A 121,896-nucleotide genomic window follows, 5' to 3' on the forward strand; every position below is an offset into this window, starting at 1 on the left:
TATAGCAAAGTACGTTTATAAAGAGATTCCACAGCTATTAAAACTTCATGTAACTTGTCATGAAGATTAAGGCTTACAGTCTGCAGTGGCAGATGAAACAAGTTTCTAACAATAGATTTGAGTTTTTTTCAGTGTCTTCTCTCCTTTCCTCATTGGGTTGCTATGAAGCAGAATTAGTCTGTACAGACATGCAAACAGCACCTGATCTTCCTTGCTTTTCTTCTGAGTTCAGTTCTAACCTTACCCTTGAATTTTGCTTGGGCAAAGAAAATTTGAACATTTCTATGACTTTTTTCTGTCTGTAATCTATACTGTTCTCAATATCTGATAAAGCTTGACTTTGAGTTTTTAGGTGATGAGTTGCAAATGTCAAGAATGGGTCAGGTTTAGGTGTTTAGGTGTCATATATGAGGTTTGTGGTTTGAAGACCTGTTGTGAACCCATTGCTAACTGGGGGCAGCTGGCTTATTCCCTTGTAATGCTCTGATGTCCAGTAGTTGTAGTGTTGAGACGTAGGCAAACAAAATTCCCCGTTAATTTATTACTTACTTTTAATAACTTTTTAAATTTGATAATTGGCATATATCTTATTTTAGAGGTGAAAGTTCAGCTTTCTTCCCTACACACAATATATTATTATCTTGCACATGTTAAGTGCAGTAAGGAACAAAGTATAGGTACGGACAACAGAGTACACTGTGTTGGAGAGAAAGTATATTTTAAAAAAACCTAGAATAATGAGGCTTGCAGTCAGGATTCAATCATTGACTACCAGACAGTGCCAAAAAGCATTGGCCACTAAATTTTCAGCTTTACAGTTCAGCTGTCCAACTTGAGAGAACATTTTAAACGAGGCGTACATTGCATCTAGCCTCTTCTCATCATGCCATATAGTGCCTTCCTGAATATTTAAAATAGCTTTTCTCAGATGGGAAGCAAAAATATGAACAGGATCACTCATGGGATTTCTGTATCTTGTCTTGTTATTGACCAATGGTTTCTGCCTTTGTGGATGGGAGTATGTGCAAGGTAGAGCAGATAGGCATTTTGTATTTGTACTGTCTGAAATTGTTATGAGGGATAAACCCACTGAAATGGGTAGTTCTGTGACTATTTGTAGCCCTTGTGGGAGCATTTTCCATAGCTTGATTTAGTGTTACATTTATTTCCACATCAGTTTGGGTAAGTTTCACATGTCCAATAATTCTGCTTGCAATATGGAAAAGTATTCTGCAAAAATATAGTTTGACTGATGGCTGTATCTTCCTCCTATGTTGTACTTGCCAGGACAGCTCACTGTTTCACACCAGATTTTAATAAGTCCTGCTTAATATAAGTAGCTGCTGGAGACCCTGGTCTGTTGCAAGACATATTCCACCTCTCCATAACACCCCCTGAATTTTCTTTCTTAATCGCATGCTTCTGACAAAGGTTCGTGAAATCCCAAGAGAGATGCTTAATATTAAGATGAAGATTGAGGTTCTCACATGCAAAAGGAATGACTGTGTTTTGGAAAACTGTAATGTAAGGGATGCTATTTTCAAGCCAGACTTCTTACACAAAGGAAATGTTACAGCGCTCTTACATGATATTATGGGTGGGAAATAAATGGTAGGGAAGAAACGGTGATCGAAAGGTGCTACAGCTTCTGCGGCAGGCTCCTGCTCTCGTGCATCTAGGTCACCTCATTGCAATCAGCAGTTTGCACACTTCAGGCAAGTGAGGTTGCCGGGCTGTGGTTCTGCTGGCTCTGTGGGAGAGGGGAGTGGGAGAGCCTCTGGGTGGGAGTCTGGCTGTTGGCCAGGGTCAACCCACTGCAGCAGTGGTAGGCTTTTTTGCCTCACATGTGGTTATTAATGCACCGAGATCTCAGAAGTCACATTGCTTAATGCAATGATGTACAATGGAGCAGACAGCAAGTACTGAAATACATGGGAAATTACTTTCAGGGAGTAATCGGTAGGCTTTTTTAGTGTTGCAAAACTGTTCACACTTACACATCAAAAATAGTTTATGCATGATGGTCCACTTTTTAAACCAGTAATTTTAGAAAAGAGAATCTAAACTTCAAATCTACAACAAGAACAGCTTGTTCAAGTTGTGAATATTCTATTTCAATTAAAATACTTCTTCTCCCTGTGGTAATTATGACGTACTGGGGCTTCAGCTGAGAAGGAGAGAGGAAAAGGCTTTTCAGATTTTTCCTGCCCATACGTACCTTAAAGATTAAGTAGCTTGGTGGTTTTTAAAATGTTTTTTAACATCAGTTACAGTAGACCTGCCAGGTAGACAAGTGCCAAACTTCCCTACAGAGATTTGTTGCCTGTCACCCACACCCACTCAGCTCACGTTAGCTACCATTTTGTCACTGCCCAACAAACCCATAGGACCCCCGTGAGGACCCAACGGCTCACGAAACACACCAATTCCATGAAACCACCCGATCTGCAGAGATGCTTCTGAGTCCTAAGAAAAACAGCTTTTCAGGTGTTTTTCCTATTTACAAGTACTTCAGTTGTAATTGACATCACTAACATTTACAGAGAGGTGAGTGATGGTTGGTGTGACCATCTGGTTCCCTCAGTATTCATGACGCTAACACTCAAAATGTGTGACTGCCTGTGGAAAGTGAGTACAAAAGTCAAAGGTGATTGAATATACATGAGTTTTCAAGCATGAACAAGTTTTCGGACGTTGCTCTTTTCCTCTGTGTGGGTTTGCAGTGCCGAGAAAGAGAGAGCTCAGTAAATGCACTGACCTCTGGGAACTGTGGAAAGACCTAAACCAAGAGTGATGGAAATTCAGCTCCTACTTGTTAGAAACTTCTACATCCAAAATTTATTTTCATTTCTGCTCAGAAATACAAATGTATTCAAATTTCCTCTGAAATGTGAATCCTAAATTAATTATTTTTGTTACAATATTTATTTTTTCTGAATTGTATATGTTTTCACTTATTTGCATATGTGTTTTGTTGCATAACATTATGTACAACTACTGACTTGTGAAGAAATACACAAGCAAAGCAGTAAGAAAGGTTTTAAAATCTTCAGTTAACAAGATAATTGCACTCCAAACAAATTCTGTCTTGAAAATGTTATTTGGAAGATCACCAAACTTTGCTTCAATGTGTTTTCCCTCCTGCTGAATTTTGCTACACTTTAAGCATTTTATGGAAAAAGGACATTTATGGAAAAATCTTTTAGACAAAAAGTGTCTAATCAGTTGTCACCTGCTAAGTTCAGTAAATGGTATGAAGATGTTTTTTCCTAATTTTTGTGATCATCCTGTCATCAAGGGGTAGGGGTAACTCAGGTTGGATTCTGCTCACATAATTTTTAATGAAATATTTGCTTTCTTTGTCACTCAGAGAACCATTGACACTTGCTGTGGGAGTTTTGTATTATACTTATTTTTATTAAAGCAGCTACTTACATGTTATGAGCAGTCAACGAAGTACACACACACATTTGCAGACGGAGTGCTTTTGACTCTGAGCTGAGGTGACTTGCATTTTGATTTCTAACTGAGTTAGGCTGAACTGCCTCCCACACGTCAAACTCCTGACTGTCAACAAGACAGTGGTTTTCAGAAGACAATGGAAATTATTTACAAAATATGCATTTTAAGCATGGTTTAGCAGTGGATACCAGTGAAATAAAACTTTTCTTAAAATTATTTTTTGGATGATGTTCCGTGTCTAGTACCAATGGTTGAAGAAGTGTTGGAGTTCAAACAATGTTACAAGTATTTTGCATATACCAACTCCATTTTCAACTTCTCTATTCTCACTTTAACTATTGCCTATGACTATTGATGTTCTTTTTAAAAGTTTTCATATGAAAAAAAGTTAGAGAAGTTCATCTGTATGTTTACCTGGATTTTGTTGCCAGTTGTTTATAACTTAACACTGTAGAGCATGATTTTGGTTGCAAAGAGGATTGCAGCAAAATGCTACCAACTTCAGTGAGCCAAGGACAATACCTACTGAGTCCTCTACATCAGAGCTGTAATGGCATTGATGTGATTTCAAACCAGTCACCATTCAGCTAATAAAGATACAGTAATGCAGTTATGAAACTTCTCTCTATGAAATCATTTATCCCTTCTAATGTTTCCTTACAAAATTGTTTATTCTTAAAAACCCGCAAGATTTGTGTGCTGCAACTGTCATGCCTGAGTATTTTGGGTTAATTTCTTGGGTTTTCTTCTGTTTGGTTTGGTGTGGGTTTGTTGGGTTTTTTTGTGTTGGTTTGGGGTTTTTTTGTTTGGTTGGTTGGGTTTTTTATCTAAGTTGCATGTTTTAGAAATAAAAGGTTATAAAATGATGATGCCATCTTACCTGTCTGAATAGTGAGTTGGCAATTGTCTGTACCACCTTCTCACTTTCCTTGTTTGAATCAAATATTGTCCATACTCAGCTCAAATTTACCTCCTTATCTCTGAATCAAGCATCTCCCTGGCCAGAGCAGAATTTCTAGTGGCAAATGAAGGACTCCTGCAAATACATTACCTTTTGGCAAGAGCTGGTTTGCTAAGCTTTACACGGCAATTAATCCATAAGACATTCCACCCTGCAAGAATAACTGTATATAGATGCTGACAAAGTTATTTTTCCCAGCTCTTAATGATCATGAAATAATACTTTAAAAAATACAAGATTGGCCATGACCTTAATCAATTCAGTGTAAACCTAAAGCCAGTTTAATGAGTTACTCCTAACCTGATCTAAGTAATGAACACCAGAATGGAGGGCCTTACCCAAAGATTATTGATGTCTGTCTACTCTTATCAAAGGACGGTGGAGAAGGTTTTTTTTTCTCTGCTGAACTGTAAAGATTTTCCACCTTTTAACATTAAGTACTGCAGTACAGATGTAAGTAAATGCAACCATGTTCTTACTAAACAGTTTCCAAAAAAGTGTGTTCATTAGCTGCTCTCAGTTGTAGGTTTCCTGCCTTTTATTGACAACATACCTGACCAGACTAATTTCCCATAAGGTGGCAAACTGTTGAAGCATTGCCATTCACTTACGTGGGCTTGGAACAAGATGCTGTGTTAGATTACTAATGGCTGGAGACATCGTCTTCTTCCTTGTGAGGTGGAAAATCTGATGAGTCCTTAAGGAAAAGCTTGGGCAAAAAGTGATGTTGAGACTGCTAAAGTGACAGTGGTAAGTTAAGAACAAAGTTGGGTGCATCTCACAAAAGAGCAGAGCATGGTACCTTCTGCCCATGAGTCCTCATTCTTCAGAGATGATCATGCACCAAGGTAAGCAGCACTTTCCTGCAGATTTCCGTACCCTACCACGTCATTCTACGTGGACAGAACTTCTGTGAGACCCTGACTTTCATCTGGATGTTAACCAGTGTTTTCCTCACTACAGAAGGCCTGTCTATCTGCAAAACCAGCACTGTTCCTAAGGTTCTCTTTTGTAAAAATTAATAAATAAATCAGAAACAATCTCCTGCCAACCCATAACATGACACTCACTTCTGTGGGCAGAGCAGGGGCAGACAGTCAAAGTGCAACTTGTGCATGTTTCTGAAACTACTTTGTAAATACAATCCCTGCTTTGAGTTGAAGGAACAAAACTGGACTCTTTATTCTCAGAAGTAAAGTCCCTAGCATCAGCTGCAAGAGGTCTCCCCCACATTCAAACAGAACAGGGTTTTTGCAAGTAAAAATTCTGAAGATGTGACATAAAATATAAGACTTTAGGAAGAAGAATTCAGTGACAAATAGTCCATCCATAGGAATGTAAAGCTATAAACGGTCCAGCACTTTTCTGATACTCCAGTTACTTAATTACAAGACACCGAAGTGCAATAAAAAGCACAATTTGAATGTTAGCCCACATGGCACAAAGTGCTTAAGACGATGCTATATTTGCAAACAGGACATTAGGTAGATTAGCACAATACAAAGCAATTCAATTAGAGACAGCATGACCTTTTACTGCTTATGCTCAAAAGCAGCAGAAGGAACCTTGCCTATAATCAACATTTAGCTATCTCTACTTTGTTGCTGTTTTCTACCATTATCTAAATGAACATGTCTTTTCTATACTGCAGACGAATTTGGACGTCTGTAGCCTTTCAACAGGGAGATTTCTCTTTCTCAGCTCAATGTTCTGAGTATTGTCAATGAGGTCATACATATGTTCTCAGTAATATAACAGTAGCTTCATTTTAACCATCAAGATATTGATTTCACCCTTGGGAAACTACCAAGCTGGGCATCATTAAAATAACATTTGCCACTTCGCACTGATTGCAGTAACACAGTATCTCCTCTGGTGCACCCGAAAGAACAGCATTCCTCCCTTACTGTCCTTCTCACAGTGAAAGTTGTCCATTAAGCCATGCCTGCTGCAGGTAACAACACTGTTGCATGCACTACCTCACCTTAGCACATTAGAAATCAAAATTACAACCTAGGCTAAGATGGGGTTTTTCTCAGGAAAAAAAAAAAAAGTCATTAAAAAAGCCTACTTATTTCACGTAAGAAAAATACCTATCATTTATACATCAAAACTAATGAGTACCATGTGATCAAGTTCTCCGTTTTCTCTCTCTTCCATATGATAAAGAGCTATGACCCCTTCATATCATGCTGGTAAATTGGCTCAATAATGACTCAGAAAATGCCACCTTCACTTCCTACCCAGCAACTGAGTTTTACTACAAGTCCTGTAATTGGAAATACAACTTTCCAGATAGGCTTTCTTTTATAAAAAAGTTATTGTTCTTGCATTTGAATACCTTGCACTTGCTTTGTTCTAAATTGCAATGCTTGGCACATACAGTATGTGGTTCTGAATACTATCCTCCAATATAAGAAATACAGCCAAGCCTATAGTGTCAGAAAATGGTTTGTTGGGGGCAGGAACCTCTTTTAGTTAACGTTGCTGTGCAGCACTGGATAGTTTTCAGATACAGCTACTTGACTCTAGAGCAGCTCTCAATGCTGTGAGTGAAAAAATGAGAAGAAATTAGATGATAGGAGATTTAATTATAGGAAAGTAAGGAACTGGGGATGGGAAGTGGCCCCAGGGAGGGTCTGTGGTTAGTGGCATGTTCAGTCAGGCTTCACCGTCCACCTAGATTTCTGGGAATTAATCGAGTGCGAGAAAGCCAGGACATTTAGTTAGTTAAGAAGTACCTCTGCTGAGCCACCCCAGCAGCACCTGGTGGTGCAGAGGGGGTTAATGAATGCCCCTGGTCCCAGTCTGGTGGGTGGCAGGAATGCAGCTGAGTCAGGGGGGAAACCATGAACTCACTGGGTGGACTCACCGTAGAGACCAAAAGCAAAGCTCTCAGTCCTCCTGGAAATCCCCAGCTGTACGAGGCACAGGGAGGGGGGCAGTGCTTCTTCTAACTCTCCAGGACAGGGACACCATATATGTACATCAACTTGAGGTCATTGCTAAAAGGAATATTTCCATCCCACTCCTCATACAAGTATGTTCAAAGCAGGAATAGCTAAAGTTTTTTCCAATTAAGGCATTGCTAGCTTGTGAGAGACTGGAGACTCTAGATTTTCAAGGAGGACGAAGGGTACTACAGAATGTACTTCTCCATGAGTTCCCCTGGACCTCGGCCTTTCCAGCCCTGCTGTGATGACTGCCCAGCCAGCATATATGCTATCTTCACAGAATCACAGAGTCACAGAATGGTTTGGGTTGGAAGGGACCTTAAAGATCACCTAGTTCTGACCCCCTGCCTTGGGCAGGGACACCTCCCACTAGACCAGGCTGCTCAAAGCCCCATCCAGCCTGGCCTTGAACAATTCCAGGGATGGGGCATTAACAGCTTCCCTGGGCAACCTGTTCCAGTGTCTCACCACCCTCACAGTAAAGAATTTCTTCCTGATATCCAATCTAAATCTATCCTCTTTCAGTTTGAGGCCATTACCCCGTGTCTTTCATTACACTCCCATCTTGCTCCTGATCTTCTTTGTGTTGACCAACTAATTCGTCCCAAGAGGAAGCCTGGAACTGGTGGATGAGGGCTTAGCTCCAGGATCTGCTTCACACAGCCAAGGAGGATGTGGGCTGTGCAAGGGTTCACCACTCAGCCCACCAGTCCTTCAACATTGTCTACGTAATCTTGGGCTCCCCCACATCCCATGCATGCATGACACACTGCCGCTTTCCTGAGATAAAAAGACCATGCTCATGAGTTGTCAAGGCTCTTTCTTTAAGTACATCTGTCTTATCTTGGATTGGTACACTAAGAACAACTAGCACATTACAGGGGCACGGAGGGGCAAGCTGGGGCTGAAGACATCACAGGCATCCCAGATGCCCTCTAGACTCCATCGGCCAGGCAACTCCCACCAGATGACATGATAGCTTGGTACAACAAGACAAAACCCCTGTGCTGAGCTGTGACAGGTTGCATTTCAGAAATTTAATCCAGCCTTTTCAAAAGATCAAGCTGCCACTAAAAGGCCTCGTGCAACTTCATGTAAATGTGCATGCAGCACTGAGTCTTTGGTGAGGAGGTCTTCACTGGCCGCCTCTCCTGTACTACGTTCAATGTCCCTCTGGTCTGGGACTGGGGCTCTGTCTCAAGCCCAATAGACCAGAAAAAGCAGCTGCCATCTCCATGTCCTTGACTCTCAGGGCTAAGGAGGAAGAATGAGAGGAAATGCCACTTCACCATTTTATTTTCACCCCTCATGATCCTGAGAAGATGGTGCTCCAGGGGGAGACCAAACTTATGGGAGTAGCTGAGAGCTGACACTGTGTGAATCAGGCTCAGGGGTTATTTTTTGCTAGGGCAGTTTACAGATGGCAATAGGCACTTGCCTCACATCCAAGAGGCAGGCCCATGGATGGTCCTTGTGACTGAGCTTGCATAAACCAGGTAGCACTCTCCTGCTGTGGCCCACTGGATGGAGCAAGGACTTGGAGCTTATCAGCAGCTCCTCCTCCAAAATGGGTAACCCTGACTGTGCAATGTGAACCATATGGGTACACATACTCTGCAGAGTGATGTTGCAGACATCTATCGATCGCCTGTGTGACAACAACGGATTTCTTCAGTCCTTAAATCAATGGCTCCGTTAAGTCTGACACTTTTTTTATGGGACTGGGTTTGAACTGTGGTGATGTGGCTCCAAGGGGGCTCCCAGTTCCCAGCCAGGCACCTTAGAGGTGTCCTTCCATCTTTCTAAATTTTGCATCCTGGGTTGGCAGTCTCAGATAGTTAGTACCAACAGTGACAGACGCTGGTGTCCGTAACCCCAAACTTTCACCATACTAGGGAAGGACTGCTATAGGTGGCAATCAAAAGCAAGTTTGTTTTGCAAGTGGGGCTGTGTTGGGGAAAGCTCAAAGCAAGTGTGGTCTGCAGATCTAGGAGCCAGAGTTGCACCCTTTCAGGTGGTACACCTCACCCAAGCCTGCCCCATCTCAGCTGGGCTCCCCAAGGCTGAGGCCATCCTAGTGAGGGGCTTCTGCCATTATGTGCCAAGAAGCCATGCGTGTAAGCAGGGTGGGAACAGGCTGAGGGTCAGCTTTGCCAGGGAGTAATGATGAAGGCATGCTGCCTTTTTTGGTGTGCCCTGTTGTGACACCGTGAAGAGTGCGGCACATACAATGAAGAGTGAAGCTGCAGGGGCACATGGGTGAACGAAGGGCTCTGGGACTGGGACTACAACTAGGCTTGTTCTGAGTTTTGCTGCAGTCGGTCTGTTCAAGGGGGGCTGATCATGAAGAGCATGAGCATGAGTCATCCTTCACCAGCTGATCAGAGGCCCCAGGCTCCCTTCATGGATCATAAGGGCCACACAGATGTATCCTAAATAGCTCTGTAAGCACCAGAACTCAACTGTCAGGCACCACTATTACTCACAACTTGTCAATTGACAGGGTAAGTTCATCTGACTCTCAGTTTCCAACAAAAGCTTCCAAATCTGTGCATCTTTTTTAGCTAGTGGGTAGACATCCAAATGATAGTGCTGTCCAGGGAGAAACTCATGACTAAGTCTTCCTGGAATTCACAAAATTTACATCCTCCTACTTATTCCACTTTGCAGCTCATTGTCACGCACATACCCTGAGCCTACTGAACACAAAGGATGTGTGGAAAAGAGGAAGAAACACTGGTCGCCATATCACCTACTTTCAACTGCTGCTGAGCACCTCCTCAGAAAGGTCCAAGAACAGGTTGTGCTCACAGCTGGAGTGCCTCCGTGGTCCAGGCTGGAGCACCCGTCACAGTCAGGAACCTGTAGCTGGCCAGGTCAGGTCCTGCCCAGACAAATATCCGCATCGCTGGATACTCTGAAAGAAAGGTTCTGCCATCAAGATCTTGGCTTGTCCCCTTGCAAGATGGGAATGACACCTGTTTCCACACTAGTTGTTTGGAAAAAGAGTTTAGACTGCTAAGATCAGGACAGTGTTCATGAGTCAATAAATCATCAATTTCCTTCAAAAATCTTTAATCAAGAAAATCTTCCCTGCCAAGTCTACTATAAATCAACATCAGATCGATACTGTAAAATAATCCCTCCAAATTCATGCTCTCTATTAAATATGTGTCTGACCAGTTCTTATTTTGTAACAAAAATGCACATCAAGGCTGCTGTAGATAGCATCTATTTGATTTATATTGGCCTGAGCTGCCCTGTAAATTTTGGGGAAAAGGCCATGTTTTGTAGCATCATTACAGGCAGGTAGAGGGGGAGGAGGTAGCTAAAAAAGGGTCTGCAGATTTACTGTCCTAAAAACACTGGAAGTGGCATTCTGCTCTTCTGGGTTCACTGGAGCAGAAGGGGAAGTCTCAGGACTGCTTAGCAGCTTGCGTGAAAAGGAATGAAGACTGTGGATTTTTTAACAAAAGCTTCCTTATTTCACCCGTTAATTAATAATTGATGTTACCTAGGTGTTAATAAAAGCAAACAAAAGACAAAGAGCTTTGAAAAGACCATCTTGAAGTGCTGTCACTCTTACCTGTTCATAGTGAGCTTTTTTTGCCCTACAAAATCTCACCATTTAATTAGCTTTTCATTCATCCTGGTCTCCCTCGTCTGCAGGGTTTTCTAGCCTGTATTTCTGAAGAAAAAGAAATAGAAATTCCCAGGGGAAGGGGCAGTCTTTTGCTGTTCATTAGGGCAGTCACTGGGGTCCTGATCTAGAAGCAGGACCCATGGCTACCATGTCAGTGGCAATGACGTGAATGGTGAGAAGAGCCGCCCTTTTCTCTGTGCGGGGGACCCCACATAGTGCTGTGCACTGCTGTCATGTCCATAAGTGCTGCAAGTGCTGATGGTGTAACAGGGCAATCAGCCTCTCCTCACTGAGGTCTCTGTAACTCCGGAGGTGATGAGGAGTCACCTCTTCACAGAAGACTAAATATTGTCCTTCACTGTTACTTTACAGCCACACGTCTGAGCAGCTGTGTCCCAGCCCTCACAGGGAGGGCTCACATATGGGGCCTTCATAAAGATGCCACTGCAGTCTAAAGCAAAAGAAATGTTGCTATTCTCACTCCCACTCCTTCCCACTGTGGAAAGTCAGGCCTGTTGACATGCAAAGGCAAACATAAATGACATACACTTGTTAATTATTCCTTTGTTCACTTTTACTTTTGTTGGAAATACTCTTACACTACTACATTTTTACTCTCAATAATGTTTGATGCCAAATCTGATATAGACCTATGGTATGACTTGTATAATTCATACTTCATCTTTCTTCAGACAATGACATTAATGTTTCTCCTCTTCATTGGAACAGAACATATTATGCTTACATTTTCAAACACTTAAATGACCTCTCACTTTTGTCTTGAAAATCTTTTTTACGTGAGGCTAGAACTTTTGCTGGGACATTAACTTTCAATATAAACCTTTGTCTAAGACCAACTGTGTCCTTTTCATGCTGAACATCATTCAGCTCCTCCCTTTCCAGGTAAACTCCACACAGAATCTTTTTGGTCTCCAGCAGTGAAAAAAAAGCCGAGTGAATAAAACCGTAAGTGTCTGAGATGAGTCTCATACCCAGCCCTTCAGTGGTTAAGTAAAGGTAGCTCTTCAGTCCCGCTGTCTTCATCCTTTCAGGGTTTTTCCATCCCCTCAGGCACGTGGTACACTCCGTCTTTGCTTTTTCTGATGCAATGCAGCCTACATTATTGAAACACTCCATTGCTGATTTACTAATTAGCTTGTATTACCAGAATTGGTCTGACCTTATCTACCTTCAGTACTGTTCTTCCTGGCTCTGTTCCTCCAGAGCATTCTCATCTATTCCCATGTACAATGCACATTCAGGAGCTTGTTTGGGTTATGACTCAGAAGATAAGCCCATCTCCCAATCTGCAGCTGTAGCTGGAAGGCTCCTGAGGCTTAGCTGTAATCTCCAATATTCTTTACAGTAATTGTTATTTTCTTTACAGGGTAGATTGAAGGATCAATATCTAAAAGCAGTAGAGATATTATTATAATTTGCCTGGCATTTGTAATCCAGACTATAGAGAAAATTTTACAGGCACAGAAGTGCACACCCTGAATATCACAAAGTTTTTTCCTGCTGTTAGGCAGAGAGGGACTGTCAAGAGTCTTCAGCATGAGGTGAACAGTCTCCAGAGGCAGGGTAAGGTTTGTTCCACTAAGTACGTCTTGTTCTGACAAGGATGATGAAGGTTGGTGGGAATCTGTTGTCCCACCTTCTTCTTCCTGAGCAGCTGAGCCAACAGTGCTGTGACATAAATAATCAAAATAACATTAACTTAAAACAAACACTAACCAACCCAGAAAACCTCTCTGTTGGAGTAGGCAGCTGTACGCTGCAGTCTCCCACAAGCGTGTTTATCTGCTCACCAGGCTTAGGTGGTGTGTAGGAAGCCTGCCCAAGGGGGCTGATTCACTAGCAACCAGCAAGATTGCACCGGATTACAGTCACATTTAGCTGAAAGGCTAGGGCTGTCGTCAGAAGCTGGGCAGTTCAGCCCAGCAAGAAAATGGGTGCAATCACAGAGTTATGTGCAGAGCACATGGGAGATTGCTGGTACTTGGAGTTTCATATAGGCAAAAGAGCTGGAGTGTTTCTCTGAGGGGCTCTATTGAGTTGTTGTTTCCATCGAACTTGTCTGATTTCTTCAGACCCCTGAGCCTGCTGACTTCAGGCCCTGCAACAGTTCAGGGCCTAAGCACGAGGAATTATACATGGTTAAATAGCTATTCAAACCCTGCACTTCAAGAATGTCACACCACACACGCATGGCAGCCCTAACGTTTTGCTACCCAGATGAATTGTAGGAGGAATTCCCTGCATTACATGAATGTGACTACATCACTCTAATGACAACATGATTTATCATAGAGATTTGGGGAAAAAAAATCTGTAAAGCATATTTTTGCCCTGGAAATGGAAAAATTACCCACAAAGTGGGAATCATTTCTTACAGAAGGCTCTCTGCATTTTGTTCCGCCTCATAGCAGACAGATGTACTTTATACTGTTTCTTTATTATATTATTTTGCACATTTTTAAGCACAATGCATAGCACTTCTAGCAGAACACTGTGGATAAACCTGTTGTGTAAAGTTGTCTCCCATGTTTGTAACATAGATAGTACAGACAACACATGGACTATACTGTAGGCAAAGAAGCAAAACTGTTTTCTTGTGAGGCATTGTTAAATTATTGACAGCATAGAACTGCCCAGTTACGAGCAGGTTGGAGCATATTGTAGTGTTTGGAATAACACCTGCAATTTTCCCTGTAGATTTTGTCCTAAGAGAAGATGGTGCAGTCATTATTCATTTTCTTTATAAAGCTGTAGCAATTTGGCACTCAGTCCCTCAGTTGAGGGAGAAGAAGGGGACTGTAGTCTTTATTCAGGCACAGCCATTTTTCAAGAGAATACAGCTGACAATGACAGAAGACTTCCCAATAGAGTACACAAATTAGGGACAGAAAAAACAAAAAAACCTCTAAAGTGTCCCCAACAGCACAAGCAACCCTCCTCAAACAAACAAAATGGTTTGTGTGGTAGAAACCAGTTTCCTGTTCCCAAGCAGATGCTCTTGAAAAGGGATGAATTTACTAATTCTTTTGGAAAAACCATTTTCTTTTGATTGTGCTGGAACAACTAGAAGGTTGCAAGAGGCTGGCTAAGAAAGAAAGCAAAATTAAGAACTAGCTCTAGTACTAGCATGATGGGAAAGGCCATCACCTGCATCAGCAGCGTACAGCAATGGCAGAATAGGAGGCTCCATTCCAAAATCCTACAAATGCTCAAAAAGCATACACAACTCCTCAAATACATAAAACAATAATCTATCTTTTCAGTGGGAGTACTCACAAAGAGAAAGAACAAGAGACTGATCAAACTCCAGTGCATGCAAAAGGACTGATGTGAGTAAGGAGCAGCTCATAAAAGGTGAAGCAGTTTAGGCTAGATTCATAATCAGGATGAAAGGCAGCGGCATTTGAAGGAGAATGTCCCAAGTAGCCATGTAACTCCAGCAAGACTGAGAGTCTTGGGCAAGGCTAATGGGCACTCCTTCATCTGAAGACAGAGTAAAGATAGGATAGGCAAAGGGGCTGCTGCCAGAAAATGTGGTGGCATAAACAAGGAAAGTATGCCCAAATACAGAAGAGACAAACTACAGAGAAAACACTCTGAATGCTGTGATAAGTGTACAAACAAGGGAAAAAAAGGAACAAAATCACAGAAATGACTGGACATCCAAGGGGTGAGTACTTGCACATACATGAGCTCAGCAGAGCACAAAACAGCAAAGGAAACTACCAACCACAAAACACACAAATGAACAGAAGATGTCTGTAAAGCTCTGTGGAGTACCAGATGCAAGAGAAGGGCCAAAGCTATGAATAAACTAGAAGCCAAAAGCCAAACAGACACTGGGACACGGCTTGGTGCTTTATGTCACAAAGGCACTCCAAGCCTTTTACAAGGAAAGAAAGTGAAATTGCAGCAAAACAAACTAAATTAAAATCATATGATGGCATGCTCACAAAGCCAGAAATAGTGTACTTTAAAAGCAGGGTATAGGGAAAGTCAAAGCCTGGGATTTCAGGTAGAGAACAAAGAAGGCCCTACTTTTCTTAAAATATATGACCCTAACAACCCTGAAGCCAAAAGAAACGTTCCTCTTATAGGCAAACGGCAAACTGAAGGTGTGGCAGGAGGAACTAAATCTTCAGTTTCATCAAGGCAGCCAGAAGGCTAGTAAATTAGCATCGTGTTATTTTTTTGACGGACCGGGATGTCTTCCAGACTTGTTACATGTGATAATAGATAAAACAGTTTGGCTATTATAGGAGCTGACTCCCAGAAAATCAATTCCATTACAAGAGCAAAACAGCTAACAATGGGAGCTGCAAAGAGAATGGAAAAGGAGATCCTATTCTCACAGAAGCCAAGAGTTAGACGAGTGGCACGGTCCTTGCTTAGAAACCAGGCAAGCTATTTGCCAGAGACCCTTAGCGCTTCAAACAAAGCACTAAAAAGAGCTCAACATCAAAGGCCCGCAAAAGGAGAAATATTAACTGACTTGACAGCAGCAAAACATGTTGGCAACCAGTGCCAACAATGGATATTAATACATGACCTTGGAGCTACTTCACCTTATTTGGGATGCCATTGGGTTGATAGAAATGGCAAAGAATGACATTTGGGGTAAAAACTAAGGGCAAGACTTTCAGTGTTACCAGAAAGATGTACAAACAAGATTCTTAAGAAGTTGCATCATAGTGGATGGTGGCCTGGCGGCACAGATACAACGATGGCTTGGGGAAGGCTGCTCTGAATCATGGCAGAAATCCCCACTCTCTTCTGGGACCATCCAGGGACGCAGCACTACAGTTGGAATTGGCGTCACGTGCAGGAGTCCACTGACTGCACAAGGTCTTGACCTGGCCTTGGGAAGGCAGAAGTAATAAAACACATATCCACACTAAAGGAACTAAGTCAGTTTACAGACTATTAGCATTTGTAAACTAGCTACAACAGTTTTCCCCCCAGAACCTTTAGGTATAAGTAAACTTTCATGATTACTGTTACGCAAACATGGTATATGGTTACCTCAACATGGCATAGCTATCCCATACCTCAGAGACTGCCATTCCATCACAAAATATTGGTATGTGTACTGAAAGATGTGACAGATGCTGCAGAAGGGGCAGTAAGTGGCTTCTGTGTTGAAGGCCACATTGAAACAGGGGCTTGCAGGACCTTGTACATGTGAAAAGTACATGGGAAATACATCTACTATGTCCAAATGTGGGAAACCTTCAAAGAGAAGGTGACCGTGAATGACTACATAGCTTTTCAAAAAGCCATTACTATCAGCTTCTGGAAGCTTTCATCACATGCTACTGATATGGCAGAGCTGGCATTTAAACATGCGCTTGAGGAGACAGAGATGTTACCTACCTGGCTTCTTTTCCAAAGGGACATTGTAGCATGAAGCATGGCAGTTCACCAAAAATATGACATCATCAACTTGAAAGATATACAGGCAACTGAATGACACAGAAAACATCAATCAAGGTAGTTGTGAGGCAATTTCAAGACAGAGGTTAGAAAGAGCCTGAGACCAAGCTATATAAAACAACAAAATGCAAATGTTCATGCCAGTCATTCTGTTAGGAGGGTGAAAAATCAGACCAAGGCCTGATCTGCCTCTGAGGACTGGTGAGATGGGATGAGTGGACCATGACAACATCATATGTTAAAACAGTCATATTGCAGTAGAAGTTTTCTCCAGGACACATTTGAGCCAATTTGGAATAAAAGCTGGGAAAGCAGAGATGCCACAGCCAGCTGACTGTAAGATGCTGTGGTCACTTCTGATATGTGTGGGAAAATTCAAAGGCAATTAAAATAAACCACTTTCCTAACAGACCTGGTGACATCGCAGGGGGGAATTTTTCCTTGCAATCAGCTAGCATGCTTCCAATAAAAACCGTTGCTCAGACTCCCAGGGACCAGAGACATGGACAACATAATCACAACAACTGCCCTGGACAAGGCAAGGAAGATGCGGTGGGTGTGCAATTTCATGGCGTGGCTTCACAGGGGAAATCCAGGTTATGCAAAGCTTCATTCAAGTTACCTGTATCTGGGAGGTCCGTTGTATCAGATCACCACTAGTGGACGATGGATAGAAATGTTTTTTCATGTCTGGCAGTAAGTTTTGTGATTACCACAATTGATCACTTCTGCAGCAAAATTTACTGAAGGCATTTGATATTGATTGAGAAAACCATAGAAGAAAAACACACATGTAAAAGAGGAAATTTGTAGTCTGAAGATGGGGCTCCCATTCTTGACCATGGTGGCTTCAGGGTTCAACTTCTTTACCCAACAGTGCGGAAGGATTTTTTAGCTGGGTTTTTCCATATTGCAGAACATATTTAACCAGAAGCATATCCTGTGCTGAGACCACTTGGCTTTTGTCTCTAGTGTCTTTCCCTGAATCCTCCCTGTTTCTGCTTTGGTGGGGGCGAGTGAGGGGAGAAAAAAGAGGTTTTGCTAGGGGTGGGCTGCAGAAAGTCAGTGGGAGCAACGTCCGTAGGGGCGTGACAGGCCATACGATAGTCCCCTAAGCACTCTCCCGTCCTCTGACTACTTCAGCTCCAGGTATATCCTGACGTAGATGTGCCTGTGCCTATTTTTATTTTTCTGGGTACTTGTCCTATGTCCCTTTCAACCCCCGTTTACCTTCAGTAGTTACTGCTTTGTCACGCTCTTGTTTTATGCTCATACACTGAGCACAGCCAGCTGCCTTAAGCTTTTGCTTGATTCCTCTATGTGGGGAGTTATAAAACAGCCTTTTCAGTAAAGAAAATCCTTGAAGTGGCACAAGGATCATGGTCTGTAGCTACATAATTTTATAGAGAAGTCTTTGTTGAAGAAAAGAAAAATAAAACACTCCAGATTTTTCATTTTATCAGATCAGTATACCAGCAACATTACTTCCAATTCAGATCCTGTCCCTACTAAAGATAGTTTTAAAACTTTATATACTAAACGGAAAGTTGCTTTCAACAGGATATATAATTAAATGATATTAATAGCTGCTCAAGAATTTCTTCAGTGGTCCTGGATGAGAGCTTCACACTACATTTCACTGAGAAGTCTTGACTGCTAGCTGATGTGGAAGCACCTGTTTGCACTCACCTCTGTTCATCATCCACAGGCATATGAAGCTCCTTCCTAAATCCGCCTATAGGAAGCTCTAATACCTCCTTTAGTGATAGCCAGAGTGGGTCTGGGCTGAGCACAGCCAGCTGGCAGGGCATGCTCTGCCCCATGCTGCCCACCTGACACCCCTTGTGACTCTTCTCCCAGGAAAGGCTTGGGGGTAAGGTTTGGGCCAGAAGGAAGATAAGCCTGACATTAGGAGTTAAAAAGCCAGAACCGGCTGCCATTGGAGACAAGGGGTATTGATTTGAGTTCTTGACACAGGGATGTTAATGACTAGAGAGGGGCAGATTTTGTTGTCTCAACCTGTGGAATTTTTAAGATTTCACAATTTTTCTCTATCTCATATCAAGGCAGAAAGTTGAAATACTGAAAGACAAGCCAAATCCTCTTCCCTCCCTTCCTTCTGGATTGTGTTGTTTGAAGAGTCAATTTCAAATGTATTTTTCCTCTTTCTTCTATTTTTGTTTTTGGGAAGAAGTCACATGTTACCTTTGATCTGCTCTCTCTCTCCCACTGCCCTCCAGAAGGCATCCCCTTGGCAGTAAATGCCCACACCGCTGGCTGTGCCCTCTCATCACCTCCCTGTGAACACTGGGGCCAAGCCAGTGTAAGGGTCCTCAGCACTCTCCCCCTAACTGCTACCATAGTACCTACCCAGCATGACACAGCAAATGGTTAATATTCTGAATTTAAAAATCATTAAAATGAGATGTTTCAAATATAAAAATGCTTTTCCAAACATTTCAAGGCATGAGGTCCTTCCACTGGATGTATTATCATAGACAGTAAGTTTGGGTAAAGCTCTGTTTTGATGGCTGGCTGCCTCCCAGTGAAGCACCAGGACCTACGTTTATAAGGCAGAAGCAGGAGCTGAGCTTTTGCACCCTACAGCACAACTGGCTCTAGAGGGAACTGGCTTCATTTTCCCATGTTGGTTACTCTAGCAGGTCCAAATGAGGCTCAGCACTTTTGAAAGTCAAATCTTGTTATTCAGGAACTCAAGCATAGATCCTAGTTCTAGCTTCAAACACATGTTTGTGCTCAATGTTTCCCTAGGACACAGCAAATCACGTCACTTACAGACACGCATGTGTACAGCCTTCATCAAGATGGCAGTAGAAATGGCTAGACTACTATTGATTTTCCTCAGATTATGGCTATGTTATATAGGGATCTGTACTACTGTAACCTGCTTTTCAGAGTGCCTTTGGGATTTTTCTGGGATCTGGTATGCTTCTCCTCTGTATTTATCTCCTTTGTTGACTTTTTTTGATTATTTTTCAAGTTAATTTGCTTAAATTTGAATCAGCTTAACTTAATGTCTTAATGCTCAGCCTCTACATAAGAAAAAAGAGTAAAAACACTTGTTCTACTTCTGTCACCAAAGTAGTGAGTATAGTGATGTTTGTGGTCGGTTTACACCTAATCTAGTAAAGCAAGACAGTGTGTCCCATACAAAGAGATAAAGAAATTCTATTCAAAAAATACGTGTTTATCTTAACAGCTCTTGACATGAGCTCTCTTTGCTCATACCTTTAATGCCACAGGGTATATACACCTGCAATGAATACAAACACCTAAGAACAATAAGGAATCTCACACCATCCACATTCAGGTATGCATATTTATCTGTGACCAAATGGCATTTCCTTAACGTGTTTCCTCCCTTCTCATGGCTCTTAAAGTCATTTGCATCTCAAGCAGATTGTAAGGGACCCCTTTTTCCACAGAGACAGGGGACAAGTTGTCTTGCTCTTGAAAAGTGCTGTTGTACACTGTTACAACTGCTCTGTCTTTGTATTGCTGTGACATCTGCAAACCTTGGTCAAGGCTCACAACACTCTTGCTCTTAGGCCAGAGAAGCATATTAACTCCACAGTGCCATACCTTATTTCTTTGCCCTCACTAGGTCTCTTTTAATGACGGGACACAGCAGGCTGGGCCATTAGTCTAGTTAAGACCCATAGGTTGCACCTTCTTTTGCCCCAGAAATGGCAGCGGTAGTAGTTGTTTAATATTACTGTTGCAGGAGCTGAAAGGCTTGTGCACAGGGAGCCACAGTGCCAAGCAGGGAGCAAGCACAGAGCAAGGCTGCAGCATAGGAGAAAGAGGAGGGCGTGGGCAGATGGAGGAGCACAGGGAAGTAGTAGGAAGGCACTGGCTAAAATGGCAGAGTATTCACACACAACAGCACACGGGCAGTCTAACACTGTCAGGTTGCCCATGGACAACTGCAAAAAGAGCCATCCCTCCCCAAGTTGCATTGTAGTTCTTCCAACCATCACCTGAATGCAAAAAAATCAACCATAAGGTAGAGCAGAAGCAGAAGTCTGCTTAAATCCGTCCTTATGGAGCAACTGGGCAGGGCTGGTACCCAGGCATGTGCTGAGCTCCCTGCAGCCTCAGGCACCCTGCCACCATGAACCGCGCTCTACAAATATCCCAGATAAAATAACCACCGTCCTAAAAAGTGTTCTGGACTCCTGAGTGTGCAGCTACCAGGGATGGGCACTGCCCTAGAAGATTTTGCCAGAAATAGCCATTCAAAAATGGATCTGATTCATTGACATTTGTTCTGTGAAATTTTGCAATTTTAGGTAAATGCATATAGATGGAGTCAACCTACTCGTACTTCAGGTAAATAGTATTTATTTATTTCCCATGCCCACAAATCAGGCGAATGAACCTGCTTTCTTATTTAGCCCTATATAATAGGCCAAATGAGCTGATCCAGAAACAAGATGGGATTTTGCAAATCGACACGGATAAGTTTTTAAGCCAGCTCCATTTCTGCAAGAATCCTAGAAGACTAAAACTGCAATACGAGATAGGTAAAAGCGTTACAGCTAAATAGAAAAGACAGTAACTGGAGACTGAGTAAAAGCCTGATAGACACCAAATGGCTTTGTGCAGTGTCTCTGATGCCTTGGCTTAGTGGTGTGGCTTTGCGGACAGCATGGGAAAGCGCTTAGCCTTGCATCCTTGGCTTTGACCCAGATCAACCCTTGATGTGAAGAAATCCCTGGAAGAAGCTGTAAAGAGGAGCAGCAGCAAGGACATGGAAATGCGGTCACCTTGACAGAGCTGCTGCCGTGGTGGCTCCCAGCAAGGGACACACAATGCCCGTGCCACAGATAGACACCATATGTGTCACTCAAGTCACAGGGTGGCGAGAAGACAGCATGGCACTTCTTCGGCATTGCTCCAGGCCCTTCCTGCTCCACCACTGCCTTCAAGATGGATGGGGAAGTACCAGAATTCAACGTTAGGGTGCTGTTCATCCCCTGGCAGCAATGTACTCTTAACACTTCAAATACAAAAGGGAGATGTGGTGCTTGCACATGAGGCTGCTGGGCTAACTGCAGCAGCGCACGCGCTCATCTCCCAACTCAGTCTTCCGCACAGTTTTGATTTATTTGCTCAGAACTATTTATCATTTTTAAACCTCACACAGATAAGGTTTCAGCAATTTAAAAAGTTTTAAACCATTTCCACTTCCCTGTTTCATTCTGATGTTGAAAGAACAGATACCTCGTATGCATTATTGAACATGGAAGATGGGGACAGAATTGAAAAACAGGCAAGCTGAAGCTAAACAAAATATGCTTGGCAATGTATCTGTTATGCCCTTGCTCAGCTCAAAAAGACACAGCCGAAATTGCCCCGCGGTACCCAACTCATGCTATGTACCATTTAGAAATCAGAACCTAAGGAAGATCTTTGGCAATGTTTTGTCAGCAGATAAGCCAGCTAAACATTAACCTCTTTTTTGCAATCCCTAATCAGAGGTTTCCATTCATACAGCTGCTCTGTACTCTGGACCTCGAGTTAATGTGTCTCCGTTTTACAGGAAAGCTTTGCTCACGTCGCTTTTGGGCTCTGCAGACTTCACAATGTGACCTCCTGCTGCCATCTCAGGAGGGAACATGATGCTGCCTCTGCTTAGGTCACGTTAGTTAACGAGTTCACGTCAGGTCCAATGTTTAGCTTGTTAAGCACAACTTGTGGTTTCCGAATGAAGTGCACCGTCCTGAAAGTACAATTTTACAGACTGAGAGAAAGCACCATGATTTGGAAATTCACATTAGGTGGACAAACATATTTCCAAATCCCTGTACTGGAGTGAAGCAAGACTGAAACAGATTGCTTGTCTGGGAAAGCAGACCCTGCCAGTAGAGCACCTACAAGCCCTCAAAGGTCTGCTTCCATGAAGAAAATCAAATAGAAGACTAGACATTTTGGTTTTTCTGAATAGTATATCAATGAGGTCTATTTTAAAAATATAAATAAGAGCGAGATATTAACTCAATGTTGTCATTTATTGGTATAAAAAGGGAGTAGAGATAAGGGTCACAACAGCAGCAGAAGCATTAGACTTGCACAGTGAAGGCTGAATTTTTGTTTTGGAAATTTAGGATTTTTTGGTGATTCCTCAGTAGTGTGGAGCTGATGCAATTACAGTTGCTGCAGGGCAGATGCAGGGTTCTGGGGCAAAAATGTTCTTGCAGAGCATCTCAGTGTCTCCCTGGTCCGTCACGAAGCCCAGTCAGCGGCATGGGGTGTCTGGATTCTGGGAATGTTTGCTGGGCAGTGCTGGGCCAGCATCTCCCGCACAATGGAGCCATGTCCCCTCTTCCCCTCCCAAATTCTGCAGCTCTGGGACTTGCTGAGCTGTGGCGAGAACCTGGGGCAAGTCTTGGTCTCAGTATCCTGGAAATCAGGGCTCTGACCCTCGGTGTTTAAGTGTGCCACTGCAGACTTAGCCTGTCTTCTGTGTCCTGAGAACCTGGTTTTGAAATGCTTTTCCTCAGCTCCTGCTTAGACACTTTATTTTCCAGACAAGAAATATAGCTGGGTCACAATTCAGTAAACCATCCCTATCCCACACAGCACTTCATCACATACTTAACTGTAACGATAGCACTGACCTGAAGGTGCTGTGAGCACATACTCAACTTGCTGTCCATGCTAAATTATTTTCCTGAGCAAGGACTGTCAGAAGGATCAATCCTGAGCTGAACTGGGGCCTTGCCAGATTTTATTTCTTAGAGCTCAGCTGTTTTTTGCTGTTGTTTAGCTTAAAAAAACCCAAACCAACAGCATTGCAAGAATTTATTTTACAACACAGGAAAAGATATATTTTTTTATACTCTGCCATAACTGAATAACAATCGAAGGGATAAAACTCACTAAAATAATTTCTTTCTGGCTAGAAAGCAGAGATGAACATTGTCAGCTCAAAAAGTGAATGTTTTTCAGACTTACAAAAGCTGAGAACTCAGGGCGATAGGTAAGACTGCATTGTGGTCTTATTGCAGCCTTCATGCAAAAGACCCCAGGTAAATTATTTCTTCTTACATGCAGTCTAAGGCAGTAAACTTTTTTGTAGAGGTCCTGACAGTACTGCAAAGCAGTCCTGTGAATGTAAGATCATCAGTACAGTGATTGTATTTATTTTTCCAGTTGTACAGCTCTAAGCACGCTCTGACATTAAACAAGTAACGGACAGTAGCAGAGTACAGGGTCAAATATAGCCCCATGTTAAAAATGCAACACTGGTGATTACGTTAGCTTTGGATTTGGGTGCAGATAAAGATACCGTTTTCTGATTGTGTTACAGCTGTGGCCAGGACGAGCTCTTCACCAGCTCTCAGCAACCACAGTTATTTCCTGAGGATCTAAATTTTAGACTCATGCAACGATGAACCGTAATGCAGAAGCCTCCCTTCTCTCTCCACATCCTTTATGTGTGCACCACGCCATCGAGGCACAGCGTTTGCTGCAGTATTGGTAACGAGCTGCTTATAAGTATGTGGACTCCCACTCCTGTTCCGGGTGTGAATCCTGATGGAACAGGCTCAGTCCTATGGGGTGCGAGGGGGAGCAGAGCGGAGCCCACCACTGCCCTGCTGCCCTGCTCGGCTGCCTTTCGGGCCCAAATATGTTACCTCTGCTGAGGCTTTTCCCAGAGGTACTGAGGTCCTCCAGTGTTCCTTCTGTCATGGCCCTACCGAAATTAGCTCTCTCCTGAGCGTCCTCCCATTATGAACCTCTAGGAAGCCTTCCTACAGCCTGTATCGTCTCACCTAGGTGGATCTGCTGCTCTCTGGGATCTTTCTGCACTCATTTAATAGTGGGAAAATAATTTCCTCCTAAGAAATCGTATACAGCTTTACTTGAAATCCCCTGTGACTCACTACCCTCATGAGCAGATTTCTTCTACCATTTTTGATGTCAGATACAATCTAAATTATATTTACATGTGTCCTAGGCTTCTGCTATGCAAAGGATTTCCAACATATTGAAGCAAAGCCTGATAACTGCTTAGGACTAAGCAGTATTATCTGGGGTTTTTTTTAGTGTCTCAAGAGTAGTAATCATACATTACTGTGCAGTAAAGCCATTATATAATGACCCATCTGTGGAAGGAAAAATTCCCATGAACCAGTGGTAAAGAGACAACCCATTTTAGCTGCCTATCACTTCCACATGATGCAGAAAAGCACGGTTAGAATGGCTAAAACTGTCTCTCCAGAAAGGCTGGTGAGAAGGAGACACCTGTGGATGGAGACTGGTTGCTTGAATAAAGTTTAGTATGGTTATGCTGCATTGTTATAAATAACTGTATCTGTTTAGATTTACTTCTGTGGTCACTGAGGAATAGCAGAAGCATATAGTGTCATGTGCAATTATGGACTCCATCCCTCTCTGTGTGGGCGGAGGCAGCACAGCTTTCATTAAACATCTTTTCATCCCAAGCTAGGAACTGTACACAACTGATCAATAAACTGGAAAGTAAAATAGATCTTTTATTCAAATTAATAAAAACTCAAACTGAAGTAGAAGCACAAAGGGTCAGACTGTCATGTCCTTATGGGCAGAGAACAGCACTAAATGTGGTTTGGTGGAAGTGAACAGCGAACACAAGGGAGCTAAGGGGTTAGCCAGTGTCAGTAAAGCACCACAGTCAGACAAAATCATGAGAAAAAGAGAGAAAGAAGGACAAGTGAAGGGGAGAAGTCTGATAAAGTACTGCCAGGGCTGTATGGATCTGGGTTTTCCACGGCAGAAATGTGTGAGAAATGTTTCCTGATATTTGGTGCCTTGGCACACTGACACTCCTTTCTCAATAGATTTTCACAAAGATGTCATGTTTCAGGTGAACCCATCTGAAGCTATATGATATGTTTCTTAAATGCATGTATATTATATACAGCTATAAGGTATATACTAGAGAGTATAGAATACATTTTATCTGCTTTACAGTGGCCAGAATAACCTGTAGAAAGAACAGCAGTGACCCTTCAGGACTTACAATCAGCTGGGTAAGCCAATAAAAGGTAATATTTCTTCCTGTCCTTGCAGCATATGGAGGAAGGATGCAACTTCTCAAGATTGAAGTGCCTCTGCAAGTCTTGTTTTCTTTGCTACTGTCTGAGTTTCTACAGGCATGTTAACCTGCCTCTGAGTTCTGCCTCTTGCAAGGCAACCATTTGTGATGATGTAAAAAGCTCTACTGTAAGGTGTTCTTTGAGTTGGCTGTACTTCCGGGTGATCACAAGGTTTTGGTTTGTTTGTTTCAGGGGGGATTTTTGTTTTTCAGTTTCCCTCTTTTGGCTTGTAGGTATGATTTATAGCGCGCTTTGTTTTTATGCAAGAGCAATTATTCATTTCCTTTCTGCATGAAAACTTTCATCTGCTCTTTTGCGGCTGCTTTCCTTTTCAGGATTACTGTTTCAGATTCAAGAGGTCCTAGCAATAATAGTTAAAATTGTCAATTGCTGGTCAGCAGTTAGAAGACACAGGACACTAAGGTTAGACAAAAGCTGCAGTGCTGACAGGGGGCAAGGAGAAAACAGCTGAATAAACAATGCCAACCATCCCCTACTTGCTGCTATGTGAGACAGATACGCACAGAGGGGCAGGGAGGACTGTGTGATGCATCTCTCCCTGGGTGTGTATCTTCCCATGGAGAAGGCCTTAGAGTGATTATTTGCAGGACTTGATAAGACTTCATCTTTTTGAGGAGATATTCTCTTTAACCAAGAGAAGATGTTACAGCAGGCCCTCAGTACACAAACAGTAAAGGATGCTAATCCCCCCTGTGCTTATTTTACACCGAACTGACTGCCTTCTTTTTTTATGTCAAAGACAGACATCCTCCTTTCCTACCCAGCTGGGTACGCACCGCCAACAACTGCCAGTGTTGCCCCTGAAGGTGACTGATTCATTGAGAAGTCTTTTGAAGCTGAGCCCCATGAGCTTTCTCCTTTGACACAAAGCATAAACTCTGATTTATCTTCATGACCATGCACAACTGCAAATATAATTGCCTGTGACAAAAACAAACTCCTAGCACCCAGTCCCAGCTTTTAACTCTGTAGCCATTTCTGAAGTGCAAGACACACATATTTACAGTTCTGCTGCTGAAAGGTGTGGTTTGGAGGTCAGCGTGTCCTATTTGGTTACAGCATACACAACCCAAAGAACTGGACATTTTACCCTTTCCTGAGACAAAGTTCCCAAGCAAAAAGATAGAATCATAGAATTGCCTAGGTTGGAAGAGACCTTTCAGATCATCTAGTCCAACCATCAACCTAACTCTGACAAAAACCATCACTAAACTATATCTCTAAGCACTGTGTCTACCCGTCTTTTAAAAACCTCCAGGGATGGTGCCTCAACCACTTCCCCGGGCAGCCTGTTCCAATGCTCAATAACCCTTTCAATGTAAAATTTTTTCCTAATATCAAGTCTAAATCTCCCCTGGCACAACTTGAAGCTGTTTCCTCTTGTCCTGTCACTTGTTACTTGGGAGAAGAGACTGACCCCCACCTCGGTACAACCTCCTTTGAGGTGGTTGTAGAGAGCAATAAGGTCTCCCCTCAGCCTCCTTTTCTCCAGGCTAAACAACCCCAGCTCCCTCAGCCGCTCCTCGTAAGACTTATTCTCCAGACCCCTCACCAGCTTTGTTGCCCTTCTCTGGACCTGCAAGAGATCTAGCAAGAGACATAAAAAGATAGATCTGGGACATGTGATTGAAGTTGAATGTGTCTCTAATAGCTCCAGAAGCATGCCTCATGCTTGTAAGCCTGTGGAAAGCACATATGGACACCAAGGGTTTGGGGTAATAGACTCGAGGACGTGGTAAATATTCAGCTAGTGGTAAGGTACTGGCAGTTGTGCATAATTAATCTTCACATTCGTTCTATGCAGCTCCCCATTCTGCTGTTTGCAATGCACTTTGCACAACTTGCATCTGCAGTGTCTCTCCATGTGAGCAGAAATTCTCCTGCTTCCACAGATGAGGAAATAATTGCATCACAGATATGTCGAACGATTTTCCCTCAGTCACGCAAAGTCAGAAACAGACTGCAGGAACAACTGATTCATCTTCCTGGCTCAAACCATCAGACGGCAGTTCCTTGGGATGAAGAAAGCAGGCAACTTTTTCAATAGTAGATCATAATTGCTCCACCACAGGGAAGATTGTAAGGCCATTGTTCATGGTATTTGTAACCATTAAGGACACCATTTTAAGAGGTTAATAAAATGTGAATTGTCATTATGAAATGATTGTTCCAGCCTCTGTTCTTGGTGCTGGCATTATCACTGTGATCCTCTGTGCCTTTCTGAAACAATACCATTTTTCTCCCTCTTCTTACTTTAAGGACTTCTCCCACAGGCTCTGTAGATAGATTTGCTATTTTAGATAAATAGTTTTGAGAGGGGTCTTAGAGAATAAATGCAATGGTCAAATCTTACTCCTTCTATATGTGTTTCTAGAACTTGCCGTAAGTCAGCACAATAGTGTGCTAACTTCTGACAAAGACCAAGATTTGACTAACCAAGGTATTTGATAAAAGTTGAGAGAGACTGCACAGAATACAGTATCATCTGTATTTCCCTAAGTGCTCAATTTGAGTCAGATTTAAAACAGAGAAGGTGGGGGGAAGCAAAGAAAAAAATCCCAAACCCATGACCTAAATAAGGAAATAAAGAGAAATTAGTAGAGCAAGAAAAGTTTTTAATAATGCAGGGATCCAGTTCCTCAAGTAGAAAGAAGTTTAATCGATTTTAAAATATTTAAACCAGGAAATCTACTGTAGGAAACATTTCAGATAATTCACTCCATTAAAAAAAATCACATTACCAGAGTTGTGTGTGAGACGGAAAGCTGGAATGATTCAAACTCAGGATGGTGAGGGATTCATAGTAAGCTCCCAGTTATTTTCTGGGCCAATGCTTCCTATCATTTCCTGGATCCAACGTTTTTCTAATTCTGTTGCCAGCTGCGCTGTAAATGTTAGGAGTAAGCATGCAAGCTCAAGGGGGCTACAGAGGTGACAGAGGCAGTCTGGCCTTCAGGGAGGTATCAGCATATGGAACAGCACCAGGGAACCAGAGCACTTTCCAGAGGAAAGCATCACCTCCCAGACAGAGAGGAGGCAGGGAATGCTGCAGGGACACTGGAGTTTTTCTTGGATCAGCTGGACAGAACTGTGCTAAGTTCTTTGTGTCTGGGTGGTGATAGATGCCTAATTTTCACAGCAGAGAAGATGGCTTTCGGCCTTGTATGCTGACCACCTGCCTTTTATTTGGTCTTTGGGCTTTCTTTTTCTTTCCCATTCTTTCCTTTCTTCCCATTCTCTATTATTTCCAAGAGAGAGAGAGCAGTGCCATTTTGAGTTCATAAACTCTGGTCTTTAAAACTCAAAGCAGCTCCCCTGGACTCCTAAGAGAACAAAATTAGGACAGTAATCTTTTACTCAGTGGGAGCAGATCATTGCAATCCCACATTGCAATCTGGGGAGCCGCAAGGAGCTCTTTCTGGCTCTATGCATATAACTGTGCCCGACTGCTCCCCAGATGCTGTGAAAGTCTCTCTGCATACTTAGGTATTCAGATCAGAAGCAGGCAAGGAATGAGAGGATGATGAGAGGATCACTGTTTCCCCTCTTTCCACTGCAAAGAGGGGATGTTAATTTCCAGGGTGTATAAGCTGCCCAGAGAATAGACCCCCACCTGCAGAATTGGCCATAACAAGAGTCATCAAGACTAGTTTGGCTATGAGAGGTCGTAGTCTGAGGATCCACTGGCTTGTGAAGTAACAGCAATGACCTTTCCATTTCTGGGACCCACTGTCGTCTTCATGTTTTGCTTTCATTTCTCATGGAGCGTGCTAAGAAGGAAAACATTTGGTCATGGCTCAATTGCAAATAATGCCTTTTATTCACACATGCACTTATGAGCCCTGGTGATCGCTGCAGTGCGAGAAAAAGAAATGTGGTCAAGGTCCCAAGCTAGTAAAAGGAGTGCAATGCTATATCTTTGTAACATTGGAATAATTGGTGGAAAATGATTCCAAGACAGTACAACTTTCCTGGAGGAAGGGTTTTCTTCCCTGTTACGGTTTCGTGTAGGTTCTTCTATGGAAAGTCTTGGGACTATAGGGGAATAGATTTTTAAGGAATCACAAGAGAAATAACTTGTCTGTCAAATGTAATGCCAATTATCTTGTAATCACTGTATTCATGTTCAGTTATTTTGGGGGGTGAAGTCATCTACATTAGGCATACTCAAAATGATGAAGTCATCTACATTTCCCTGAACCTTTTGCTTTGCCACCCTGTGGCACATCCGCCGCATGGTGAGACAGTGAAGAACAGTCGCCACAAGTCAAATAAAAGTCTCTCGTATGTTGCTGTACGACTGTTTCTGTTTGCCTGCTTCCAGATGTGGGGTGTTAAATGCATTTAAGGGTTGCCATTAGAAGCTAAGCACTCAGCACTCGCAGCTCTTCGGCTGAATCTAATGCTCATCTAATGCTCAGTCTTTAGCTCAGGCAAAACAGCCTGGAGGAACCAGACACCCTGCTGAATTGTAATCTATTTTATGCTGCAGGAGCAAACTCCTTTGATGTAGAGGCACGTTGTGAGATTGTTGGCTCTTCTACAGTGTTTGTTACTCAGGTATTTTTTATTACTTTGATTTGGTCTTTGCTCAGAGTTCACCCCCTTCCTGTTATTTTGGTGCTAATCAGAACTAACCTCTTTCAAATGTTTCTTCTTCAACCCCTTGAACAATTTCTGAACTAAGGTGAGTATTAAATCCCATGAGCAAGTACAGATTCCTTTTTCTATCATTTACCTAGATGCTAACCTTCAAGTGTTACGAAACGTTGCGATACCATGAGTTAGTCTCAGGGGCTTGCCTGGTGGTCAAAAGATTTAAAATAAAGTATTTTCTGGTTACTTCATAATCCTATTACTCAGAACTGCTTTGGAGCCAAGCGTAATTTATAGGATCAGTCAGGTCCAAAAAGTGTTCCCAGGAGATGCCAAGCCCTGGTTTAGGAGAACCAGTGAGCCACCCTCTTCATGGTGGTGTTGACAAACTCTGTCAGTAATGGTGCTCGTAGGTATTTTTCATCAGCTGTGGCTGGAATGGGTTTAACTTACACGTGGTGACTCTGATTTCTTTCAGCACTTCTCAGATGCCTGGCTCTGTTAATGTGTTGAAATCTGGAAGAAGGGGAAACATATCCTTTCATGTGCTTTTGGTGTGGTTGCTCCCACATGGAAAGGGCTTCTGCAGTGCCAGGGATGCCTGATGCATGTGTCTGACAGTCCCTGACATTGTGCAAAGCTGATTTCTGGAGAGACTGGGGAGCGCTGAGGGCTGACAAGTGGATGTAGAGGTTGGGAGAGTCTGGAGTGTGGGAAGGAATTTAGCTGCTGCAAAAGCAGAACTGAGACATCTCCCTGCCTTTGTCACATCCATTTGGGGATTTGGGGAACATTTGGAGGATGTCTGAATCTGATAACCTTCTCCATGCCTTCTGTTTTATTTTCCTTTTTCATGTTTAAACCTGATTTTTTCTGCAGGCATGATTTTGAGACAGCTTGCACTCCAGTGACACGACTCCCTGTTGGTATTTAGCTGTAATTCCTTTTCAGCTTTTAGGTGCTCCAAGCAGGGGGCAACAGTCTCATAGGGTACACTTCAGCTGTGAAGGAATGAAGGGGTTCGTAGTAGGCTGAAGATGTAAGAAGATGTTCACAGACAGAAAAGATATATTACTCTGTTGAGTTTTGTTGAGTTTTAAGGTACAAAGGGAATAGTGCTGTATCATAAAATGAATTTTTACATCCTTTCATTCGTTCTCCCTGTAGTATAAAGTGCCCTGAATATCTCTGTGCTTTTCTTATTGGAAAGTATGTAAAGAAGAACATCAAGTGATTAAAAGAACCCTGGTGCACTAAGTAAACAACAACAAAAAGGAAAAATCTAACACACTAGAATTGTTTTGTGGTAAATCGAATTAATTCTTCAGTGTGATGCATTGATGTGTGAGGTTCTTAGCTTATCGGCTGTTAGGAGATTTTATGCTGCTTGCTCCAACACTATGAATACCAATCCTTCCTGAGCACCCAGAGGAAGGCTGGTTACCTACTTGTTCAAGTAGTTATAGAACAGCAAGCTGTTCTGTTTGGCTGGATACTTAGGGTGCTTCGGTCTGCCCATTCTTAGACTGAAAAGAGTAATACATAGACACTGAGAGTTTGGTGAAAAAATGAAGGGCGCGGGGGCACACACATAAATGAGATCTGGATCTTACTTAGGTTTGAGAGTATTCAAATAGAAAAGCTGAACAAGCACATTGATGGCAGTTAATGAGTTTGTGTTTCTCCTCCTAAACACAGGCTTTAACACACTTTTCACTAAAGAGTGGCTTTGACAGTAATGCCCCTTACCCTACTATTCCTGTGCTTTTTTAGCAGAGGCTGTAGCCAGCTATGGTAATGCAATAATTCATAGCTCATCTCTCTTGGGCCTGATCAAGCCTTTAGCATATGCACTAAAGCCTCCAAAACACAATTCCTTGGTCCAAATGTAGTTCCTTCCCGCATCAACAAAGATTAGTTCAGTCTTCCTTTAGGAGACTTGCCTTTGGGCTGTTCGTCCTGTGTCCTCTCTCTCCCTGTAACAGCACTTTGCTTCTTGCAATGCAGGTGAGCTAAAGGTCAGGTATCTCAGTGACCCAGCGTAACCACTGCCGAAAACCTTCCCCAGTAATCAATATCTGCCAATAAGGTGATGCACCTGTTGCCTTGTAAATACTTGTTCATTCAACATCATATATTTTAGACAGAAGACCTTACTTAAAATTAGTAATTAAAAAGTAATAATTCCATCATGGATTTCCATTCAGAAATAGCGGTGTCCTTAGGAGACTTGTGGCCCCTGACCAGAGTACTTGATAGCAAAGAAGAAAACACAGACAACCTCTTTAATAGCAAAGAGGGTGACTGATTACAGAATTCAGTGGAAAGTTCGAGCAGCCTGAGTGTTATCAGGCTGAGCAATTCAGAGGTGAAATATCCATAACTGTGAGTTGGAGATTAGAGAATTGCCCTGCTATTACAATGCCTCACTACTTTTAAGAGAAGGAGCTTCCAGGAAAAAATAAATTGACCGGCAAAACTTCTCTCTGAAAGTCTACAGGTGGCTTGGGCAGATAGGTGAGGGTTTAGCATACACTGGGAAGAGGGAAAGATGTCTCTTTCATACTGGCTTTAGCAGAGCCAGTGCTCTGTCTGAGCAGTGTCAGGGGGAGGAACACAGTAAGACAGGTAAAAGAGCTAATGAAAAAGTGGTCTGTAGACTGCTGTAGGCGTGGGCTTTAGAAGAGCAACTTGAAATGAATATGTAGGCAGGAGAGGCAGTTTCTTGAAGGAAATTCCGGGTCCAGGAGGAGCACAGAAAACATTGGAGAAAGAGATGGCAAATGCACGTCTCCCTCAGCACTGGCACAGCAAGCAGTGTGCAAGTGGAGAGGAGCTGTGCAACAAGCTCTGGATAAAGACCATTTTTGGCTCTGTCTATGTGTGTGATGATAGCCAAATCATATTACCTTTCCTGTGCTTTTTTTCTCTTCACACTATGGAAATGTTTCTTGCTCCAGGTTTGCATGGTTCTAGCGCAGGAGAGCCTCAGATTTTCTGGGGCCTTCAGGCACCATGGCAACAAAATATAACAGAAATAATAGAAAGGAGGCCAGGCCCAAGTACAGGTCTGGAAATTGAAGGTAACAATGAAGAGGCAAAACAAAAAATGTCCATAACCTTTACTAGGAAGGAGGAGTGCTCATTGACTTTGAAATCTCTGGGTCTCCTTCCCTGTGTCCATCCCTTTCCCTCCTGCATTCCTCTTGTATTGTGCCTTCATTTTTATAGCTATCAGCTGACATCCAGCAGCTAAAATCTACGTGTGTCATTCCCAGCTATAGCTCACACATTGCTACTTACTGCCTCTCTAGCCCTGTTTCCATGGAAATGGAAGCTAGCAGCACAACAATAAAATAGGCGAAAATCCTCAAAAGGGAGCAGTCTAATACCTTTATCTTACCTTTGCTTAGTAGTAACAACAAGGCAAATGCTTTCTATCTAGAGCCATTTCCAGTGGTGGATCTCATAGTGCTTTCCAAACGTATCTGTAGTGAGCCTCAAAACATCCCTGAGGTAAATAGTACTCCCATTTCATAATGAACAAATAGACTTTTTAGGCTTGAAGCTCCCTTCCCAAGTCCATACAGAGTCCTTGTCTCAAACTGGGCCTTTTAGGCACTGCATAGCAGTGTCACATAGCATATGACATGACAGGGATATCCAGGGATAGACCCCAGGGCTGCCCATCACACCACTTTCCCCCAAGAACAATCTTCCTAGCTGCAGAAGGTAGTAAAATGGCCTTTCCTGGCTTACTGGGATTACAGATTCAAATAAAATACCACCAAAAATAACAAAAAGTGAGTGTCTGGCTTTCATTCCCACTTCCATTCTCAGAAAAAATGAGATCAGGGAATAGCAAAGACTTTCAAGCACCTTTAAAACAATTGCCTATACCATATGTTTGACCTTCTTATTCCCATTTCCATGGAAACAGAGCAGGAAAAAAATGCAGTAGAATGGGACAGAGGACAGTTACACAAGTGTATGTAATAGTTCTTACTAATAGACTCCAATTTCAGTTTGGGTGCATTTTAAGCAGCGAAATTTAAAATCTGATAGATATCTGAAGGTGGATCTCTCCCTAGTACAAATCTTCAGCAACTAATCAGATCCCTTCTTTCTTAGAGGTCATATCACAATAAACTTTTTTGCATTGATTGATAGGCCTCTTTGGCTTCGTTGTTGGTTGCACCAAAATTTGCTTTGTAGTCCTATGGAATGAATGTATTAGAACAGGTACATATGAACACCAAAGTCTTAAAACAAGTCTCAGATACATTGAAAATAAGTCTGTCTGTCTGTCTATCCATCTACCTTTGCACCTGTGCACTTCTGTGTTTCCACTGGGCCAAGCACGTTTGTTGCACAGATTTCCTGTGCCAGCTGCCATGCGGTTCTCTTTGCTTTCTGGGGTGTTACAAGCATTGTAGTGAATGACATTATTCATTCTGGACAGTACTACAGCCCAATGGGAACACAACATTTTTCCTGCGGATATTTGTTTTACTTGCCTTTAATGAAAATTTGTATGTGTATCAACATGTCCATAGGAGGCAGCAGGCTTGGGACGTAAGTTCTTGGAGTAGAAGGCTCCAAACTTCCTCCTTTCTTTGGCAGAGACATGAGACAAAGTGGCGACGATGGGTTCACACACACTTGTTTATTTTGTGTCACTGACAGTAGTGATGACAGAAAATTCCAGAGCAATCTGTAATATACAGCTGGAAAACTTTAAATGTATCAAACTGGAAAAAAGGAAGGAAAAGGTTTCCAGAGCTTTCTGCTGTCATCGTGGCATGGATGGTCCTGCATGTACATGAGGGAACCCTTCTGCATGGATTCGCTGTTGCAGAAGTCTGTCTGGGCTCAGAAGTTTGCCTGTGGACAAACTTCCAATGGCGCCCTCCTAAATGAGGTGTATCCTCCAAGAAAGCATCCAGTCTTATAGAGAAGGAGTAGGGGGACCCTGACTATCAGGGTTACTCAGTTAAACAGAGCTCACTCTCAGGAAAGCCTCTGAGCAAGATACCTGTGCTGCCTTAAACAAAAATATTATATGATGCAGTAATTCTTCATTACAACTGCTTCAGAGCTACTTCAGACTCTCCCCTGCCCTCATTGCGGACCATTCAGTCAGAAAATAGGGGAAAAAATGCTCCAAGGCCAGTAGCAGCCGGCTACTGAAGGCTCTTGTTAAAATACCAGAAGAAGCTTAGAAAGGGAGACTGAGGGATTTCAATGTGCAAAGGGGAGTCCCTGAGGACAAGAGAGGGGGAGAGACTTTCATGGAAAGAAGTGTCACTTAAAGGAGTCCTGCTGGCAGGAGGAGGAGGAGGGGGGAGCAGGTCATAGACTATAATCAGCCTTGCAACAATTGGGAAAATGCAAATAAAGAGTAAATGAGGGGGAATTGTCGTCTGCTTATGGATATTCTGGAAGCAGACAAATAAGCTGACTTAATTGGGTAAGTTATTAACCATGAATTACTCATTCCACCTGGATGATTAGCAAGTCTGTTTATTCTTGTAGCCCGTTTTGTATTTCTTCACAGATCTCACAGGTAAATGCAGAACTGGATACTTGGGTAAGGCATTTTGATAAAGGAACAAGGTAAACTAGTCAACTTGCTTACAATGGCTTCCTGCCCAAGGGCACTTGACACAGATTACATTACACAAAGAAATAATTCAGAAGTGACTCTGAAACAGCCACATGACTCACGCTGAACCTTTATTAGAAACCTTGTTAATTGTTTACATACCCAATTAAAAAGTCTGTACCTCATTTTGGCAAGAACAGACCCAGTTCAATTCCCCTTGAACTTAACTCAGAAAAGTCTGAGTTTAGACCAAGTAAAGCAGATGTGCCTTTATCTGTAGAGCTAAGATGTTTTGGCAAGGTTGATCTGAACTGTAGAGGGCTGTTAAGTGATGGTGTCTTTCTGCTCCAGCAAAGGAAAGCAGGAACTGCCTTACTCACTGGCTAATTTATTTATCTTCAGATATTGCATGGAAAGAGAATTATTGTCCTGGGAGAGCCCTACCTTTCTGGTGCTAGGAAATGGTCAGGAGAGCTTGGTCAGAAAAAGGAAGGTGCAGGGGTTCAGGCACTGCAGGGAGGAAGGCTGATGTGCACCCTTAGGATCTCGCGTACCCCTTAGTCTTGCTTAATGCACAGACACGATGCTTACATTCTGATCAGGACAGTGATGCCCCATGCACAACTCTGAGCCAGTCCTGTAGGGAAGGAGTGTCCTGCAATGGGTCCTGTGCCCCACAGAGAGGCTGCTCTTGGCCCACTAGGTCACCCCACATTCATGCCTTATGCATGGTTTTGGGAGCCAGAGAGAGGTCCCTTTCTTAGAGGATTCTCAAACCTAAACTCTGGCTTTCTCCCATGACCTGAAATTACTACACCAAAATGGGCAAAGGTGGCATACGGTGGAGTGAGGTATGGCAAATCTGAAGATATTTTTGGCTAACTCTCTTTTGTAAGCCTTGTGGCTCGTTTACTGGAAATCCTTTGGGTCTTTTGGGGAGGGAATCATCCACTTAAAGAGACAGTCACGCTCATCCCTGGATTTCAGGAGCTGCTTTAGAACTGTCTCTCTGTCATCCAGAGGAGCTCAGTTCTAACTCTGCCATACTGCGGTCCCTCCAGATTGCTGTGGTGCAGTGTGGGCTGGTACTGCTGGGAGATGGCACCAGGGATGCCCCAGGTATGCCCTGACTGGAGATCACAGCTATCAGACACTAGGAAGAATACAAGTGTGGGCCATCCATCTCCTTAAAGAGATATAACCTCAGCCTTCTTGCTTTGCCTTTCCTGCTTGTGAGGCTGGGAATGTAACCTTGGAAATGCACTTCAATTTTGCAAATATTACCTTTTGCTTCCAAACATTCTTTAGGAATCTTATCAACAATGCTGAATGGTTTTTGCATTGAGCTATATTGCCAAAATAGCTATTTAGTTGGGTTGTGACTCAAAAGGTCTGGCATCTGTTCAGTGCTCTGCTACCAAGTTCATCTGCAGCCATAAGCAGATCTCTTCCTCTGGTTGTAGTGCAGATGGGTGAATGAACAGTGAAGTGGGGGGATTTAATTAGCTAATGTCTTTCTTGTTCAGATGCAGAAATTATCATGGCCCCATAACATGTCAAGAAGGAAGACAGCAAGTGAAAAACCCCACTAAGGTATGCACAGCCTCAGCATAGCACCCAAGAGTAGAAAAAAAGCTTCTAGAAAGTTCCAGCCAGTCCTGCAGCTAACTGGAGCTTCTGGAAATGTTTTAGCATTTGTCGGGTCAGAACGTTTATCAGGCTAATATTTGAGTTTATACAAAAAAAAAGAACAAGCATGTGTTTGTATGTATTTATATACGTAGTTGTACAGTTATATAGTTGTAATTACTAACGTAGGTTACAGTTGCATAGATAATTCAAAGTTATATAGTTTTTATATCTAACTCTACACATACATAAGTAGAAAATCACACACACTTGCCTGTATATATATATTTTTTTCTGGTTTCAAGAAAGAGTGAAGACCATTCCCAGTATAACAAGGATTTCTCCTGAAAAAAACAAACAAACACAAAATCAGCTCACATCTGTCTCTCTGCCCTTCTAAATGTAATAGAAATCAACCAATCTATTCAAAAGATACTGGAGAGACAGCAGATCAAACCCAGTCTTCATTGCCTCAGAAAACCAGGCCAAAAATCAAGCTTAGCATTTGTTAAGATTTCTAGTCCTCACACTTTACTGCTTGAATAAGCAGAAATAATTAGTTTCAAATGTCCTCACAGAAAAACTGTTTTATCAATTTGTTTACATTTTTACATTCTAATTTCACTGGATTATTTACTGTGTTTTTCAGACCTGCCTCCCATTTTCTGCCCCTTTCTTTTTTCCTGTTGAAAACAACTTATAAAAGAGCCAGGCAAAAGTCTGCAGAGGCTCAGACTCAGGCTACTGATCTCTTGGATCAGTTCCTCCCTACTCAGCAGCTTTGTCTTGGTCTACAAGTGATTTTTAAATTAGGATTGTCCACCTAACTTACTGGTGACTGTACCCATCCTGTGAGTTGATTATGTCCAGCTCCCAACTGACTTCATGTGTTTCCTCATGTCCTGAGTCCCTTAGCTGTTGTTGCGTCTATACGTACCTCTTCAGCCCCTGTGCCATTGTTGCGTCTAACTGACTGGCCTGTAGCATGGCCCCAGAATTGACATCCCAGCCTTGGAAAGACTGGCTGAGACAGGACTCAGCTTTAAATTAACAACTACTCAGTTGTCCTTCAGCCAATACACACAAAGGCCTTTGTTCCTTTCTTCCCATTGCCCCAAAAGTCCACCAAAGAGTACTACAGAGATTGGGTGCATGGAGAAACATCAAGAGAGATATGGAAACAACGAAGAAAGTGAGAAAAGGGTAAAACCACCAACTGCTTATATTATCCACTGTTTAGTTTTGACTCAGAGTGTTTATCCCTTCTCATTAAATCTAATTACAAAAATATCTTGCATTATCCTCTACATGGGGTCTGAAGCTTCCTGTTCTGGAGAAGAATGAGGCCTCGTTGCTTATTGTCACTAAGGAAGCTTCTCCCCTGTTTTGTTCAGACTCTCTGTGAAAGAAATCAGAGCTGTTCCCTCAACCCTCCAACCCCAAACTGCTAGCAAATCCTGGACAATTATTTTCAGCACTGGTTATAGGGCTGACAGCATTTTCTGGGAACATTCTCACTAAAGAGAGTTACAATAGCATTACTTCTCCACTCTATAGAAGATTTTATGGGCAGGACTCCCAAATGTGGCGAAAGATGAGGACTGAATTCCCACAGACAGACTGCTTGTGATCTTCATGTACTCCTGAACATTATTCTGCCGGGGCTCCAGCCTGACCCCAGTGATATTACAGAAAATTGAAGGAATTCAGCACCATGTATATAGGGTTTGGCCCAAATGAAGTCTTCTTTGCCTTTGGGTGGAGCAGTTAATTTTCAGTGCCTTCAGGGCATGAAAGACACCCTCTAAATAGATTCTTATAGAGGATGCAACCAGTAAAGCTGGCAAATATTTTGCTCTGGAAGAATGTTATCATTTCAAATAGCCTCTCGAAAGTTTACATATTCATCAAACTATTTTTTCTCGGAATCCATCAGTTTTGTGTAACATTTTTTGGGTGATCAGGGGTTGAGAGTACTTATGGACATTTTTGACAGGTTGCCATTTCTTGAGACATCTGAACCAAAGGAACTGGTGCAAAATGTTCCTTTAAGTCCCACCCAGACATGAGTTCCTTTCCTCTCTCTACTCCAAATTTGTGTCCCCCATTAGCAAACATGTTTAATCTTCCAGGGCTTCTTGCTCAGCAGCCACATTTACAGGAATAGGAGAAGTCTCTGCAGCTTCCTGACAACACCGTTTACTAAACCCTGTGTGCTGGCACTGCTTATATTCTAGGAGGTTGCTTGTATGCTGTGCAGGCACTGGCTTTTGGTCACACCTATGTCCTGTTGTAGCAGCCTTTATGCTCCTTGCCCTGCCTGTTTTTCTCCTCTCCTGCTCCTTCACTAGCCTGCCTCAACTCCAGTGAACACTGTCTAATGACATAAAACATAGCAGTTACAAATATGTACATAAAAGCACAATCTACTGTGGAACAGTATGGCCACTGGAAAGCCCAAGTACTTCACTTATTTTTCCTGTGTCTTATTTCTTTAGTGCTTTCTATTTTTAAAATTACTTTTGTAAGCATATAGGGACCAAGTTGGCTTTTTGTGTCTGATTGAACATGGTGGACTGTGCAATAACAATAAGTTATAGCAAGATGGCGATGGTTTCAGACACAAAGTAGGACGCAAGGAAGTTAAACCGTGCCAGCCTGAAATAAGCATCATGTTTTTTGAAGCTTACTGGTAGTCTCTTATCCAAGTCATTAATTGATCAAAACGACCAGAATAAATGAATTATCAGATTTTGTGCACCTCTCAGTGCTTCAGTAGATGTCCTGTCAACTGCAGAAAATAAACTTCTGTTTGAAGGTATTCAGTTGCATAAATAACCTATTAACCCATCAGCACGCAGGCTGGGCTAAGGCAAAATATCCATGTGACACTTCACTTTTGACAGTTTGTCTTTCTCCCATTTTTCTTGGCTGTATTACTAGTCCTGAATTTGACAACCTTTTTTTCACCCAGTCACAAGGGGAAAAGCAAACAAGGATATGTTTGCATCTCTCCCATGCAATTCTGTGAATTACTTGACCATAATCCTGTTTCTCCTTTGTACAAGAAACTAGCTGCTCTGATTCTGCTTGCGAGCACACAAGAAGTTAGGAAAAAAATCCCAGTGATCTCCGGATTTAGTTATGGGTTCTCCCATTATGTTCTGATGGAGTTAGAGTACGGTTCAGCCTCCCTCTTCTTTGGCTAGGAGTCTTATGGGAGGGAAATTCACCACAGAAAATATTTTTGAAATTCCACATGCCATTATATGGATTTAGGTCCATGATTTTTCAAGAAATCAAGAATATCAAATCAGATTATATTGGTAGAGAATAAGGAAGGGGAGGTAAGCATGGTTTAACTTAGTGAAATATCTTAAAAGATCTCAATCCCTAGGCAGAACAACACTCAATGGACTCAGCATGCTGTTGAAGGTTATTTTTTGCAGTGCAACCTTAGCCTAAATACACCCTCCCTGCTGCTGTAATCTGTATTGGTTGGCCACAGATTCTTCAAAGAAGATGAAACACTGTTCTCTCCTGAATTTCACGTTTATTAAAAGATTTCATCTTCTCCTGTGTAATGTTTGCATCACAACACAAATCATCAGCTTGCTTTGACCCTGACACCATTTTATAGGCTTAATAATAATAAATCTATGTCCTGAAATAGTTTCTGCAGATTACAGCAATCAATCAAAATTCAGGGAGCCTTAAACCATTAATGTCATCGGCAATGATCCAGCACCCTGGGAATCCATCTAAATCAGCCATTATTACTGAAAATGCTTCTTAAGAGCCTTAAGATAAAGGTAGTATTTGGGAGCATAAATTGCAGTTCTATATTTATCAGCCATTGAGGTATGATTTTCATAGCGATTTTTTTGTATCTGTTTTGAACAAGACAAAGCCAGAACAATTCTTTCTTTTGCCTCATGCAGATGTTTTGGTTATTGCAATAGAAAAATAGAAACCAATACATAGCAGATTGCTTTGCTAAAGTGAAACTGAAACATTTGTTATGTAAAGGAGTCTCTGGATTTTTTGAAGGAAAAGGAAAGAGCTGCCATCACAAGTCCTTAGTGCACTTTATTTTGAATTATTTCTAGGTCAAGGCAATGCTCCTAAGAGAAGCTGTGCCCATTTATTAGACTACAGCTATCTAAGGGTTTGGTAATTTCACACTCTGGAGTTTTGTGAAGTGGAGAAACAATGCAAGATTTCAGGACAAAGCAATTCCTTCACCGAGAGATACACCTACAGCTCTTTGTCCTGGGATTTTCTGTAGCCATCCATTAACAGAGTACCTGAAAGCCTATCACGTAAAATCAATGGCGATAGTGAAATGTTGCAGAACTCACATACTTTTTTCTTTTTGTGGGCAAAACTGTTTACTTTCTGGTTTGTATGTAGATTTTTTAAAATTATTTTTCTTTTACCTGATTTAATTGCATTTATATGTGAATTTTTAATTTTATTTTTTGCTGAGCTGGTTGGGCTGAAGGATGCTAGTGAAATAGAAGGGCCACATGCTCTGGGGTAGGATCTTTTGAAAGTGTCTAAACTATGTCCTGCTGATTATCATGCCTAATAGGGTCTGACAGCTTGTTCCCACCCAGCTGTGAGCACACAACACATCTCAAACACATCAAGGCAGACTCTGTGATCAATGTTGTCCTGAGAACAGTCATCATGTTAAAAAGATCAGAGCTCCATCACTCGTGGGAATGGATTCAAGATGCCGTTGAAGACTAGGCCTGACCTCACAGATTTGCTAGAAGCTAGCTGATCCCCCAACAGCCTAAACCTAATGGGCAGTGATGAGGCAGTCCAGCAGTCTCCATCCTCAGCAATCAGTATCTCATCAGAGATCCAGCCAGATAGCTACAAAACATGCCAGCAAACTCAGTCAGAGGAAAAATGTTTAAGTCATGTTGCTACAGATAGGTATGTAAATCAGATAATCAGACTGTCCCTATCACAAGGCATGTCTGAAAAGGGAACAACCTTTTTTTTTTCCAGTGGCCTAATTTATCCACAGGTCCAGCTACTGTTCTGTTGTTCATGCCTTGATTTTTCCCCCACAACAGAGAAAATATGAACTGCACAGATGATTTTTAATCTTAATGCCTAAAAAAGAAAAGAAAAGAACACAGACAAAACTGTGCCTCAGAAAGCATATTGTGTAAGAATCACTGAAAAGCAGCTTAAATTTTGATCTAATTCAAAGGAAATACATCTACAGACAGATTTTCAGCCTCCCATTTCACACTGAAAAGTGAAATATGTAAAAGAATAATTTTCTGATTCCCTACTTGTGAGAAGCACTCTAGTCTCACTTGGTGGCTCCCTGTTTTTGCAAGCGCTATAATTCCCTGATAAGAGATTAGCTGCTGTTCTCACTTGAAATATGACATTGGCATTGTTGTCTGACAATGGTTCAAACCAAGCTTTAGTTGTCTAGGGAAAAACTTTTCCACAGATGACCCACTCACAGCAAGAAATTGCTAAACTTTGCTCCCCATCACTACAGAGGTCTGTAAAATTATGATTCCACCAGAAGCATGCCAAGATCTTTTACTTGAAGCTGGATTATAGCCTGTGGAGTCTAAGCAGTAGAGAGAGACAGGTGTAAGGGGAAAACAAACAGGTATTGCTCTTTCTCATCTGTTCTATGACTTAATGGAAGAATAATCTATGAAAATCATAACCTAAGAAGCAGGCAGCTAAATCACCTTCTGTTGTTCTCCCCTTAACCTTGTATTTCCTAAAATGATACACTTGACCTTTCACGTCTTTTAAATTTGATAGCAGTATCTTTCAAAAACAGACAGGCAATTGTGACCTCGCCAATGTCAAATAATTTTATCTACCATTAGATGCCAGTCCTTCTCATTTAACTGATTTGCATTCGGGACTGCAGCTCTCCCTGAGCTAGGTGGCTGTTAATGGGGCCTGCTGCTGTGGTTGGTGATGCAATGAGCTATAAAGGCAACCTTTTATTTTAGCTTTTACTATGCAAGTAAAACCAGTTACTGTAAAAGCTGTTTGGGAAAATGGGTGACAAAGCCCATCAATTGAATAATGTAGCCCATTCTCTGCCTGAAACTTTGTGACAGGAATTGCAGTTAAAGACTGAGAGTGGGGAAGAAAAAAGCCCCAAGGCCAAAATTTTGGAGGCGGATAACTACTACTTTAATGGAGTAGAAGAACAAGCAACAAAGTTTTTGTTAGGTTATCTCTGAGGAAAATTTCCCAGATGTACTGAAAAAAGCACATGGCTGAAGAGGAAAAGCACCCATGAAATTTCTTGGGGTTCATGAAATTCCCTACTGTTCGTGATTTTGAGGCTGGTCTAGGCTCCATCTCATGGCTGCTACCCACATGGTAGGCAGGACAAATGCAGATTTCTCTGGGTTCTTCCTCTTTTGCACCTCTGTGTGCCACACCTATCAGACTGCATGGGACTGCTTCAGTATCTGCTCTACAGCTCTAACAAATGATCGTGAGATCAGTGTAAATTGGTGTTAAGGTGTAGGAATGAGCCATAACAGATCCCCAGACAATGATGAAACCCATGGACCTGGGCAGTAACAGAGCTCAGGGATGTGCCAGATAATAACCTAATCCTCAATCAAGGATAAAACCAGCTTCTTTCTGAGTTGCATTTTATCTTCAGCAGAACAAGGAAAGGTTAATGAAATACCTATATTCTCCAAACGGGTTTGGAAAGGTTTAAATCCCTGGAAGCTCTCGGGAAGAACATTTGGACTCTGAACAGCTAACTCTTGACACAGTATCCCTGCTCTCAAAGGAGTCTTATCTTATCTGAAACAAGTGCTAATTTGCACTGAGTTGTATTTCTATGCAATCTAAACAGGAAGAGAGTATTTCAGAACTGGGACGTCTGGTGTGTGTGGACTCCCCGTACTTATGAACATTTAGTTTCTTGCTTGACTTTTGACCTTCCATTTCTGACTGTCTGGTTCTGGAAAACTGACGGTTTTGATCTGTGAACTCTCATCTTTCACCTGAACTGAAAATTGAGACACAATTTGGGGCACAGCAAGGGAGAAAAGTCCAGCAGGATCACTTGCATGCGTGCATAGTATGTTATATGGCATAGACAGTTCTTCTGGCAACTAACTCCATCCCAGAGATTTCTAACTCTCTCTTGGTTCTTTTGAAGAGCAGCCCAGATTCTGTCATGTTGCACTCTGGTGAAAGTACATAAAGGAGATTTGTTGTATCAGTGACAGTGTGTATACTACAGTACATAAATTAGATCATAATCTTACAAATCTACATCTGATTTTTACAAATGCTTACATGTATTCAATAGAGACTTCACTGCATTTAGTTAACCATATGCATAAAGTGTCTCTAAGAGCTGAACCCTAATTATTGAATATATTTCATCCTGTTCTACATTCTTTTGGATTTATACCATAAGGAACAAATCTGTGAAAAGCTTGCAATAGTGTGACTTCCCGGAAGCCAAATCAGTCTAAAAAGACCTGGCTTAAAGGTATATATATCTTACTAAATAAATCAAAACATGATCTTCCTGAGTTTGGATTAGTTTTATCTTAGCAGATTTCAGTTTCCTAATTTACAAGTTCCACATCCAGAAGATTCAGAATCATTCTGTTGGTTCAAGCAGCTTTGGGCAGTTCTGCTAGTCCCAGCACCATTGAGAAGCTATGCCATAAGATACTGCCCCCCTCCAAGTGGACAGCAGAGCCCTATGTCTAGTGAAGGTTAAGCAGCTCCTTAGGAACTTTAAGTACCATCTGCAGGAACTGTTAGAGATCTGAGTTCTTGAGGGACCTGAAGTAAAGAGTATGGTTCAGAAATGGCACTAGGGTACCCAACTATTATTCCTGCTTACAGGCACTAGGCCCTTCAGATCTGCTACAGCTGCAAGGTAAAGCAATCTAGCCTACACGTTAGTAGGGTGTGTTGAAGGGCAAAATTGGCAAATGGGCAAAAAGATAAGCATAGCCATACAAAAACGTACATAGAAAAATTCTTCAAAACTTCTGAAGGCTTTTCTACTCCTAATCTGAAAACCTAAATCTCTTCCTCTGTGAGCTGATTCTCCCAATACCTGGCTCAATCATTCTGAGTATTTCCTCACTGGATGAGGACCAGAGAGAAAAGGCAGTAGGTGAAGGCAGGCTGGTGACTTGGGAGAGAGCAGTACTTACACTATTGGTTTTATTGAGAGGATAACTTAAATGCTTACTGCTTGTGAGGCTATTTCTGAAGCTAAAGATGGAGGGAAGGATTACTATTTTAATTATTATTCTGATGAACATCTGAGAGGGGCATCTAATGATCACCACACTGTCCGTGAGGAAGTGTTGGTTCTCCCTGGATTTTCAGGAGATCAGGTGGGCTATCTGGTGTCTGATGCTCCACAGATCCAAGAGCAGGGGAAATTAAGTACAGTAATGAACAGTAGGATTACAGTTGTTTTCCAGAAAAAGCAAATAAGATATTGCATTAAAGATTGTTAAAAGTATCTCTCAGTCTTTCATTTCTGTGTAGATGTGTGCTGTCATTCTCATGGGGTTGAGGTGGAGTCTGGACGGGAGGAGAGAAAGCTGAGAGTACAAACCAGTGTTGTCTGCACAGTTGTACAGTAATGGTCCAGAGTTGGAAAATATTTTAAGAATTTAGACTTGATATTGTGATGAGGGTCAGTATACCCAGGGCCTAATGAGGCCTACAGAACAGATTTGCCATAATAGAGAAGCAACTTTCATCATCTCCTTTTTTATCCATATTATTCTAGATATAATGGGAAACAACCTCAAGGAGTTACAGTTCTAAGTGTCTAATAAAACTTCTCAGTCACGGAATTTTTAATATGAAGTTTTTCCTTCTTCGAGATGAAATGTCAAGTGGAAGCATTGTCTGTATTGTGGATGATGAATTTTTGAGTGCAGTGAGGGAGCAGAGAGCTGACAACTATGCAGTGAAGGACTTCTGAAAACTAGCAGTATTTTTGAGTTACTAATTGTACAGCAAACCTGTGCTTGGCCTGACATTATGCGCAGTGTTAGCAGAGATGTAACAGAGAAATATATCCCATTCAGTGTTTCCTCTTTTAGGGCTTGCCAAATGTTGTGTAATTTCCAGTGGTGATGAATGTTTTTGAATCCCAAGAAGCCAAAAGGATGAGTAGGTCCTCAACACCTCTCCTCTGTGAGGACTGAGCCACCAGGCTCATTGCAAATCAGGTCCCAGAGCAGTGCAGGTAGGGAAGTGCATATCCGCTGGTGGACAGATGTTGAAAGGTCAGCATCAGCCCAGACAGGCTCAGATGCAGACCTGGGATAATGCAGCAGTTTGGCTTTGGGTGACACAGAACTGTACTTGGCTGGACAAGGAATGCCTGATGGTGCTCCTGTGCATTTCAGCTACAAAACAACAGTTTTCCATGCTTTCCTGCACTGCAGTACTACAAAGTGTGTTGTGCTTCACTGGCTGCGTAAGGAAGGATTGATATGTTTCATATCAATGAGGAATGATTGATATCAACATTGATATGGTTGAGGTTAGGACTAGAAATCCCACTGAGGAGAGCAAAGATCAAGTAGCTTTTGCACCACGCCTGTCCCACAGCTCTGACAACATTCGCGACCATTCAGGATTTTGCCTGATTAGTTTGCTGGGAAGAAAAAACAATCCTCAGCATAAGCTTATCCTTTAATTTTGAACTCTGTTCCTGCTTCTTCAGAGATCCTGTCTCAGTAGGATGAAAAGCAGAATTTTTCACTCATGAGCTGAAGCAATGCAACTCATGCAGCCCAAAGACTATGTTAGGCTGCAGGCTAACATGCTCAAAAACTTGATAGCTGCTCATATTTGGCCTGGGGGGGATTGTATGCTACAATGCACTGAGTAACACACCTTCAAACATTGCTTTTATGCTTAACATAGTATAAATAAAACCAGGGAACCATATGGGTATAATTGGATTCCAAAGAGACACATCCATTACTGATGTGTGGAGATAGGTATACATGTAGCTTCCCTATTTAACTACTCTAGCAGGTTTCCAGTGGCATTTACAATAGTGAAATGAAAGCCCACAAAAAAGCTACTGGATATCAGAGAGATAGTAAAATTCTTGCATGTTGTGGCTGTGTACTGTACTGGGCTTTTCAATCCTCTTAAGTTAACTTAATTGCACCTTCTCTACTCTTAAAGAAGGACCAAAGACACATGATCAAAGATACCTTTTCTGTATCCCCGACTTTTGGTGAGTGAGACTTACCTGACTGAACAGTCAAGGTAAATCAGCATAATAGTTCTGTTTTACTTGCATAAATTTGTACAGGAAATACATTCTCCCATTGTTCCTAATGCACATGGCAGCTTGATATGGGTACATTTGTGCAGGGGTTTTCTTCCTGGCTCCTGATTTCAAACCCAGACTGAGAATCAAGCCTCAGCTTTTCCAGGGATTTAGGTTCAGTTCAAGAAAGAGATAAGGGCATTGTGGACCACTACCAATTCAGACCCAGGGTACCTAAACACACAGGTGAACTGGTGTATTGTTACTGCTGCAAGCCCAACCCAAGCATACAGCATGACAGATTATTACATTATTAAAACTAAATACATTATTAAAACTAAGAAAAAAGATTTGCTAATCCAACTGGAATAACACCCCATGTGTGCAGGGCAGTTCCTAAACCATGCCCTGCCAACCACCCTCTCCCGTGAGAGAGACTCTTCTGCACCAGCCCTTTGGGGTCTGTTACCTCTGCCCCACTCCTTATGCTTGTGATCGCATGACTCCCTCCTCCACACAGCCTCCGTCACTGGCAAATCTTCTTGAATGATTTCTTTGAAAATCTAACCAAAAAATATCCAGAGCACTCTCCCAGTCTTTCCTATTACTCATAGCTTCAAAGTAGCTAAACAGTTTATTTTAAGCCACTCCATCTAATTCCATGTCTCTAATCAAATTATCCTGCTGTTAGCTGTTCTCTCAGTAATCCTCAAAAAATTGCTTCCCAGCTAAACTGATTTGTAACAAAGTCTCCTCCACAAACTCAATTCTGGGACCAGAGCTCTTGGTCCCTCCACTCTGACCCTGAGCTTTTAGAGTCCTGAATGGTTCCTCTTGGGGTTGTTTTGCCTGGACGTGGAGGAGACAAGGTGATGCCCCGCTGCTGAGGAACTCCACAAGCAAAGCCTGCTTCAGGTGACTTCAAAGTTCCTTTGCAACAGTCCTTGGCTTCCTTCTGTACTCCAGAAATCACTGAAAAGGTATCAACTGAGCCAACATAACCTGCCAGCTGGGATGGAGGGGTTTTTTGCCACATCAACAGCAGGCAACAGTTTTCTTCTTTCATGAAAGTAAATGAAATATAAATAATTTTACTGTTGTGTGGGGAGAGAAAACCCAAGGGGAAGGGAGACCAGTCATCTGCTCACTAGAATTGCTAATTGCTAATAAGCTTCTGTCTCTGAGTCAGTATAAGAATAAAAAAGCATCTTTTACACGGTGTAGTGGAGTACGCTCACCACGATGCTAATAGGTACTTGGAACAAGACCTTTTCAAGTGAGATCTCTTGTTAGTGCTATTAAAGTAGATAAATAGTATCTATTAGGGTATATAAATAATTAAATGGATGCTGGAGTAGGATCTTGAACCTTGTTCTCCCATATCCCCTGGTGCGAGATCTAGCCACTGGGCCATCATATCCCTCCTAATTGCCTATGCTTACTCTGGGCCTGTGGATGTTTAATTATCTCTATAGAGAGGAACAACACCCACAAAAGAGACTGGTATTGATGGAGTCTGGTAGTGGTACTGGTGTGCTGAACTTAGTGTGTGGTTATAATGTCACACTGCTCTTTCAGAAGTGCTGTGTCCTTGGTTATTTCTTCCAGACCCTAAAAGTGGATGCTTGGCAATTATAGAGCCTGTGGAAATTGCTTCTGTTAACTTTCAGAGGTTTTTTCTTTTGTGTGTGTGTGTGTGTGTGTCTCTAAGAAGTTATCACTTTTCATTTCGTATGGATTGAGTGTTCCCTCATGTCTTTTCTCCCCACCTCAAAGACATTTGTGGCAGAAAGCTAAGAGATAAGACTTTACTGAAACAGAGAAAAAGAAGAAATGTGACCAATTGCAATGACAAGCTTGCACTGGATAATTTACTACACAGTCAAAAGAATTCCTGCTTGCCTATTACACTGTATTAGTCAATGTAGTAGTCAGATGGCCACAAGAAAAGACAAAGCAAAAGGAAAAAGAATCTGAGGAGGGAAGAATTCACCCATATTACCAGGGAGGGATGAATGCATCTTTGGTACATGAATATTTTAGGTGAATTGTGTCCACTTCTCCCCAGAGGCATCTAGATTGAAGAGGCAAGCTGATGAGAGTCATGAACAGCTTGGACTGACAGACAAAAATCTTTTGCACAGCCTCCTGACAAAAATGCCACACAATGCCAAAAATGAAGTAAAGTGGCTGCGAGGCTACTGAGTGAAACTGAGGAATCAAAGAACAGGACAAAGTTTATCAGACCCATGTTACATATGACATATGTACGTATGACAAAGTTTAATCTAGTACCTGGTAGGAATTCCAGTTATTTCTTCATGTATGACTGAATAGAAGGGATTGGGATATTTGCCTTGAAAATTATTCAGAATGATACAGTTTTGTACCAGCATGACTCTTTCTCTAAAAAGCTAGAAGGAAAATTTGGTTTGTCACTGCCTTCATCTGAAAGAATCTTTTTTGTTTTAGTTTGGTTTTTGCATTTGCAGTGTTGGGAAATAGAAAGAGATTCCATTCTACTGGTACTCGTTCAAGTAACGGAGAATGACAAAATAGACAAATGGCAGGAGAGAATACAAGTTTAGAAATGCATCAGATGGAAATGCAATGACTGACCTATGATAATGAATGGTCTGAATCTGGCATGATCCTAGGGCTTTTGTTTTCCTTCCCTCCACTGCAAGACAGAACTTCCTCTTATGGCTAAACACGGGATAATAATGAAAAAAATCCTAATTTCTTATCCTTTTTGGGGGATAGTTTTCCAGAATGGAGAGGAGGAGGAAGCCCTATTTGAATGGCTGAAATTAGAAGGGCTAAATGATCAGGAAAACGTTTCTAACAAAGTGAACGTGATTTTCATGCAATATGAGTTCTGAATATATGGGCAGGCAATTACCCGATCTATTATAGGCCACTGCATATTGGATGGCAGCTACTGAACTCTTGGCTTCAACATGTTTGGATAGAGCAGTACCTTAATTCTTCTTCTCCTTTCTGTTAATGGGAAGAACAGCAGCTGGGAGGAACATTTGCTGTGGGCAGAGTGTAGATTGCAATAAGGATCAAACATTTAAGCAGAACATTTCAACAGGGATGCAGAACCCATTTAGATTTCAGCTGTGAACGTGTTCAATCTTGTTTAAAACTGAGCCTCTTAGAATGCCCCTGCAAAAGCTGAGAAATACTAGAAATTAAGCTTGCATTTACCTTTGAAGCAAAAGGTCATAAGAACACAGTAAGAACATCCCCTTATTTGTTTATGTTGACAAATACTTGGTGTAATTTTAGTATGTGTAGCTATGGAACTGTACACCCCAGAGTTTGAAAGTGAGTCTCACATCCTCTTGGGGAGACAGAATTCTGACAGATTTTTCCAAAACTTTTACTACATCAGTCATGAGCTCCTGGAGACTTAAAAAAAAAGAATATTCATGAGACACAAGTCTGAATAAAAATTCTGAAAAAAAAAGCCAAAGGAGAACAAGATCCCACATTTTTGAAGGTAGAAGTTTAAATAACTATGTGGAGCTGAACATTCATCTGAAGTTATAATGAGCCTAACCCCCTAACCTTTAACAAATTTGGAATCCAGGTCTGAATTATCTCAATAACTTTTTTTCAGATACTTGATTAGCCCCCATGTAATATCTTCCCTGGTTTATTTTTTCGGTTATACCTGCAGTCTAAGGATTTTACTGCCTGGCAGTTGTAGCAGCAGTTTTTTGTTCAGTAGTCCTGATGGATTTGATTGCCATGAATTTGTCTAATCACTCTTCAGTATTCAGTTTCCCAGGTCAAAGAATTTCACAGTTCACCTATGTATTATTTGTATTCATTTGTTTTAAATCAACCACCTGTTAAGTTTGTTTGATGCCATTGGACCTTATGTTCTCAGGACTAGTAACTAAATTTTCTCTGTTTGCCTTCTCTCTGTTTTTCAGAAGTGGTTGTACCTATCATAGGTCCTCATCAGCCTCTTTTCCAAACTAAAACACCCTAGTCTAGCTGTCTCCCCTTGCAGTGAAGATACTCCACACCTTCAACCATCTTGGTTGTCCTACCTGGTACTTTCGCTAGTTTTTTAATCTGCTTTTCTAGATGAAGGAGACCACAACCATATGAAGTCTAAGATTTCCACTATCTTTGAAACAGCTGAGTTGCTTACTGATTTATGAGCTGATCTTCTTTGGGTTGGGTACTATATAAGGGCTTTCTCACAGATTCAAGTTTGATAAGGGAACAGACTGAGGTGTGAATTTCCACTGCCAAGCTGAGAAAAAAATGTAGGTATGGGCCTTCTCACTGATTGTGCTTATGGTGCAAGCTGATGCTGCAGCAGTGGCAATTACTTACTGACTTGTCCTATATGCCTATCTACACACACACAAAAACCCCTGAGCAGCTTTACACATTGCACTTTTAGAAGAGGAAATGTACACCTCCCTTCGCCCTTACCACTAACGAAAAAACCACTTCCTCCCCCGCTCTCCACTCCCAGCTATCTCCACAATAAAACAGAGACAGAAAAAGTTGAACCTTCCTGATCCAGGTGACTGCCACAAGATTATTTTCACCAGCCCCTGTGAATTTGTTCTCATATCAACTGTTTGTTCCATCCTGAAAATGACTTCTGATGACGGGGAGGGCCAAGCATCTGATCAGACTGCCAATTTGCCCTCTCTCCCTCCTCACGTCCCTAATTTTTCAGGCTGGGAGGTGAACATGCAGAAGGACATTAAAAACAGGAATCCCCCCTGTGGGAAAAATATTTAAACAAAGTTCATAGTTTAGGGTCAATGGACAAAGAGCTCAAAAGACTCAGGCATCCATAAGAACAGTCAATCTCTCTAATTGGGAAATCCAGGTTCTATTTTCCATGACAAATATCATTCAGGTACATCAGGTGCATGCAGTCAGGCACACAAGGAAAACAGGTTTCTGTGATGCTAGTACAAAAGCATCCCACAGGAGCTTGTGGCAGCAAAATTTAATGATACTGAAAATTTACACTTTCTCACTTACAAATGCAATATCAGTGCCAGATAAATTATTGAAAAAGTTGTCAAATAAATCACCTAGTGGATATGATCACCATTGTGCTGGTTGAACAGCATTTGAACAGGTGTTTCTCTAATACTCTCCAAAATGGATTATTTGAGTGAAATTTTAACATGACTCTTCTTCTACTGAGCTTTCTTTAATGAATACCCTTGGTGTAACTCTGTCACCCACTCAGGATTTTTGCACTTTGATACTGCTGAGAAAACGTTCTCCTTTACCAGCTGATGCATGTCTTCAAGACTAGGAGGCCTGACCAGTGATTTCTGCTCAGTCACATTTAAAACTGTTGGTGAAGAAAGCAGAATCCATTTAAAAATATTTTAGCTTAGCAGGTAGGCAGGGCTAATCACTTTAACAGTGAAAATAGTAACCAGAATGGCAACTAAATCTACCTGTAGGGAATGCAGATAATTCTGTGGAGATTCTTCTGCTGGGATTAGGTGGAGTCAGTGAACCTAAAGAGATTTTTGGCACACACAGACCCATCATGTATATTTGTCCATTTCTAGTTCAAATGAGTTTGTGCTGCAATTAGAGTAGTCTGGAGGGAAGGAGTTTGAAACAGAAGACCCAAGGATCTTTTCTGATTTGAAGCTTCCAATCAGTTAACAGTTATGCTGTGGTACATTTTCAGAGCCATAAAAGCTTCTAACACATTGATTGGCGTTTTTGTTACTGCTGTGTTCAAATGTTCATGTTTCTTATCTGAAAGACTAGGCAGTATTGAGCTTTTCAGTAAAAATGAGCCAAACCAAAACTGAGGATCTTTAATACCTTTGATTTCTGGATGGGTAAAGTACAGTTATGAAAATACCAATTCAGTCTGGTTTCTCAGTAACACTCAGATCTGGCTGGGTTTGGTTTCCTGTTCTGTTTTTAAGTTATATCTGTTCAAAGCAGAAGGTTTGTGACTTCTACAATTGTATGAGAGGGCTTCTCATGTCAAAAAAACCTCCCAGACTTTGGTCCTTTAGAATCCAAAGCCAGACTCACATCACAGACCAATTAGACCTTGAAATGTGAGTATTGATCTAAAAGTAATTCTGACCTAGATGTCACTTCCTGAGCTGTAATACTCAGTAAAGAACCAAGAAATCAATCTGCTTAGAGAAAAACACACCCATATTTATAGCTATACGATTATAGCTATACAATTACCTGTGTCAATACCTATGCAATTATCAGCCTAAGACTGCTTAGTTTTCAAGAAGCTCGAGGCTTCATGCCATACACTTGAAGTAACCATTGAAGCAGGGATGTGAATTCAGTCTTCCCTTGTCTCTGATGAGTGCCATAATGACTGGGCACTATAATTAGTTATCTTTATCGCAATTAATATCTTTATTTAGATGGAGTGAAAAAACCACCAGTGGATTGAACCTAACTCTATAGTCTGGTAGGAAAAGCATTCACCTAGGACGCCTTATCTCTGACTTCAGTTCACTGGAGACTTTCCTAGACCTCACATACACTAAGTGACTACTGGCATGGTCACTGTTGTCTAACAGGCTATATTCGATGGAAGGTTGAGTCCCGTGTTTAATTTTGAACACTGAAAAAGTTCTGTGAAATCCATAAATCTTATGAGAGTTTCATATCAAACAAGTGAGGGTTTTTTTAATGAGAACTGTCCTTGCAGAACTATTCTCAATCAGCTCTAGTATGGACATGCTGAGTCTTACATTCCTAGTCTCTTCCAAGGTCCATGACTAGATTAATTTCTAGGAAAGGCTAGAGAATCATGGCATCTTGTTGCTGAGTGGGCCATTTATCTGACAAAAGGAACTTCCCTGAACCATCTTAATAAAGGATGTGCTGTTCCTTATGTGACACCAAAAGGAAGATTCTTGTGAAAAAAATTCTTACCAAGACCTTAATATCAATCCCTTTCCTCTGCTCCCTTCCTGTGAAAATGGCTGTTTTGAGCCAGCGTTACCCAGGAGCTGTCACACACAGCTCGTCAGAGGAGCACATATGTACCCGTATGTACTTGCACTAAAGGAAGACAACTTAGGTCCAGCCTCTGGCCGCACCCTGCTGGAAGCCCATGTGGCCCAGATAGATAAGAGGCACTTTCTCCACTGGAGAACCACGGACGAGAATTTGCTCATCTGTGCCTGCCAAGATTACAGTGGGAAACAGACAGACCGTGACAAGATTTCAGTTTTAGTAACACTGTTGTTGGTAACGAAGATCAAGACCTTTTGAAACATCAGCATCATTTAATTGTGTGCGTTTGTACACCAGTTGGCTTTTATTTTTAATATGTTTATCCTCTTGCCGCCTCTGAAATACAGTCTTGCAGGACAGTAGTTGTGCACATTTATTCACCTGCTAGGTCAGTCTGTCTTCACATGGAAGCATTGTTCTTTTGTCTGGAAACCTACAGTGCCTACTATAAAGAGATGCAATGCCATGAAACCATTCTGAGGATCTTATTCACATCCCTTGAGAACTCCTGCTGCTCATGGGTTGTTTGACAGTCCATGCCTTTCTTGTTTACATAGCTTGTTATCAGTAGAGCAACAGCTGTTTGCAAAACAGCTTCTCCTCTTTCATCTCAAGTCTCCTGAAGCTTCTCCCCTAAATGTTGTTCCTCCCTTAGACCCGTCACTGCATCTACTCTAGCCACTGAGGGTATGCAAGGCCAGATCTTCCATTTCATTGGACTGGGAAACTCCCTATGCAGTCTGCAGACCCTTCTCAGCAGACCCTTCTCCACTGAAAGGTTTGGTTTAACTGGGGTAGGTACACATGTACCCAAAAAATATAATAGGGCCTGCCACCTTCTTGAATTTTCCATGTAGTAGATGCGTGGGGAATTTCACACAGCTCTGCTGCCCTGAAGTAGAGCTCAGTGTGACTGGGAGGTAATTTGACTGAAGTCCTTCCTATCTTAGTTTTATTGTCACAATATGCCACCCTATGTTCTTGGCAATGGATGGACTAGAAGGGAAGAAAGTCAAGTTTCATAAGTTTTCCCTGGGTAAGAAAGGAAATACAGATGTGGTGACTAACAGACTGATCTCACTTGGAAAAAAATAGCAGCATCTCCTTCCTCCATGTCTTTTCAGTTGACCACATGGCTGGCAAGAGACCAAATTATTCCCCAAAAGACAGGTCTATGGCTTTCATGTCATCAGACATCAGACATTAGAAGGCACCAATAAGCCAGGCCTGAGGCATTGCTAGGTTTTACCCTGGAGCAGGAGGAGAAGCCAGCAATATCCTGGCATTACTGCTTATCCGCATTCCTCTGCATGGAGCCCAGCATTGCAGCTCCAAGGAGGATACAGCCAAGCATCTTTTTGAACCTGTCTGCCACCTTCAAAATTATTATGAAAGACACAAAATCTATAAACCAACCCCAAATTAACTGTCCCTTACCATTATGTCTAAGAGCAGAAGATACGACAGCTGGTACTGGAAAGATTAAAACTGAACTGTCTATCAGCAGGGAAGAGACTGAGTTCATCTAACCTTAGCCACCTTAAAGTTGCATGTCTAGCATAAGCCATTTGCCTGGGCTCCCCCTCCAGTCAATGGAATGACTTCAGGGTGTGATTCACTGCATCCTAAGAATAGTGCCTGAGGTAGGTGGTGTGAATCACCCTGGGGAATTGCCTGGATCCCTGTGAAAAGAGCTTTGCCAGACAGCTTTGGTGACAAGCCTTTCTTTTAGGTGCTTAAAATAAGATGAGATGAATCCCACCTCAAAATGTTCAATCTCAGTGTCTTCCTGAAACGTGGAAGAGCTGCAAATTGCATGAGCCTGCAAACGGCCACTGTTTTTAAGTGTCAGCCTTTACCCAACAGAATAGTAATCCTGCATGGATTTCACAGGGAAGGTGGAAGGTGCCTGGGGCCCCAGCCCCAGCACAGTGCCGTGCAGTCTTTGTCCTTGCCCAGAGGGTACAGCGAGAGGTACCAGGCCGTTCCCTTGGCCCCTGCCCCCTGGTATGGCATGGCTGGCTCCTGCTCTGGCAGCTGCTGGATTTGCATTCCTTTCATATTTCTACTTCATGCTCTTTCAGGTCTCTGCTCCCATTCAGCCTCACAACATACAAGCTCCTGTGAGTTGCACCTTTTGGACAGATACAGCTAAAGCCTCATTACCCTGAGTGCAGTGACAGGCCTGAGGGCACACAAAAGCCAGCATCAACGTGAAGCACTGCTGTGGGTACTGGGCAGGCAGCGGTGACGGACCACCCCGTCACAAAACCAACCACGCGATTCCCTGCGGGAGGATCACCAAATGTTCATGCTTCATGTGTCTGTTTCACCTAACAGTGAGCAAATGCGCTGAAGTACTTTGGGTGGTTGCAACATCAAAACATAAAAAAAAAAAAAAAAGAAAAAAAAAAGAAAAAAAGGATAAATCCGGAAACCTTCACAGAACGTTTGTTTCACACCAAGCATAAGATCTGTAGAAAAATAAAGTCAACCATGTAGGAAATAAACATTTATTGAGGAAGAAATGCTCTCAGGTATGAATTAATTGTCTTTCTTCTCAGGCTACAGTCTTCTAACGCGTTAGGAATACAAGACACACGACAGTGAAATCATCATTAACTATATTCATGTCTGGTTTTGTCAATATTGTTTGTTCAAAGGCCTGAGGATGGCAGGTTTTAGAAGCTTTTGTGTGCTCCCTGTTAAATTTTTCTCTTGTCAATATTTGCACATGTTTAAATCAGTGGCCTAAACTCCTTCTTTTTTAGTATGCAAAGGTAATTTCTTCGTAGAGAATGGTGCAACAAGAGGTGTCCTTGCAATACCATTCTGGCAGGAAAAATGGCCTGGCGCAGCCATGGATAATAACCTGCTTTTTCAAAGAATTGTCAGGACGTTTCTGCCTATCTGATTGCTGTTCAGAGGTTAAAGTGCTGGTCCCCACAAAGATTACACAAAGTTTGAATAGTAGCTGATCGACTGATGTCTGTTTACCCAGAACGTCCCTCCAGAGTTTCTATTTTTGGTAGTCCGTGTATTTGAGGACATAGGTCCCCAAATGGATTTTAAAAAGAAAGAGACACAGGAACCATGTTGTCAGTAGCGCTCCCACAGTTCATGCTTTTTGTTGTTTCGGAGACGATAGGAAAGGCCTTGTGCCTTTTGTACAGCCCGTGTTTGACGGGAAGCAGATCTGACTCCACTCCCCCACATGCTGTCCTGCAGGGAAAGCAGAACTGCTTTTTTTATCCTTCCTTCCATCCAGGGATGCTGGCAGGACCTCACTCTTTGCCGTTTCCTCAGTTCCCACCCTTTAAACAAGGGCCCCCGTGGGCCGTTGGGCCTGTGGGGTAGATGTTAGGTGTATCCTAAACGTAATCATCTCAAAAGGGTCACTCAGCAAACACGAGGCGCTCTTCCCTGTGGCGTAAGGGCGGGCTGCCTCCGTCGGAGGCCGTTATGAGAAGCAAGGGGCAGCCCAGGGCCTTGGCTGGTCTGTGCCACAGGGCTCCCCTCACACCCGCCATGTTGTGCCAGGAGTCAAAAGGCTTGGGGAGAAAACAAAAATCCATGAGGAGCATTCCCAAGCCTTTAAAAATATCACACCCACTTGTAGCTGCACAAAGACAGATTTAAGCAGTTTTTCATATTCCCTATGAAAAATGACCATCAAGGCCCAGCAAGAAAGCAGAGAAGGAAAGTAGGTGTGTGTTTGTCTGCAGATAGCAAAAATAGAACAACATTTTTGCAAACTATTTTTCCAGTCTGCCAAGAGTGATTTCTATAGAATGTATGATACAATCAAGAAATCTGCCATTCTGTAGATTTCTGCAGTTTACGATCAGCCAGTTGCAATTTCTCTCAATAGCTGATGATGGACATTGTGTGATTCATGACCTAGCTAACCTTTGTTTTTAAAGAGAATCATAAAAGCATAGAATTTTCTAGGTTGGAAGGGACCTTTCAGATCATCAAGTCCAACCGTCAACCTAACACTGACAAAACCATAACTAATCCATGTTGCTAAGTGCTACACCTACCCATCTTTTAAATACCTCCAGGAATGGTGATTCCACCACTTCCCTGGGCAGTCTGTTCCAATGTTTGATAACACTTTTGGTGTAGAAATTTTTCCTAATATCCAACCTAAACCTCTCCTGGTTTGTTGAGCTCTATGGCTGCAGAAGAGTTTGTGTTGCTCAACATCGGGGAGCAGGAATGGGATAAACTCAGCGTCTGTTTAAAAGAATCATCTTACGAACTGAGAAAAACTGCAAGAGATGTGTTCATCACAGATCTAGCCCCACTTTCTATTAAGTGGGCTAAAAACATAATAGCGTTTAATCTACATTTCTTATAAGAACCTCTAAGGGCCAGTGACAATGTTGTGATTGTTAAGCCTGTTACCTGAGTACCTCAATCAGGGGGTATTGTGTGACTGTGAGCAAAATGTGGGCAGATTTTGCAATGGAAACCTTGGACAGAATGGGAATAGGAATGTCTTCCTGACTTCCCCAGAGGACCTCTCCTGGGGCAAGATACGGATGGGCTCGAAACAGTCAGATACCACATACCAATAATGAGCAGAAGAAAACAATGCTCAGAATTGGTTTTGCCCAATTCCTTCCTCACTTTCTCCTTCTTCTTCATTCTCACATTGGTTTTCACACTTAGATGCAGCCATGAGGTTGGTAAATGACTTATAGCTACAAAGGCTGACAAGCTGGCTTCATGGAAATCAGAGACAAAAGAGACCCTGATTTCAGAAGAACTAGAACTTCATCTGCAATGTAAAACACAGCTAACAGATCATGAATATTGTGCTGCTTTTGCAAGAGTATGAGATGAGCAGAACTGCCATTTTGTCACTGTGTGACACAAGACTATTTTGGAGCTACTGAAGTACTCCATTCAGTTGAATACAGAGGATGGCTGTGAGTCAGCTGAAATTATTTGTTCCCTTTTTCCCTCTAATGAGTATTTGGGTCTCATTTTCAAAGTAGGCCACATTAGACACATTAGAGTTGGCCAAGGATGCTGGTAGACAGACATCTCAGTCCTTAGTGAAGCCTCAACAACTGAAATGCAGTTTCAAAACAACCTTTATTCTGCTTGAAGACTTATTACAATTTTTAAAGCAACTTAAAAACAAGACACAGCTCCATCAACTCTATAGCTTGAACAAAATTTCAAGGAGGCATGTTTTCACTGTTGCCTTGTAAAGGCAATTTACAACCCACTTTACCCTCCACCTCCTCAACGACCATTTTAAAACAAAGCAATCTTAATGTTTTAAAGACATTTAACAGAACAGAGCTTTATTTTTAAAAACAAGAATAAAAAAAAATAGCAGCATCTTGGGCAGCTAATGCAGTCTCATTAGGACAAATGCAATGTAACATTACCAACTCTCACAGTCCAATTTAGTCTTCAACTGCAGTAAATACAACATGATTCTATATAAATGTTGCATTTTGGAACCCTGTCCCATGGGAGGCATTGTGCTTTGAGCTGCCCATTTCTAAAGTGACCCCGATAAAAAACAGTATCAGGATTCACCTTCCCAACTTAATACCATGCATAGCAAAAGCACTGTGTGAAAATCGGCAGAAGTTTTCCCCATTAGAAGCATCTGAATGTTTTCCCAAGCATTATAATTTCATTGCCAATTACAAGACAAAGCCATTTCTTCACTACAGAACAGTTGACACCAAACAGAAAATCTGAAGATTTGGTTTTACAGATTGCTTGACAAGATTTCTTAGATAACTGAACCATACAGACAATTTTTTTTTTAAAGAAAATATCCAACAACACAGAAACTCAGTTTTCTAACTGTATTTGGAAACATGCCGCACTCACAAAGGTCTAGTGTGCATGTGTGTGTGCCTTTAAACAAAGTTAATTATATAACTTACTGAATTCAGCAAAATGATCATGTTCGGTGAAATTGCAGCTATACTAAGATCTATTCATACATAAACACAGCAAGTGTGCACGCATATGAACAGATACATATCCCCAAATCTGCAAATTCAAATTTCACCTTAAGGAAATCAGAAACTCCTGATTTTGCTTGTGGGTTTTGGTTCTCTGTGTTATGTCTCATACCTTTCAAAGGCTTTGTGAAAGTGCTGCTGCAGTGCAGCGTAACTCAGAGATTTAAAATAGAACAAAAAATCCCCAAACCAAAAAAATGTAACAAAACAAATCCCACCTTTGAATCATATTAGATGGAAAAACTAAATGTCAATACAAATACAGAAAAGCACCGTGTTTCTTCAGTTATATCCCCATACTATTTTTCTGTATATGTTTGAGATCAAATCAAAACTGGAGTGAACAATATGGTACATTAAGGACAAACAACTCTGCAGTGACCAGGGCCTTTGGCAGATGTAGCTCCGTGCATTAAGGAGAGAGGGAAATGCAGAGGCCACACAATATGTAAATACCAAAGAAAACCCACTCATGCCAATTTCAGGGTGTCAGTGATCCTTGCAAATTGCACAGACCCTGCGTAGGCAGAACTTCCCCTTAGGAAGCCCTAAGCACTCATCCTCGCAACATAGTGCTTATTTCTCATCGTTGCTTGTGCAAGAAAAGCAAGTGCCAAATTTGCACACACACAATTTTTTTTCTCTGTTACAACAACAGACGAAGAGAAGTTGTACAGCACGACAGGAACAAATGATATCCCATACTGGGCTGGGCATGCTAAGGATACGGCCCACTGACATAGCAGAGGTTTTCGTAATACGAGGAAAATTAGATCCAAATGCCTTAACTACAATAAAATTTCATGACAAATGCTACGCGAAACATCAATTCAGATTACATATATTTTGCTTATAGAGAAAAAATACAATTTTACTTTTAAAATAGTTAACAATCAAAAATTAATATATGTCCAAAGAATATCTTGGATTGCTACAAGTGTTAAATTGTGGTATATTGAACTAATTTGTAACTTCAAGCCAAGTAGTATAACTGGCATGCTAGAGTAATTGTTGGTGCTTTTCATAGTAAAAACCAGTTATTAGTAAATCAAATTTACATGGTCCTACAGGCTTGAAAAAAGCGTGGAATGAGGAGGGGAAGGGATCAAGACTAAAATTCTATTCAGAAAAAATATTCAGAATAATTTTGTAAGTGGTGACTATCCCAAAACATTAATGTTGGTTGAATCTTGTTTCCTGATATAAATTCTAGTAAGAAAATACATCTATAGGAAAGCAAAGACAATCCACCAAAAAATATAAGAGCACAAAATCAAAATAAAATCAAAAGGGTTACAGCCTCAGAAATGAAGGAATAATGTAAAAATTAAAAGATAATATAAAAACTACTGGAGACTGGCAAATTTCTTATTATTTCCAATAGCTTAATAAGTACTGCATACTTTGAATTAAAACACATGTATCGCTAAAACAGAGCTATTATGAGAGAAGTCCATGGGTCTTACTCTTTTGATTGTGTGTGCAACTCCCTTTAACAGTAATGGGTCTTGCCTTTGCATCTTAGGGGAAGAACAAATTCTTATGTTCACTTAGTCAAAACTTTTCCAAAATTTCTCTGAATGTCATTACTTTATCAATTTGCAAGGTGTGAATTTTCTTGGTGGTCAGAAAGCACCCACAGTGAATTGTCCCAGAATTCCTAATAAATTTGCTCTAGCTGGATTCATGTATTTGTTTCATTTAGCTAAACCATAAGCCTTTAAAGTCTCTGGTGCCTGAAATTACAGAATTGTTCACTTTGATACTGCCTCAGTCTACAAAATTATTAAAATAAATCCAAAATGTTAAATATGGTAGCCTAATCATTTTCAAAACAGACATTTTCCAGTCTTAATTAGCTCTAAGTTGTATTCAAACGTTCTCAGTAAAGGTGGGAGTTTTTTTTACACAATACTAATACAAAAAACAAACCTAGGCAACAGTTTAGACAAAATTCCTTCATATGAAATGAAAATACCTTTACATGCTGACAAAAATTCTGCCACAGTAGGTCAAGAAGTCATTTATTTACTATGAATAGTGGATTCATTCTGAAATCCAAACTATCTACCCCAGTAGCCAAATTTCTTGTTTTTTTCTGCAACCATCAGAGAAGTATACACCATTTTTTGTCTTTCAAATACAAAGACAATCATGATAGAAGTTCAAAATGCTTCAAGAAGCAAACATAGCGTGGTACCGTATTCTAAAGTTATCTCTGAAACAATATTGTTGGACTCAGTGATATTTTGTAATGTTCATATATTTTTTATTGAATAAAGCAGCTTTGAAGCTTATCAGGCACTGCCCAACAAAATATTTAGTCCAAAAAAAAAATTACCAACTTTTAAAACTTCGAGCTAGTAGCTCAATATTCTATACAAAGAAAACTGTAAAATATTTCATAGTTTTAATTCTGAAACCAACTCTTGCTGGCTTCCTGTACATTAAAAAAAAAACAAAAACAAACCCCAAACAAACAACAAAATGAATAACAAAAAATAGTCATCAGGAAAAATATTCTCAGGCAAAAGAAAGAAAGAAAAAAGAAGACAAGGAAACAAGAAAGAAAAACAAGCTTAACCTGTAGGTATGCTTGAGAGAATACTACAGCCTAAAGAAAATTCAGTATTGCATAGCACAGTCTAAGAATTCAGCTTTTAGCAAACAGAAAAGGGAAAAAGAGAAGCAGTTTGGTATTGACAATTTCCATCAATGATAGTTAGTCATCCAATACTATGTACATTATTATATACTGTATGCCATTGAAAGTCCTGTTTTCTTCAGTCTTAAATATATTCTTAAAACAGGATTTTTAAACGTCTAAACAAAACACTTCCTGGCACTTTGCTATTACAATTACTCTGAACAACATACTGTAACTGAAGTCCTTTTAAAGTGTCCCTTAGAAATGAAAGTGCCATTCTGCTACATATCATTCACCAGAAACCAAAAAATCCACAATGCTGTGTGTCTGTATCCACTGAGTGCAGCAACACCAAATCCAAGCCAGGTCGTGACCACAAAATTCCAATAACCGAATGACAAAAACCTCTTACACCTTGTGTCTGCAGAATCCAATATTCTAGCTGGTAAAGCTTCAGAAGTGGTCGTAAACAAGCACCATGTTTAAAGGCCTCTAGGTCCCTGCAGGGAGATCAGGTTAGGATTTCTCTCTCTCTCTGTATTTTGTTTCTTAATTAAAAAAAAAGCACTTCAGATTAGAAACATACGTTCACAGCTTAATACTGTGATCTCTCCCACTGCAGTTGTGAAGGAAAGAAAGCTCTAGTCCCATCTGAAGACAGATAGCTTTGATACTGCAGCTGAAATTCTTGAGTAAGGCTGAAAGGAGCCTTCTCTCTCCAGAGGCCTCAATGTTGTCAAATCTTTTCTTTAGAAAAAAACCAAACAACCCAGAATATTAAGATCTTCATCGCCTCTGCTGTGCATATACTGGGTAGGCTAGTGTGACATTGAGAGAGTCATTGTGCTGCACGAGTGATGTGTGTTGATAATGTAGCACCAGTTCTTTGAGCGAGTTGTACAAGTTATATGGCTCTGCAAATCCATACCCAGTAGGTGTTTTGTTTATCACACAGTGCTTTACTTCTCCATCCACCCTAAAAAGGAAAAAAAAACAACCAGTTTTTAGTTTGTCAGTACAGTAAAGTTAAGCTAGAAAATAAGGTATTGGCAATAAATTTTAAGATGGTAGTCACTACATAGAATTCCTGTCTTCTGTGGTATGATAATAGTAAAAGCCCAGGTTTAACCCAAATCCCAGATGTTGTGTTAGCTTAAGGAGGAGGGAGATTGGCAGGACTTAGCAGCTGCACATAAAGCAGTGCATCCATGCTTTCGTTTCCCTTCTGCGTGAGGCTCATCTGTGGGAGTGCCACAGGTTTGAGCTGGGTAAGAAAGGCAGCAGCAATAAGGATGGCCTCAGGACTTGCTGGTCTAAGCAAGGCCATCCTTCAGGCTTCTAAGCCTGAAGGTCCAGTTGGATCCATGCACATACAAGTGTCTATCTGGCCCTGGCTCAAGGTAGGTGCCTCAGATGTTGGTTACATCATTCACAAATTAGGGTACGTACACAACAGAGCAGGCATAGCAGCCTTGTTTGCTGCTCTCTCGAACAAGGAATGTTCCATCTCGCTTTCCCCGCAGCAGATTTTCAGCTTGGCTTCTATTGATATTCCCCACGTTCCATGTTCTCTCATCATGATGGGGCAAGTCCTCATCATCTTCTACCATAGAGTATTGGCTGTTGAAATAGGACAAAATGTGTTTGTGAAACTCATAGCAAAGCAAAATCCACAAATTAAGTAGTCCCCATTTTGTATTACTTGAAAAAAAACGTCAGTGGTTACTAGGATGCCTCCCTGGTAAAACTAGGGATGTAACCCATGTAATATTGCACCATTCAAACCACTGAATAAAAATAAAATATAAGTTCTGGTTCTTGCTTCTTTTAAAAACACTCATGTAAATCTGAAGAAGGATATAAAAGGATGCTGTGGTATCTTTCAGAATCTGCTGTGAAGCACTTCAATACTTCTACCATTGCTCACTGTTTTGGTAAATAGCAAGCCCAATGAAATCAATACCCTCTGAGTCAGCTTCATTTCCAAAGATCAGAACACTTGGTCAGCAGTGGAAAGTCATGCAATGTAGCAACTACAGCTGCTGCTCGGGAAAGCTACGAGCAGTTGTACAGATAGACAGATTAATTTTTTATAGGGGAGATGGCTTTGTGGAAAGGGTGGAATAGTAGACTGCTCGCCATCTACTTATAACCAGATTATGAGAAGAGCATATAATATAGGGCCTTCTCTACCAAACCAGCCACCAACTATGAAGTTGATTCAGAGTTACAGAGAACCCTCTGAGCTAAAGTCCACCATGAAAGAAGATGTCTCTGGTTCAGCTGTCTGGACACCGCTTTGATATTCTGCAGTTCCAGAGCTGCCCACTCCTCCAGCAGCCTATACTGGTGGGTCCTGCCTCTCCTGCTCAGCTTGCAATCAGTCTGTGTTTTGGTAATGTATTTATTCTCTCTGTAATAGGTTTTTAACCAGTTTTCCTTGGTCTAAGGAAACATGACTTCTCGCTTATCCACCATTCTGTCTTTCTGAAGATTCTCAAAGTAGTCTACAAGAATCAGCAATCTCACAGAATTCAGTTTTTCAGAAAGAAGGGTTTTTTTTCAGACAACATTCTCTCTAGGTCCCTTATCCCATTGTACTCGAATGTCCTGCATGATATTCAAATGCATTCAGCAGTGGCTTTATTTCAACCAGCACCTACTAAAAGCAATTCCTGTTTTTCCTGCTGCTCATTATATTGATTTTTTCTGCATTACAACTTTTTTTCCTAAAGTCATATTCTGAAAGTTTAGTTTTTCAGCAGAAATCTGAGCACTTAACAGACTCACTGGCAAGGAGAGTAACAGAGTGAGAGAACACGAAGATTTTCATTAAACATTTTGATGCTACATTAAAACTATAGCCTAGCATTGTTCTTTGTCTACTGTTTAAGCGATGGGAGTACTACTGGAAACAGGTGCCTACACATTCACCATCATATCACCTTTGAGCTGTGCCAAGACTGAATGAACAACACAGCTTTAAAACACGTATGCCATTTTTATCACCTGCTTCTACCAGTGCAGCCACAGCAGAGATGCACAATTTCCAAGATAACAGTAGGAGACTCAATAAACCAAGCCAAATTAAAATAGACTGTGGACAAGGCTAGAATGTAAATGCACAACACAGTCATTGTCAGTCTGCTGCTTTTGCTATACGTTCAGCCAGGCAGCGTAAAAGGCATGCACAGGAAACTACATAGGCCGAAAATGCTGATACAAATATTACTCAGACAACTTTGTTTTTCTATTTGTTCAGTCCTCACTGTTACTACACTTTTGATGCTATTTTGTGGCTTGCTTTTGTTTAAATTTGGTCTACATTCACACCACCCAGGTGTTTTTTACTTTTTTCCCCCGAATGAAATGAAACGTATTCATTAGGCAAACCCCTGTCAGAAGCTATAGTAAACCGAATTGCTGAAATGACAGAATACCATCCTGCCATTTCCCAGAAAATTAACCAGACCACAAAACCAGAGAACGACTACTCTTCAGCATATATAATTTTATCATCTCCAGTAGCAATGTGGTATACTGTGGTATCTACCATTGTACTAGATAGCACCATAGTAGCAACGCTTGAAAATTGGAAAAAGCCTGCCCATGCCTAGGAGACTTTCTGAACAATTTGTCCATCCATATAGCATCTCTATAAGATATTACGGCCTTATGATCTTCATTTTGCTGGTAAGAATAAAGACATAGGTTAAATGACACTGTTTTGCTAGAGTAACTTGATTATGCATTTCCTTGAACAACTGAGAGTAGGGGGTGAGATAGAGTCCCTTCTAATACTTGCATGATGTAGGCTGTCATGTGTTAACAGCGTGCATTGTTACTGGAGATGTAGGTTTGAGATTTCCTCTATGTGGTCCAGGAATTAAATATGCTTTATCTCACTTTTGCATAATATGATCTGAAATACCAGAAATATTTAAATCTTTTAATACTCACTCTTCTGTATTTTCATTTCCAAGCCATTCATTTAGCTTCTTTTGCCGAACACCTTTTTGAGTCAGCCACCTGGATAATAATTGCAAATAAAATTAATTGTTAGTCACCGAAGTTGGATACCAACGAAAAAAAAATAATTGTTAACTCATAATGATACTCACATCAAGTACTGATCTCTTGTCTTCCTCAGCTGTATGAGGTCTGGCTTAATGCTGTTCATACGCTTGTCTATCTCTCTATATTCAGCTGCTTGCTTCTTTAAATCCTCTTCTAATCTACGCCTGCTGTCCACGATTTCACTTATTCGAGACTTCAGTTTTTCATAGTTGTGCATAATTCTGAATGGAATAATGTGGTAGGTTACACTCTGATGATGTCTTATTCATAACTTTATAATTAGCTATTTAGTGGCATAGACACTTAAGAGTACAGATTATTTCTCAAGATTTAGCTATACATTTTGCAAGTTCCCATCTACGCTATTTGAGGCTTGCTTTGCTCACAACTGAACAACTTTAAACTCGCCATCTTGCTTTAGTTTTAGGCAGACTTAGACTTGGCATTGTTTCTTTCTTCAAAATCATACAATTTGAAATACCAATACTGACCTTTGTATTTCTTTTTCATTTCCTTCTCGTTTAAATTTTTCAATGTATTCCTTACTGTATCTTTCTTGCGTCTGGCACTGCTCTTCAAATATTTTTATTGTTTCATTAAATGCTTCAATAGCTGTTCTTTTCATTTGAATTTCCTGAAAAATAAAATAATTGTTATTACAGTTGTTATCAGACAGAAAGTATGATTATATTGGCTTGTATCACAGAAACCCTTCAGTATATTGTAACAGAAGACTTCAATACCCCTTTACCAGAACGCATTATGTATGCAGAGCCTTACAACAGAGAGGAAAACAGGCCCATGCAAAAGGTTACCATGATGAGGCTTTTCATGATCAGGTTTTCCAACAAAGAAAAACTGCTAGACAAAAAGCTAGCTACAATCTTCGCTTTGTATAAATAAGTTTTATTTGTGATGATTACAGCCTTACGGCAATGCACTTTGTGCTTCGTAACAACTAATGTACATGTGGCTTTATGAAATAAAAGTGTAAGATATTGGCCTGGACAGGTCTCAAAGACGTCATCTAGTCCATCCTACTCCCCCTACCTAGCTAGTTGATCGTTCAGTCTTTTAAGTCATTAGTTCAAGTTGCCTGCACTTCTCCCTCTGTCTTCAATTATGTTTAGGCATATTTCCTGCACGTTTTAAGAAGCAGTCTTGATTCTGAGTCTGTAAAACAGCACTAATTCACTGGCACTTCAAGATTTGGCTAACAATTGATTCAGTTGAAAGAAGGATAGAGGCAGCTTTTCATTCCTGAGCTGTGTGTACACACATAATCTCTCTACTATGCATAGATGAAACCAGATCCTTCAAAGACTAGTAATAAAATACAGTGCTTCCCTGAAAATGTGTCTTGAAAACTTTCACTCATATGCAGAACTGCTGGTAAACCAAGACCGTTCTGTGCTTGGTTTGGATGCAAGTGTCAGACTTGGGCACAGGGTGGGTTAGGTTACAGGTGGTGACTGTTCAAACATGAGTAAGCGATTCTACTACACTGAGCAAGCACTTCAGATATGTTTCCTCTTTTGGGCAATGGCAGTGGTAGCGAAAGGGAGGGGGAGGAAGATGAAGGAAGGTGGCAGTATGAATATTATTCCGAATCTACAGAAGTCTTCCAGTCTCCCTTTAGTGTCAAATCTAGCTCACCTGAGATGTTCTTGTGTAGTCTTCATAGAGTCTGTCATATTCTCGGCTTTTTTCTTGGAACTGGGTATTATATTCATGTAATTTCTTTCCCACTGCTTCTATGCTATCCTCTTTTACAACTTGATCCTGGAATGATGAGCAGGAGGAAAGATATTCCGTAAAGAAACAAAGATATTGCACAGATTTTCAGGATTAAACTGCTTAAAAATGCCTAGTTACATGGTAAACAAGACTTCTCTTTCATCAATATGGAGATATAATATACTATAGTAAAACATGCAAATGAGAAACTAATGACAAAAAGCAATTTTGCATTGCAAGTGTTCAGCTTTATACTGCAAGTTATATATTTCATCATTAATGAGTGGGATATTTATTAACATAAATTTATTTATTAATAATGTATCTGTAGTATTTAAACTTTTAATTATTTACATGCAAACTGTGTAGTTGGTTTTAAACAAAAATATCCGGTTTTATACCCACTTTATTTTTTCAGTTATTAACAGAACTGAAGTTCTTCATGATAAATGACAACCCAGTCTGCATTAATTTCTCTGTATTTAAGTGAAACACAAAGAGAATAGACCAAATTACCTGCTGGTACTTAGACACTGGATACAGTAATTTCACATCCAGTTTAGGATTATACTGGGCTAGAGATTCATTCCGGTAGTGGTTTATTAGCTCAACCACAGAGTTGAAAGTTAATGGGTCAGAAAAGCCATATTTTCCATCTCGATGAAATATTTTGATTAATTTGTTATTTCCTCCTTTCCTGCAAATAAAGTTTGTTGAGAAGTTAGGCATACTTCAAGTACTACTTCCTAAAGAACACTGTATTTTAAATGCAGTGTTTTACTGTCAAGTATTACTGTCAAGTATTATTAGCATAACTACTCTTACCTTAGCGTAAGCGTGTAGTCCCCATGCATTTTGGTTGAAGCGTCTCGTACCAAAAAGGTACCATCAGCAGTGTCTCGAAGCTTCTCATTTACTTCTTCTCTAAAATGAAAGCAAAAGTAACCAATCATTTCAGCTGCTTCTCCCTCATTTATCCTCTCACTGTGTTCTAAATTCTTCTGTTTTAAAATAAATGGTTTTTATAAGCCTTCTTGATCTCCATATTAATATATACAGTTATTTAATAGCTTATTTAACATTGCTGGAGAACAACTGGGATATAAAAATGGTATATCCTACGTCCTCTCACTGTTAGACAAAATTGTATTAATGCAAAGGTCTTTCTACTTGTTCATACAAGCCTGCACATTTGGAGCAGCCAGTGCTGGTCTAATGTACCTATATATAGTACAGTTAAAAATGTTGCTAATATATGGCACTTGTTAGTCTGGCTTGTTAACTATTGTGCCTACAGTTGGAAGTTCTGTATCAAAGACAAGAAGAAAATACTTATTTTTTGGTGCTGTCCTTTCATGCTAGCATTTCATATAGCTGTCTTAAAGTAACAGAACATTTCACATACTACATTCTAACTAACTGCCAGTAACTTTTTAGTCATGTTTGGAATAAAACCAACCGTAATATGTTTGTGTTGGAAAATATCCTAAAAAATGTCTTTTAGAACCCTAATTTTTCTATACCTAAGCATAATACATACACACAGAATAACACAGCAAAAGCATAAAGCCAAACATAAGAAATACATGTCTTGAGTTGATTTACCTTGAGATATCTCCCCAGTACCATTCAGCATCTTGTAATGACATGTTGTTATTCATGCCGTTGTTAGTTGCAGTGTTAGGTTTCGGTGGCTTAGGAGGCAGTGCTGCAGATGAAAGGGGGGGAAAAAAGTTGATTATAACTCACTGAAAACCCGACAATGTATTCCTTGAAATTGCATATTATTACAGGAATGAGAAAAAAAAAAGACAACAGTTAAAAAATAGAGTTTTCCATCAGTAATAATCTTTGAAAGACACTACAGGAATCAAGATATTTTACTGAAAACAATATAATTCAACAAGAAAGATGTACTGTTTCCCAAAGGTATGTTACTTTTGCAAGAATGTATTTTAAGCAAAATGTAACACCATACCCATCTCCTCCTCCTCTGAAGAAAGCCTTTAAAAAAAAAAAAAATTCTGAAGTTTGCTTTAACCTTTTTCCACTCAGGTGAATATAAATAACAAAACATGTAAATTTTTTTTTTTCCTCCTATGTAATGATCTTAGGGGAATGTTGCTGCTCCCTTACCTACAAGCTGAGTAATAAAAGATGCAACCCCACAGCAATACTGTGTATTTTAAGAAGAAGAACTGGGTTTTTGTGATCCTCAGCATTCTGTGCAATGATTTGCCAAAAAAAACCACTTTAAGAAACCCATCTGTGACCCAAATATCTCTTGTGTTAATCTTAGTATTCTACAGAATAAACTGTGTTCCAAATGCCAGGACTGATTAAAAACCACATCCCCCTCTTCTCAATGTCAAAGCTGCATATGTATACCGGTGGGTTCCAGAGAAGATACTGCAGCACTCCTGACTTAGTAGCAAGGGGGACTACATTGGAATCAGGATTAAAAATCAACCCAGCTCTTTTAGTTCTCCAGTAAGTACATCATTCTCTACAAATGTCCCTGACCTGTATATTACAATCAGCTACAAAAGACAATGTTTTTAAAGTTGCAATGAATATCAAGATAGCATAATATTTTTATATTATATGAAAAAATGATGCAGTATCAGGTATTCAATTAGCATTGCTAAATTTTAAAATCTGTTTTTCCTCAAACAATCCAAAACAATGACTTGTAATCACTGTTTCAGGAAATAAAAGTGTTATTACAGCATCTCCTTTTAGTCACAGTGTGGAACAGAGATAGCAAAAATATTAATAAAAGACAGAATTTTTTTCTGATATAATAGCAGAACTAGAACTACATCTGACAGAATAAAATCAAAACAGAAACAGGTCAATTCAGTAAAAAATCAATTAAGTAAGCAGACAGGTATTTCTACAGGTTATGATTCTAATTACTGTAACCATGCACTAAGCCACAATTCTAATTTATGCAAAAAAAAGGAAAAAGAAAACTATTTGTATCAATGACAAAGTAAAGAAATCCTATATATCCACTAAGAATTTTTCAGCAGCTATTGTAAAGACCAAAATGAATTAAGTCTTCAATAATAAGACTGCAGTTTTACCTGGTGGATCCATTTCTATGTAAAACATCAAGTCTGTGCCACAATTTATATCTGTCTTAGGATATTCTATATCCAGTTCTTCCATATTCCAAACAGTATTGTACATTTGTATGAGTTTCACTGAGTAAGCTCACATACAAGAAAAGAGTCAGGCTCTCTTTGTAATGGTGTCTTGGAATTCATTTTAAAACCTATAAGGGGCTGCACTGTAACCTATTACATCATAATCCTCAGCCAATCATGTCAAAATAATGTCACCAGACCACTCCTGTTTCATCATTTTCTTCTACATTAATCTTAAAACAACTTCAGTTTCAGAAGGAATCTACATTCAGAAGAACTGCAATATAAACCTGGTATTACAAACAAAAGGAGCGAGTGGGCTCTCCTCGCCCACGTTCCCGGCTGATTTTCCTGACTTTGCAGCATGGTACAGTCCAGTGCTGGCAGGATGACAAAAGGCTGATATGCTGCAGCACGTAGCTCTTACACACACCAGCACACAACACATGCACGCTCACACACAGGGCAGCTCCCTTTAGAAGTAGGTCGGTCACACCTCACTTGCATTCTCCTGCTCCGATGCCTGAAGTTTACCATGCAAAAAGCTTTAAAAGCCTTCTGGAACTACTGGACATATTAAAGATGCAGAAGGGAAAAGAGCGTGACTCTGTGTGTGTGTGTGTATCCATTACACACCCATTTTACACATGCACACACACATAGCCATATATATCGCCACATAATGAAATACAGATTATGTTTTTAAACTGTAAAGATTTCTACTATTTTAATGGACACACGGGTCCAATACACTTGATATTATCACACACAATGTGCTTACAGCAGATGTGTCTTCCCGCCTCATCATTTTGTAATAAAATACAATTCCAATCGATCTAGATTAAATCATTTTGATATCTAAAAAACAAATATCATAATCTCGCATTCAGCAGACTTGCCTAAACTGTCAAAGAAGAAAGTCAAAACTGAGCAAGATCTTCAAGTGATTTTGCTGAACATAAAAAGCCAGCCTGTCAGGATACAAAAAGATTTAGGCTGCCATTTCACACTGTTTCTCTACCCTGTTCTCACTGAGATATTTATCAAGTTAATTGTTTTTAAAGCAAGAGTCCCTTGTCAGTGTCTCCTTCCTCACTTGTCTTTATGTCATCAGTATCCTCCTACCATTTAGAAATTTTGGTTCTTAACTGCCCCCCCATCGCTGACTGCAACTGTCTCAGATCTCTTGGAAGAAACATGCACAGAACTGACTATTAATTCCAGAGCAGAATGCTATGTAAAGCAATGTGAATGCTTTATACTCGCTATAATCTATTGGGGCAGAAAAGGAGATCCACAACAAAGAGTAGTTGCAGAAACTATCTGTGCCTACATCATAAGGAATCCTGATGTGGCTGAATTGTGCTCTATCTCACAAATACTCATTAAAAAAATTAACACAATTTATAGCCTTCCCAATTATTTCACACATATCTACCCCCGCTCTGTGCCCCTCAGCAGCCTACCCCTTTTGGACAAGCATTAACATACAAGAACATGTCTAGAGTACCGACAGCTACAAAAAATGCATGCTAGTTTGCTTTATATGTTAACAAGCTTAAATTCATTCTGAAGTAGACTCTCCCCTCCCTGTTTAGGTAAACACGCTCCAAAGATTGCTTCCATTTCCAAAATGAAATAGGATACTTAAAATCATCCCAGACACAAGTCCAAACACTGAACTTGGAGGTTTAGCCCACCTGCTACCCGCACAGTTGAGTTGCCAAGGTAATTATTTAAACTAGGTTACAAAGATTTCCTACAAAGACTATGTGGCTGCATTTAGGTCTCATGTGGGATCAGTAAGCTTTTTTTATTCTGACTAATAAAGGCTTTCGGGAAAAAATTAGTTCTCCACTGGTGGCCAAATTCGGGACTGTCCACACTTTTATCAGGCTAGTGCTTGGCTCAGACTAGCCTAGCTTGCAGGCAAGAAAGAAAAGACAGGAGGCAGACAGGTGACTCCCCGTTCCCAGTATAACCTGGAAAGGTACAGAGGTACTTGACTTTCAGTCATGTATCTTAAGACCATGAAAGCTCTACCAGGTAATCAGTTACAGTAAAATACTTCCACGAGGTGAAGAAGAAAACACACACAGAAATTCAAAATCACTTACTTTGTAAATTATGCATCGCAAATGCTCGCCCTTGTAACACAGGATGAAAATACAATCCAATAACCTGAAAAACTTTTTGGTTTCCTCTGATAAAAATCTTGTTTTAAAAAAATCCCCAAAACTCCTTTTACTAGGAAGCTTCTCTGTAGCAATGAAGAAAAAAAAAATTCTGAGAAAGAGATTGCTCTGCTTTCCAACCAATGTTCCATAAAAAGCTGCAACATGCAGTGAGAAAATCCAAGCCTTCTCTCTCTTCTTAACTGCTTAAAGCTCTGTGCTGTGCAGAAGGTATCCACTTACTCTGGTTCATCATTAAAAAGTGAACCTGACTCCTGACTCTAGTACTGTAAAAAAAAAAAAAAAAAAAACCAACACCACCCTCGGTAGCTTGCACGTCTCTCTCAGATAAAGATCTCAGTTTCATGATTAACTTGGCCAGGTTCAAATATTTGCTGAGCCAGGGATTTCAGGTGGGGGAGGGGGAGGCAGATTCAAAGTAAAAGTTGTCATCAGCTAACAAGTGGCCAATGCAGGGCTAACTTTCTCATTTTAGCTAAGTAAATGAGAAGACCATTGTAAGAGGCCTTAAAATAGCTTCTGTCACTAGCTGCTGAGCGCAGAATTGAAGTCGAGAAAACACCATGCACGAGCAAACACAGGAAGCGGCTAACTAACTTACTGCAGAAAAAAACAGAATCCAAATCTCCCTTGAAAAGAGCTGTATCTCTCAGAGCAGCTCTGTGCAAGTAAAATAGCCTGCTTGCAAGCACAGCATCATGTCCTACACACTCACACTGGATCACAAATACAGGTGCTGCTTGAAGACCCTCAGCACAACACTGTGAGGCATTTTATCCATTTCCTAAATACTGAAAATAGTAGAAAAAAACACCTGCCCATATCCATGGTGTTTTCCAGTACGTCAGGACTGTTCATTTCTGGGGCAGGCAGGCAGGAAAAGGGACTGTACAGAGAGGGAGCAGTTTAGGTCAAATATATTTTCCTTGCCTTAGTGTTTGGTGGAGATCAGACTTGCTAAAGGAAGAGAGCAGCAAATGAAGAGCCTGCTCCCCTTTGCCTACAGGGGTTAACTTCTTTGCCAGCTACACTTTTACAAGGAAATAAATTCAAAGTGAATGGAGAAGCAGATCACAAGATTAAATTCAGAGAAAGAATAAAACAGGATGAATATTTTCCCACCACTTGTTGGAAACAGTGACAACTTCTAGTAGCTGTGTTCCTTGAGATCAGCTTGTGCTCCTTATGGCAGTCAAATGGCATTGAAAAGGTTTCACCTCCCAAAGACTCCACCTACCGAAATCTTCATGTTACAAAATACCAAACCCACTTGTACCTCATAATGAAATCCCAAATATCTGCAGTACCATTTTTGATGTTTTACAGTTGATTGATGAGCTTCATCTAAAACAATCCCTTGCTTTTCTAGTTTTAGCCTTTTCCTACTTGAACAATTGTCAGTTCTATATATAATTTAAAGCATTTTAAAGCAGTTTTAAGTCATAAAGGTACAGCCTACTTCAAATGGAGACGGTAACCTGTGTTTCTGAACTAATCCAACTCCTGACAGTAACTGATATGCCTCCTATTTACTGTTGAAATTATAGAAGGGGTTGATAACACTTGTTGGTTTACAGGGCCACAATACAGAATCATATTCTCAAAGGAGAAAAGAAATCCCAAACCTGGTTCACTGAATTTTTACCATTTTAAAAAGCCCAGGTACCCACACAGAGATAAAAGACAAGGCTTTGTTCCTAAGTAAATTTTTTTTTTTTTTTATTCTGGTGTCTTGTGCAAAAATGAGTTCCTAATCATCCTGCAGAAGGGAATAAAGTGTCCTGTCAAAAAACAGTACTGGCATCCACACATCTGCATTTTCACACAATTGCCCTATCTTAAATTTAATTTCAAAACCTTGAGTGGTGCCCATTGAACCTAGAGATTTGCATTTGCAGAAAGTCAGCAGCCTACTATTTTTTGCTGTCATACTCACAATGTTCTTCTATCTATAAAGCTTTTTTTCCTAAAAAACTATGTATGAAGCAGGAAGAGAACTGATCAGGTCTGACAGGCTTGCACATGTGTGTGTTACACGTACTTACATACAAATACACACATACATATATAACAATCTGTAAAAAATTCTAATACATGTTGTTTCAGTTTTACCAAATACTTTCAATTAGGTATTGAGAAACATAAAGCACAGACTACTGTCAAATCCTAAACCAAGAATACAACATTCCTATGTACGCTGATTAACAAAGCATTTTGCTCTCTGTTAAATCAGGTATAAAGCCTGATTTTTATTAGCTTAGAAGGGGAGCCCTCTGCCGGGTAAGGCACGGGCGCACAGCCTCTCTCCCCAGGAGAGACTGCCTTCTGCAGGCTCCAAACCATGCTTGGCGCTGCTGACAGTCCAGCCAAGCCTGTGACACAATGCAAAACAGTCCTGGCAAGGGACAGTGTTCCTAAATATTTGTTTGTGTCCCCAAAACACCACCGACAGGACCGTGGGCTGAGCCTGACCACCGCAGCAGCCCAGGGGAGCCTTGTGTTCGATTCCAAGAGGAACAGGATCAGCCTTTACAATCCTCTGGCTGGGCTGTTATGCTACCACGCTTGCTAATATTTTGTGCAGCTAAAAGCAAAGTGCAGCTTGGCTTGCCAGGATTCTCACCCCATCCCCAGTAAGTGAGCAGTTATGGGTAAGGCTGTCTCATTACCTCACTCATTCTTAGCTATGACCCTATGAGTAGTAAAACCTACCTCTTCATCCTCAAAACTGCAGTATTTCACAGCTTCAGCCATTATTTACAATGTTATTTACAAGCCTGGGAAACAGGAATAAACTGGGAGACACAGTCTAGCCAAAGCAGCTCAGCTTGCGCTAGTGCACAGGCCATCAAAGGCTTCAATTCAAGTGTACAGGACGGCGGGTCCTTCCCACCGTTGCAGTGGCTCTACCTCTGCTCCTCACAAGCCCCTCTGCCCGAAGTGCCACCAGCTGGCCAACTCCCCTCGCCCTCCCACCACGTCCCCCTTTCCTCTTTGCCTTCCTGTGATAAGACACACCTTAATCTCACACACCCAAAGCCATTCCACGCTCCGTATCACCCCTCGACCCTAAGAGGATCCCCATCTCCCTGAGTTCCCCATGAAAATCACCCCCCAGCTCTCCCATTGCCCCACCATCCCCTGTACAACCTGCCTCCCCAGCTACGAGCTCCAAACCCACCGTGCTGCCTCAAGCCACCCCTCCGGCTCGAAGGATGGCTCTGGGACCCGCATCCAGGGCAGGCCTCCTCCAGGCGCTGAAGCCAGGAGCCTTTATCATCCTTGAAAATGAACTGAAAAAAACATTCAGTCTTCTATGCCTACAAATATAGCCTATTTTTCAATATTTACCTCTACAAGCACACATGCTTTCACACCTCTGTATGATGTGTGAGATTCTGTGAGACACAAGCAGCACTGTTAGCTACAATCTGTTACAATTAAGATATTTTCTTCTAATGCTACTGCTTTGAATGCTGTATTTAGAGACATGCACTTTGTTTCTGACTGTGAAATCAGCATTACTCGTTAAATTAAAGCCTGTGTGGCTCTTCATCAATTTGGGGTGTTAAAATGGGATGCTAAATCACCTAGCTTGCACACTAACACCATCTTTTGGCTCACCTATTGGTAAAGAATGAGAAAGGAATCATAAAACAGATCTGATTACCAGTTATTCAAAACACCAGCCATTTCTCCAATCTTACTTCTCCTGCAACATTACTTTCTCTTCACCTACTGCACACACAGGCACAACAGGTATTTTAACTGCACTACTTTAACTTTTGTGGAGGGCTAAGCACTATTCTAATTCACAAACTAAAATGCACAGTTTGCTGTTGAACACTGTGACAGAGAAAAAAAAAAATTAAAAATTAGTCGAGAGTTGTTCTGTGATAAAAAAATCAAGTAATGACCTAGGAGTAACTCCTAGTTTTGCTTTTTGGTGTGCAAAGCATCACTGTAGCTGTAAGATGTCCAATTAAAGATGCCCAATTTAAGATACTAATTTTAAGATATATTAAGATATAAGGTCCAACTGCATACTTTCTATTGCTTTGAGGTAAGCAGGATAATTAGTGGGTGATGTGATATGAAAAAACCCCGCAGTTGTGCAAAGATCTCCTCCCTATTCAGCTCAGTTATCCCCAACACTACATTTAATGTATCTACGTACTGTTTAAGACACCATAAGAACTTCATGCACAGCTTGTTTTAGACAGAATGTTTTAATCCAGACTTGAGAATAACAGAAAGAAAAAAGAAAGGAGGAAGTTTTCACTCCTGTCTGTAAAAAAGAGAAGAAACCTGGCAGCATTGTCTTCCCTATTATCGCTTAGTTGTCCTTACATTATTTTCAACAGTAAGATTCTTTCTGCTTAAAACCTCTTAACTTCTGCACTTTTAAAATTCTATTATAGATTGTCATTCTCAGAACACTTATATGACAAATAAGTTATCTTTTCTAGGAATCTTCCTTTTATTACAATGTTTCTAACTATTTTTAGGGAAACGAGCTACCACAAGCAATAATCTTGAAGATGATAATCCTGAAAAACAGATCTTAGAGTCTTTTATGAGAACTATAAAAACAAAGCACTTCAGATGATCAGGTCAGTGAATGATTTGGGTGTGGAAAAGAGTCTCGTGTCCTAATCCTGTAAACTTACACAACATTCTATTAAGACTCAACTTTTGAAAATTATTCAAGGAAAATTTACAGAGCAGAGGCTAGCTAACCGTAGACTACAAAGCTTGAAAACTGGTATCTGAGGTTTTTTCCAGCACATTGATAGATGTGCAAATGTTCCACTGAAAACATTCCACTGCCCCGAATGGACTTTGAAGCGCACGGGGAAGGAGTTTTATTTTTGAAACAGATCATATGAAAAATCCCAGGAGGACCCTCAAAATAAACCGTTGCATTACAAAATATTAATTAATGCAGAAGCAATATTAAAAACAAGCAGACGTTAGATTACAATTACTAATGTCATGTCAAACCCTATAAATGTGATGGATATAGCCACATTTCTTCAAGCACCCTAATGATACTCTCAAGATGACTAGACTCCTTGTCTTCATTATTAGTTCTAACATCAACAGCTTTCACTTTTATACTTTTCTCACATGAAGCAACTCAGGACAATATGCAAGTAAGTGATCTCTTAAGTGCAACTTAGGAAACTCTCACTTTGAAACTTAAGAAGCTCTCACCACTGACCTTACCTTTGTAACCTCCAAATCAGTGCTTCTAACCATACAAATTTACATAATCTAAAGCATTTGCAAACATATGATTTAGAAAAATGCTATTAGCAAACTCTTTAGAATATCAGAGGATTCAATAATGTATTTTGCTTTTTAAGGCTTACAACAAGTGGCAAAGAAAATACTTCTTTAACAATGACCAGTTATTTGCTGATTCTTGGTAAAACGGGACAGTCATGAAAAGTTTGGACTTTCATGGTTGTTACGAAGCATTAGAAAGAAAAATACATAGTGGTTCTGGAAATGCCTGCTTAACTATTTTGACAAAATTCAACAAAACCAAATAGGTATAAACTAGCTGAAAACAGATGTACACTAAATGTTAGGGAAAGGTTCCTAACTAATTGAGCTGGCAAGGTTGGAAAAGCCTTCCAATCAAAGCAGTAGGAACAAAAATCTTATTGTAGGAACAAAAAATAATCTATTTTAAATTAATTTTCATTAGTTGATGAAGGGGATTATACAACGCGCCTACATGAAATACATGAAATAAAGCATTTTTCTGTTATTGTTTTTCTGATGCTGTGTTTTGGCTCTTCAAATCTTAAGCAGTCCTACAAATCCCACTGCCATGAAGTTTACCTTGTACTCTGAATACAGAAGGAACAAAGCTACAGCCTGCCCTATGCTTTGTTCGAATCTTCTCTGTTAATAAGGTATAAAAGGAATTACTTTAGGCTAATATCTAAAGTCCTTTTGCGTTAATAATTTCCTTTGCACATAGTTAGCAACTCTGCCTCGTTCCTACCAAATATTTGATTTAAAACCAGGGATTTTTCATAGATTAGAAGTGGGTTTTACTGTTTGTTGGCTACATTAGATACTAACTCACAGGAACAATACAAGTGTAATCTGACTTTCCTGAATGGAAATGGTTTTGATATTTTCTGCATTGTTTATTGATATTGAGAAATAAATCTTTTGAGTCTCTGGATTAAAAACTACATACATGTAAATAAAGGAGAAAATCTTACTTTCTTCCAATGACCTCTATGGGGTATTGTAGTTCTATGAAAATTTGCCTGGGAGTAAGGTGAAAGTTAAATAAAATCTCCAGAATTTACACCCCCACCCCTCCCTGTCACTGTATGATATGCATTCTATCGGTTTACAGGTCTTAAAAATTCACAAATTCCTACTCACAGTCTACTGAAAAATAAATTAAAGTTCTAAGGCTGTACAAACTATGGCTACAAAGAGGATTTTAATGAAAAAGACAATTCCTTATAAAACAAATAGACAAAATATAAAACAATAAAACACTATAAAACATATGAACAACTTCTACTTAGTTCTGTAATTACACACTTTTGCATTAAGCTTGACTGAAAAAGAGAAACAATGAGCATTTACAGTCCTTAAGTTGAATTTTAATATTTAAGAAAACGATGGTATATAACTTTTAAAATTATAAATAGTTTTTACCTGGTACAGGCTGTCTCTCATTCCATTCACTTGTGATTAAAACCTCTAGGATTTTTATGTGGTGTTCAGTATTATCAGAGCTGCAAGAGATGGATTAGGCAGAAAGAATTAGGCAGAAAGAAAAAATGCAAGAATTACATTAGAATTATTCAAAAAACATAGGCAAAATTTACGCCAATGCCCTCCACATCAGAAGTAAGGAAAAAAAATCAGAAAATTAATTCATTAAACTTACTTTTGTACATAACTAACCTATATCGACAGTACAAAATACAATAAAGATGATCCACGTACCTTGCTATCTGGAATTTGAAAAGCAGAGGGCTGAAAATTTCAGCCAGAGACCTTGCATTCAAGAGATTTTTGCTGGAGGCTTTACAAACTCTGAGGAAATGTTTCAGCAAATACTGGAGTGTGAGCCAATACTGGGGAGGTACATTTGGAGATCTGATGAGTTTCTTCAGCAACTGAGCATGTTCCTCTGAGCTCTGCACTTCTGCAAGCAAAGAAATAAAAGGCTTTTCATATCAGCACAGGAACACGTAAAATGAAACTATACATGACTGCTTTGGAAGCAACAATTTTACAGGAAAAAAAATAATAATTCTGTCCTTCACTACAGCCGTTAAGACTTCTTTCTTCTTTTGAAAAGAGTGAAATGTTCAGGGAAGAGTAAAGAACAAGTATTTAAAAGTCAAACGGAAACAGATATGCATTTTGGTAAAAACCACAATGTGTTCAGAGTGTACTGGTAGAAGACTGTCTTGTGTTTAGCGTCACACATGATTGGGTAATTCTGAGATGCACTAGATAAGTCTCACAGGTGCTGTGCTAACTTTGAAGGTTACCAGTACAATATCCCGTCCTGAGATATATAACAGAATACTTGGCGCATGTGCTGAAAGCTTATAAGCTGTACTTGTTTGAAATGACCACTCTAGATGATGAATCTTACATGCATGTATTTCTTACTTCATAACCTGCAGCTCCCAACCTACTGCAGAACACCATGACCTCTAATACATTTACTTTGTCAGCACTGATAAAAAGTTAAAAATTAGCTTTCTGCATACAGATAAGTCCTTGATTTTTCCTCCCAGTTCTTCTACCGTCATTCTGCCTACTAAAATGAAGAGAATTGTATTATCCCTTTTATTTTCCATTATGTTTACCTACATAGGTAAATAATGCATGTCTAGATCTGAACTGAAACAGCTTTCATTAAAAGCTTTCATCAAGACCAGGTTGGATGAGGCCTTGAGCAGCCCGGTCTAGTGGGAGGTGTCCCTGCCCATGGCCGAGGGTTGGAACTAGATGATCTTTAAGGTCCCTTCCAACCCAAACCACTCTATCATTCTATGATTCTAAAAGTAGTGAAGTTATATATGTTTTCTGGGACACTGCTAGCTTGTGCAGAAACTTCCTTTTTCTGTAGGTGACAGCTGGACCACCAGATATTCAGAATCTTAGTAACAGCTTTTTTGTCTGACACTTGAAACAATGTGATAAACATACCTTGAGCTACAGAAATCATGTCACTGTAAACAGCTGCTGGAATGATGGGATTTGGCAGGTCCAGGAGATACCTCTTGAGAGCATCTGATAAAGTGTGCACATCAAATGTCTCTAAATCCAACGAAGAGGCATCTAAAGGGAAAGAGCAACACACTTTTTAGGTATCAGAAACTGAAAAAAATATACAGGCTCATGATATTAGGGCTTTATACCAAGCCAAACCTGCTAACTTACATTTGGTTTATGGGGAAAAACTAGTAAGAAAGAATGTAAGACACCAAGAAATATCTTTGAGATGAAGACCATACAGTGCTCAACACCATGCCCAAGCCTTTGACATCTGATGAATCAATGGCTTCCACAGCTGTGTGTGGCCTTCTGTCATATATAGTGCAGGGCTGAACTCTCAGTAATGGTAGTGACTTGCTGCACGTTGGCAATGTTACGGAACATCAGGATATTTTTAACAGGTCTCTGTTTTACCTGTAAATATTTTGTGTAAGAAGTAATTATTAATCAAGGGTTTGGGCAAATGCAGCTTGTCTACTGGTAGCTACTTCTATTATGACTGCAAGTTTGATTAACAACTTGGGGCTCCAAGTCCGTAAATATTTACGTGAGTAAGTCGAAACAAACGTGCACATGCAGAACTGGGTGCCTGGTGTTTTATGCAGCTGTTAGGATTTATCTTGTAAAATCTAATATCCTTCCAGGATAGTTATGACTTGGGCTAAGGTCCGGGAGTGTCACATGGAGGACTACTTGTTAGTGCTGCAGCAAGGAATATCAGCAGCAAAAATTAAAGTAGGGAAAACCAGAAATGCTTACTTAGTGCAAGCAAGATTACGGTTCATCTTAAAACATGAAAATCTAGCATACTAAAGTCCTAAATGTTTTACAGAAAGATCCACATTTGGTACAAGAATTTAGAGGTATTAATACTGACCAACTTTCTAGGCTAGCCAAGTCCCCCATAAAATAACTCCTGAAACTATTTGGCGAGTTTAAACCAAATTCAACAGGGAGGTAAGGAATCAGATATATGGTGTGTCTGCACATACTGTGAAAAAGCAGCCAAGAGGAGGTAGTGAGAAACTTAGTGCTCTTCCACCTCCTTTCTGTTTTCCTGAAAGGAAAGCTTGCAGTATGAGCTCAAATCTTATCAGACATCAAAGAATGTGCATGAGAAAAAAGCCATTATGAATGGCGCAGGTGATAGAAAACTTGCAGTGTGGGTATGCATTCTACAAGAGCAATTACGTGCAGAGAATCCAACCACAAATCCGTAAGAAATAGTTTTCATTAGTTTTGTTGCTCACAGGATGTTTTTTATTTCATAAGCCAAGTTAAATCCTGGTTCTTTCAGGGCTGACCCATTCTTTGAAGTATATCCCAAATTATTATAATGAATACATGAGTAAGAATAAACTTGTGGTACTCTGCAACTCTCTGGGTGTAACATCATCAACAGACCTGAACTCTTCCATCTGCTGAGCTCGCCAGATGCAAGTCATCTTTGATTCTGGAGCTAGATAGCACTGTGTTGAAGCTAACAGGCAGTTATCCAATTAATATGGAGAGTATTTTAAACCATAAGCAAAACAGCACACTAATGCAGTGCACAACTTCGAGACCAAAGCTGACATTAGCACTCAGCTAATTCAAAGAGAGCAGGCACAGATGAGATCTGTCTGTGTCCACGTATCTGGACACCCACTGCACCAGCTCTGTCCTGGAAGATTCTGATCCTATCTTAGAGAGAACTCAGAAAGACACACTGTTACTACAGGGTAAATTCCTGTTTTCTTCTCTCAAACCTAATTACATTTTAAATAAGAATACATGTAAACCACAAGTTCTTGATCTAAGGAGATAGACGAACCTTTCATAAAAGTACACCTCAGTTAAGGACTTAAAAAGAGATTCAGATAAATTAAGAGAAACATTCAAATGGGCATCATAGAAAATTTGTATTTATCTGGCCTGAAAAATATAATTACAATACTAAAAACATGGCTTAGGCTGCTAGCACCATGTGCATATCTCCTCTCCCTGCTTGCACTCATATACCTCTTCACTCCCACCACAATCAGCAGAGGACAGGAGGCTCTTTTGATTTGAACGAACAGACAACTCATAGTATCATCTCTCATTTATTTTGCTAATATTTGCAATTACTAAAAATGAAGAGAATTAATTCGAAGTTTGAGTTTGCTTCCTTTGTCCTTTGGCAACATGGCATGTAGCCAGTTTCATTTTCTAGCGCTTGTATTTTTGTGCTCTTTTATGCAAGTGCAAGCTCACACCCCACATTGCACCCCAGCTTGCAAAGGCATCATCAAGCACTCCTCCTACAATAGCTCCTGATCTCTCATACTGCAACTGAGTGTTGCATGCCAGTATATTCTGGCCTGGAGTAGAAATAAAAAAAGAGAAGGAAATACATTTCATAAAACTTGAATGGGTGTGTGGTGTTAGTGGTGTAGCTGCATTTTACTGTCCAAAACTGAGAACACAGCCTACTGCAGCAATATTAATTCAATTCTCTCTTTCCCTTCCAGCATCATCTCTGTAGCAGGCAGGGAATGTGCAGCTATCGCCTTCCCACCTACTGCACCAAAAAAATGCACACAGAGAACCATATGTAAACAAATGGCCATTTGTTTACAAAACAATAACCTGCGGCCTTACAGGAATAGTGTATCTTTATCTTGCTTCTGAACAAAACACCTTGTTTTTCTCTGTACAGCTAGATTCTCAGTCCTTTAACAAGCAACTGATCAAAATATTATTAAAATAGTTATTCTTGGGAAAAAACACACAGTGGAGCCATGAAAAAAAGACAACCTGTAAAAGTGAAAAATACCTTTCATATTAAGTCTAGAAGTTGGAAACCTTTTTAACTTGTATCTGTCTTTTTAATATTATATTATTCAGAAGCAGCACATGTATATAAACTGAGTAGAGGAGCAAAGAAAAGAGGAGTCTGTCCACAAAATTTGTCAGATGCTTCAAGGAAGAGAACTGTACTTACCACATTCAAGAATTTGTCTTAATTCTGCTGAGCTGCTTGACCCTTGTGTTCCATACAAAGTTGAGCACTCCAGACCTTCAAAACAAAATTGATGGCATATATTAATATTCTAGTGACTGTTGCCATGACACAACATACTTCTGTTTTCTTCAAATAACTACTTGCAGTATAAATTAGCAACATTCTCCCACCACCACCCACCTACCACACTACAGAATGTGACTGCTTTTTAAGGCTGTAAGACACCTCTTTGTACATGCAAACTGCTGTGTCTGCAGAAAAAGCTGGACAAGGAAGATCAGAGATGCCAGCAGTCCCGTGTATTCTGTACCACCCTCCACCCGCTGACTGTGGAAAGCCAGGACTAGGAAACAGATTCACATAACCCAGGGAAGAAAACAGCTTCCAGTAGGAACACAGGAGACAGATCTTCCTTTACGCTCTACGTGCCAGCTGGAAACATCATGTCTTTCAGGTGGATAATAAGTGAGCAACCTGAGACAGGCCACCTCACAGGAATGGGACAGGGACATGACAAAAGTTCTGACGTGTCCTAATTAGCTTTGAACATTTAACTGAGACCTCTAAGTTACAACCATGCCTAACTTTTGGCATCCTATGCAGTCAACAGAGACAGAGCCCATTCTATGGGACCGGCAACCCTTAGGTAACCTTTAACCATCCACAGAGCCCATAACTTCATAGTGCATGTACGGTGAGTGTCACATCACTGGTGTGAGAGCAAATGTCTCTATATATGTCACATAATGTGTCTGATAATCCATATGAATAAAAGACACCAATATAGTGTTTTCATGTGAAAGATACTGTTTACAACTTCCCTACTTCAGTGAAAATAGAGAAGACACAAGGGAAGAGACAATACCCAGGGATGCAGAGCACCAACGATCTAACAGCATCAGTGTTATTTCCTGGAAGCAGTAGTTGCTTAACCAACATTAAATACTGTCACTTCTCAATATTAGCAAGCTCCTACTAATTCAGGAAAAGCTTATGCTCTCCTAAAGTGTCAGAGCAGTATGTGAGAACTTGTGTCCCCAAGGACAGAAGCCTGAGTCTAATCAGAATACCACTTTTCCTCTTGCTCCCTGGCTGTAAGGCCACTGAACGAGCAGGACTCATGGAGCGGCTACTTACCTCACCAGGACTATGGACGTAAAATCAGAGGAGGAGCCAGGAGGAGAGAAATTGAGCAAAAGAGGCAAGACATTGTAGAAGAAAGGGGAAAGCCTCAAAAGGATGGACAGACACCAACATGGTAAAGCAGGAGACCAAAACACCATAAAAATAACACTGTCTGCCTCAGCATACAGCAGCAAAAAAGAACTGGCTCCTGAAGCATATAAACACTTCTTATAACTTTTTCATATTTAATTATCTTTTTTTTCCCCCGCTTTGGGGAAAAACATTACTTGTTTGACTGTGTATGATGGCCTTTCCACAATTAACTTAAGGTGCTTATAGGTTAGAAAAAACAAAGCAATACCAAATGCTTCCCCTTTACCTTTCAATAATATTTACATTAGTTATTAAATGTCATTTGAGGTAAGCTTTGTTTTTGCTCCTACAGTCCAAGTAGCCTCTACTGAGCAGAAACCAATGCATCAAACCTTAAATGAGATTATTTCATATCTGTTAAGTAATGTGATGCATTAGCAGCTCTAGAAAGGGGAGATGCCAGCTCTGAATCTGATTCTGCAGTCTTGGCTCACATAAGCAACAAAAACCTTGGTAAATCATTCTTCAGCCTACCTTTCTTTTCAATTGTCTCCACTATCTTGATAAGAATGGGAGGAGCAACATCAGGAGGTGAAAACTGCTCCATAAGATCTGGAAGTGAAAAAGCTGTAAAAGAAAAAGAAGACAAATAAGCCAAGCTACAGGTGTATGTAATTTCTGTTTATGAAAGTCATGACACACAATGCAACCAGTCAATTTTTAAGTACAGAACAAACATCCCACTTGTCAGGCCTAAATGACAACACTCCACAAGTAATCAAAAAGCTGAATAAAAATTATGATAATTGCTTTTTTATAACATTTTCTTTTAGGGTCTTCAGTCAGTCCTAGAATCACTCTCCATATCGCCTAGGAAAATAAAACACAACAGAAGTTTGCAGTCTATGGATGGGCAAAAATACAGTGCAAGGAAGAAAAGAAAAAATCTTTTGGTGTGAAACATTTACATCCAGTGTGCACCAGATAAGGGAGCTAAACACATCACCATCTGGGAGTTGCTGATCCCCTGGATAAAACTGACTTTTAAGGCCTGAAACAGCAGTACAAACAAGTATTGCACACTTATACAAAAGTACAGTAACTTCTGTTTGCTTTCAATTTTCAGGCATAATGCTACTAACAGTATATTTTTCTTGAAGCAAGAATTTTCTTTTCTACAATGAATGGATAAGAACAATGGATAAGATCAGAAAGGGACATTTTGCAGATTCAAGCAAACCTGCATACGGATTTTATTCAGAGTCAGTCTTCATGCAATCTGGTTTCCTCATGGAGAGAACATACTGTAAAAATGGTCTGGGTCTGTGATGTGAGGCATGATCTATCTCTAAATGCACTATTTTTGCCAAAAGAGTAACTCAAAAATTTTAACTCTTGGAAAGCAAGAAGGTTTACATAAAGATTATTATTAAACTACTGCCAGAAACATCTGGCATAGTTTGATGGATTATGATTGATAAACAAAGCTTAATCACTGAAGTAAAAGTTGCCAGTTGCCTAAGCAATGGTGATCTCTGCCCAATTAAACTCACCATGGACAAATAGAGAGCAATTCTTAAACACACATGCCCATATGTGCCTGCATGCATGTGTATACATATATGCATGTGCATGCACACACTGTATTTCTAGAAAACTTAAACTGGCCAAAATTATGAGGATAACTATGTAGAAGAAGAAGAAAAAACACAACAGCAAAATATGAATAGAGAGTTTTTAATTAATAACTTTGAGATACCAAAAAAATCAAATATACCACAACGGAGAAAGAGAAAGCAGACAATTTTGGATGAGAATTCACCCTGCTTTGGAAGCAACCATTATACAACTTTCTAAAAATGCAAGCAATTTAAAAGTGCTGAGACAGCAAGGAAGGTGCAAAAGAAGTTTGGAAATGCACAAAACGGAGGAGAGAAATTAAAGACAATAAATAATAACTATTTTTGAACTAGTAATCAAAGTGGAGCATACTGGGACACAGAGACATGCCCCTTGCAAGAAGAAGCAGAATGATGGTACGATAATGGTGGAATACTTTCATCATTCATTCGTAACTGAGAAGGACATTAGAAAAGTATCTGTTCGTCATAACAGTTTCATTTAGGACGCCCAGAACATAAGCATTCAGGAGTCCCAGAAGAGTTGTCTAAGCAGATCTCTGGCCTGCTGATGTTAATTTTAATGACTTGTGGAAAATCAAAGCAATTCATGGGAATCAAAAGAGTTCTAATGCCCGATCTGCACTCTGAAAGGACAAGTAAGATGACTACACACTAGTTACATGATCAGTCCTGGGCAAAAGAAAGGACTAGACTGATAGGATAAAGCAATAAAAGACAGCACTGTAAGGATTTTCTGCATAGCTTTTTAGAGCATAGGTTGTGTAAAAACCACACTACTTCCTTCCTTGGTGGCACCTTAGTTAGCTGAAAAATGTAAATTAATAGACATAATAAACTCTAAAGTTTTGTCAGATAGTTGACCTAGTATAACACTGATTAAAAGCTAAATTCAAAGAAAGCACATGTTATATAGGTGTAGCAGATCTCCAAGTATAGTTATTAATGAACAAGCTACTTGGGCAAGGAATGGACTTTTAATCTCTTTATGTCTTCAAGCCACTTTCAGATTCCATCTGGAACACCTCTTTTAGCTTAACATCAAATCTGCTTTATCAAACACAAGCTGGGCTCAAATGGATGCTGCACTCCAAGCAGCCTCTGCTGAAATACAGACCATTTGATTTGTAATATTCAGACCAAACAGTTCCTTTTGATCCCAAACTATGAATCTATCTTACGATGAGGGCAAATCTACTGAAAGAATAAATGAAAGATCAGAGCAGAGTCATACGAAGGGGTATGCTACGAAAATACTCCAATAATGAGATACTAATAGACTCACAGAAAGCTAAGGGCATAAAATGCATCCCTTATATGGTAGCAAAGGAAGAACAGGTTTTAAGAACAGAGTGTACATATTTTTACTTATGAAAGCAACTTTCTGCTCCCTTAGGTAGCTAGTTACATCGAGTACCTTTCTCCTCCTTGCATAACAGCAATGAAATTGCATCATCTCTGAACAAAGATGCTCCTCTCATAATTCCAGCTGGAGGCAGCATGCAGCTAACAGTCATCAGTCTAAACTGAAACTGGGGAAAGAAAGGAGAGACAGAGAAGGAGAAACAGAGACAGGGGATGGAAGTCAAACCTGACAGACACTTGAAACATTTCAGGTGACAGCTTGGCAGTTCAGGGATGGTCCATCCAGGCCCTACTGAGCAGCAGAGAGAACTATGCTTTCTCGCATTAGCCAAACTGTGCCTTGAAATGATGACAAGAGATACACTCCAAATACTATAAAGTGTATTTAGAAAAATAATTCAATTTCCCACTAGATTTAGATTTTCTAACAAAGTGTATTTAGAAAAATAATTCAATTTCCCACTAGATTTAGATTTTCTACATGAGGGATTGAGTCAAAGCAAAGCAAAAAGGAGAACGCAATGTCAGTGGAAGACTTTAGCTCATAGGAAGCAGCCCTTGCAGGGTGACAAAAGACACGACAGAAAACTGTTTGTCTCCACGGGACATAAGGAATGGAGTGGGTGTAGACCTTACCCAGATTACCTAAGCAGAGAGTGTCTCTCTCTGAACCTGTCTGATGCTCCATAAGCAGGATCATAGCTTAAAAACTAGATTTGTATCATAATTTGTTACTGAATCTCTTTGTTTTACAGTATTCTTGGATCAATAGCATTCTTAGTGAAAGTGAAAGGCTTTTGGAAGCTATACATTTACCTTTCTGCAAAATCTATATTATGTCTACAGAACATATGTATGTAAAGCAAATATCACATTGGTTAAAAGGAAAGATATCCAACAGTCCTCTGCTACCCTAAAATATGCAATTGGATATTAAAATTTTAGGAGTTCAGAGGATTTCTGATGTCTCTTCCTACATCCCATTCCTTTTCTCCAAAACTGGAAATTTCTATCTACCGAAGACATTGATGAACTTTTAAATATGAAGAGAGCGTTTAAAATCATGACAATCTATTCCATAAATACATAAACTGTAAAATACTTCTGTATTTGACTGAAAACTTGGGATATTCACCTCCCTTTTAATACTACACACACACTGGTGAGTATAAACTCTACAGCAAAGACACAAGCAAACACATACACACACAATATGGCAGGTACAAAACCTGCAGTTACCTTCAACACAGCAATGGCAGAAGAACACATCTAAGTCACACAGCTATAGTGCTCAGCAACAGTGAAAAAAACTTCCACTTCATCAGCATGTAAGAGATGGCATTAACAAATTAAAATCACTTAACCTCCCACTTGATCTAGAATTTACTACTCATTGCACCATCTCCAATATAATTAACTCATAGCATCATACTGACTTGTACTTTAAACTTCACAACTTTTGCACAAAATAGAAAATTATGTTAATTTAAGGGCATAAGGCCTCACGAAACACACAACTGTTAGAAAAAGAAGACTTAACAGTATTTATAGAACTGAAGACAGTTTATAACATTTACAAAGAAGACAGACTGATTTTGAAACTGTGCCCTTCAATTTCAAAATGCTGCAAGGAAATGGCAGAGGCTAAACTGAAGAAAACTGCACCTAATTTTGGAAAAAAACAATTTCACTCCCAGAGACAGAATATAAATTATCCTTGAAGAAGTCCTGCTTCTAGATTAGGTGTTCCAGAAGAAAACTCAGCATGCATATTGAGATCTGCAGAGGGAAAGGAAAACTTTTCAGATAGGTCAGTTTTAGTAAAAGAGAAGTGAATAAAAGCTCACATGCAACCTGCATTCAGTACCTGATTTCAAAAGTATCTTTTGCTTTGAAGCATGGTGTAGCACAGCACAGAGGTTTGGAGAACCAAATCCACTCTTAAGAATCTGAGTAACTTTACTGATCCCTTTGCTACAATCCAGTATCAGTTTTTCACTTAAAGCAATCATTTTTCCCCCAAATTCCTGTAATTTTTTTAAAATTCCATGGTCTCCAAAATATTAAGGTTCTGAAAGCTGTCATACAGTTTTTGTGTCTTCTTTCTAGTCACAAGTCTGGTGGCGGGTCTCCAGATAGTAAGGAAGCTTCTCATGACACATGATAAAAGCTGGATTTTCCACTAGCTCTATTTTTACCTTGCCACGGTGAGAACCAATGAGATGAACCACAAGCCAGGATTTGCTCCAATCTGTGAACTCTTCCCCCTCCCTGATACAGACAGGCCTGAACAGCTCTAAGGCAATGGCAACGTGTGGGAGATGAGAGCATACCTTACGTTCAAGGGTTGCCAACACAGCTACAAAGTGCAAGATGAAACCAGCACACAGCTGCACCTTTTGGAAGGGTTCTCAGTAAAAAGAGATACTTTGGAGTTAGTACCTGGCAACGACAAGTGGAAATTTAAAGCTGGAATTTGGCTTCAGATGCTTCTGAGCCAAATCTTTCACTACTGCTAGAAGGATGAAAATGAATATTAAAAAAAAAGAATATAACTTAAAATGTAACAGTACACACAATGGAAAGGAGTTTCATTTCTAAATATTTTACAGGAACTGTATACTAACATTACTTGAATGTAGCTTTGAGTCAAGATTACTCCATGCATGTTCTTCCCTTTTTAGTAATGGCATATATGTTTGTGCACAGATATTGCGTTCTATGACAACACAACTCTACATAAATAAAAGTATAATATTTGAAAGCTTGGGTCTGAAGATGATCATAACTGGCTTATGTGCATGCAGATATATCCTTTAGGCATGCAACTGTATCCCCTAACATAGTGAATTATGCATTCATGGATTTACACATATCCTTGTTTGAAAGTCCCAACATGAATGGTTTGACCAGCACTGAAGTTAACTATAATAAACATAAGGATATTAATTAGTGCAGAAGAAGAAATCCAAAGAAGAGGGTCATTGTCAAGCAAGTTGTGATAATGCCTCCAACAACATCAGCCAGCAAACTGTAAAGAAACAATCGCTGATGAAGCACCTAAAATACTTTTGCCAGTAGCACCATCAGTGGCATAATGCATGACAAGTTGTGGACAACAGAGAATTTTCCACAAAGTTCAACACCCATGCTGCTATTGAAAATTCTGAGAAACGTGGGAGCTTACTTTCTTGAGTGAAATGCTGTTATATCATCAGTTATGTACTCTACTAGGTATGGGAAATGGAATTCAAAAAATGTTCCACCATTATCACCCATCTTCCTTGAAACAGAATCTGAATTTCAATAAGGATCCATAATGGCTGGATTTAACCACTTGTCAGTACACAACATCGAATTCAACTGAAGACGCATTGGAAACAAGGGTTACTTGGCACCCCTGCACAGCCTTCAAGGCAGTGGTACGAACTGAGGCAGTCCCCTACACTCCTGTGTGCCGACTGCTAGCGACCCCCACACCAGAGGCAGCAGTGCTTCAGGAGATGGAGAACTGAGAACACACCGAAAGCCATGCCTGCAGAGGCTTGAGTTCAGATTCTGTAACACTGGAAGGCACCAAGAGGTGGCCCTGCATGGGTGACAGCATGGCCTGATACTTCTCACGGCCCTGCAGTGGCAGCTGGTTCAAAGCAGAGCCTCAGCCACCACGGTCCCCTCAGCACCTGCGTTCATCAGCAGGGGAAGAAAGGCCACAACGGCTTCACAACCTGTCAGAGAGTGAAATGACTCTTACTGACATAAAATTCCTGACTTTTAAGGAAAGGACACTTCATGGTCCATTATATGTTTCTTTACAGCCTTCAGAAGTAGCAAGTTCCTGCAAAAACTTTCAGTAGAACAGTGTGAAAGATTAAAAAAACCCTAAACCCTATGGAGCAAGTCAGGAAGCAAGCAATAGGACAAGAGGAGATGGCAACAACTTGCGCCAGGGGAGATACAGATTGGATATAAGGAAAAATATCATCACCAAAAGGGTTGTCAAGCATTGGAACAGGCTGCCCAGGGAAGTGGTTGAGTTGCCATCCCTGGAGATATTTAAAAGACATGCAGATGTAGTGCTGAGAGACATGCTTTAGTGCTAACTTGTCAGTGCTAGGTTAACAGTTGGCCTTGATGATCTTAAAGGTCTCTTCCAACCTAAACAATCCTATGATTCTAAGTTTTCATAGAGATCTGTTCAATGTCAGACCAAAACAGCGACTTGAGGACTGTAACCTTGCCTTGGCATTTGTAATTTCAGAGACTTTAATGGCATTTACCAAAAGAACAGGCAAACAGAGTGTTCAGAACTGCCTAACTGCTATTAGCAAAAGGTTTTCACTGAGCAAGGATGAAAGACAAGAATGTGAGACCGAAGACAAAGAAGTTGATGTCACTGCACGACTCAGATGAATCGAGGAGTGCAACAGTGAATTCAGATGTAACTGTTGGAAGAGAAAAATACCTTTTCTTAGACCCTACTGATCTGAGATTATTTAGTTTGGCTATAGTTAAATTCTCCTAGAGGCTGAATGCATCACTGAGAACGGAAGGAGGAAGAGCTATTCAGGGCTGAACCACCTTCTCCAGTACTGGTCTCATTAGAAAGTTTTTAAAAGACGACACTATTAATGGAAAAATATGAAAGAGATTTAAGCTTCAGTGAATTTGACACATCATTACAAGTGGCTTAATAAGTCTGTCTACTATTGCTTGTCTTTTATTTTTATCAGATGTCATCAATCAGGCAGACTGCAGACTCAGAATACCACAGAAGCCTTAGCAGCCAAAGGAGACTAGATCCTGGAGAAATGAAGAGAAGTGAAGACTACCCCAGCACTTGAAAAAGGAATGGTCTGTTGCACCAACACTATCAGCCTTCGGGCTCATATGAAGCTCATTTTTATGAAGGCAGAAAAATGTCTGTGGGTCAAGATTTATTGCAATATGAATGACCACAGAGCTATGAAAAGCAATAGCGAAATGATGCCTTATGTGACCTTATGTGACTGGAGTACAACTGGGAAGCTGGATGGAAATACCGCCAATTCTAAAATCCTTCAATACTATGCAGCCAGCACAGTCTACTCCTTCCATCAGTAGATGTTGGGAACAAACTAGAGGATGAAGCGACAACTTCATTCAGATGTTCTCTGTTAAAGGTATGCTGAAGATTTTAGTCACAGAACGAAATCCAGATCTGTACTGAAAAATATGGTTAATCACATCAGCTCTCACTCCTCTTTTTCCTTCATCTTCAACAGAGAAACACCTGAATAAAGCAGAACATCCTTCCTAGGACAACTCAGTAACAACATTTAGCCCTCACAGATAAACAGTACTCTGTTAATATGCTTCTGGACCTCAAATAGTTTTTTTAAAGCATCCATATTTCTGCTGTGATCCTACATCAGTAATACAGAGTGACAAGAACTTTTCCAGGGAGCTAATTACAAAGGATGACGACTCAGGAGCTCTCACCAGCACGACCTTCTGAACTCCAGTCAATCCCAGTGTACCACCCAAAATGCAAGCCATCATTTCCAGAATCCTCTTCGTGAGGTAGGTACTGGCAACATCGCCTATAAACTTGAAAAAGAGTATTTCAAACTGACTTTTGTAGAAAAATGTACACAACTTGTTATAATATATGTGTCACTTAATAGAATACGGCCGGGTAGTCATTCGTCCAGGAGGACAAATATATGTATATTATCATCAGGCCATTTATAGTCCACCCAACTGACTCTACGGGGGTTGGAATAAAAACTGAATGTTACTTCATTTTATCCTGGCTCCACATAATATGTAAAAAAAGACACTGCTACCTGTATAAATCAATGCTGTAACTGAGACAAGTCAAATACTTTGCCTAGATACTTTATAGGGTTACAGCACACACGTGCAAGTAATGATCTGACTGATAAAATATCATTTGCATGGTGATTATGCAGGAAGTTTGGGGGGCTGGGAGAACTAATTCCTCTCTTCATCCCCATTTATAACGTTGCACCAGCTGCACTCTCAGGGTTAAGGAGAATAAGGGGCAACTATGAGAACAAAGGGGAAACAAGCCCAGGCAAATACAGATCAGTGCAAGAAAATAATCTATAAACAACAGATGACAGAAATAGACAGAACAAAGCTTTGATTTGATATAGAAAATCATACTTTATAACGTGCCAATTCTCCTGAAAGAAATCTGAGGTCTCTTTACCCTTCTCTGACAGAAAAATGAATGCTTGTCACAAGCTGCTGCCTTAATTAACAAAGAATTCCTCTAAGACAAAACAAAATGAAAGTGCAGAGAGAAAGAAAAAAAAGATGACTGTGTCTGGTTTGAGGAAAGTTTAGCTGCACAAATAAGCAGAAAAATAAAACCACCAAGCAACATAGTGTAGAGTACTATATTCCTTTATAATAGTTTAATACTTTTAATAGTGGATGCTAATCATGTTTCACACTTACTAATTTAATGTTTCATAAAGCCCTATTTCTATCATCTGTTGAAAGGAAAGTGATACTGTCTGTACTGGGAGGGAATTCTGTACATAATATTCTATCAGATTAAACCTCTAACTTTATGAATTATGAGCTGTCAGGCACTTTTCTCATCTGCTACAGAATATACTTCTTAGAAATAGGAGCTATAAATAAGACAACAGTTGTTCTTTGTTGGCTTCAACTGAAGCACAGATAATTTTTAAAAAGCAGCCTGTAGTTAAGACTGTTGTAAAGACAGTATTCTGCTTCCCTCTATGGGTGAGCTTTTGCAATACTCCTTTTGAAACTAGAACCGAATTTACGATTTGAAATGGGTGCAACTACTTACAATTAGTATTAACATAATTACAGAAATGAGCAGCCCTGTTCTGAGAAAAAAATTGCAAGGCTTATGAAAATAATATTAACTAAATGCAATATTCTGGTATGCAGTACACTGCATTATAATGCATAAACGGTTTTGCAAAGGAACCCCCCCAAAAAAACCCAAGGAAGGTATGGGAAAACTAGCTGCTTATTCAATTGTTCTTTTGAAGAGCTGCGAGATAACCAGAAACAGTAAAGTAAGAAATAATCAAGACTGTAGTAAAAGATGCCTTTCTGCTTCTAAGTAGAGGAGGGCAGTGAATAAGCTGAGGAGCACAGAGGGGGCCCAAGACAGACATTGCTGGAGCTGAATCCCCAGGAAGCTGGTACCAGAGCTGTGATACTGCTGGTTTCTGGGAGAGGTGCGTCTCACCTCCTTCCCTCCGTCTGGAGCATGGGGGCATGGCTGAAGGCTCCCCACATTTCTCTCAGGGGTGGCAGACTGACATGTAATTCCTTCTTACCCCTCATTTTCAGGGATCACATCAAGCCCTGTGTGATGCGCAGCAGCACAGTGGGTAGCAGTGTTCTGTCAGTCCCTAAGAGCATAACTTTAAATGGAAGAGCCAGTTAATGTCTGTAAACAGACCGAGCCAGCATGGTCCTCAGAGTGTGATTCTGAGGACGGAGAAAGAAAATATTTAATAAGCTGACACCTGTTTTTCAAGTCCTGTTGATGTCGGCAGGTTCCCTGACAGCAGTTTTCAGTCAGAGAGATATTAGCAGATGAGAGGTAAAATGTGGTGTGGGTTCCAAGGTACTGCATCCCCACAAGCAAGCAGATGATGACTGAGATGACAGCAAGGGAAGGACAGGAGAGGGTCAACCAAGAAGCTGGACCCAGTGAAGTACAAAACATTGCCTTTTCCATCAACTTGTTATATTCCCTCCTTGTTATATTCCCTGCTCATTATATTCCCTGCTCCTACTTCAAGATTACTGCTCCAGGGCTAAAAAAGAGCTGAGCTCTGCAAGAATTTGAGTAATTCTGCCCAATTCTCCTCAGAGATACTAACTGGCAATGAAAAACTTACCATTCCAGCTTCTAGTGCTGGTTTGGCATGAAACCATACATAGTATTAAGAAGGAAAATATATGACACTGAATATTCAAGTCTAGTGTGGATAGCACAGGTGTGAGGACAAACAGCACGTTCCACTGTCAGCTGCATCTTGTGATCTACTTATCAGGTTCCCAGTGCAACCTTCAGGGTTATCATTGTCATTAAAAATCCAGATTGCAGTAGTAGTACCTAGAAGCCCTTATCAGAATCGGAACAAACTTGTGATAGTCCTCTACAAACAAAACCTCCCTTACTGGTCTTATGATTAACTAAGCAATCTCTTAGAATTGATGCCAGCTGCCTTCCCACAAACTCTACCTCCTCTTTCCCAAGGACATTAAAGCCACGATATCCTACTAAATTCTGCACTTTAGACGTTTGCTTTAAAAAAAAAAAGAAAACAGTGAAGATCTAGTAAAAGCTTAGTTTATTTTAAAAAAAATGTATGTATGTTTATACGTTTACATGGTATTTTGCTACAGTCACTCTACAAGGAATCAGCAGCAAAGCTCCCTCTGTTCGATGCCTGCTATCCTACACAGACACATAAAAACCCCTACATTAAAAAAGCATCAAGACCACAAGGTCAAGCACTCAAAACTTAAGACAACAAAGAACTCAAGCTGCATGTGCAATTTCAGTTCTTGCTTCTGTCTCTTTCCACATATGACATACCATTTTTCCTATGAAATTGCTCTGCCCGTTTCAGCACGCAAAGTCTAATGCTCTCAAGGGACAGAACCCAACTGAAGAGTTGAGGTATTTATTACCTGGAGCATTATCCAGATTGTACAAGGACACATGGTCATCCAGTAGGGTCATATTCTCCTGTTTACTTTCCTCTTCAAACCTGAATTTTCTATTATCTCATCGCAACTTTGCTTCCTGTGCAAGAGTACTTTGCTCCACAAGTTGTTCTTGAGTTCTTCCTAGCAAGTGGGGAAGGAAATACGTACTTGGTTGTTCCTGGAAACCTTCGTCACATAAGAGAGAGACAGCTGCCTGTCTTTTAAGGGAAGGAATGCTAAGGTCCATCTCAAGCGGTACTTGAAAATTTTGGTTCTGGCAAGCCAGCAGAGAGTCATGGTGAGATTATTTCAGTGACCTCCATCAGGTAAAACTTCACAGATAGGGCGAGTACCTGTGCTGGAACTGTTTTTACATAAAAAGCAGTGACATGTATTTTCTTCTGAACAGTTTGGCACTAACCTACCAAGATTACTAACCCCAATTCCCTTTCCACATAACTATGGTGATGGTTAGTAATGGTGTTCCAGCAGCTTCTGCTCTTTGTAAATGAGATAGGGCTGCTGGATGGATATTCACTGTGAGGCACCGGGGATGCTGTAACTCTCTCCAGAATGATCTGTCCCACCTGACAAAGGACCCCTGTTCCTTACTGCTGTTTCCTTTTTTTTTTTTGATACCATGAAGTTGTTTGTTATGCAAGCCCATAACTAGTTTGTGATAATAACTCTGCTTGAAAATCATATTTCAAAACATTCTCTCTTTCTATGCAAAAATCATAATACATAAAACATCAGGACAGCGTGTTGTTTTGCTCTGAAAGAATACTTTGTTTTGATACCTTTTTGCTGTGGAGAAACTAGTGGGGGAAAAACGCCAACAAGTGCCCCTCAAACTACCCACAGGCAAGCAATCTAGAGGAAAAGAATAAGCTCTTCTCTACTGCAAGAAAAAGATAGTATGTATTACTGTGCTGGAGAAGTCAAGTTGTTTAGATCTGGAAGATTTACATAAAAGTACTGCCAGAAGCTGCTGACAGATAAAAGCCAAAACAGCTCCTTCATCTTTTGGGAATTATGGGAAACATTTCTAAGTACACAGAAAGTTAAAAATAATGAGTGTATAGCAGTCACCCAGAAAAAAAATGCAACCAATGGTAACAGCAATCCAGCATCAGAAGGACTTTTTTATTATGGAAACTAATGTACTTCAAATCAAGCCTGTTTCCTCCTCCTTAAAAAAAAAAAAAGAAAAAAAAAGAAAAAAAAAAAGAATAAAAAGCTTAGGGCCATAGCTGTAGCAACAGAAATACAGCAATGCTGAAAGGCAATCTTACCAGAAAGTAAAACTGGGTTAATCCTTACAGCCATTAAACCATGGGCTGATCTGACACAGATACAGAAACAACAACATTATTAGGAAATTCCTGAACTGCATCTACAGAGAATTAATCCCACCATCATCTTTAATTTCAGATGAAGAAAAAAACTCTCAGTCTGTATGTAATAAGATTTTTTGACCTATATCATACACCTATTGAGATTTCTCTGCATAGCAATGTCAGCACTGATTCTCATTCCAATATATTTCACACTGTCAAGATGCTATACAGAAAAGATGTCACAGAGTTTGAAGTACATGCATTTAACTCATGAACTTGAAAGATATCTCTTCCTGTGAATAAACCACTGTTTGTTCACACTCCACTGCTGATGTAACTTTAATTTAGCCCTTAGCAGTTAAAGTGGTGAATGAATTTCATGGACCTATACAGAGCAGTCAAGGTCTCAAGTGGCTGGCTAGCTGCAACGGGACAAAGACCTTCATTTGTGTACTGTCTAGCACACCGCATTGCAGATATTCGTATCGTGCAAAATCTGTTTATAGGAAGTGTAAAAGAAGAATTGAAAATAACAACAAAGTGATAATGAAAAGCTAGCATGAAAAACTGGCTATGTTTTTACATCACTGTCTGCAAGCCAAAGAAGTCAAGAGTAAGAAGGCATGGAACAGGATTTCAGACTGCACTGGGAGTATTCATTTGCAAAGAGACTAAAAGCAAGAGGCAAAGCTGCTCCTTAAGAAAACCCAAGCATAATTCTAAGCACTTAAACTTGGAGAAATCCTTCTGCAAGCTCCATGCAACCCTACAGTGTTAAAAAGCTTCTTGGGGTCTAAAACAATGAAAAATGCGTTCCTCTTCAAAACAAGTAGCGTGTTGTGAAGGCATAGGACTGAGCAGAGGATGTTAAAATAACTGCAAAAAAAAATTTTGTAAGTGGTCTTGGAAAGCCTAAACTGCAGAGGGCTGTGCAAACTAAAAAAAACCACACACATCTGGTTAAAAACTGACATCATGTTCCCTGTGATTTTTAACTCAGGTGGATCAAATGAAAGCTGCTCTTCCAGGGAAGAAGCCAGGCAGGCAGAAGCTCTTTTTATGCCCTCTACAAAGACTCAAGAGACAAGCAATAAGTGCCCTGACCTGCTGCTTTCCTTCCCTGCCTCCGCCACTAGGTAGCTGCCCTACAGTGGCCTACTCCAGCACAGGGGAACGTGCTGTGGACGAGAAGAGAAAAAAAGAGAAAGTCTTACGTATCTTACATGTCTGGTTTTGTTACTGTGCTTCAGAGGAATCCCTTGGTCATCTTGCCACAAGAAAGAACCAGAGTTACCTTTATTTGATCCTACCAGAAGGGAACACCACTTTCTCATTTCATTTTACCTTTTTAAAGGAATTTACTTATTTATTTATTTATTTATTTAAATGTGGACCATGCCAAGAAGGGAAAGGATGTCTCACTCTGGAATCTTTCCAGAAAAGTAGTTCCTTGTTGAGAACAGAAGGAAGAAGAATGCATTAATTTTAAACTGACCTGATTTTTCTAACAGGCTTATGACTCCCTGTTTTTAAGCACAGTTCACAAGAACTGCCTGCAACATCATATCAAGCATCTTTCTACCTATCTTTCCTTCTAATTTTACCCTTCCAAACTTCTATACGAAGCTGGAAAAACTTGTATCCTAATTAGTTCAGCCATGGCATCTTCAGAGAACTTTACTGAGGCTTCACACACTGGAACAGCATGCCCAGAGAGATGGTGGAAGCCCCATCCCTGGAAGTTTTTAAGGCCAGGCTGGATGGGGCTCTGAGCAACCTGATCTACTGGGAGGTGTCCCTGCCCATGGCAGGGGGGTTGGAACTAGATGATCTTTAAGGTCCCTTCCAACCCTAACAATTTTATAATTCTATGATTCACTGAGACAAAACTCCTCAAAAATGGTAAATGCAGCAGTCAGCTGGTATAACTCACCTAAGCTCTGCTACACTATCATAAGGTACCTAATTCTTGCAGGACTCAGAATGGCTAAACAGAAGCCTGCCGCCTCCCAAAACGTTCTAATATTTCATGGTAAATGTGACACTAATAGCCTCTTTTAGAGAGATCAGTATGAGCAATCATCTAAATCTAGGTCTTGTTCTAAAGGAAATGTTTTTTGTTTGGTTTTGGGTTTTTTGTGGGTTTTTTTGCTTTGTTTTTAAATAGCATATTTCTTGATCCCTCAGGGGAGCCAGCCTTTCTGGTTCTCTTTTTCTTGTGTTTCACTACATCAGTCAGCTTTCCACCAGTTGGCTTCCCACATTTCAAACCTTGCTCTCAAACAGAGAGGTCTCAGGAGACAGAGCAAGGCGGCTGGTTATTCTAATGGCATTCAGCTAGAAATAAATAATGCAAAGGACCAAGTGAATATTCTAATCTGTGCTGTCTGAGGTTGTGAAGGGACCCAACTATAACAAAAAAGAGCAAGGCCATAGGTGTAGACTTCTCTAGACATACATACTCAACTTGTTTGTCTGCTGCTTCCAAAACCTTGCAGGATAATTTAGTTCTAAACTACTACGTATAAAGACTGGGTTGGGTTTTGGTTTGTTTTGGGTTTTTTTTCACAAAATAGCTACAAATTCCATATCATCAAATGACATGCAGAAATTTAACATACACTGGGAGTGATGCTGTAGTCTTGCAACAAGCTAATCAAGACTAAGAGCCAAGTTTCAGAGCCTGTTAGAGCATCCATTAATGCCACAGTCTGACAGTGCTTTGCATAGCTTCAAAGCAAGCTGCTTTTTATATATTATTTAATTTGAGTCAGGAAAATAAGCACGGATTAAAGATTTCTGACAGGCTGCAAACAGGTGACCAAATCATACTTAACATGACAGAAAACTCTGTATTTTCCAGAACATTACATTCATATTGAAATGTGAGAACTTCATGCCATTACTTCTGCATGGCTATCAACTTGAGCCCAACAGAAAATTGGAACCACATTTAAGTCTACTTTTTCCTGCTGGCTTTATAGCTTCCCCATGCTTTCTGCACATTACATGTTCTCTCTCTTTCTCTCTCAGCATTTGGCCTCTTTCTCCTTCTGGCATTCTGTAATCCTGCCAGCCAAAGAGCTTTGCTTTTAATAAGTAGATCTGCCAACTTAAACTCCAGTCTCCTAAGGCAATCATATAACGAAACACACATGTATGTACTTGCACGTAATCTGTCAAATGCCTCTCTAGCCCACTACAAATGATTTTTGCAATTCAGGGTTTTCGTAGGAGCATGCATTCATACCCTCTCAGTTTTCAAAGATCAAATGCCATGGTTCTTCAGAGTTCCATGTCTTGTTTGTACATACAAACCCAATGAGCCTGCAATTTCCATATCAGTATCTAGAAGACACAAAATACAAAAAATCTAAAACCACAAAGGTTGTCCAGACAACTTCATATGGAGTATGCTCATCCCTCACTTTCTCAAACTTGGTGTAGACATCTGGTGCAAGACAGCACAGATTTCTCCACCACAGAACATTCTTCCCATGTTTCTAGTGTGTCTGGAAAGTTAATGAATAACCATTCCAGGTGTCAAGAGTATTTTCAATACGTCCCCCATTAGTCATCTATCATCCACACTGAAGCCACCTGATTTCCACTTTCTAAACCAGTATTTCTCAAAAGAGAAATCTAATGTATGATGCTAGCAACAGAGTAATCCAGGAAAAAACTTTGTGTGTCACCCTGGGATGAAGTTGCTCTGCCATACCTCTAGATTAAGTGCAGTCGTAGTTTACAGCATAGCAGAATAAAGATGGTAGCAAAAGCATCTTCGAAGTTGTTGATTAGTAGAAAACTAAAATCAGGTTTCAAGGAGTGTAATTTACTACATAAGGTCTTAATTTGCAAAAATTCCTGCATTGTGAATCACAACTACGATACAGTGAAAAAAAGCAAAACTGCTAGAGATCCGCCATAAAAACATAAAGCAAAAGGTACTTAAAACACGTGTGTCCCTGAAATGCACATCTCTATTGCAAGACATGCTTTACACCTACAACAAAGTACTGAGAACCTGTAACTCTAAATTCTCAGAATTGGGAAACAAGTGAGACAGCACTAAATTGTATCATCACATCTGTTGAATCTGTGCAGTCACATTCTAATAATTCTTTTGCTTTTGATGCTTATATTTGGATTCCAGCTGGTGAAGCTGGATGATGCTGGCAGAGGTATGCCAGGAAGATTTGTTCTGCAAGGAGTCATCTTGGACACCCAGTACTCAGTGACCGAAGCCAGCCATGGAGTGAGCAGATGGTACTCGTTCCTTGTGACAAATAAAGCCTTGCACTGTCAAACCTAATGCAGATCTGGATCCTCCTGCTTTTAGTTATCTCAATGAACATTTAAGTGTTAGAGTTACGAATTCTTTAAGTTAAGAGTTACACCCTCAGATTCAGCTTTTTGAAGTATTTTTCTACATGACCTCCCTAAGAGGTTAAGAGACTAACCTTAAACTATCTTAAAACAGTAGTTATTTTTTTAATTGCCTTTTTGGTCTACCTCATTCTCACAGGAAACATGATACCACCTTTGCTCAAGAACAGTATCCTGAAGATGACTTAATATTTGTGAATATGAAGCTCTATGAAGCTGTTACCAGCCACATCACTGGAAAGGGCAGAAGAGGCAATGAAGAAACCTGTTTTCAGAGAGGAGCCTGAAGGCTGTGAAGAAAAGGTGGCTTAAGACCACAAACTAAAAAAAACAGAATGAACCAATTCTCATTCAGTGAAGACCTTGACAATGAACAAAGCAAGGATACGCAAGAACAGGGGTCAAGCGACTACGTAATTAAAAACTGTATCAGATGGCATACACTACAAGAAGGTGTAATTACATGTACAAACATAAGTTTTAGATGCATAGTTTTGCAATCTTAACAGTCTTCTACTGTAGTGTGTAATTCACTGTAGATATGCACATGCATCAAGGTAATAAAACTCTGTATGTATCGTAAATGTAATTATTTGTTACAATAGCAAAATATACAGTCAAAACTGTCACTGTGTCATTTCCTCAGTTATAAGAAACTGTTCTTACCATCACACTAGTTACCCAAACAGGCAGTGTTAAGAAAAAAACCGACTTGCCGAAATATCTAGCAGCATGGAGCAAATTTTTCATATGCATTAGTGAAGAGGACTGAATACAGTGGAAGAAAATAATTTGGTGAAAATAATCTCTATACCATCATCATCAAATACATTGTGCGTGTGTCCCCCAAATGAAGACATTTCTACTATTAAATTTGCAATTCTTACTATATAATGGACATACAAATGGCTAAAAAGTTAAGTGATCTACATTAAGTATTTAATAAAGGGAAGAGTTCAGACTAATTAGGAACTTGCTTTAAATCCATGTAGAAGTTATGGTTATGAGTTTGATATGGGAATTAGGGAGGGAAATTCCAGGCCCTGCATTAGCCCAGGACCTCAGAAGAGATGATCGTAACAGTGTTTGCCTTCTGTGTCTTTGAAATCCATGAAAGGAAAGTCAGACACTGTTCCTTACACAAGGGTTTATCGTGTAGTATTTCATGCACATTCCTATTATATGCAATCTGGTATACTGGAATCTCTTCAGAACAGAGGTTGCATTTGTACTCCACACCCTAAAGGCAATGGTAATTTTCCCTGAGACGTGAGAATAAGAACTGTGGGATTTGTCCCAACACTGCTAAACCTTGACTATAGGTCTGATCCCGCTCCTTCTGAAGTCAAAGTGGGTTTTGCCACCAATTTAAGGGAAAGTAGAATAGGAGCCTGCTGCTTCTTGTATAAACAAGTTTTGTAAGTAAACAAAATAACCCCAACCATGTATATTTTCAAGAACACGAGTACTTTAAAATGATCTTATTTTTGTTTGCATCCAAAGGGATTTTGAATAAAGCATTTTAATACTCTGTTTAGAAGACAGCAGCTCACATCAACAAGCATAGGCATGTTCACTCTGAACTACAAGAAATTTTACCACAGTGTTTGATTGACTGGCTATTTAGATCAGACAGACAATGAAAATCCAAAAAAAAACCCCAACCATTCTCATCTTATTGGCGTGTTCTTACTGTGTCATAATAAAACCCTAGATATTTGTCTTAGAGGAAACATCTGGAGAAAAAGCATAACAGTTGGTAACTGTCTTCCCCTTTTTTGCTAACTGTACATGCAACTCAAAGTCCTGCATCTTAAATCACTGGGGAAGGCACCCACAGCCCACTATCCTTTTCAGTGCAAGTTTTAATATTGAAGATGTTAGAGACTTTTAACTATGACTACAAGAGTAGTCCAAAGCAATGATTAGTACTACACACAACAGACGAGTGCCAAATGTTCCTCTAGCAGACAGTCAGAATTCTCCCAAAAGCCAGAAGGCAGCTCAAAAGTAGTGAGACTTCATGCTATTTGCTCTGTAGTAAACATTGTTAAACCGGTGATTTAATATAAACCCCCAAAAGCGTCCTGATAATAATGGGACTGTGAAAATCGCTCATTTCACATGGGGGGCTGCAGCTTACAGAGACTACCAGAAGGGTTTTGGAGTTGTCAGCACTAAGTTTGACCCATGAGGAAGCTAGAAAAACATGAAAGTGGTGGGGAATGCACACTAATCTTTCAACCAATGGTAATAAATTACAAATACAGCAGAGCAAATAGATTTCCAACATTCATCCCTCTGTGACCTTGAGGACCCCTCACTGAGTGACCAGAAGTCCTTTATTTCCAGATATTTGAGATGACGTTTTTGCTACTTGCTGTTTTGGGTATGTGTTCCTTGACACTTTATTTATTGACCAGGCCAGACTGCAAGGACCACTTAAAAAACCCTTTATTCTCCAAACTGGCTTGCACTGGAACAAAAGGCCTCCCTAAATCCTTCTCTCCATAAGAAAATTGCTTATGTAGGCTAATGACTAGTTACACTATTCTGGCTTCAGAACAATGGAGTAGATTTGGATTGGCAAAAATATATTCTAAATTAAACATCTGTACAGATTCAACTCCAAAGTACCCAAAATAACTTGCTTCAAAATGTCAAGAGATGACATTTTCTGATGTTTCTCTCAAGGGAATGGTTATATTGCAAACAGTGCAATAAATATCAAATGAAGAATGAAAGACCGCATTAGACTAAGAGGCAAAAAACCCTGATCAGCCAAGAGTGTCCTGTTTCAGAGGAGCTCTCAAAGGGTGCTGACCCCTCGCAGAAGACCCATGCATCAGCAGAGATGGGAAGACCATGGGAGCAGATCACACCTTGCTGCACCCCACGGTGCCCTGGAGCCTCACGGCCCTTTGCAGACCATGGCAGGGCAGATGCCCCTCAAACGTGCACCAGTCAACAAGGAGGAACGTGGGAAATGATGGAGGGCTTTGCTACAGCCTCTGTCGCTCCTCACCTGTACCAAGCAGCTGTGTCTCGGTAAGAAGACAATTCAAGGCTAAGTTCATAAACACAACAGACGTTTTCGCATCTCCATCCAAGCACAGCACATGAAAAATTGCAAATTAGCAATAGAGGACTGGAATGTGTGGTCACAGGGTTGAACACCACGTGCAAGTAGGAAAAGGACTGCAAATCTTTCCCCTTAACTGCTTATTTCTGAAATGTTCCTGGATAGAAAGATAACGAAACCAGACACAGCTGTGCAGCCTTATCTACCACTGTGCATAATTAGTGGTTTCTTTCATTAATTCCCTAATTTAAGCGCTTTGGTCTACCTCCATCCAAAAACAGCTTAGGAAGAGAGCTTGGAAATTAAAAGGTAACCTCACAAACGAAAAGCTTTCCCTTTGAGACGTACTGACAGAGAAGCCGTAACATGCTTTGAAACATGGGTCTGCCACGTCTGATACCATTTGAAAGTTTCTTCACCAAGAACAATCCTCGATGATTATCTGCTACCTACAAATCTTGTCCAAGTGGGATGAGGAGATCTAGGAAGGAATCGGTGACAGCACTGAAGTTTTCTCTCCTAACCTCAACAAATAAATTCCACTCTTGTATCTGTAAAGATGACAAACAAAACTAGTGCAACAACACTAGGGAGGTGTATTCCTTCCTTGAACTACAGATCTCAAGTTGCGCGACTGTCCCTTCCTTTCCAGCTGGTAAGGAGGAGGCTACAGCACAGGACTGCTTGGACATGCTGCATCCAACAAATCCAATCCCACAGGGGAGAAAGAGTGAGGAAAAGACCTCAAATTACACCGATCTTAAGTGTTTAAGTGGAATAATTTGGCTGTTGGCCAGTTTCTTTACATTTTTTAAGTGTGCATGTTTTTTAGAAGGAAGCAGCAAAACTGTAAAGGAAAGCAGAGTTAACTCTGTCTGGCTTTCCAACATACAGAAACACAATTTAAAAGAAAAAAAAAAAGGCAAAGAAAACATAGAGAAAAACCAGCCCTGTCTACACCTTGCCTATTTACTGAAAAATACAAGAGCTGCTCAAGAGCTTCTGGGAGCTGAGTGGAACAGAAGTAACTGCTCTTCCTGCAGCAGGTCTGCCTTCTGCAGGTGCATCTTCCCATCCCAGACACCACCAAGTGATCTGCTAGCACAGATAGAAGTTGGCATGTTCAGATGTCACTTCTTGCCCTCGACATCCACAATCTCTAGCAAAGAAACTATCTCAGACATTAACCTCCGGGAAATGCTCTATCACAGCAAATGCTGCCAAGGGTATACAAACAGATCCAGTGGATTATACAAGCACGAAGTCTGACAGCTAACTGAACTGTTAAAGACCTTTTTCATCATTCATGCCATAGTTTACGTAGTAGTTTTGAGGTACAAGACAGTCTCAAAAGATATTTTTAAAGTGTAGAAACCATATGCAATTACATCTTTCCCTAGCTCAGGGCAGTACCATATTTTTGAAACTGGGTCCTGAGGATTTTGATTACAGATCCTTATTACCCGAAAAGCCGTCAGCTTAAATATTATTTTTAAATACTGTCTAACATGCAAATGTTTTTATAAAGTGGATCAATATGTGAAAATAAAGAACAGTGTTTGGGTGCTGTTCTTGTGGACTGCTGCATACAGCATTCATAAATGACTGAACAAAAAGCAATCAAGTTAGTACAAAAAGTTACACCTGCTAACACTTTACCAAAAGACTTCAGGCAAAGTCCAAGGATACAGGCATTTCTATAACAAAGTGCAAAAAACGCAATACATAACAAAAAAGGGAAAAAAAATAAGCTCTTCTATTAATGAAGCCACAAAATAGGATTCTATTTTAGACATATATTTTGCTGAAAGCCTGAACAGAAGTTAGCAAGTATTAACCACAGTTATTACTTTTTTTTTAAGCCAAAAATTCTCAGTAAATTCTCCTAAGTACCTAGATTCTCACCAAAGTATTCTCAGCACTTAAAATCCTTCTCCAGTTAAAATAAATATTTCTTTAAAATCCTGTAATTCCCCTTGTCATTCTCAGCTATGAAAATAAAGTAGTTCTTTGTATTCTAGCCTTCAGATTGATTTCACGGATGTTCATCATGGAAAGCAGCTTTGGAGCAAGATGCAGATGTGAAAGAGTGCACAGCCAGCTGCAGTTACAACACCTGTGTTCTTTCACACAAGAAAATCTGGATGCGTATATGGCATCACACAACTATTTAAAGTGGGCACGGTTATTTGCTCAGGGTGCAGAATGATCCATTCTTGGCAAATACTTAGCACCATGTGTTGCTGAAACTCACAAACTGATGTTATCGTGTGCAAGCCTAAGTAAGAACTATTTGCTAACCAGTGTTTTTCTCAGATGTCCCTGGATCACAGCTACAGGAACAGATGAAGATGACTCCTAGGGAGAGGAGCAGGCTACTTCACCTTTGCCTTGTTTTAAATCTGCCCCAGGAGCATTCATGTCAGCAGGAAGTATTAACAGACTGAATCAGTACGACAGAAGGCTAGAGAAGGTAAGCAAAGTCGCTCAACACAATGCCACTGTTGTAACTACAGAAAGGCATATTAAAATCGGTGCGATACAAAACAGAAAAACACTTCTTATAGCATCAAAACAGGAGTGTCTTATTCTTTCAGTTTCTTAAAGCAAAGTGTGTAACAAAAGGCAGTATTTTTTTTAGACTAATTGATACAGCTGGGAAAAAAAGATGCATTTCAGCCACATAAGCCTTTTCAGGTCTGAGGTCATCTTTGAGGATCAAAAGGGGGTTCTGTGTATTTTTCCTAGAAATATAAATTGGTCAATTAAAATGCTCTTTTAAAAAGCTTCCTCTCCTTTTTTACTTTTATCATGGGACAATTAAAACACAACATGGAAGATGCTGGTTTTGAAGCTCCTTCCTCCCTCTTGCTTCGTTCCTCCTAGACCAGCAGGTGGGGCCACGCATCAACCATGAACTCGCCCAGGTCCACTGTTAATATGCAATTTGTATTAGTATTTGCAAGCCTATCCCTGTGCTCTCTGTGGTGCTTACAAAGATTTTTTTAGTTACTATCATCCTGATTTTATTATTTAAAAAAAAAATGCTCTGCCTCACTTTAATGCAGCTTGCAAAATCTTTGTTTTCATTAGCAATAAAGCAGGTGGCAAGAAACTTTGTTTTCAGATGCATGCGCTCATATGGCAGCTAGAAATTTGCCTTGTGCACCAACAAATGCGACCACAAGTAGCTGGCAATGTTCTCTGGCAGAAACCTGCGCCATTTCTCTGTGCAAGTCAAAAGCAACCGACTTGTGAAGTTCATGACTGCAGGACAGTTCTGACGATTGCAGCAGGGCAAAGGCTTACGCTCAAACTGGGCTTTTTAAAACCAATCCAAGGGCTCTGCCTTGAACAGCAAACACATTTACCAAATGAGATAGTGACTCATCACTTCACTCCATAATTTCCTTTTTCCATTTGCTTAAATCAGGAGAGATGATGACTCTGTTCTTCCCAACGGAGGCTCCAGGCTCACAGCATTCCACTCACTCTTATGCCCCCTAATTTACAAACGTAAATAATTTTCAGAAAGGCAATCGCTCTACTGGCTTTATAGCAATATTAAAGAAACAAATCCTACAGCACATTCAGTTCAAGCATGCACAAATGGTTTTACGCTCTCCATCAGTTTGGATCTCTGTCAGAGATTGCATAACCTGGTCTCTGAAAGGAAAGTTCCCAAGTGTTCCATGTCATTATCTTTGTCTAATCTGCTGATCTGTATCTGTTCTAGGAGAAAAGCATAAAGAAAGGTGTTGGTTTTTTTTTTTTTTTTAAAAATCTATGTTATAGTTTCATCACAAGAAGGAAGAGCTTTAGAGTATTTTTAGGCTCCAAACCAGCTAAAATGGTACGAAGTGTCAACATACACAACCCTTTTAAGTCACACAGGAAGTTGCAGGAAGCTCCAAAACATCAAAACAGACAAATTATTCATATAAAGTTATGGTCTGCCCCTCTGCAATCTGACCTTCATTTCAAAGTGGGAATTTAGCATTCCAATTTAAGTCTGAAAGTATTTCTGTCGATCAATTGAAGCTTTATGGTCCAAAGTCTGCATAAGATCAGCCTTCACAAACCAGGTAGAGAAACAATACTGTATGAACCAATTCTAAACATATGCAGCCGTATCAGATGAGCTGAATCAAAGTTCACAAAACTCAGGAGGACTCAGTACAGCTTATGCACTTTGCATTTTCAAGGAGCTGGGCGAGACAGGGCTAAGTGACAGCAAACAGTCCTATGTAGCTCCAATTTAAAAAAGAAAGCATTTTAGAAAAAAAACCCAAACACACACATTCATATAAAATCTTTACTGCTTGATGTAAACTTCAGATATCTGGATCTCACTGTTGCAAGTGCCTTCATGCCTCCAGCAGCAGCCAGTCACCCTTGCCTGGTGGGAGAAGAAACCTGGGGAAAAGGCAGGTTGTGCCAGGGAGAGCCTCACATGAGAGCTAAATCTGCTTTGCCACAGGTCTGACCTGCACCAGCCCTGAAACTGAAAGGTGCTAGAGACTTCCTGGGGCACTTGTATCGCCTTTATTTTCCTATCTTTTCAGATGCAATAATAAAAAAAAAAAAAAAAGCCCCATAAACTCAGACTAAACTTACTTCTTTATTGATAAAGGTAAGAGATGCAGACAAAATGCAACAGTCCTAAAATATCAGTCAAGGAGCCCCAGTTCCTGTCTTGATCAGTGGTTCTAGAAATTCAAACGGGTCATAGAAAATATCTGGGGAAAGATCTGACCTAAGCGTTGTAATAAATAAATGAATTAATAGCATCTGAGACCACCAGCAGTTTTATGTTTTCATCTTGGCTTTTAATATTTAAAGAGGTCCCTATTTATAAGTAAGACTGTGACTGCCTAAGCAACTCTGCCTGTGTTACTAGCTTCATTGACTACAAACTCTGTTCAGATGTCTGATTATTTGTGTTATGAGTACTGCAGCATTGTGAACACTGTCAGCATCGTGCCCAAATATTGCAAATTTGATCTATTAAAAAACAATCTGCACACTGATGAGCAGGTGATCAAGCTTATCAAGGCCAAGGGAAAAGACCATTCAGAATAAATACCTAAGGAATATTTAAATTATAAGAAAGTATTTTCTTAAAAAAATAATATATGTATGTGGTAAAATTAAAAGAACTCATGAGATTCTATTTTTTTTATTTAAAGTCTCCAATTAAGTTTCTGATATTCTTATTCAACATATACACAACAGGGGTAGATAGAGAATTGACTCTTCACAGAATGAAAAAAGTATATAGACTACAAATAACTGAGATACACTTCGGAAGTCTGCTTCCAGTTCCCCATTAATTTGTCATTTTGATCCACAGCAGTTTCAAATCATCAAGTACCAAAAATGTAAACTTGACTGTATTTGGTCAAGCAACTTTCATACTACGCATTAATTTATTTGAAATACACTCTAGGGGTGTGGAGCGAAGTATCATCCTGGGAAGAATCTTCTGGCCTACTGCCCATTACATTGGCTGCTGGACAATATTAACTGTGCTATTCCCTGCACCAAATCTTTTATAGCAAAATAGTGAAGCCACCTGAAAGTCAAATGTACATTGCTACATTATTTTTTATCTGAACTATACTTCCCTCTGCACCTCCACTTTCACCATAGGTATAATTTTTGTATTATTCTGCTCACTCAAAAACTTCACTTTAATTTCATTTTTTTTAATACCCTTTCAGTGCAACATTTCCCAAATTTGTTTCTAAGATTTAAAGTGCTCTCTGCCTTAGATCTTTACAGTAAAAGGATCTGTATATTATTATTACTCTTCACAATTTCTTTTAAGTAAAGATACATTATTTTAAAAGTAATTAAACCTTATTCTTGAGCTATTTGGAGTTCAAATTTCAGTACTTCCCCTAAATCTGTTGAGGGGGGTATAATCCTTGATCCTAGGGCACTACTGAAGATGCCTAGCCTTTTACATCAAGCTTAAAATCTTTAATTCAAAAGGAGTTGTGAGAACTTAGCTTTTCTTTTTTTAATCAGAAAAATACATGACTGGATTGCAAGCTGATTCTTAAACATGTTGGAGCATGGCAGGATCACGTGTGCAGACTTTGAGATCAAGATTCCCAGTTAAATTAGCACATTTTCTCATTTCAAATCCCCAACAGTCCTAAGCTATTAAAACTAAACACAATGTATGTAACTGCTACTCACTCTAGAGGCAATAAACTTCAGTTTAGGAGAGATCCAGTCACTAAGGCTTGGGGCACTGCCTCATCCCAAGGCAGCAGAAAAGTCTACATTTAAGCAGAAACCCCCAGATCTGCATCAGAATTTCCCAGAGCAGCTCCCAGCTGCCAAAACTCCCATACATGTCTGTTACAAATGCAGTCTTGGGGCATGCTGAGAAACTGCAAGATTAACACCAGGATTTCCCAGCACAGCGCTCTGGCCAGCTCACAGCGTGAAGATGTGAAGAGCATCAAGCAAGCGTGAATACAGAGACCAAGCAAGTTACAAAGCACTACTTTAAGTTTAAAGCAATAAATGCATCAGAGCCTGGGATGCACGCTGGTTACTTCACCACAGCATGCACATGTAAAGAATGAAATCTTCTTTCCACCCTTTGCATCTCAAAATAACCCGTCAGCACTGAGGTGCCTATCCGAAGAGCCATGTTTATTCTGCTGTTACATGTGATAGAGAAAACTATCTCCGCAGGTGATAGGTTAAGAAAAAAATCAATGTTATCCAATCAGCACATATTAATATCCAATACCAGGAATGATCAAAGAAGTAACCATGTTTTCTTTCAAAAGCAAATACCCCGTTTTCAGAATTAAGCTACTGAGAAACCAGGAGACTCTAAACACTAGAGGCTGAGAGTTCACGGATTTAGAAATAGGGAGACTATACCCTAAAATGCCATTACAACCCCATCTGCCCCCACCTTCATTCTAACAACTACGTACACGTAGGCATTTACACTTGCAAGCAATCCTTGAGTGCTCACAGACAGTTCACATTTACTCTTTATTGAGCACCCCCCATCCTAGAAATGCTTCTGCCAGGTTTCCACTTGGTCCGCCGCATACAATTTTCTGTATTTCTGTTCTTATCTTCGCTGATTATCAGCACAGCTGAATATAAATTCGTAATAGGCACAGAGGGATCGAAGCTGATAGACTGATACCACAACTTTGCAAGTGATGCTGCAAATATTTCTATGGAGGCAGATGGGTGATGATATTCAGGACTGTGGTATCACTGTGAGAATCAGGATCACATACCACAACTTCTATTTCCTACAGCAAGGAACACTGAGAATTTAAGAAGTATTAGATGTTGAAGCAATATAAGCCATTCTAGACTTTTGAGAAGTAAAAGACCGATGTAAAATCTATCCTAAGACAGGCTTGGCTTGTTGATATGTAAAACCCAAGTATCTGAATGTCAGCAGGTACAGGAGACAAATCACTTGGAGGAAGGGTGTTTTGATTTTTTACCTTAAAGTTTTTCCACTTAAAAAAGAGAAGGCACTTTCTCTATTAACAGAAGAGTTCTAAGCAAACTCTGAGTTCTGCCCAACACACTGTTACAAATGTATGTTAGAAAGCAACTTATGTTTAAACCAAGGAAATATCTTCCTTTGTTTATGTAAGTGCTATTTTTTTCTACTGCATGCCCTGCTCCCTAAAACACATTAAACCTGAATTTCTCTTTATCATCATTCTATTGTACATTTTTTAAATGCTTGGTCTTACCTTTAATGCCCCAGGTAAATCTCCGTGGCAAAATACATGTTTTTTTGCTGTTAGCAAGAGATTTACGATAGGAACATACTGTTTATTTGGAATTCGTACTGTCGGATTCACCAAGAAGGTCCTCAATAGTGAGCTTGATGAGCTACAGAGGGAAACACTTCCACCAGACAGCTTCTTAGAAACCTAAAATAAATGCTAGCCTGCTCATTCTCCATTTAAGTCTTCACAGTCATGAATTATAAGCATACTTTCCAACCTGTGAGATGTAACTCACATAAGCTATTGGTCTCTGTAGTGCATGAGACAAAACAGATGAACTTACAAAGGGTGTGAGCTAAATATTATGAAGTAGAAACAATTCTTGATTAACTGAAATAAGCCATGCGGTAGAAGAGCTGACCAGCAGGTTTTACACACATAAATGGACAGTCAGACAAGTCTATGAAACAAAAATATCTGAAAACCACGGGACACACACACACCTTCTGAGAACAGTACTGACCTTGTTGCTCACTCTCTGCTTCAACTTTTGCAGGACTTGGTGCTACAGGAAGGGGTCGAGGAGGACGAGGCTTTGGAGTTGGGGGAGATATTTTTTTTCTTCCAATGTACTCTACGTAAGTTCCTGGGAAATCCCCCCTCTCCCCTGTGGTTTCATTAAAGCCATTTAACCAACCAATTTCCTCAGGCTTTGCTTCTTCCCCTTCACTGAATCCAAGTGCTAGCAAGGTACCTTTATTCACAGTTAATATATCTCCTAAGTGCAAGTCAATGTCTTCTTCTCGCTCTTTTTTGTAGTCATATAAAGCTCTGTATTGATATCCTTCGGCGCTCATCTTGGCAAACAATTTAACATTCAGGTGTTATTAAACAGTATCAAAATGCAATTGTCCAGTTATATTTTATGTACAGAGAGAGTCAAGATGTATTAAATGGGGTAATAAAAATGTCAATAGCAATGTTTAAGTAATAAAATCCACCAGAGAATCAAAAAGCACCAGGATTTGTCATTTCACTGCTGATGTTTTTGCTGATGTATTTATTCTGAGTCAATGATTGCTGCAGAAGTATGTGTTCCACCACTTCTATGTCTAGTGATATTCTTCTAATTAGTTCATTTTCTCAGCTTGCTGGCACTCCAGGGTCTCCATACTCAAGTTCAGCTGATTCTTGTAGCTGGTCACACCTTCTTCAGATGTACCTGCCACAGATTGCCGATGTACCTTAAATATTCTGCCACCAAACTCTTCACACATGCTCTTCCTGTAAAGAGAAGAGAAAACTGGTGAAATCGTTCCAAATTCTCTTGATGATTGTGAAGTTTGGATTCCACTTATAACTTAAGCTTTCTGCAACCCTCACAGAAGTTGTGTCCCACAAAAGAACCCTAAATAATAATGAAACACAGTGACTTCACAAAAAAAAGAATTGCCAGCTAACACTTCAATTTTATAAAGGATGTATGTCTAATTACTTGAACCAAATTTGCACCCCTGCAGTATGAGGCATGCTTCCTTCTCTGTGGCTTATGGCTACTGAAGTCTCAGAACAAGAGGGCTAAACCCTGGAGCTATCCCTGTAGAGCAGTATCTAACCTGGCAGCAAGATTTTACATGTTATCTCCCTGAAGACACACAGCCACAACCCTTCCCCACAAGAGGTCTGCCAGGACAGAGGAGGAGCTCACTGTAATTAGCGCTGACGCTCACCACTGGGGTGTTCAACCTCCTGCTGTTTATGCAGATGGGGAGGACAGGCAACAATCCCCAGCCCAAAGCCTACACTCCAAAATCCTATTGGAGAGAGGGTTCTCATTTGAGGAGAACGAAAAAGTCCAAAATGTTTTTACTTGATGAGTACTGTATTTCTGTTTTCTTAAAAAGAGGGGCTTCCCCGCTCCCCCATCTTCCAGATGTTTTTTAATGTGTTTATGGTATAATACTAGAAGAACAATCAGCAACTGAAACAGGCACACCCAGCCCACCTAAGCAGCACTAGCAGGAGGAAAGTATCAGGGTGTATGCTTAAATTACACTAAAGGCAAGAGAATACAGGCCTGAACATTTGATTCAAGGTTGCCCAACCATAAAGTAAAAAGGAAAAATACGACTAAAAAAAAATCAATTTAGAAAACAGTAGCTTAAAGACATATAGAACAGTGAAAGTTTTCTAAACATTGTTGCAACTGTTACTAATTTTCATCTACTTAAAAAGACAAGCCCAATCATAATTTGAAAGTCTATACTGGGAAACAGAAAGTTCTAACTACTCAAAGTGGTATCGAAACTCCTGAACTACAGCTAAATAAAAGACTCAAGGGGGGTATGTAATACCAGTAGGTAAATACAGACTGTGTACTATGTACTTAGCATACAGAAAGCTGATTTTTTTTGAGAAACACTCCATTTTACGTTGTAAAGGGACACCAGTAGACAGGGCTGGAACAGGGAACCTCTGACAGCTCTTTTCCACACCATTTTCTCTAATGTTTCAGTCATGAAGCCCCTGGAACGTGACTAACTGACAAGCTAAAAAGCATTTATAAGAATGTATACGTGCTTCCTTTGCCAGTGAATGACCCTCTCCTCTTCAGTTCATCAGGTCTAAATATAATTCCCTGCAGCTTATTGCGTAACACCTCTTGAAACAGAATACAGAAGAAAATCTTCTAAATTCTTGAAGCACTTCCTTATCATCCCTTGCAACCAGTTTTTGCTGTAGGAAAAGAATTATCTGAGCCTGAATTAGACTTCTTATTTCAAAAAGCCTACACACAAGTATTTATTTTAATAACTTGCAAATCTATCCACGTGGATTAGGCATCCAGCTCCCATCAAAATTTTAATGAGCAATTTCTGCAGCCACTTCGGAAAAACCAAACTATGCTGCTTAGCTCACACTACCAAACATCACAGATTTTGCAACTAACGTGACAAGTTGCACTGATATTTCATTTCGCCTCTTCTGACAGAGGAAAGTGTACAGCCAACTAGAGAAAAAAAAAAAGAAACAAAAACCTAAAGCACAAGTATCAATTAAATGGTACAAAAGCCTTTTCAAAAGCATGGGTTCCTCCCATTTCATATATCAAGGGAACAAAATGCACTTACGCACCTTAGATCTAAGTGTTGGAGCTAATCTAAATGTTTCCAGTCAAAACCAACTATGCACAGCAAAACCTGCTAGAAAATTACCACTTCAGCTACATTAAATATTCTGAAATATTTATTTTCTTTTTAAGAAAGGTTCAACAAGTGCTCTGCTACAACTACCCATTTCACTCCTACCGCCTACAGGCATTTTGGCAGTCAACGAAGTAAGTCTTCTAAACACTGCATAATTTAACTGACTTGACCTACTCCTCTGATCTTTTATTATCAAATGTATCATAGCAACTTTACAGCCAGATACTTAAAATGAGTACTTGTGTCTCTTACGCTTGGTCTGACAATACAGAACTGAAAATGTTGTAATAACATAAAAACTGCTTATGACAGTTTTTAAGCATATTTTAAAAACTCAAAACCTGAATCAGATAGGACAAAAGGTCCAGTTTACTTGCATGTTAGAAGAACTCAATGCAGTTACAGTAGCAAAGTTTCCCTAAATTCAGTTTCCCTGGGGCTCACAGCTGCAGTACCGGCTCGTACTCACTCCCCAGCACTGCCCTTGGTACGGGGTCCCCAGCATCCCATCTCCTGACTGATCTACAGTTCACGTACTTGGAGACACTCCCGTGTGTGAGCCCTGCTGAATTCCTTGGATTTATGCCTTTTTCTGTTCTCACTACATGTCAGGTTTGGAGATGGAGGAAGACTTAGACTCCGAGAGCCTTGCAGACAGCCCTAACGCAGGGACAGACACCGGTTCTCCACACCAGCATGGTAACACTGCAGTGTCACCAAAGAGTCCTCTTTGACAGTTCTTTACTTACCACTCTATTAAAATTCCGTATAAACAAATTCCCTTCACTCCAAGTGAAGTTACACGGTCTCTAGACTCAGACATTTTGACTCAAACTGACTTAAGCTGATTAGTTCTAAAATAAATAGCTTGGAGACCATCTTAAGTAGAGGGAAAAAACCAAACCAAACACTTTAGGCAAGAAACATTGTTATACTTGAGATGATGTATTGCTGGATTTCCATTTGGCTGGTGGAATGGAAAAGGAGGAAGAAGTATTGTAAGATAATCAAACGCTCATTTGTTTTTTATTTACTGTCTAAGAACTTCATACCAGTGAAAGATTCCTGAGTTCAGGCAGAATTCTGGTGTCTCAGCAAATGGTTTATGTTGGGCATTTCAACAGTTATAAAATTTAAAATTCAACAGAAACATTCAAGAGATTCATGTAAATTTAAGTGGAAAAGGAAGGGGACATGAAAGCTTCCCCTCCACTCCCCCTTTCTTCCCCTATTAAAAATGATGTCTGGCTCCCGCTCCGCTGGTACCCAAGCATTTCCTCTCATACTAGCTAGCATTCCTTTAGTGACTAAAAACTTCTACTCCGTGATTCTATGTAACTACGAGCCCAACCAGATGGGTGCACATGTGTTACTGATACACCACCCCTATACAAGACAGCAAAGATTTTCTTCACCATTATGTCAATAACCACATCTCCTTATACTGACATATCTCTTACTCCAAAAATCCCTAGGGAAACAGTGCCTATCGTGAACTTCCCTTCCACTGCAATTATAAGCTTAGTCAAGAGAAGAGCAGATTAACGTACTTAGGGAGTCACTGAAATAAAAAGAATTTAAATGAAAGCAGCAAATTTGCTTGGAGAATGACTCTTCTCCCCACTAGGTGTCTACACACCTGTAACTCAAACTGCAGTTATCTCCGAAGTGCGATGCTGCCGCTCTCCAACTGGAGATGACCAAGGTAAGTACCGCATCGGAACATTATTTTCTGCAAGAAAGTGAGGTTCATGATACATTGTGAAGGTGATGTATACTAATACCTTTACACCACTTCCAGTCTCTCAAAGAGTGATTTTTAGCCTGTGAAGACTCTACTGCTGAACAAGTTCAAATACAGACACACGGAATAAGTACCTTAATTTCACTCTGGACACTGTAAAGCATGTCCCGTTCTGAAACATCTCAAAGACTTTATACGGTCTGCAACGCTATGGAAGAAGGCAGGGGTGCATCGAGACCACTTCAGAAAAGCCATTAAAGTAATAATTAAAATACCTAGGAAGGCAGTACAAACTGAGCTTCCATTCTGCTACGAGACCGGCAAGTTAACCCCGCCGGCAGCCCTGCACCAGCACGCACCGGGGCGGCGGTCCCCGCCGTAGAGCACCCGCTCTCCGGCGGCCGGAGGCCGGTCCCCCGCTCCGGCCCCGCTCGGGGGGCGCAGTCCCTCCGCCGCCGGGACAGGGCTGCGCGGAGACGGCTCTCCCCGCCCCGGGGCCGGTCGCGGAGCCGCCCCGACCGCCCTCAGCGGTGACCCGGGAACAGGCGGGCTCGGCGCCGCGCCGCCCGCTCCCCGCGGCGACGGCCGCCTCAGCGCTTCCTACGGACCCCCCCTCCGCCGCCGCGGGAACACCGGCCGGGCAGGGGCAGCGGCCCGGCTCCCCACGCCGCACGCCGAAGCCGGGGCTCCCGGGCAGCCCCGCGGTCGCCGGGCCTCGCCCCCAGCACGGCGCGCCGCCCGCCCTGCCCGACCAGGAAGCGCCGGGCCGGGCCACCCCCGGCCGCGGGGGGAAGAAGCTCCGTCGCCCCCAGGGCTCGGCGCCGGCCCCAGCGGGCGGCCCGCCCGGGCCTGCCGCGCCGGAGGTCTCGGCGGTGACACAGCCGCCGCCGGCAGGGGGAAAAAGTTGCACGGGGCGGCGACGGCCCATATCAGCCCGCAGCGGCGGCCGGTGCCCGGCTGCACACCGCCCTGCTCTCCTGCCCCGCCGGCCGCCCGCGGGGCAGCGCCAGGTGAGGCGTCCGCGGCGGCATTAGCTTTACCTCAGCAGCAGCTGCAGCGGCGGCGGCGCCGCCACCGTCTCCCTCCTCGCGCCGCCAAGCAGCCACGGCCGCGTCCCCCTGCTCTTCGGCCCGCTCTTCGCTCTGCGTCCGCCCCGCGTCCCCCAGCCGCGCTCACCACCCCAGTGCCTCGGCAGCGCCCAGCCCGCCGCCGGCGCTGCCTCCGCCCCGCCCCCGCGGCCCGCCCACCAACCCGCGCCGTAGGCGCTGCCTCCGCCCCGCCCCCCCGGCCAGCCCGCCAACCCGCACTGCCACCGCCCCGCCCCGCCCCGCCCGCTGACTGACGGCGGCCGAGGGGCGGAGCCCGGTGCTGCCCGCCCCCCGCCCGCCGGCGGGTTCGTCACTGGCGGGCCCGCGGCGGCCAGTGGCAGCCGGCGGCGGTGTTGGGTTGCCAGCGGCTCGCGCCCCCGGGGAAGGGGGTCCGGGGTCGCCCCCTTCAGGCGTCGGCGCCGGCGGTGCCAGCGAGGCTCGGGCTTCCCGTCGGCTGCGGAAGGCCCGGCCGGGGCGGGGAGCGGCAGTGAGAGGAACATGTGCCTCTGCCTAGTTCCTCTTTGGGGATTTTT

General features: G+C 40.7%; 1 protein-coding gene and 3 long non-coding RNA genes across 9 annotated transcripts; 2 read left to right on the top strand and 2 right to left on the bottom strand.

Annotated features, from left to right (window-relative positions):
• Positions 1-15,827: 15,827 nt before the first annotated feature.
• LOC128902210 (uncharacterized) lies at positions 15,828-18,288 on the bottom strand. The gene is made up of 3 exons (XR_008463682.1): positions 18,164-18,288; positions 16,415-16,503; positions 15,828-15,899 (listed from the first exon to the last, which is right to left on the bottom strand). It is a non-coding gene; the product is annotated as an uncharacterized LOC128902210 (long non-coding RNA).
• Positions 18,289-55,304: 37,016 nt separating this feature from the next.
• Positions 55,305-57,215, top strand: LOC128902187 (uncharacterized). Its single transcript, XR_008463674.1, has 2 exons — positions 55,305-55,552; positions 56,843-57,215. It is a non-coding gene; the product is annotated as an uncharacterized LOC128902187 (long non-coding RNA).
• Positions 57,216-60,061: 2,846 nt separating this feature from the next.
• PIK3R1 (phosphoinositide-3-kinase regulatory subunit 1) lies at positions 60,062-121,469 on the bottom strand. Of its 6 annotated transcripts, XM_054184668.1 has the most exons (17): positions 121,316-121,446; positions 120,171-120,263; positions 115,849-116,609; positions 87,587-87,679; positions 85,814-85,888; positions 82,780-82,911; positions 81,559-81,760; positions 81,265-81,344; positions 70,827-70,929; positions 70,047-70,145; positions 69,738-69,918; positions 69,141-69,266; positions 67,976-68,118; positions 67,529-67,705; positions 67,368-67,436; positions 64,857-65,027; positions 60,062-64,383 (listed from the first exon to the last, which is right to left on the bottom strand). In XM_054184668.1, the coding sequence occupies exons 3-17, from the start codon at positions 116,180-116,182 to the stop codon at positions 64,194-64,196; spliced, it is 2,175 nt and encodes a 724-aa protein (XP_054040643.1). In that variant the 5' UTR covers positions 116,183-116,609; positions 120,171-120,263; positions 121,316-121,446; the 3' UTR covers positions 60,062-64,193. The 6 variants fall into 6 exon arrangements, with proteins under 6 accessions (XP_054040643.1, XP_054040642.1, XP_054040645.1 ...); XM_054184667.1 differs by lacking the exon at positions 120,171-120,263 and having other exon boundaries at positions 121,316-121,469; XM_054184670.1 differs by lacking the exons at positions 115,849-116,609; positions 120,171-120,263; positions 121,316-121,446 and adding exons at positions 90,110-90,224; positions 91,297-91,341.
• LOC128902190 (uncharacterized) lies at positions 95,163-104,761 on the top strand. The gene is made up of 3 exons (XR_008463677.1): positions 95,163-95,219; positions 95,322-95,619; positions 104,647-104,761. It is a non-coding gene; the product is annotated as an uncharacterized LOC128902190 (long non-coding RNA).
• Positions 121,470-121,896: the final 427 nt, after the last annotated feature.

This window comes from Rissa tridactyla, chromosome Z (assembly GCF_028500815.1).
Source record: "Rissa tridactyla isolate bRisTri1 chromosome Z, bRisTri1.patW.cur.20221130, whole genome shotgun sequence".
In the NCBI taxonomy this organism is placed as follows: Eukaryota; Metazoa; Chordata; class Aves; order Charadriiformes; family Laridae; genus Rissa; species Rissa tridactyla.

Excerpts from the sequence above, each read along its gene's own strand:
- PIK3R1 (XM_054184667.1), bottom strand. The coding sequence starts at position 116,182 with ATGAGCGCCGAAGGATATCAATACAGAGCTTTATATGACTACAAAAAA. Across the intron at positions 70,146-70,826 it reads TACTGGGGAGATATCTCAAG|AGAAGAAGTAAATGAGAAGC; the intron begins GTAAATCAACTC and ends CTTTCATTTTAG. Across the intron at positions 67,706-67,975 it reads AATGAAAAAGAAATACAAAG|AATTATGCACAACTATGAAA; the intron begins GTCAGTATTGGT and ends TATTCCATTCAG.